At 42.4% G+C, this 121,896-nt stretch overlaps 5 protein-coding genes and 1 long non-coding RNA gene across 6 annotated transcripts in view; 2 read left to right on the forward strand and 4 right to left on the reverse strand.

Annotated features, from left to right (window-relative positions):
- lama4 (laminin, alpha 4) overlaps window positions 1-49,486 on the forward strand; it is a 60,764-nt gene extending 11,278 nt beyond the window's left edge. Inside the window, exons 7-40 of the mRNA XM_052052124.1 lie at window positions 5,241-5,421; window positions 5,675-5,758; window positions 5,842-5,993; window positions 6,112-6,222; window positions 6,421-6,532; window positions 7,266-7,430; window positions 9,035-9,228; window positions 10,859-10,975; window positions 14,943-15,091; window positions 15,760-15,901; window positions 15,981-16,074; window positions 16,155-16,271; window positions 16,592-16,777; window positions 17,797-17,936; window positions 22,616-22,780; window positions 25,120-25,265; window positions 25,358-25,520; window positions 25,618-25,751; window positions 28,704-28,875; window positions 29,127-29,258; window positions 29,370-29,512; window positions 31,457-31,586; window positions 31,660-31,797; window positions 31,978-32,111; window positions 32,232-32,396; window positions 37,211-37,364; window positions 37,520-37,689; window positions 37,785-37,974; window positions 40,106-40,261; window positions 41,015-41,174; window positions 46,363-46,487; window positions 46,592-46,685; window positions 48,991-49,107; window positions 49,184-49,486. Of these exons, the coding sequence (XP_051908084.1) occupies window positions 5,241-5,421; window positions 5,675-5,758; window positions 5,842-5,993; window positions 6,112-6,222; window positions 6,421-6,532; window positions 7,266-7,430; window positions 9,035-9,228; window positions 10,859-10,975; window positions 14,943-15,091; window positions 15,760-15,901; window positions 15,981-16,074; window positions 16,155-16,271; window positions 16,592-16,777; window positions 17,797-17,936; window positions 22,616-22,780; window positions 25,120-25,265; window positions 25,358-25,520; window positions 25,618-25,751; window positions 28,704-28,875; window positions 29,127-29,258; window positions 29,370-29,512; window positions 31,457-31,586; window positions 31,660-31,797; window positions 31,978-32,111; window positions 32,232-32,396; window positions 37,211-37,364; window positions 37,520-37,689; window positions 37,785-37,974; window positions 40,106-40,261; window positions 41,015-41,174; window positions 46,363-46,487; window positions 46,592-46,685; window positions 48,991-49,107; window positions 49,184-49,332 (4,881 nt within the window). The 3' untranslated portion in view covers window positions 49,333-49,486. The remainder of the gene's footprint in view (window positions 1-5,240; window positions 5,422-5,674; window positions 5,759-5,841; window positions 5,994-6,111; window positions 6,223-6,420; window positions 6,533-7,265; window positions 7,431-9,034; window positions 9,229-10,858; window positions 10,976-14,942; window positions 15,092-15,759; window positions 15,902-15,980; window positions 16,075-16,154; window positions 16,272-16,591; window positions 16,778-17,796; window positions 17,937-22,615; window positions 22,781-25,119; window positions 25,266-25,357; window positions 25,521-25,617; window positions 25,752-28,703; window positions 28,876-29,126; window positions 29,259-29,369; window positions 29,513-31,456; window positions 31,587-31,659; window positions 31,798-31,977; window positions 32,112-32,231; window positions 32,397-37,210; window positions 37,365-37,519; window positions 37,690-37,784; window positions 37,975-40,105; window positions 40,262-41,014; window positions 41,175-46,362; window positions 46,488-46,591; window positions 46,686-48,990; window positions 49,108-49,183) is intronic.
- Window positions 49,487-61,234: 11,748 nt separating this feature from the next.
- si:dkey-63b1.1 (B2 bradykinin receptor) lies at window positions 61,235-65,948 on the forward strand. The gene is made up of 2 exons (XM_052052192.1): window positions 61,235-61,468; window positions 63,203-65,948. The coding sequence occupies exon 2, from the start codon at window positions 63,203-63,205 to the stop codon at window positions 64,301-64,303; it is 1,101 nt and encodes a 366-aa protein (XP_051908152.1). The 5' UTR covers window positions 61,235-61,468; the 3' UTR covers window positions 64,304-65,948.
- On the reverse strand, window positions 62,007-62,961 carry LOC127591934 (uncharacterized). The gene is made up of 3 exons (XR_007960028.1): window positions 62,856-62,961; window positions 62,675-62,775; window positions 62,007-62,563 (listed from the first exon to the last, which is right to left on the reverse strand). It is a non-coding gene; the product is annotated as an uncharacterized LOC127591934 (long non-coding RNA).
- Window positions 65,949-71,741: 5,793 nt separating the features above from the next.
- On the reverse strand, window positions 71,742-90,831 carry kcnk10a (potassium channel, subfamily K, member 10a). Its single transcript, XM_052052159.1, has 7 exons — window positions 90,333-90,831; window positions 88,224-88,606; window positions 78,010-78,127; window positions 76,861-77,021; window positions 75,080-75,272; window positions 73,283-73,425; window positions 71,742-72,873 (listed from the first exon to the last, which is right to left on the reverse strand). The coding sequence occupies exons 1-7, from the start codon at window positions 90,382-90,384 to the stop codon at window positions 72,199-72,201; spliced, it is 1,725 nt and encodes a 574-aa protein (XP_051908119.1). The 5' UTR covers window positions 90,385-90,831; the 3' UTR covers window positions 71,742-72,198.
- Window positions 90,832-107,653: 16,822 nt separating this feature from the next.
- Window positions 107,654-109,647, reverse strand: gja10b (gap junction protein alpha 10 b). The gene has a single exon (XM_052052169.1). It carries the CDS (start codon window positions 109,201-109,203, stop codon window positions 107,737-107,739), a length of 1,467 nt encoding a protein of 488 aa, XP_051908129.1. The 5' UTR covers window positions 109,204-109,647; the 3' UTR covers window positions 107,654-107,736.
- A 345-nt stretch (window positions 109,648-109,992) lies between these two features.
- casp8ap2 (caspase 8 associated protein 2) lies at window positions 109,993-121,182 on the reverse strand. The gene is made up of 4 exons (XM_052052136.1): window positions 121,158-121,182; window positions 117,611-120,254; window positions 116,809-116,908; window positions 109,993-111,283 (listed from the first exon to the last, which is right to left on the reverse strand). Exons 1-4 carry the CDS (start codon window positions 121,165-121,167, stop codon window positions 111,221-111,223), a joined length of 2,817 nt encoding a protein of 938 aa, XP_051908096.1. The 5' UTR covers window positions 121,168-121,182; the 3' UTR covers window positions 109,993-111,220.
- Window positions 121,183-121,896: the final 714 nt, after the last annotated feature.

Consider the following 121,896-nt stretch of genomic DNA (forward strand, 5'->3'; position numbering starts at 1 on the left):
TGCCAGTAATGTATTTTTCTAAACCTGCTTTGAAGAGTAAGGTTGGCGATGAGAACAACCAAATTCAAGAAGCAGAGAGGCATCCCGACATAACCTGAATGCACATAGAATGTTGCGTTGCTAAAGAAATTAGATGCTGAGAAGTATGCAAAGTACCAGAGAGATCAGAGAAAGGACCGGGTTACCAATTTTGTTCATGTTCTGAAGACCCGTCAATGTTCTGAGCTATTATTCTTCAAGATTGAGGAATTTGTATTAGTTGTACTTTTTTTTAATACCCGAATCCCTTTTTTTGTCAAATACTTGATGCCAGACTCAAACCCAGACACTATCACCACATAAGTTGATTTTGTTCTAAAAGTCCTCATACATTTTTTGTTGGAGAAGTCTCTCAGTGAGCATTGGTACCAAGGAAGGTTGACCTTGGTTAGTGAAGTAGTTATTCTTGCCACTCGTCGATAAGGGCTTGATTTGTGCAGCATGCGACAAATAGTTGTCCCGTGGACATATTGCTCCCAGCATTCTTCTAACAGACTTCTGAGACCATCCCAGTACATGTTCATTTATACTGAGACTCGATTACAGACATGTGGACTCCATTATCACCGCCAGTAACTTAGATCATTCCGAAATCATCACGGAACTTCTGGAGTGAGTGGGCCGCACTGACAGTTAAGTGTCTTAATAATATTGTGTGCCCCTCTTTTCTTTTTCTAAAAAAAGAAAAAAGTTAAAGTATCGTCTGAATTTCATTCCACTTCAATGATTGTGTCACAAAAAAAAAATCCAAAAAAAAAATCACCCTGAAATATGCCAAATGGTCAAAAAGTTCAATGGGCTGAAATACTTTCTCAAGCCACTGTACTTTGGCTCCGGATTGTTAATGTAAATCTTGTTTCACAGTTCAACAGCTGTCAACACATGCACCAGATACATCAACTTCCTATCTCCTTCCAAGCCAAGTTCCTTTTTGGCTCAGTCGCAGCCATTGGAAACTGGCTATGTTGTATACATCTCATTTCCTCAGAGCCCGATTACACTGTCCTATGTTTTTCTTTCTTTTTTAATTTCACCACGCTGTGTGTGCCTCTTTGCGCTTGTGCTTGTTCTGCTCCGTGAGACACAGTTAAGTCCATCCATGACGACACGACGCCTCTTTAATGAACATTTTCAAGCCCCGGCTAAATGGCCGAAAAAGCTAATTTCCGGGTGCTCGCCCACACTCGCGTCGCGTCAGATGCTTCATCTGCACACGCATGCATTCCCACATTTCTGCATTGACTATCTATGTGACCCGAAATGCTCAACTCACATTCAGTCTGACCGCAGCATGAGAGAGGGTGAAAAGCTGTGTCATCTCGGAGCCACTCAGAGGAGAACCGCTGCTCATCCATATTGGGAGGAGCCAGATAAGGTGACTTGGGCATCTATTTAGAATGCCTCTTGGATGTTTCCCTGTTGAGGTGCTCCAGGCACGTCCCACAGAGAAGAGACCATGGGGATGACACATGACATGCTGGAGAGACTATAGGCCCTATTTTGGTAGACTGTCATCTGTGCTTAGCATAAAAACGGGCACATCTTTATTTTGGTGTCACGGCAAGTCTAGTTTAGCATGTTTGAGATGGGTTACGGCTCACGGAGATGCCATGCCCCCGACGCATCTGACAAGTTGGTCACAGAAAGTAGACTGTGCTTGGTGTAAAAACAGGGGCAATTTCATTTTTGTGTTGAACGTGCTTGTGAATTTGATAGACGACACTGCGTGTGTCTTGACATTCCGGCAGACAACGGGCCTTTTCTTTTACATTCTCCTGGCCTGTCTACCAATTTGGTGAGAAAAAAGTAGACAAAATGTTAGATTACCTAAAACCAGTCCATGGCGCAGGTGGTGTAATGGTGTAATGTGATTTTAGTGTATTTAATCAAGGCGCAGGCAGACGGATTTGGCGCTCTGCGGACGCATGGTGGATTTCATCATAATTTTAATTCATAAATATGACAAGAACTGGGCGAAGCTCTCAATTTACCGGTCGATCTACATTCCAACCCTCATCTATGGTCACGAGCTATGGGTTGTGACGAAAATTTTCTCCGCAGGGTGTCCAGGCTATCCCTGAGAGATAAGGTGAGAAGCTCGGTCATCCGGCAGGGGCTCATAGTAGAGCCGCTTCTCCTCCACATCAAGAGGAGTCAGATGAGGTGGTTCGGGCATCTAATTAAGATGCCTCCTGGACGCCTCCCTGGTGAGGTGTTCCGGGCATGTCCCACTGGCAGGAGACCCCGGGGATGACCCAGGACACTCTGGAGAGACTATGTCACCCAGCTGGCCTGGGAATGCCTCGGGATCCTCGAAGAAGAGCTCGAAGAAGTGGCTGGGGAGAGGGAAGTCTGGGCTTCCCTCCTAAAACTGCTGCCCCCACGTCCCGACCCCGGATAAGTGGTGGAAAATGGATGGATAGATGGATGGATGGATGACAAGAACATAGGATAATCCCTGTTAATCATTGTAGAAAGCAATTCATTGAGGAAATTCTAATCGTTATCACCTTAAAAACATTTTAATAGAACAACTTGACCTTGTGGCACAGGGCAAGTATTTTTTTGGTTCACACACGGACACACGGTTGTAGGTGCAAGGCGGTCTTCAGTCCTCCATGTCACGTGTTGTCAAGTCAATGTGCTGTATGATGTAATTTTCTCCCTCTTAATGTGTGGCAGACTACATAATCCGCAAGGGGAGATCTTGCTCTCTTCTTTGTTTTTTTTTCATGAAAGCTGTGTGCTTGTTTTGAAAATGTCTTTCAAAAATGAAATTGTTGTTGTTCAATAATTTGTCCCGATAAATCAAGCAGACCAGTAATCCAGCTTCATTGGCAGTGAAGGCAAATTCTGTCCACGCAGAGTAAACAGTCTTTTTTTTTTTTTTTTGTCAGAGATGTTTTGCTTTTTTTACTCATGGTTACTGAATGGGTCACACACTCGTTACTGAATGGATTACACACATTAGAGCCCGGCGGCAGGCAAAGGCGAGGGCTACAAACGTAATTGTCAATAAAATGTCAAAATAATCATGTGTAAATAGAAATTAAAAAGGAATAATAGTTATTCATTTTAATTTTTTTAACACTAGAGCAGTGGTTCTTAACCTTGTTAGAGGTACATAACCCAACCAGTTCATTTGCACACTCACTAAACCCTTCATTAGTGAAAAACAAAAATATGACTCTTTACAAATTCAAGACATAAAAAACACATTTATTTAAAACAAAAAAAAAATACAATTTCAAGACATACCTGTAAGTTTTTTAAATTTTAAGACATACTATCCCGACACTCACAAGTTGACTGAGCGAACTAAATTTCCCGCAGCGCTGATTGGACAAGCAATGTAATGTGATCATCTGCAGCCAGTGATGGCCAAGCGGGCATGTCATAACTAATTGTACATGTTGAGTCGGTTGTGTCTTAACCTCGATGGCAGAGGCTCCGTCGAACCTCTGAGACCAATTCACCGAACCCCTAGGGTTCGATCGAAGGGTCAGATCCAGGTTAAGAACCACTGCACTAGAGGGAGGCGCAACAAAGAGGTTAAAGAGCCGTGGGTTGCTGACATCTGGTCTCGGAAATAAGAATAAGAAAACCTTTATTCGTTCCCAAACAAAGAAAATTCCATAGATGCATACATACAGTTAAGACTGCGCTTTCCGCTAGAAATTACGGTAGGTTAAATGTGTTAAACTAAAATATACCATTTGCATATTTTTTTTAATGTGTGATGTTCGAGTATCAAAAATGAGAACTTCCTAAAATACATTGACCATCGAAGTTTCCTTTTGAGTCAGTCTTTTAGCTTCTCGACAATGTTAGTGAATATAAAATGGTTGTGTTGCAGCTGGATCCACAAGAGAGCACGATCCTGGAAAGGTTGGACCTCTGTGTCCCCAAAATCATTCACTGGGTCTGAACTCTTTCATGCACAAATAATTATAACCTGTAACCTGATAAGCTGTCCACTGTAGTTGTACTCTTATGAATACGTGTTGGATACATTGGGTATGTTAATGCAGGTTAAAAGCAAGCCAAACTCAAATCTTTATGAGCCATGAAACTTTATTACGCTCGTCTTGACAGCATACAGTGAACAACATGAGCTCGTTGAAATGTTGAGTCAAACAAATTTAAAACAGGCATTAGCTTCTTGTAATCAAATAAATACAACACTTGTCCAGTACCAAACAACAGACATAAATGCAGCTGTGACAAAAAAAAAAGCATTTTTGCGATCATTTTGCATGCTGATTAGACCATTAGGACCAATTTAGCGGCATTGCTACGTTCGTACACAGTGATCCGAGCTAGCAAGTTTCAGGGACTACACTTGACGAACACGATCTCCAAAACTGATTTCTAAATAGCGCTAAAAAACAATCAAAAGTACAGCCATTGCTGTCGAAGGTGTACAGAAAAGGAATGTAACACAGGAGTAGCAGTTAGAACAGAGGTGAGCAAACTACGGCCCGCGGGCCAAATCCGGCCCGTTTGTCTTTTTAATCTGGCCCGGTTGGAACATAATTAAGGTTCGATGTCAACGACTGCATTCATTTCATTTGGACTTGTAATGACGGGCATTTCAACGCCAGGTGGCACAGTTACTTGAAGTTGCAGAGCATAGGGAGGAAGGGGAGACGATACGGAAGCCCGCAGTAGCGCCAAGTCAAGCAAATCCCGTTCGATACGACGGAATAATGTACTCTTAAAGTCTGAAAAACGTGCCAAAAATGCAAAATACTGCTTTTTAAATAAAGAAATCAAATAAATGTTATGTTGAATTTTGTTCACCCTTTTGATCCGGCCCTCCATAATATTTTCTGGTTCTCATGTGGCCCATGCAAAAAATAATTGCCCACCCCTGAGTTAGAACGACCACAGTCAGGCTTTCTGCAGCGACTCGTCCGACATCTGCTACCCACAATGCATTGCGACTACTAACAACGCTCTGAGAATAAAATATGGGTAAACAAACACTGACTAGAATGATATTATTTTAAACACAATTACCTTTTGCGTGGAATAACATGAACTATGACGTTTCACATAATGAAATGTTATCAACCCCACCCCCTTTTTTTTATAAAACTTTTATGAAACAATTTAGACTTTGGGCAGAACAGTGGTCACGGTAACGGGCAAAGGGTTAACATTGTTGGGTTTTTTTTCTTTTGGTACTTGTAATTCAGGAGGGTTACTCGGGTTTCTCCAGCTGCCAAGGATGTCACAGATGTGAATGCAGGCCAGCTTCTCTTCGTCCCACCTGCCATTCTCTCACTCACAGCTGTTTGTGCCGCCCGGGCGCCGGAGGTCGTTATTGTGAAAGGTGCCTCCCAGGCTTTTGGGACTACAGTGCCTCTGGCTGCAAGAGTAAGTTGTCTAAAGATGATAGATCATGCGAATATTCTCAATTGCTCTTGCCGAAAGAGTCTTTTCACATCTGCAGCCAGTACTGCTAACATATAGTAACAATGTACCTCTCAACCAGCCAGAAGCAAATTTTATAGAACCCTCACCCCGCTGCTCCGATCTCTAACAGCTGCAGAAATTGTCATCGTCTTTCAGCCAAAATCTATAAAGCTGTACAGTATAATATGGAATGCGTGTTTATGTTGTTCTACAGAGTGTGACTGTGAGAGCGGTCATTGTGATATGCAAACAGGAGAGTGCCTTCCAGAGCCTGCAACGGTTAACCTGTGCAATATCAGTAAGATGAATTAACTCCAGAAGCAAATCAACAACACCATAACCATTTTTGATCCTGATCAAACACTTCTTAATTCTTTGCAGGTTGTGATGAATGTATTTGGCATGTTATCGGAGACCTGCGACTGTCCAACAAAACGCTGGACCATTTGAGGGTTGGAGTGTTGAACATTTCGACTGGGGCTGCTGTTAATGACAGAGTGAAATACTATAATTACACCGCTCAACACCTGCAGGTACATTAAAAAGATATGTCACCCAAAAATGTTTTTAAAGCCAAAGTAAGAAATAGTACCCATAGTTGACATTTGGAATAGCTAATGATATTGAACTGTATTTCTTTGTGTTTTTCAGAATCAGTTTCATGCCTGGAGAAACAAACTGTCTGAAATAAAAACAGAGACCGGGGGAGTGGAAGATTCCACACAAGATATCGTATCATACATAAAAAAGCTCAGTGAATCGGTCAGTTAAGTTGTATTTCGATATAATCAGAAATGATAAAATGAAAACGTTAGCTTAGCACGGAATACATATTTTGATTATTATTTATTTATTTATTTATTTATTTTACTTGTGCTTTCAAGGTTGCAGGATTGCGTGGACTGTTCGGTGTCGAACACAGAATTGATTGCATGTTCAACATTGTGTTTAAATTGATAGGAAAAGACTGTGAAGAGTCTGGGGAACCAGCTTGATGAGGATACGCTGCAAAATGTAATGCATGCGGAACATTTTAGCAAAAACCTCACGGACCTCAACATGCGCATTGAAGGTACCATGTCTCTTGACTGAAATACCACAAATACATCTGGAGTTGTTGCACCAGACCTTGATCCACCTAATAACAACCTCATTTTAAGACTTAAGTTTAGCTTTGTAGTGTTTTAGCCCCAATGCGTCTCAGTGCATTGCTGACAACAGTTACCGAATGATTGTGCCTATAATAATCTTTCGGCAGACCAGAAGCAAGACATCTGTAGCTGTTTAACTCTTACTAGATGTGCATCGCAAAAAGGCAGATGTTGTTGCTTGGCCCAACTCTGATGCCATTCGATGGCAGTGTCCAGCTTTACCGACACTGTTCGCAATCACATAACAAGTCCAAAAATTCTTAAGCCAAACACAAGACAACATTCTTAATGTTCGGAGAAAATTATTGATAATTATATATAGACCCAAACAAAAACAATCATGTGATAAGAAACTAGTGTGTGAGTTACCACAAGACGCTGACAAAACACAGCAGGGTAAAAGATTGTGTGTTTTTATTATATTTTATGTATGTTTATGAGTGTACATATGTGTAAATGTAATGTATTTTAACTTAAGAGAACACTTATTTATTCATGATTAGTTATTTCATTGACTCTTGAAATATTTGGTCATCTGTATGCAAAACCCCATGATTCCTAAACATATTCCTTTTTTTGTTCTTTTTTTTGCCATGGCTTACGTTTCCTCTCTCTGACCCTGCACATAATTGATACTTTTATTATTGTCTGCAGAAATGATCCATGAATGGGAGCTGTATAGTGTTTACCGGGAAGCGGACCCCGAATTGGTCAGGAGGAACACAGACGAAGCGATAAGTACTCTGAGCAACATGAGGAATCTTGATTTGTCCACACAAGGGCCTATAACTATTGAAGAGTCAACAGAAGCCCATGACTGTAAGTATCATTTGTTAAGAAGCTAAATGCTCATAATCATTACACAGTGAAACTCCTCAACAACGAAACCTACATGCAACCTACTCGCGACGAGATTCACTACAACAAGTCTAATCCAACAGTGACCTTTACTGCAAAACAGCTACCACCACACTGGCTTACACATGCACAGTAGTCCAGGAATTGCTAAAATGGCTACAAAACGGACCTTTGGATGTCAAACAGCTAAAAAAAGAAGAGCTCCTACGTTGGAAGAGAGGGTAAAAGTGATCAAAATGAAAGGCGGAGGAAGCAAAATAAAAGACATTATCCAAGAAATTGATGTAAGTGAAAGTCAAGTCAAGTCAACAGTATTTATAGAGCACTTTCAAACAGCCATCGCTGCATACAAAGTGCTGTACATGGAGGAAAGTGAATGCTGATCGTAAATTTCACAATTTCTTTTCCTTTTTTTCTTTCTACACTGACTATATGAAGTGTCAAATAAGTGTATGCTCATACTTCTGCACTATTTGAATAAAAATAAAGAGTACCGGTACACATACAGTACGTGTGTGTGTGTGTGTGTGTGTGTGTGTTTGCATCTGAGATCAAATTTGCTACAGTGAAAACCCCCCTGTTGTGAAAAAATTCTTGCTGCAAACATGATTTCGTTGTAGAGGAGTTTCACAGTATATGTGTTCTCGTCCAAACATGTTTTAAAATCGACATTTGTTTTATTGGACACCGGTGAACTATCGATATACTCATCGACTCATGTTGGGTAAATCAAATAAATGTAATTTAAATAGAAAACAGGGATTAGACACCTTGAAAAATAAAGTTGGACATGTTAAAGTGGCAGATTTTCGAAACATTGGTCTAAAAAGTTTGCATACCGTATTTCTTCTAGTGTGGTACTTTATGGTTGTGCGTAGTTTGTATATTCTTTATAACAAATCCGTAGATTCATATACGATATTGTAATTGAACAATTATAAAGCAATTACCACAATAAATGACATTTTCAGCATACTCTATTTTGTAAATGAATATACAGTGACATATCCCAACAAAATGTAAAATCTTGAGTGTAATCAGAATCAGAATCAGAATCAGAATCATCTTTATTGGCCAAGTATGTAGAACACACAAGGAATTTGTCTCCGGTATAACACGCTGCACTAGTATCATCGTAAACAACAAAATCATTGAACCATTTTAGAGTATACCAGTAGTTTTGTTGTAGTACCATTTTGTGGTGCAAGAAGAGTGACTATGTCAGTGACTGTTTAAGGAGTTAATGGCTAGAGGGAAGAAGCTGTTTAAGTGTCTACTGGATTTGGTGCGCATGGATCTGTAGCGTCTGCCTGAGGGGAGTGGCTGAAAAAGGTGGTGGGCAGGGTGCGGGGGATCCAGGAGGATTTTCCGTGCCCTTGTCTTGATTCTTGCAGTGTGCAAGTCCTCAAGAGCGGGTAGGGGGGTGCCAACGATTTTTTCCGCCGTCCTAACTGTCCGTTGAAGTCGGATTTTGTCCTTTTTTGTGGCGGCCCCAAACCAAACCGTGATGGAAGAACACAGGATTGATTCGATTCGATGACGAATACATTCCTCATCCCTGACAGTGTTAAGGCGTATTCGTCAGCTGGAAAAGAAGTCATTGATTACACATGGACATCTCAACCCACTCAAGTTAGCTCTGTCTCGCGTCACTGCCAAGTTGTCTGATGCTCAGTCCTTCCTCCGGAATGCAACCAGTACAATTGAGGAGATGCGGGACAGGAACAGCGGCAATGTCCTCAAATTCCAGAGGATTGAGGTAATTTCCCATGACCTCCAGGGTTAAGTGAATGTTTCTTTTCTTCTATGTCTTCCAGCTTTTTCTGCTCACTGTTTACATATGCGTAGCAAAGAAGTTATACACTTTCTACATCCTTTCTATTTGTCACATACTCCTCTTTACCAGCATAGCTACCCAAGCTCACGCAAATATGTACAATTTTGATGTATTTTAGAGGTTATGATTATCGATGAATTGGTTTTAATGTTCAATGAAAGATGCCTCCTTTGATTTTTCTATAAGTGGTCCTTCAAAGTTTGGACAACGCTGGTTTAGATGGAGATGCTTTTTTTTTAAAATTAACTCATGTGAATTAGTCTTGCAAGTTTATTTCTATTCCCTTTTCATTTTTATATTAACTTTATTGTGAATTCTCAAAGGGTTTGTTTTACCGAGTATCATAATCAAATTTATGAACTCAAATTTATAAGGTACAGTGGTATCTAACGTACAAATGTCTCTTCATATGAAATGCCTAAACAGGAAAATATTGCCTCTTGATGCAAAAGATACAAATACAGTATGGGCTGCTCCTCGCAGCTCCGACTTTCTTGAACGCAACATACTTACAGCTGTTCTGCCATCGGCTATTACCTCGTATCTTCATGGCATCCCATTGGCTAAGAGGGACTTCTACCAAACTGTCTACGTGTTTAACATAGATAGATCTGTGTCTATGCGGCGTCCTCGTCATTCACCCCTCGGCCGGTGAACTGTTCCGATTTTACCTACATTTGAATCTCCCAGAAAAAGTGTTCACCAGTCAGGCGATCCGCTCACTATGCTGATGTTTGCCAAAGCAAAAGCAAATGTCCTTGGATCAATTCTTTCCAAAACGCCAGGCAAAAACCACTTCTTAGGGAGAGCATGAACTAAAGGGGGCAAAAACCAATAAGGACGCAGTTAATAGTTAATTGACATAATTTTATTCTTCACTCTATTCTTTGTTTTTTTTACATAATGCACAACTCTCATTTATTGCGCAATAAGTGTAACATGTATATGTTACATATTTTGATGAATTTTTATGCTCTAGAATCATCAGAATACTTTTTTTTGGGGTGGGGGCCTTTGAACAGATTAGGGCATTTACCTGGAAAACGCGTCTCTACTTAGAACATTTTCTAGTTAAGAAATTTCTTCCAGAACCAATTAATTTAATCAGTAGAGGTACCACTGTATTAATTTTTTTACAATACTAGAGCTTTATTTTCAGCCACAGGCAAAATCAGAGCAATTTCATAACCCAGTTTAGATTAGCAGCAGCGACAGTGTGGGATTACAATGTGCCTGTTGTGCACACACACGCTTGCTTGGTATAGAAAATAGACATGGACCTGTCTGAGGTGAATGGGAGTTCACTGTAGTTTAAACTGCCTAGCCTCCTTTACCACCACAAGCAATTCATGACAGAATTATCTGTTGACTGATCATATGATAAATGTTTACTTTCGAAAACAGACAGGACAGGAAGCAGGGGGAGGCCTTGAGGTCTTTATTTGTCAGAACAAGCAATCTGTTCGTCAGATCACATCAAAGAAAACATTTTTGATTTTGTTTTCTTGATGTTTAATAAATCCCAAGATTGTTGTTTCTGTTTTTCTTTCAGGCAACGCAGCAGAAGATGGCAGCAGAGTTTACTGCTATTCAAAACAGTACAGAAACAGCCAAAGACATAATTTCTCAATCACAAGTGAACATGGCTGAGGTGGATACGTTGGTCAAGGTATGATCATATTTTTATACACAGAACTAGCTCAGGTCTTATCAAGTATTTTATTGACATGCGAATGGTAAAATCTTGTTTCGCAACTTGGTCAACTGCTTAGGTTGGCCAAATGCCACCTGCAAAGAATGGACCACAATGCAGATAAACAAATATAGAACAATCAAGTAGGATTTACTCTTACAAATACAACACAAAAATGTGAAGTACACACACACAAATAGAAATGAATAGAAAAAAACACTCCCAACAGCTCATCACAAAAAAACGGGTGAGGGTCAAGAATTAAAAAAAAAGTGGGTGGAGCTGCAGTGGAATGAAGACACAAATCCTAATACAATATCCGAATCAACCTACTCAAGGACAAGCATTGAAAATGATAAATTGCAGCAATAAATACTTACAAATAGACACAAAAAACAGTTTTTTCTTGAACAGGACAGAGATTATAATCTCTGTGGACTGCTCCGATCATCTCAACACAGAGGACCGCACACATTTTGTTCACTAATCACAAAACAAAGTCTTCTGAGGTCAAATTCTTGCGTGATGACACATGATCTCACCAAAAAAAAATGAAGAACAGGTACTTTGGAAAATGTGACAATGCTACATTATAATCCATGTCAAAGTTCATGGAACATTGGGGAGATGTCAGCTTCTCCACACACATGAAGATTTTTATGCCACAAATATTAAATGTTACTGGTCAGCAAGGTGTACCACAGTATCAAAAATGTATACCTGTATGAGAAGGGAGAAAGCACTTCCCTCTCCCCAGATTACGTCTTCAGTTGTTTTATTAATGACACCAACAATAAAGATATATTTTTGTACATTTCTGTTTCCTTTAGTTTAGACAGCTTTCTTGGTGCCTTCTCAAAGTCAACCTAGAAACCGACAGTCACATTTCCAGCATCTCAAAATACCAGATTTATTTTTCAATTTAATAAAAAAGCTTTCCAACTGTTTACTTCTCAATCAAGTAAACATGCTTTGAAATGAAATAACATCAACTCCATTATCAAGAGCACTCTGTCTTGTGGTATAGTTCCGCAACAGTTTCAACATGCTCTGGTGTAACCTTTGCTCAAGAAACCTGGCCTTGATCAAGATAAACTGTCAAATTTTAGGCCCATTTTCAAGCCCCCTTTCATATCAAAAAATCTGGAAAAAAGTGGTGCACATGCAGTTAAAATCATTCTTGAATGAGCATGGTGTCTTGGAGGTCTTCAAGTCAGGTTTCAAGATGATGCATAGCACAGAGATCGCCTTGTTATACCTTTTTAAATCAAATCCTCCCGGCAAATGACACTGGAGACTATGTGTCTGTTTTTTATTGGATTTGACTGCAGCATATGATACAATGGATCACCATATTCTGTTGGCTCGTTTGCAGCACCTGGTGGGCATTGGCGGTAGCACCCTTGAGTGGTTTTGGTCCTATTTCGATGACAGAACTCTTTGTGTTAGCCTTTGTTGCTCTGAGTCACAAACTGCCCCACTGTTGTGGTGTTCCTTAGGGTTCAATTCTGGGGCCTCTGCTGTTGATGGCTGTGAAATCTATAACCTACTGAGCAAAAAGACACTTCCTCATTGAGGCCGTTTTTATCCTGTCGAGGGAAAATCAAGTCCTTGATAGCAAGGAATATCTAGAATTTCAATGAAAAGAAGACACAAGTGATAGAGTTTGGCCACAGCGGCCCTTGTACACCCCATCATGCAGACTTGGGGCCCCTGCCTGCTTATCATAAGACGATAGTCTCAAACTTGGGTCTTAAATTGGACCGGAAAATTGGTGCTGCTGTTAAATCTAGCTTTTTTCATCTTAGTCAGCTCGCTAAAGTCAAGCCTCTCTTTTCTCAAGGGCACTTTGAGACAGTAATTCATTCATACATTCGTCACATCTCGGCTGGATGACTGAAATGCACTTTACTTTGGAGTCATCCAATCCTCCAGATTAATTTTGGCTACATTCACAGAAATAGTGTTGGCTCCACACCATTCAGTTGCAGCTCCTAACTGAATGATCAAAGTTGCTGATGAAGTCCAATGATGTTTCATCATTGACTTTTGATAAAATTGTTCGGGATTAGGCAATGTTTGATATGCACTCATGAGTCAGTCGTGGAAACAGTTTGGACTGATTACACATCCCTCGGGAGCCTCTGTTGAGTGTGATGATCCTGTGTATGTTGTGCCTGCTCCATGTCAAAAAGTCCAGAATTGAGTGCAGATAGATTGTGTTCAGTTTGCTGATCAGTTGTTAATAGATGATTGTGTTGACCACTGATCTCGAGTCTACAAATGTATATTTTTATTTTTTTTATTTTGCAGATGTATCTTGTTTAGCAATTTAGTTGGCAAACAATTTTTAAGGGGTCTTCGTAACGGGCCTTCAGAGTTTTGATGTGGCATGTATATGACCAAGAGAAGGATCCTCCACTGAACATGATGATCTTGCCTCCCATTAGGCAAAATGTGTCAGTGTGTTGGATTCCATCAAAAAGAAATTCTGGGTCTTTTTGTGCTAAATAGAGAGTTAAATGCCAGTTTCTGTGACATGTCAAGAAACTTAAAGAAAAACAACACACGTTTTAGTTGGCAATGACAATGACCACAGGTATTTAAAAAGGAAAAGAAACTCAGGAATGAAAGAATACTCAGCATTGATACAAAATCCATGCAGTGCAAGAAAAAAATGGAACATTGGAAAATCCCAACAACTCATTGGACAATCTAGAAGCACAAGTCAAAATGTTTGTGGGGACAATGATTAAAATCTCCAAGGAAATAAAGCACAATACTTTTACGGCAAATACCAACTGGCCCTTCGCACTGTATCCCATGTTCGTCATTGTTTTTCTTGTGCAGAGCGTGCCTGTTAAGTCCAAATTACCCCATGGGGATAAATAAAGATTTCTGAATCTGAATCTTAATCCACCAGCTGAGTTGACCCCGAGCAGGAAAACAACCTCGTCCGATCATTGTCAAATTTAACAATTTTCACATATGGTTGTTTTTCCTTTGAAATCAATGACAAATGCAATCCTCGATCCGATAATAAAGGACAACAGAAATAAAGGATTATGCGCCTCGCTTGAGGTGAATAAACTATTAAGAACCTCATTGATGATTTTATGACACCAAAGTTTCTCCATTGTGCTTGACTGCTGTTGAACAAAATTATCAGTATGAAGTTCATGGGAAGAATATAATTAATGAACCTGAATTTTACATCAAAATGCATCTTCCAGCCACAGGTTTGTGTTTTCCTCTTCATTTTCTTTCTGTCCATCTTCCTTTTTTGTAGGTTGTATGGATCTCACACATGTACTCTCACATATTTGTGTTAGAGAGATCACCAATTAGTCTGATACTAAAGGATGTTAAGGACTGAGTTATCAAATTCATATGCGTGGAAAGTCTTAACTCGGCAAGATTTGGGGTAAATCAATGTAGATGGTTGGCATACCTGTTAGGCTTAGCTTGAGATGAACACAGGACTCACAGGCAGACACAATGAACTCAGAACTGGTTTATGGTCAAGAAGAGGGACAGGTTGAGGATGCAGGAACCAAATGCAGTCAAAGAAACCAAATTGAGGTGTTCAGGAAGGCTTGAACGTAACAGCTAAGCAGCAGCGAGTACGGCAGGCAAGCTGGCTGACGAACTGGCAACAGGTGGCTCGTCAGACTGGCCTTAAGGCTGCAAGGGATGAGTGTGGCTGACGGGGTGAAGACTGGCAGGTGTGTAGGTGAGACAAGTGCAATGATTGGGGAGATGCCCAACCCACACTGAATTAAGGGGAAAGTAACAAAACACAACAGAGGGAGGGGCCACACAGTGGACCACTGAAGACAGACATTGTATTCTCACAATATGCAGTTATATGCCTGCATAGTAATGAGATCAGCGCCTGTGTCTGTGTAAATAAGGGTCGATTTCTTTTTGCTTTTGTGTCCAGAATATAACACAGTACCATGCTGCAATTGATGGTGCCAGCGAAAAGCTAACAGAGAAGATGGAACAGCTCTCATCCGTTGATACGGAGTTGATTAGAAGGGCAGATGAGCATGCTGAAGAGCTTGAACAACGGGCCACCAAACTGGAGGAGTAAGAAAAGTGTCTTAATGGAGCCTCTTGTAACACACACATTCACGAACACACACAGTAAATGTTCCTAACAAGGCACTTTTGGGTCACAACGGCATGTCCTGGGATATGAATTGTGGGTTAGATTGTATTGTTTCTGGTCCTGATGCTCCATTCCACTGCCCTGCCTTTTCTCTAATTTTAAGCATTGTAAACACTCCTTTTATGGGGTTAGGTGGGAGTGGGCATCATATCAGGTCAGTTGAGCTTTGATACAGTGCTGTACCCTCTTGCGCCAAATGCATCTATATATTCTTTGGGAGCAGACCGGTCTGAGGAGTCTCGGAGTGGGCAGAACTGCAGGTCAGTATCATCATTAGATTATAAAATATGCCTTTCATTGAAGGGGCGCCTTATAATCCGAAGCGCCTTATAGTGCAGAAAATACGGCAAATATTTTCAGCAGTACATATTTGTGTGTTGGGGGGGCAAAGGATCATTCAAGCCAGGACTGCCACTTCTTATCTTGCATGACTCCTGGGGTTTGGCCTGTTCTGGTCATTCCTCCTTTCCTCCTGCTTGGGTTATGTCTGTGTGCTTGGGTGTGGATATTAGAACACCCTGGATCCCTGGGCATGAGGGTGGCCTCTTGACGGTAATAACATGAAAACATATATCATTTGTTCCAGGGACCTGCGAGAGAGTGATACCAATGGTTTTGTGCAGAAGGCTATAAGTGCTGCCAATGTCTACACAAATATAGTGAAATACATCAACAATGCCAATATCACATCACTTACAACCTTGAACTTATCCCACAAAGCAAATGAAGTAAGTTACCCAAAACACATGGCAAATATGTTCAATATTCTCACAATGTTGCTTTGTACTTTTTTATTTCATGCTTCAGTCTGTCACTGGGATCAACGTGCAGCTGAATGATCTCGTGGTAAAATGTGACAATGTTTTCAAGGAGTCTGTTTCGCTGCATTCTGAACAAATAGGTAAGCAACACTCAAACGCTGGTTATCCCAACATTGTCATGTAAGAACATTATCTCACCTTTGTATCATTCTGATTCCAGAAGTAGAAGCTGAGGTGGTTGACAAGTTGAAATACATTGAAGAGACCAAAGTGACCTTGGATAAAAACACCAAAAAACTTGAAGAAATTATGCAGGATATTTCTGAAATTGAGACAGGTAGAAGAGAGTCCAGTATTTGCCTAGCTATGTTGAAATGGGCTTGATTTGAGATAAGCTTTGAAAGTATACAGTACATCTTGGTTGCTCCGCCTTGTTTGTCTTTAGTGTATGGACAGAAAAGTTTGCTAGAAAGATTGAATAAAACTGTTACCTGTGTCTATTTTCTTACGCAGTGCTCTTAAATTAAACAATAAATAAATACAGAAGCTGACACACGATTTCAGCAGCTTTTCATTGAATTTTGATTCATATCCGGACTCCTCATTTTAATTGTTCTAATTCTTCAAACTGAACACATCCTTTCTAACCCTTTCTAGCCCGAACCAACAAGCGACTGGAGTATACACTCAACGTGACTGAAGGAACTCTTAACCGCTCAGCCGCAGTGCTTGAAACAATTACGCCCATAAGTAACAAAGTAGAGGAATGGGCCAACAATCTGAGCGAAAATAAATACTCTACAGCTGCCTATGAGCAAGCCATTGACTCTGCAAAGGAATCAGGTATGTGATCTTCTACATCAGGGGTGCCCAAACTTTTTGGACCGAAGATTTACTTTTCGATCAACTAACCTACCGGGATCGACCCTTACCGCCGTGCGCACACACACACACACGCCATGATGAGAAACAGCCTGAAACGGAGGCATGCAATGCACTTTTGCAGCCTGTTAACTATCATTGCTCACACGTACCGTTTTAAAGCGCTTCCCTCAGCCCTCTAGATTCCTATTCTTTGCCTGTGCCCTCTGTGAATTGTACACGAAGCAAACTCTGAATGAGAATAATGCCGACAAAAGATAGCGCGCAACAGCTCTGATCACAAGCTGCAATTGCAGATTGCTGAGCGCGAACAACTTCAGGTGACGCAATCACGTGCCACCGTAAATTCAAGATTTACCTCCTTTATTTTATTTTTTATTTTGTGAAAATAAGACCGATCGGATGATTAGGGTGCAGCGTACATTAACACAAAAAAATATTACTAACATGTACAAATACACACAAATGGTTGTTTGTTTTATTTTCTCCTCAACACTCCTCGGATCTACTTGGGACCTGTCTTAGATCTACCGGTAGATCAGGATCGACGTAATGGGTACCCCTATTCTACACCGTTAAGGCAAACAAACATTTTCCAAAACGTTAACGTATTGAGACATTGCATTATTGTCTCAATAGACATTGGTGAGTCTTCCTTCAAAAACTGAAGGAAATACACTCTAGCTTTACAAAATACAGTACATATACAGTACTGTTTTCTGGTTGAGATATTGTTACTGATGTTGTCCATTCAATTTGTCCTTCAAGAAATTATTGGGTTACTGCTGGAGATTTTTGGTGCAAGTTATTCATCTCAACCCAATCATAAAATGGTCTAAACATCTTTTCGTCTCTGATAATTTATATTATTGCTAAAACTACCGGCAATGACAATACGCAAATGTGGATTCTTTTGTAAAACGTCATTATGTTAAATGTTGGTTATTATTCTGACATGATCAACGTTTTGTACTTCACAGTGGATCACCTCCAATTTCTTGTTCCCGAGCTTCTGGATAAGCTTAAGGTGGTGGAGCAGAAGAAGCCTGTCAATAACATAACCGCCAATGTCATGAGAATCAGAGAACTCATAGCCCAGGCCAGAAGTGTGGCAAAGAAGGTTGGTTCTCACACAACATATTCACATCTCGGTTCAGCTCAGAATCAGAATCAGAATCAGAATCATCTTTATTGGCCAAGTATGTAGAACACACAAGGAATTTGTCTCCGGTATAACACGCTGCACTAGTATCATCGTAAACAACAAAATCATTGAACCATTTTAGAGTATACCAGTAGTTTTGTAGTACCATTTTGTGGTGCAAGAAGAGTGACTATGTCAGTGACTGTTTAAGGAGTTAATGGCTAGAGGGAAGAAGCTGTTTAAGTGTCTACTGGATTTGGTGCGCATGGATCTGTAGCGTCTGCCTGAGGGGAGTGGCTGAAAAAGGTGGTGGGCAGGGTGCGGGGGATCCAGGAGGATTTTCCGTGCCCTTGTCTTGATTCTTGCAGTGTGCAAGTCCTCAAGAGTGGGTAGGGCGGTGCCAACGATTTTTTCTGCCGTCCTAACTGTCCGTTGAAGTCGGATTTTGTCCTTTTTTGTGGCGGCCCCAAACCAAACCGTGATGGAAGAACACCGGATTGATTCGATGACTGCCGTGTAGCACTGTCGTAGCACCTCCTGTGGCAGGCCATGCTTCCTCAGCAGCCTCAGGAAGTACATCCGCTGCCGGGCCCTTTTCAGGATGGAGATGGTGTTGACTTCCCCCACTTCATGTCCTGGGAGACTGTGATTACCAGGAACTTGAAGGTCTCGACGGTTGACACAGGGCAGTTGGATAGTGTGAGGGGCAACTGAGGAGAAGAATGTTTCCTGAAGTCCACGATCATCTCTACAGTCTTGAGCGTGTTCAGCCCGAGGTTGTGTCGGCCGCACCAGAGCTCCAGCTGCTCCACTTGTTGGCGGTACGCAGACTCGTCGCCGTCTTTGATGAGACCGATGACCGTGGTGTCGTCTGCGAACTTTATGAGTTTGACAGCTGGATCTGTTGAGGTGCAATCGTTTGTGTAGAGAGAGAAGAGCAGTGGCGAGAGGACACATCCCTGTGGGGCTCCAGTGCTGGTGGTGCGTATTGATGATGTTGCTCCCAGTCTCACCTGTTGTGTCCGTCCCGTCAGGAAGCTGAGGATCCACTGGCAGATCGCAGGGGACACACCGAGGTGGAGTAGTTTGGGGGTGAGGAGTTCCGGGATGATGGTGTTGAACGCAGAGCTGAAATCCACAAACAGAATCCTTGCGTAGGTCCCTGTGCTGTCGAGGTGCTTGAGGATGTAGTGCAGACCTATGTTGACTGCGTCTTCCACAGACCTGTTTGCCCGGTAGGCAAACTGGAGAGGGTCCAGCAGGGGTCCAGTGACGTTCTTTAGGTGGTTCAGCACAAGGCGTTCAAAGGACTTCATGACCTTCGTCAGGGCGACAGGCCTATAGTCGTTCAGTTCCGATGTTGCCGATTTCTTGGGAACTGGGATGATGGTAGACTGTTTGAAGCAGGATGGGACCTCACACAGCTCCAGGGATCTGTTGAAGATCTGTGTGAAGACCGGAGCCAGCTGGTCAGCGCAGACTTTCAGGCAGGAGGGGGACACTTTGTCGGGCCCCGGAGCTTTCTTGATCTTTTGCTGCTTGAAGAGCCGTCTCATGTCCTGTTCGTGGATCTGTAGTGGAGAAAAAGAGGGTGGGGGGGTAGGTAGAGTGGTTTCTGGTAGAGGTGGGTGTGAGTGGGAAATGGGGGTGTCCTTTTCAAATCTGCAGAAAAACATGTTTAGTTCATTAGCAAGACCCTTATTGTTCACTGTTTGGGGGGATGGCATTCTATAGTTAGTGATTGCTTTCAGGCCATTCCATACAGATGCAGAGTCGTTAGCAGAGAACTGGTTTTTCAGCCTCTCTGCATAGCTTCTCTTTGCGATGTTAATTTCCTTTGTCAATTGGTTTCGGGCATGTTTGTACAGTGCCCGATCTCCACTTCTAAATGCGGCCTCTTTCTCTTTCCTGAGTTGCCTGAGTTTGGGAGTAAACCATGGCTTGTTATTGTTGAAGGAACGGAAGGACTTCGTTGGTACACACATGTCCTCACAGAAACTGATGTATGATGTTACAGTGTCGGTGTATTCATCCAGTGTGCCCGTTGAAGTTTCAAAGGCGCCCCAATCAGTGCAGTCTAAGCATTCTTGTAGAGCTAGCTTTGCTACATCTGTCCATTTTTTCACAGTCTTAACAACCGGTTTAACACATTTGAGTTTCTGTCTGTATGTAGGTATTAAGTGGATTAAATTGTGGTCAGAAAGACCCAATGCTGCACGGGCGACCGATTGGTATGCCTTTTTGATTGTTGTATAGCAGTGATCTAGAATTTTGCCTTCTCTGGTGAAACAGTCGATGTGCTGCTTTTATCTGTGTAGTTCACGGTTAAGATGTGCTCTATTAAAATCGCCCAAAATGATCAGGGGTGACTCTGGGTGTTTTAGTTCGAGTTTGTTTACTTGTTCGGCTAGCGTTTGTATCGCCGTGTTAGCGTTAGCTTGTGGCGCAATGTAAACGCCGACTAGTAAAAAGGAGGTGAACTCACGTGGCGAGTAGAATGGCTTGCAGTTTAAAGACAGCGACTCCAGGTCCGGGCTGCAGTGTGCGTCGAGCTTCGTGACATCAGTGCACCATTCTTCGTTGATATAGAAGCAAATCTCACCACCTTTCGATTTCCCTGATAGCTCCGTGTCGCGGTCGGCTCGGAGAAGGCGGAAGCCGGGTAGATGTAGCGCGGGATCTGGATGGCGGTCACTGAGCCAGGTTTCATTGAAGCAGAGCGCAGCATAACGTGCAAATGTTTTGTTGGTCTTTGTGAGGAGAAGAAGTTCATCCATCTTGTTTGGCAGAGATCGTAGATTAGCAAGATGGATCGATGGGAGCGGGGTTTGAAATCCACGCTGCCGGAGCTTGACGAGCACGCCGGCTCGCTTCCCCCTCCTCCGGCGGCGTTTCCATGCTCCGTACAGCGCAGCCGCTCCGCTCGCGATTAGCTCCGAAAAACCTTGTGGATTTTCGTGTGCTGGTGAAAAAAGACCGAGCGTAGACTCCCCAATGCGCAGCAACTTTTCCCTCGTGTAAGTAATCCGCTCAGGGTCGCCAAAAACAAACGAAAATGACAAAAACAGGGATAATACTAGGGAGCGTGTGACCGAGGCTGCCATAGCTGTCGGCGCCTGAGTCCGTCCCAAATTTCACAAACTATAGTCCATGTGCTTCCCCAAAAAAGTAACCTATGATATATTTTCAAAGTGTTCCAAATAAATTGAATTGTGGGGTTGAATTTAGTCACACCAATAAAATTCTGAACAGAATTTTACTTGCTTGCATGCATTGTGTTAACACTAGAAATGATGAATAATAATAATTTAAGATTATCGCTGATGGCATTGTGGTACACTCGCCTGACTTGTGTGCGGGCAGCATGTGATCGGTTCCCACTCACTGACGGTGTAAACGTGGGTGTGTACGGTTGTGTCCTATGTGCCCTGCGACTGAATGGTGACCAGTTCAGGGGTTATTCCGCCTTTCGCCCAAAGTCAGCTGGCATAGGCTCCAGAAATACCCGCGACCCTCTTCAAGACAAGCAGTGTTGAAAATGGGTGGATTGGTGGATTATTTTCAAGTCACTGACGGTGTAGTGGTACACTCGCCGGACTTGTGTGCGGGAAGAATGGGATTGGTTCCCACTCAGTGATGGTGTGATTGAGGGTGTGTAAGGTTGTCTGTCTTTGTATGTGCCCTGCGACTGACTGGCGACCAGTTCAGGGGGTAGCGCACCTTTTGCCCGAGATTTGCTGGGATAGACTCCACCACCCTCCCGCGATCCTCCACAGGATAAGTGGTGTTGAAAATGGATGGCGGAACGGTGGTCGACTGGTTAGTACGTCGGTCTCACAGTGCCGAGATGCAGGGTTCGATTTCTGGCTCCGGCCTTCTTGGGTGGAGTTTGCATGTTCTTGGTTGGTTGGTTTTATCCGGGTACAGCGGTTTCCTCCCACAGTCCAAAAACATGCATGTCAGGTTAATGCAACACTCTAGATGAGGGGTCACCAATCTTTTTGAGAGTGAGAGCTACTTCATGTGTCATGATTGTGTGAAGGGTACCAAATTGATACACGTCTGAAATAACATTTGTACAAATAATAGATAGATAGATAGATAGATAGATAGATAGCTATTGAATCTATAATACTCCCCGTGTTAGCATTTTAAAATCATAATTCCTTTTATTGCTAGTATAATTTTTAAATCATACTAGCAAATTACAGTCCCAGCACTGGCGGGCTACTGGTGTGGTCCTCACGGACTACCTGGTGCCTGCGGGCACCACGTTGGAGACCCCTGCTCTAGATTGTCTCTCGGTGAGAATGTGAGCGCGGATGGTTGTTAGTCTCTGTGTGCCCTGCGATTGGCTGGCAACCGGTTCAGGGTGTATCTTGCCTACTGTCCGGAGACAGCCTGAGATAGGCTCCAGCAGGCCCACGACCCTTGTGAGGACAAGTGGATTAGAAAATGGATGGATGGATGGCTTCAAATTCTAAAAGACTACATGAATGTATAAGTATGCCGATTTAGTTGATTTTGGAACTTACACAGTATATTCTACATTTCTACAAAAGTTAATCAATTTCCCCCAAATTACCTTAATGCAAAACAGCATTAACGAGGCACTCTTAAACAGAATGTTTGCAATGAAATATTTTCCGCTCTAGGTTCAAGTGTCCATGAAGTTCAATGGTCAGTCTTCAGTGGAGATTCATGCTGATACCAACATGGAAGATCTGAAGGCAGTGACGTCCATCAGCTTATTTATGAGAGTTGACCCAGATCAGGACCCAATAGAGGACCGTTTCATTTTCTATCTGGGTGACAAAAATGTAAGTACTGTACTATTGTGATTTGATGATAGTGGATACACAAAGGAAAGAGCTTCAAGAAAAGATAGTTACGAAAATTATGTTATGGTGTCTGAGATTGTGTTGTATTGTCATTTGCAGCATGTACAGCAGGTGTCACCAACATTTTTGAGGGTGAGAGCAACTTCATGTGTACCGATTGTGTGAAGGGCTACCAAATTGATACACGTCTGAAATAACATATTTGTCCAAAATACCTTCAATAATATGAGGATGGGTTATTTTTAATACTTGATGATTTAAATTGTCAGACTTTGATCGTGTTTCGAAATGTCTCACAGTACTGCCAATGTTTGCATTTTTAAATCATAATTTCTACTAGCAAATCACAATGTCCAGGCACTGGCGGGCTACTCAAGTGGTCTTCACGGGCTACCTGGTGCCCGCGGGCACCATGTTGGTGACCACTGATGTACAGTATGCGTGTAATACCTACAAAAGTTTGGAAACACCTTCCAATTTAATAGCATGATATCGTGTTATGGTAAGGACCACAGTTTCGGTCAGCCACCTCAACAGTGAAGACACAGAACGTGGCCTATTTGCTTTCATTGTCCCTCACCTCTTCAGTTTTTCTGTAAAGATGAAGACTAGAGGGCGGCCCGGTAGTCCGGTGGTTAGCATGTCGGCTTCACAGTGCAGAGGTACCGGGTTCAATTCCAGCTCCGGCCTCCCTGTGTGGAGTTTGCAAATTCTCCCCGGGCCTGTGTGGGTTTTCTCCGGGTGCTCCGGTTTCCTCCCACATTCCAAAGACATTCGTGGCAGGCTGATTGAACACTCTAAATCAGGGGTGCCCATTAGGCAGATCCTGATCTACCGGTAGATCTAAGACAGGTCCCAAGTAGATCCGAGGAGTGTCGAGAAGAAAAATAAACAAACAACCATTTGTGTGTCTTTGTAAATGTTAGTAATACTCTAATATATTTTTGTGTTAATATACACTGCACACTAATCATCTTATCAGTCTCAATTTCACAAAAAAAAAATTAAAAAATAAAATAAAGCAGGTAAATCTTAAATTTGTGTGTGTGTGTGTGTGTGTGTGTGTGTGTGTGCGCGCCGGTAAGGGTAGATCCCGTGAGGTTAGTTGATCGAAAAGTAGATCTTCGATCCAAAAAGTTTGGGCACCCCTGCTCTAAATTGTCCCTATTGTGAGTGTGAGCGTGCATGGTTGTTTGTCTCTGTGTGTCCTGCGATTGGCTGCCAACCAATTCTAGGTGTCCCCCGCCTACTGCCCAGAGACAGCTGGGATAGGCTCCAGCACACCCGCGACCCTAGTGAGGATCAAGCGGTTCGGAAGATGAATGAATGAATGAATGAAGACTAGATACGTTGTAGCTACCTGGCTAACTGTTATGCCTATGCGGTGGCCATGGTGGTAGGGGCAACAAAGACAATGTATGGAATTTGAAATTAAGTCATACTCACTCATTTCCCGACTCCTTACTTTTTTCCACTGCCAAAGCCTTTGCTATCAGTACAGAACATTGGGGGTAAAAAAAAACACTCGTAAGAGGTTTATCTTCGTTCACTTTTTTGTAAATGTATGGTGTGATGCATAACTGTATACAGCACAATGTGCCGACATCCTTCTTATTTCAATTTTCCTGCTGTCCACAAACAGAATGCACTAATGCCTTTACCCGTACTATCTTAGCAATGCCATGAGCACACACCTCAAGAAGGGTGTGTCATACCAACCTATGTTCATTTGTTCATATCTGTGGTTGAAGTGTGCCAGCGGAACAAGGGTCCCCAGTATTCAGGAATGCTCTCCTGCACCCCCTCCATGGACTGCAAAAAGGGTGGATACTCTGAGCTGCTGTTTGGTGCTGAGGCATAAACAACAGTCAGAACCCATCGCACACTATACAGGCACCGAGCTGTGAGAAATACTATGCCCATACCTGCTTGGCGCCTCTAATCGAGGGCAACTCCAGAGTGGCAGATGTTCCGGTCCCTCTTAAAAAGACGGGTACTGGAGCCCGAGCCGTTTATGAGGCGAGCCTGACGATATCTCATCCGAATATCTTGACTTTGTGCACCAAGTCAGGGTCTTTCCCAGTTAAAGAATCAACATTCCACATACCTAAAACTACCATCGTCCACAGCCCAACTCACACTGCACCCGACACCCACCCTCTAGCAGGGAGAGAAAGGTCCACATCGTCTCTTTGGGCTGGGCTACCTGGGGGTGGATCCTACTCAATGAGATACAGCTATTTCTTTCATCGACTACAACATCAATAATTTTTCGTAATAATCTAAAACATTTTTCTTGCCCTCTATTGTGCTGTTAGGGTAGGAAAGACTACATGGGACTTGCCATCAAGAATGACAACCTCGTGTACATGTATAATCTTGGTGATGAATACGTGGAAATCCCACTGAGTTCAAAACCTGTGAGCCAATGGCCTGCTGTCTTCAACTACATCAAAGTCGAGAGGTACCACCATGAGGGGTTTACGACTGCCAAGCAAATTAAATTTCAAAGAACTCAGTCATAAAATAATCATGTTTCCTTTTCTTTCTTGGCAGGTTGGGTAGACATGGGAAGATCTACTTAGTCATCCCCAGCCAGAGATTCACAGATGAACAAAAGTTCATTCAGAAAGGCGAAGCCCCAGGAACTGACTCACTTTTTGACATTGACCCGAAAGACATGGTGTTCTTTGTTGGGGGTGTCCCACCAGATGCAAAGGTACCGGTATTTTATTTGCAACGACAAAGAAGGCAACATCGATTGAATATTTTCCATATTTATCTGACTATGACTATATTTAATTGTTTCACTTCAGGTCCCACCACCTCTGACTCTTGCTCCCTTTGTGGGCTGCATCGAGTTGGCCTCGCTGAACAATGATGTGATCAGTCTATATAATTTCAAAAACACTCACAAAATGGATGTGGCTAAATCAACACCATGTTCCAGGTATTTTTCAATGATGTATACCTGTATATATTCTTCGTGATTGTCCCTCTTATTGTGAAAACAGCAACGCGTGCTTTTTGAAGAGTTAATCTAGTATTTAGTAAATCAGTCAATCAACCTTTATGACACTCTGCTTGTGATGGTCAGAATACAAGACAATACATCGTTATTTATTTCGCGCTTCCACAACAGCTGCAGTTGTAACAGTGCTTTACAGGACAGTTAACATAAAATACACAAAATAATATGACACAACACATATGACATGGACAGCCGTGCAGTCGTTAACCTCCATTCCTGCGTACGCCTTGTTGTTTGAAGCAGTTATAGATGAAAGAGGAGAGAGTCAAAGTGTCCTCGCACTAGTGTGTCAGAGACGTCATGTTCAGTTTGCATGAAGTCTCACACGTCTGCTCCAAGCTTAGTTTGAAAGTAAACATGAAGCTGTAGCTTCCATTGACCAAATGTACTATTTTTCATCGTCAATACTGACGTAAGATCTGCCAAACCATCACTGACAATGTCCATTTTGCTTGCTCTGTGTCAGACGAGGCCTGTGCTGAAGCGCAAACCGTAATTTACGCACTAAAGAGCACACCTGATTATAAGTCGCATCCACTACATTTTTAAAGGAAAACCATTTTGTACACACATAAGCCGCACCTGTCTACAAGCTGCAGGTCCCCACATTGTAACATGAGATATTTACTAAGAAAGACGGTGGTACACAGGAAGAGTTTTCAAAGTTTTAATAACGTACCTTAACTTTTCTTTCAAAATTGTGCCTGTTACGGCATTAAAACAGCACTAGCAGGGCTGGTAAAAAAATAAAATATACAGTATATATACCATAAAAGTAACTGTTCGCCGTCGAGTAACGCTTTTTTTTTCTCTGAAAAAATCCTCCCTTGCCATAAAACTCGGTGAAACATTCCTTCATTAGGCTTTCTACCATCCACGATTTCGTGTCAACTTTCACGATAATTTCTTTTGGGAGGTATTTATTTATTAATTTTTTTGCAATAGTAATCCTTGGTGGATGCAGTGCGGTCCAAAAACACCGGTGAAAACAAGTGAAATGTGCCCTCTCATGACATTGCTTACAATGTGACAGATGATCGTGTCTTCCTCGACACATATATATTAATGTCTCACTCTTACCTTTTATGCTCGAAGGCTCCCTGGCGGGTCTTAGAAAAATCTTTATATAGGCCGCTTCATTAAATAAGCTGCAGAGTTGAAAGTGTATGACAAAAACTCATTGTCCGGAAATTACGGTAATAAATAATTAACTACCGCATGCGAAGGCAGGAGCTTGTCGGTGATGTGGGTTAGATTATATCCTTTCCATTGAAATAAATAAATAAATAAATAAATAAATAAATAAATAAATAAATAAATAGATAAATAAATAAATAAGGGCTGAAATTAGTCTTTGAGTAATTTGGATACCTTGATTAAAAAAAACAACAAGAACAAAAAACAAAGGTGAAGTCATTATTTTCCTTCCTTGAGCTTTTTGATGTGGACACTGCCAAAAAGGGGTCATGCTAACACAGAACAATTGACAGTCACATGCCGCAGTGCAGTAAGAAGGCCATCTTCAACATAAAACCTATCGTACCAAATCATATTGGGAAATTAAGGCCTAGGCACGCTTTTATTTTGGAGTTGTTCCCAGCAGGGTGTCGTGGCATAATGACTAACTTGACTCTGTTTGGGGCTGTTTAATGCCACAAGCTCTAGCTGTTACCAAGCGAGTTATTTTAGCTGGCAAAATTAGTTCTGCACGTCTGATGTTCAAATGTTGGCTCTGTCTCATAGACCAAAATTTATAACCGTGGGGAGAAATTTGTCGGAAAAAAATCACAAATGTTTTTAGGAAGGAAGATAGAGTGCTGCTATGCAGTTTAAATTTATGGAAATCTTGAATATCTAAAATAAAAACCAGGTGATCATTTATTATTAGGTGGAAGTGTATTTTTTTTTTGTCTGCAGTACTTTCTACCACTCCGAATACCCGATTATAGGATAGAATTTCCAGTAGGACAACCGTACACTAAAATATTCAATAGCTGCAACCCTAAGATGAATGAAAAAAAAAATCCTAGTCTGGATTCCATGTTCAAGGCCAACAAACCGGCCAGGACATCTTGCTATTGGATGAGGAAGAGGGCGGCACTGACCAGCTCATTTGTTATTGTTTTGTTTTTTATTTTTTCATACAACGGCTTATTAGTGTCACCTCGCGAGGAAAAAAAACAAACTGATTTACATCCATCCGATGTATCACTCAACAACAACTGGTAGGTGTAAGGGACGTCCCAGTCAACGAATTGACATCACACTTGTTCCTAAAATGGCACGGTGCATTAAAATTAACCAGGGCGATTATTTTGCTTCCCGGGTGCTGCGGTTTCCTCCCACATTCCAAAAATATGCATGGCAGGCTGATTGAACACTCTAAATTGTCCCTAGGAGTGAGTGTGAGCGTGGATGGTTGTTCGTCTATGTGTGCCCTGCGATTGGCTGGCAACCGATTCAGGGTGTCCCCCGCCTACTGCCCGGAGACGGCTGGGATGGGCTCCAGCAACCCCCCGCGACCCTAGTGAGGATCAAGCGGTACGGAAGATGAATGAATGAATGAATGAATGAAAAAAAATAGACATAAAATTAGTAACACCAGATATTTTTCACACTTTTCACACTTCAGTAACAATACTGAACAATTTGATGAAACTATCTAATGTGGATGTACATTATTGACAATAATTGACAATTAAAAATGGGTTCAGGAGCGGGTGGCCTGCCAATATTAAATGTTCTAAAAAATTGGGGGTCAACCTTCGGGTTTTTGAGTTGATGATTACTCAGTTTTATGTCAGTTCTGTACATTGCGAAATTTGAACGCACGTGACACTTAACTAATGCAGTCTCTCCTTATAATTACAGGTACAAACTGGCTTTTTCACAGAGTCGCATTGCAAGCTATTTATTTGATGGAAAAGGCTACGCACTGATCAATAACATCGAGCGGAGGGGGAAATTTGGTTATGTCACAAGATTTGATGTTTCAGTGCGAACGGTGGCAAACAATGGAGGGCTTTTCATCATGGTCAATGCTGTAAGTTCAAAGTAACTAATACTCTGGAGCCATTCTTCCGCTGATGTCAAAGAGTTAAAAGTGGGGAAAGATACGGTAGTTTACTGTATTATGTTGATTTTTGCTATTATTTAAGTTCTAGAATGTATGTCTGTCTTAGCCTTTGACTCTTTGTGCATGCATTCAATAACTGTACGAGAAGAAGTAAACTCAGACAAACAGAAATGTTTTTTTACAGTGGGGGTTTTTTGTCCATGTTCTCATTTCCCCAGGATAAATTCTTTCTTTTAGAAATCAAAAATGGATTTTTGCGCCTAATGTATGACTTTGGCTTCGATGATGGGCCAAAACATTTGGACGATCACATACCAAAGCTAAAAATAAACGATGCAAGATATCACGAGGTATGTTTTTCTTTTTCTTTTTTTTTATTGATCTAATAACATATAACCCACAGAAAATAGGCTACTTTTTATTTCAAATAATATGGTGCCTGTGTTTGACTCATGGAACAGATATCAGTGATCTATCATCAGTCAAAGAAGGTGATCCTTCTGGTGGACAAGAGCCACATTAAATCTATGGAGAATCCGAAAACCACTCTGCCATTCTCAGATATCTACATAGGTGGGGCACCCTCACACATTCTCCTATCGAGGTGAGTAAAAAAATCCTGCAGCCACAAACATGTTTGCTGCAGTTTGCAGTCTAATATTAGACTTTGAGAACTGTGAACTTCAGTGTTGTGAAAGTTCATTTTCTACACAGACGAGTTAGCCAGCTGCAGCTTGCAATGCTCCAGCCTCAAAAACATGAAAAATGTGATGCTTGAAGGGTGTTTTTTTTTTAATGAAAAGAGGACTGTAGTCCTGAATGTGCAAGCATGAACACAATCTAAACCATCCTCAGGTATAATTGGACGTTACTGCAGCTAACTATCAAATGCACTTGAACTACAAGATAAACTAGTCTTTAGGTGAGCACTCATGAGGGGTTAGTCTCCAGCCAACTGCTTCATCCGCTTTCTTCACCACAGTATCAACCCCACTCGCCTCCAGCGAAATTCAAAGGAAAAAAGTTTTTACTCCTACTTAGGACTAGCAAACAGAAACGTTCCCTTATTATTTTTGGCCAACCTATACAAATTTACCAAATAAGGTAGGATGTGGCTGTGAGACACTTGGTGGCTGGGGTTCCCAAATTAGGTGTGTATCCCCTTCATATGAAGGCTTGTTTCCAGTGACTATGTTGACATGCACTCAATAACCATTTCAAAACCCATCCATCCATCCATTTTCTACCGCTTATCCGGGGTCGGGTCGGGAGGGTAACGGCTTTAGCAGGAAAGCCCAAACTTCCTTCTCCCCAGCCACTTGTTCCAGCTCTTCCCAGGGATTCCAAAGCGTTCCCAGGCCAGCCAGGAGACATGGTTTATCCAGCATGTCCTGGGTTCCCTGAGGCCTCCTGCCGGTGGGATATGCCCGGTACACCTCACCAGGGAGATGTCCAGGAGGCATCCTAATCAGATGCCCGAGTCACCTCATCTGGCTCCTCTCGATGTGGAGCCCCTCCCGGATGACAGAGCTTTTCACCTTATTATAAGCGAGAGCCCAGACACCCTGCGGAGGAAACTAATTTCAGCCCCTTGAATCCGGGATCTCATTCTGATCCATAGCTCGTTGACCATAGGAGAGGGTAGAAACAGAGATCGACCTGAAAATGGAGAGCTTCGCCTTTTGGCTTTGCTCCTTCTTTATCATGACTGATTGATCCAAAGTCCGATTCACGGCAGATGCTGCATTGATCCGCCTGTCGATCTCCCGCTCCATCCTACCCTCTCTTGTGAGCAAGTCAGATACTTAAAATCCTCCACTTGGGGTAAGATCCCATCTGCGACCCGAAGAGGGCACTCCACCCTTTTCCGACTAAGGACCATTGTTTCAGATTTGGAGGTGCTGATCTTCATCCCAACCGCTTCACACTCGGCTGCGTAACACTCCAGTGAGAGTTGGAGAGCCCTGTTTGAAGGAGCCAACAGTACCACATCATCTGCAAAAAACAGAGATGCAATACTGAGCCCACCAAACTGTAAAGATTATGAACAGAACCGGTGACAAAGGGCAGCCTTGACGGAATCCAAACTTTATTGGAAATGACTTAGTGCAGGCAATGTGAGCAAAACTCTGACATCGGTGGTATAGGGACTGAACAGCCTGTATCAGGAGTTTCGAAAACCCATACTCTCAAAGCACACCCAACAGAACGTCCGGAGGGACACGGTCGAACACCTTCTCAAAGTCAAAAGCTTTGTCGGAGGTGGGAATTGAAACTTCTTCTGAGATCACTCCCAATCTCACCAATCGCAGGTTATTTTTGGAACACAACCTCTCGCAATAAACGAGGGGCCATTGTACTTCAAAAATTGACAAAGCAATTTCAATTTTGGCATGCTGAGAACCCCTCGTTTTGAAAAAAACTATTATTTAAAAAAACGTACACATGCTCGAGGTATGTTTGTTCAATTGTAGATTTGACAAAGACACTTGACAAGATTGAGTTTGATTGTCACAAAAATGCAGTGATATTGTGTCTTTCATGACAGGCCCGAGCTGTCCGCTGTGGTTGGCCTCAAAGGTTGTGTCAAAGGCTTCCTGTTCCAAAAAAAAGACTTCAACCTCTTAGAGGAGCCTGGCACCATTGGCATCAGTAGTGGGTGCCCTGAGGAGTCTTTTGTAAGTGCCACGTTTCATCTTTTTTGAGAGATACACTGTGTGGCATCTAACATTGTTAGAATTTGTTTTACAGGCATCACATAAAGCCTATTTCATGGGTGAGAGCTACTTGAAATCCTCAGCAAAGATTTCACCGTTTGACAATTTTGAAGGAGGCCTCAACTTCAGAACCGTTCAAGCCAGTGGAGTTCTGTTCTATCACAATGAAGGGGTATGAACACACTTATTATTAAATGTTATATATATATATATATATATATATATTTTTTTTGAATGCAATTTATCAGCATGTCTCTAGTTTTCGGTACTATTCAACATTAAACAGTAAATTGTTCATGTTTATGGGTCACCAATACGCGCTTGCATATTTGCTTCATTTTTACCGCTTTAGCCTGACGAATTCAGCATCTCCCTTGAGAACGGAGCAGTGGTGATGAACTCACATGGAACAAGAGTTAAAACTCATAAGAAACACTATAATGATGGAAGGGCACACTTCTTATTGGCTTCGGTGAATAATCAGAAGTAAGCATTTGATTTTACTTTGACGGAACCATTTGTTTTTGATGCTATTACGATGCTAGCACTATTTTGCTGTATTATTTATCTCGTTTCACACAACCTGTGTTTCTCTTTTCACCCAAGGTATTTATTATTGGTGGACGACAAAGACAAGCAGGAGAAGATACGCCCACAATCGGTCACAAGACCCTCTTCCGTTTTGACAGAAAAGGACTTCTACTTTGGGGGCTCACCAAAGAGCAGTTTAAAGAACTTTACAGGCTGCATTAGTTATGCCTACATAAACAGGCATGATAAACATAAGTATATGGTCCCTACAAAGTATTGTACATATAAACACATGACACATGTTATGTCAATGGTAAATAGTTTATGTTTTTTGTTACTAGCTAAAAAAGCTAAAAACATTTACGATCACTTTGGATGCTTGTTATCAGGGACACTGGTCGAAGGAATGCCCATCATGTGGCTTGCTCTTCTTCAGCCATTAGGCAGGAGTGTCCAGACTTCTTCATTTGAGGGCCGCATACAGAAAAATGGAAGGACGAAAGGGCAACTTTAAATTTCTTCAACTTTTTGAAACACGCTAAAGTCAGTCAAGAAAGCAGTTGTATATTGTTTGTATAGTCGAGTTAATTTCATCGGCCCTGGGCCGTAGTTTAGACACCACTGTTGTAAGGCCTATTTTATTCTGCAACTTAGAACATAGTTCATTATTGGCTGATCTGCCGGAAAACTGTCTCGCTTCTAAATGTCAGCAGTACAGTACTTAATAAGACAAAGGCATCCATGAATGCAAAGACGTCACTATAATACAGTTCTCGCACTCTCAGTGAGACTTAAACACTTGTCCAACAATTGACACCCAAATTTTCTGCACTATATCTCTAAGGCGCGTTGGAGTTTAAGGTGCACCTATTTTATAACTGTTTTCATGTATAGGGCGCGCCAAATAGTGGCTGCAGTTGCGTCATGCGTCCACTAGATGAAACTACTCTGAAGGGAATATATATATATATATATATATATATATATATATATATATATATATATATATATATATATATATATATATATATATATATTAAAAAAAAAAATCCTCATCTCACCCTTCGGGTGGTGTCCGTCCCTCATTCAGCTCGGGTCCTCGACCAGAGGCCAGGAAGCTTGAGGGTTCTGCGCAGTATCCTTGCTGTTCCCAGCACTGCACATTTCTGGACTGAGATGTCCGATGTTGTTCCCGGGATCTGTTGCAACCACTCATCTAGTTTGGGGGTCACTGCCCCGAGTGCTCCGACCACCACAGGCACGACTGTCACCTTTACCTTCCAGGCTCTCTCCAGCTCCTCTCTGAGCCCTTGGTATTTCTCGAGTTTCTCATGTTCCTTCTTCCTGATGTTTCCATCACTTGGGACCGCTACATCCACTACAACGGCTTTCCTCTGCCCTTTATCTATGATCACGATATCTGGTTGGTTCGCCATTACCATCTTGTCAGTCTGGATCTGGAAGTCCCACAGGATCTTCGCTCTGTCATTCTCCACCACCTTCGGAGGTGTTTCCCATTTTGACCTTGGGGTTTCCAGTCCATACTCCGCACAGATGTTTCGGTAGACTATGCCAGCTACCTGGTTATGGCGTTCCATGTAGGCTTTCCCTGCCAGCATCTTACACCCTGCAGTTATGTGTTGGATCGTCTCAGGTGCCTCTTTGCACAACCTACACCTTGGGTCTTGTCTGGTGTGGTATATCTGGGCCTCGATGGCTCTGGTGCTCAAGGCCTGCTCCTGAGCAGCCAGGATGAGTGCCTCTGTGCTGTCCTTCAGGCCAGCCCTCTCTAGCCACTGATAGGACTTCTTGAGATCAGCCACTTCAGTTATGGTCCGGTGGTACATCGCGTGTAGGGGCTTGTCCTCCCATGATGGTCCCTCTTCCAGCGCCTCATCTTCTGTTCCCCATTGTCTGAGACATTCTCTGAGTACGTCATCCGTTGGAGCCTTCTCGTTGATGTATTCATGGAGCTTGGATGTTTCATCCTGGACAGTGGCTCTCACACTCACTAGTCCCCGGCCTCCATCCTTTCGGCTTGCGTACAGTCTCAGGGTGCTGGATTTGGGATGGAACCCTCCATGCATGGTTAGGAGCTTTCGGGTCTTAACATCCGTGGTCTGAATCTCTTCCTTTGGCCACCTTATTATTCCTGCAGGGTATCTGATCACTGGCAGGGCATAGCTGTTTATTGCCCGGGTCTTATTCTTGCCATTGAGCTGGCTTCTTAGGACTTGCCTCACTCGCTGGAGGTATTTGGCCGTAGCCGCTTTCCTTGTTGCCAGTTCGAGGTTGCCATTGGCTTGTGGTATACCAAGGTACTTGTAGCTGTCCTCAATGTCTGCTATTGTTCCTTCAGGGAGTGAGACCCCTTCAGTGCGGACTACCTTTCCTCTCTTAGTCACCATCCGACTACATTTCTCAAGCCCGAATGACATCCCGATGTCGCTGCTGTAGATCCTGGTTGTGTGGATCAGGGAATCTATGTCCCTTTCGCTCTTAGCATACAGCTTTATGTCATCCATGTAGAGGAGGTGACTGATTGTAGCTCCATTTCTGAGGCGGTATCCATAGCCTGTCTTGGTGATTACTTGGCTTAGGGGGTTCAGTCCTATGCAGAACAGCAGTGGGGAGAGTGCATCACCTTGATATATGCCACATTTGATGGACACTTGGGTAAGTGGCTTGCCATTGGCTTCAAGTGTGGTTTTCCACATCCTCATCGAGTTCGCAACGAAGGCTCTGAGGGCCCTGTTCACCTTATACAACTCCAAGCATTCAGTGATCCATGTATGTGGCATCGAGTCATAGGCTTTCTTGTAATCAATCCAGGCTGTGCACAGGTTGGTACGTCGGGACCTGCAGTCTTGTGTGACTGTTCTGTCAACCAGGAGCTGATGTTTGGCTCCTCTGGTATCTCTACCAATGCCCTTCTGTGCTTCGCTCATGTATTGATCCATGTGTCCACTTATCTTAGCCGCAATGATGCCTGACATGAGCTTCCATGTTGTGGAGAGACAGGTTATTGGCCGATAGTTGGATGGGGCTGCACCCTTTGAGGGATCCTTCATGATCAGGATGGTTCGCCCTTCGGTTAGCCATTCTGGGTGAGTCCCATCCCTCAGCAGCTGGTTCATTTGTACTGCTAGGCGCTCATGGAGTGCTGTGAGTTTCTTTAGCCAGTAGGTGTGGACCATGTCCGGGCCTGGTGCTGTCCAGTTCTTCATATCTGAGACTCTTTCCTGTATGTCTGCCACTGTTATGGTAACCGGGTTCTGTTCAGGGAGGTTGCTGTGCTCCTCTCTCAGGGTCACCAGCCATTGTGCACTGCTGTTATGTGCAACCTCCTTCTCCCATATGCCTTTCCAGTACCTTTCAGTTTCCAGTCTTGGTGGGTCAGCTCTGTTGTTAGGACCCTGCCACTGAGCGTACACTTTCGCAGGTTGTGTTGCGAACAGCCTGTTTATTCGTCTGGCCTCATTCTCTTTCGTGTACCGCTTTAGGCGACTGGACAAGGCTTGGAGCCTTTGTTTGGCAGTTTGGATCACTGATGCTGAAGCGTATATCAGCTCATTGGTTTCTGTGATCGTTACGGTAGGGATCGCCCTCAGTGCTGCATTGACACTTTCTATGAGACTTTCAGATGGTACTTCACATAGCCGTTGTAATCGGTTTCTAGGTTGCCCAGCTTTCATTCTCGCCATGATCTTAGCTTTCAGGTCAGGTGCTGCCTCGCTCAGCATTTCATTCATTGGGGCTGGCCACCCAATCTCATCATCTGCATTCATTGGGGCTTGCCTCCCAATCTCTTGTAAGACCTCCTCCTCTGATCTGGCAGCCTGGGGCCCTTCACCATGGAACCTGCGTTGTACCTCATCAATCTCAAGTTGTGACAGCAGTTGCCGTTTGTGGATGTTGGAACACTGAGCTACTAGTTGTTTCGCGGTCAACCGTGACTGTGGGTTTCGAAGTAACCATTTAGCCCACATTCTCTGCATGTAACCCCTCTGACTAGGGTTGCTTGAGTAGTAGCATTCCAACAGAGCCATGTTATCGCATCTCGCCCATCTCCGCTTTGTTCCAGTAGCCCATTTTTCATCAAGGTGCTCTGGTTCCCCAGCACCTGACGCAGACCTTGTTTGGCCGGGCGACGTCTGAGCCGGCATGTCATTCATTTTATTGTCTCTCATCATTGTATGAGGTAGGCATTAGCGTGAAGGACCTTGCCCAAGGACCCACACTGGATGGTGTTATGTGCTCATTATTGCCCCAAGCGGGATTCAAACCAGCGTCTCCCGCATGCCAAACCGGTGCCTTACCAACTGAGCTATACAGCCGCTATATATATATATATATATATATATATATATATATATATATATATATATCTTTCACAACCGCTGCAGCTGTAACAAAGCAATTTACAGAATATTTAAAATAATACATCTGAGAATTTTGAGTATTGATCCATATACAAGGCGCACTGTCGGCTTTTTAAAAAATGTACCGGTAATGCTTTTAGGTGTGTCTTATACAGTGGAGAATACGGTACATCCAGTAGTTTGGCTCAACTTCTATTTTATACTGTCCGGTTAAGTTGCGTGCACTTTTTTTTTTAATTGTTTATTTTTTGAGGTTTCTCATCCATACATCGAAATAGCTTTCAGGCATTCATTATCTGTCATTTTTGCCCATTGCATTTTGACCACGATGGCCTGAAACAAAAGCTGCTGGGAACAAAAGATGTAAATAGAGTCTAAGGAAGTGTGGCATGTTTGTCTATTCAAAACCTGGTAGGTTTGATACCTTGATCATTCCAAGTGGGCTGTGGAACATAGTGTCAAGCTAATTTGTGGCCAATTGAATGCCATGGGAATAATATTTCATTTGGAGAGTACCTGGGTGGCATGCAGATGGCAACCATTTGAAAATATATACAGGGAGCTGCTGGAATATGAATTGCCTGCTGTATTGAAATTGCTGCTTTAACTTGGTACCAAAAAAAGGCATTTAATCATAGTTAATTTCCCTTCTTTCTCCCCCGATTTCTATAGACAAGACCGAGATATTGAGCCTGAAGATTTTCAGCGCTACACCGAGAATGTCCAGGCTCTCCTGCAGGACTGTCCATTGCAAAAGCCTCCTGCTGTTCTTTCAACAAGGCACAAGGATGACAAATCTATCGCAAAACGGAGGGTATCACGTAAGGTAAGGTGGGGGAAAAAAACCCAAAACACTAAACTGAATTAAAAAGACATAATTCATTTGAGGTTTTCAGTAAACCTCATTTGATTGTGGCTCTCTGGGGTCTCTGGATTGTTAATTTCTAATTTTGCCAAAATATTTCTTGTATGCCGCCACAGGTCAGCAGGGATGAATCTGTACTTTTAATGGAGTTAAGAACTGACAGTAAAATGAAACTTGCTCCCTGCCATCTCCCAAATCACCAAGCAACACAACATGCCTACCAATATGGCAGCTTTGCAAACAGTAGGCAGCACTACAGAAAGCTCCCAGAATCCATTTCTCATAAGTAAGTCTTAAATTCTTCAAAATTCTCCAAGTATTGTGAAAGCCTTCTCTTTAAAAATAAAAACAACACCTGTCTATCAATGTGTTTCCGCCTAGGTCCAACTTTTCCTTATCCCTCAAGACCAACGCATCCTTTGGCCTCGTTTTTTATGTGTCTGACATCCATGAGAGGAACTTTATGACTCTCTTTCTGGCCAGTGGTAGACTTGTATACACGTTCAATGTAGGTGATCACCGTGTGGAAATCTGGAGCGAGGGAAATTATAATAATGGAACATGGCATAATGTAAGTTCATCTTGTTGTTCCACCTGTCAATATTAAGGCTGAATTTTAGATACATATACAGGTAACTCTTTTTCAAGTGCAAGCATGTGACCCTGAGTAATGAATGGCATAACACAGAGCTGCTGAGTGATGTGTTGTGTCTCTCTCAAGAGAATGAACTTGCTCACATTACTCCAGTGATATATATAATGTTCTGTGAGATGCAGATACACGGTCCTGCCATTTTTCAAATTCTCAACCCAAATGAAGATTTTCAGGCTCTATGTAAAAACTGATTGTTGTGATAATGCTAAAAATCATCCGTCTTCAAAAACGCAATACTTAATTGACCATTTGTGATTAGATTGACAGTTTTCATGAGCACGTCTTTGTGCAGATATTATCGGCCAACAGAAAGTTTCTCATCCTCCACCGAAGGATATTGTTTGTACTTTCAGTATATCACAGGTCACAGACTTATGCTGATTGTAAAAAAAAAATAGTTCCACTGGATTATGATATGAAATACCGTATTTTCCCCACTAAAAGGCGCTTTGGCGTATAAGGCGGACCTTAGAAGCTGCAATAGTGGCTGCGGTTGCATATATATATATATATATATATGTCATAATTAACTCAAATCAACAAAAAAATTAATCGTGATTACTCACACATTTTTTATTGTTTCTGAATTTCCTTTTACATTTTTGTCCTATTTTTCCCCATTTTAATGCTCTAATCAACATGGAATCATGAATCAGTTTTCTATGTGCCAAATGCAAATATTTACTGAAATAACAATTTCGATTTTCAATTTTACATAAACATTTTTCACTTGGTGCATTTATTCACACATAATCTCTCACACAATATTACTGTCCATCAATAACGATGAAAAAAATATTTTGTCACACAACAGCTGCTTTAACAGCTTTTTTAATGAAATCAAAACAGAGCAATATAAAATTGTAAAGTGCACATCTAAGGCACACTAGTACTCAGCCTATAGTGGATTTAAACACAGCTTTGCTTTGAACACAGCAGTCTGTTTCTGTATTTTTGTTGAAGAATAACGAGACACCGGACACCAGTGCTCATTATGTGCCGCTGTATTGGAAACTGCCGGCCGTACAAACAAGCACACGCACTTCCCCCGTGCTGCATGGGCAAACCTTTCTGAAAGGGGGGGGGGAGGTTCACTCCCCCTAACACAGTCAGTCTACGTTGATTGTATTGGTCCTTCTTGCGCGGAAGTCTCTCTACGGTTTTGTGTAGACCTCATTTCGAATGACTACACTTGGTTCAATGACAACACTGGAGACATTTTACTTTCGCTAGGTCGTTACCACTGTAGCGCACTGTCACTGTCAGACGAACACAGAGAAGCTCCACCCGCTCTATTTACATGAGAACACTGTAACCTTCCACACAAAATAGTTCCAAACAAGTAACAATTGCGTCAGTGGCATACATCGTATACCTGTATGATACAAAGAGAGAGAGAAGAACAGATAACTTTGGTCTTGTCAGTGGAGCAATATGGCAACTTTTTAAAAGTAAACTTTCCATTCATAAACTCTTTAAGTATCCGTTTTCGGTGCCTCGCGCTGCCGTGGCTGGCAAAACAGACATGGGCGTGGACTTCTGCAGCGCGCTTGTTGTTTTGTTTCTGGTGTATTTATAGAGCAACGTAACATCCGCTTGTGACGTGTGCCACATTAATCTCGCGAGAAATATTTTAATCCCGTTAAAATTCATTTAAATTAATGCCAATAAAAACGCACTAAACTGACAGCTCTAATATATATATACATATATATATATATATATATATATATATATATATATATATACAGTATATATATATAGAGAGAGAGAGAGAGAGAGAGAGAGAGAGAGAGAGAGAGAGAGAGATTTCACAACCGCTGCCGCTGTAACAAAGCGCTTTGCAGAATATTTCAAATACTACGTCCAAGAAATCAGAATATTGATCTATATATAAGGCGCATTAGATTCTAAGGTGCACTGTCGGCTTTTGAGAAAACCATATGCTTTTAGGTGCGCCTTATAATGCGGAAAATACAGTACTTGCAAGAGTAAATTTTAGTCAATAAAATGTACAATGACAAGAAATTGTGCTTCCTTTCTGAAGGTTATTTTTATCCGTGATGGAAGTATGGGAAAATTGATCGTCGATGGACTCACAGTGATGGAGGACAGAGTTAAAGGCAAAGCTGTGCCCTGGCATGTCAGCAGCCCTCTCTATTTTGGAGGTGTACCTCCAAAGCGAGCACAAAAAAATATTCTGGTATGGATTAGATTTTTAACTGCAGATCCATCACTCTAATATATCATTGCTAGAAATATGATGATTTATTTATTGAAAGTGCACTCCATAAATAATAGTCATGTACTAACATCATTTTCAGGGTTCAAAACGCGGATGGGCATCTTGAATGATTTTTTCCCCCCTCCAAATTTTCTGTATTTCGTTATTACATATCTGCTGATAGTTTAGAAAACTGCTGATAAGTATTCAATATTCTTTTTACATGGTGGAAAAATGGGGAAAAAAAACCTTAAAAATATTGGGGGGGAAAAAAGAAAAAAATCAAAAATGTAATTTGCGAGTTTGTGTGTGGCAAACTGCAAATACGCAGTGGTCGACTGTAGTTTTAGATTGTAGAATCAGTAATCACCAGTAGATGGCAGACTTGTCTTCTGCTTATATCTGGTCTTGTACTGCTTAAGAGCACATATGTTTCACATATGGACATCTTTTGTGTGTGTGTGTGTGTGTGTGTGTGTGTGTGTGTGTGTGTGTGTGTGTGTGTGTGTACTGTATATGATACGTATATCCATTATCTGAAGCGCTTTATCCTCGCAAGGGTCGTGGGGGTGCTGGTGCCAATCCCAGCTCTCTTCGGGCAGTAGGCGGGGTACACCCCGAACTGGTTGCCACCCAAGCCAATCCCAAGGCACACATAGACAAACAACCATTCGTGCTCACAATCAGACTTTATATGTACTGTATTTATCTTTTTGTGTTTGTTCCCTTTAGGGTGACTCGGTAAACAGCTTTTCTGGCTGTTTGAGGAATATCCAACTCAATGGGCATTGGTTGTCATCTGCTGATAAAACATTTGGAGTGACACCGTGTTTTGAGGGACTCACCGAGGCAGGAACATTCTTTGCAGAGGAAGGAGGCTACGTACTTTTGGGTAACTTAACGTTCATTTTGCACTCCAGTTTTTAAGCCCCTGACATGTTTTCCTTGACTGGATACATCCAGTAAGTATAATTTTTTTGGGGCCAATTTCATTAATTGTAAAAAAAAAACAATTCTGTGGGATTTTAATTTGTTAATTTCCTGTGAATTCCTATTCATCATTACTTTTGTCAAATTTTAATTTATTGGAGGACCACAGAGCAGGGGTCACCAACACGGTGCCTGCAGACAACCAGTCGCCCGCAGCACCATCTGAGTTGTCCGTGGGCATGTTCTAAATATAGATCACCAGTGAGAGGCTTCTTTGTGTGTGTTTGGGTGTGTTGCTTTTCATTGCTACGTCTACAAACAATATCACAGTAAAATTTTATTTCACATAGTTCATGCACAAACTGCACAAACTGAATGGTGATTGGAATTCCATAAACATAGACACAAATGAAAATCCGTAACAAAAATACTTATTTATTTAAAAGAGCACCGACAAAGTATAAACAGAAATCCCTGGTCACAAGGAGCCAGGACAAACAAGGCATAAACAAGAAGCGCTCGCGAAAGGCAAGGTAATAGTAAAGCCCTGAATATGAACGAAATGACAAAAAACAAAGCAAGAGTAAGCTTAAAGACAAAACAATATCAATACTAACAAATGAGGGAATAGAGAGCAAAAACGACAATGACGAGTTCGAGAGGTCTAGAAAACAACAATTGAGCATGAGCAGTAAAACAGGACAATAATCCAACAGGGACTTTGCAATTAGGCAGTCCTGAAACCGAACCAATGAACACTGGCAGCAGGTGTGCACAGTGGAGGGAAAGCCCTCCTTTACCAGCTTCAGGAGACGCACACAAGAACAGAATCATGACGGAATTCAAATATTGAAAAATTGTGTTGCGAAATGTTAGTTTATTAAAAATGCTGTAAATTTGGTTTTAAGTTCAACGTGTGAGAGGATGTATTTAAACATCTGCAAGTTGATTTGTACATTATGTAACTTGCACAAACATTTTAAAAAGTGTTGCATATTGATATTTATCTGTGTCCTGCTTTTTTTAAATCGTTGCTCATTATTGGGAGAAATCATTTCCAGGATTAGTGTCCAAACATGGATAATTTTCAATAATTACGATAATTAACCATATTTTGGGCAAATTTGTGAAGTGTGTCACAAAATGGTCGCCCTTTGCATTCAACAATAACAAAAAGTAACTACTCCTTTCTATTATTTTCTGTCATGCCCCCCCCAAGGAAGAGGAAAACATCTCGCCGCCCCCCCCCCCCTCAGCACGGCTATAAATATCAAAATATCATTTGTCTCTAAAATTGTTATAAATGCACCTTTGCATAACACTGTATCCTTATTAACGTATAAGAGAATAAAAAAAGAAAGAGATATGGACCAACTTTATGGACCGACTTACAACAAAGAATAGCTTTAGTAACTGGAACAGAAAAGATTTTGTGCATCTGAAATTCAAAAATAATCCTTAATTTAACAATAAATATTTTTTGACTGACCATGTCAAACCATACAACACTGAAAAATAAAATGACATACACTCAATGTCTAATAATGCATTCAAACTAATCACCAACATTATCTCAGAGCACAATATTTTAAAAAAACGTTAACCAGCAAAACAAAAATATATAAAAGAATTTTTGCTTCTTTTTTTTAAATCAAAGATTATGTCTGGATTAATGGCTACAATGAGCACATTTTGCAGTGCACAGCTTTTCAAAGCGAGGTTTGAAGCAGGACACAGCAACTCTCGGCTCCTTCCACAATGATGTAGCCGGGACCTGTACTAGTGATGGGAATTCCGGCTCCTTTTGGAGAGCCTTTTCGGCTCCCAAATGGCTCCTCAGTTTTTTTGTTGCTTAAATTAATTTACCGGTACCAAAAATAACGTAATATTATGTGTAAAATGAATTACTAATGCAAAAAATAGAGAGTATATCAAATATTTATTTACATTCTTCTAAACATACTCAACATTGAGCACAACATGGAGATCTACAAAAATAAAAACAAAGTACAAAGACCCATCTCAAAACAAGGTCAACAAAAAGTTCCAATCTCTGAATATTTATATTTATAAGCTTTTAACTGTTTACAGTAAAACAACAAGTAAGCTTTGAATACAACACAAAAAATTATAACTTAAAATTTGTAAAACAAAAAGAAAAAAAGCAGAATCCAGGTAAAAGTTTTAACTTGTCTTTAGTGAAGATTGGCATTAAGAAAAACCAAGTGCCTCAGCTTTGAGGGGTTGATCCTGTTTCTCCTCTATGTTAACATTTGCCCTGTTTTGGAAAAGATTCTCTCTGAGGGGACAGATGTTGCGACAACACACAGCCTCCGTGTCATCACATGTGTAAGACGTGGGTACACTGAATCCTTGGCCTCCCACCAGCTCAAAGGGTCTGCACTTCTCTGGAAAAGGGGCTCCTCAAGCTAGGATCTCACTTCCAGAATTGCATCTGAAGAAGGATTCCGTCTTGTAGTGCTTCCAGTTACTCGTTCTTCAAAGAACCTCCAAACAGCAGATGCTTGTGGCTCTTGTTGTTGTTGCTCTGCTCCCTCTTCTCCCTCTTAGCCCCCTGGCAGTGGAGTTGTCTGGCTGGCTCTTACTGCTGCTGCAGTTATTCTTTGAAGAGCTTCATCAACCGCCCTATTGTCAGTGAAGGCCCGCTTCTTGAATCTTGGGTCAAGAATGGTGGTTTCTGACAGAACAGTGTTCCATTCCATTTTGTGGAATTTTCTGTCCATGGATGCACAGAGAGCATCCACTAACTCTTTCACTTTTCCCTGTGGTTATGCTGGTCTGATGCTCAGCTGTCACTTTCTGAAGACCCTTGCACAGGATCAACACTTTAGAGGCTGTAACATAGCTGAAAAAGAGTACCGGTAAACAATAAGTGTTAAAATTATGCTTTTTCTTTTTATAGCAGTATATATTATTATTTCATATTAATAATGCAAAAATGGCAACTAATAAAAATGATAACTGAATAATAATAACATAGAATAATGTGATAACACTTGTACACTGTACCTGTCTGCACTGATCTCCACAGTGACCTGCTCAAATGGCTGCAGAACAGTGCAGGCCTCCGGCAGTATCTCCCATTCCTCTTGGATCAGAGGATCAATGGGTGCATTTATCACAGCCAGGGTAGAGATGACTGCATCCTCGGACTCCAGGATCCGTTTTAGCATGTGAAAGGTGGAGTTCCACCTTGCTTGAGCTTCAGCTCAGGCATGCCCATCTGTTGTTGGGTAGATTTGAGCTTTTGTGTGGCTGTTGTGCTTCTGTGGAAGAATTCCACTATCCCCTTCACTTTGTCCACAGTGGGCTTCATCACCTTCAGAGCATCTCTTACAACCAGGTTAAGGGTGTGTGCAAGACATGGGTGATGGGTCCATTTCAGGGTTTTAATTGCTTTGGTGATGTTAGCTGCATTGTCGCTTACACAGCAAACCACTTTGTTTTCCACATTCCACTCTTTGGCCACTTTGAGCAGCTCCTCTGCTAAGTTCTCAGAAGTGTGTCTTTCACTGAACTCAAAACAATCCAGCAGACAGGTCATTTTGAAATTTTCAACAAAGTGGCATGTAACTGACTGGATGTACTGGTTCGGGATGTCCAGCAGTCGGTTATTAGACAAACAGCCATGGCTTTTTGGACCCGTTCTTGGAGTGCAGCACGTTCTCTGTCATATAGGCCTGGGATGATTCTTTGAGAAAGCGTTTTCCTGCTTGGAATTGCATCCATTGGATTGAGAGCATGAGTATATCTTCTGAATCCTTTGTCATCCACGATTGAAAATGGCTGAAAATCACTTGCAATCATTTTACCCAGTTCCTCGTCAATTGTGGTCTGTTTTGCTGGTTTTATAGGTGTTTGGATAAAGTGGCTCATAGAGCTCTGGGTTGTACTTCTAGGCAGTTGTTGTGACATTGCAGCAGCAGCAACAGTTGCAGACACACTAGCACCTTCATTAACATCTGGTTCCCTTGCTTGTCTTTTCTCTTGACATTGTACTGAAGGGTTGACTTTTCTTATGTGCCTGTGCAGGTTATTTGTGGAGCCTGATCTATGGGATATTTTAACTTTGCACAGTCTACACGCTGTCTTTGAACTATAAATTAAATTGAAATGAGTCCAAATTTCACTGCGTTTTCTATCCATTTCTCACCTTTTCGCTTTCCACCGTGTTTTTTTTTTTTTTTTTTTTTGCTAACTAGCTCAGTCGTCTCCTCGTCTGTCTCGTTCGCGTGCTGCTCAGCGTGCTGCTGTGTGAGTGTCTCTTCTCTAACCCCTCCCCCCTCTCTAAACTGTAGCGTATGTGTGTGCGTGTGTGTGCGTGTGTGCGTGTGTGTGTGTGTGTGTGTGTGTGTGTGTGCGTGTGTGCGTGTGCGCGTGCGAAACCCTCCCCTTCCTCTTCTACCACAGATCTTGACCAATCACGTGCGGCTTTAACCGAAGGGGGGGAAAAAACAACAGGAGAAAAAAAAAGTCGGCTCTGGGGACCGGCTCGTTCGCGAACGACACATCACTAACTTGTACAGTATTATTAGTTTACTGAGGTAGCAGTCACAAAGCGGCATGATTGTTGGCAATATTCGTCACGTTTTCGCTGAAAATAAACTCAAGCATCTTATCAGCGTGATTCTTTCCGTGACACCTTAATTTATTTGGCTTCATGCTGTCTCATCCAAAACGTTTAGAGTTTAGACAAAGTAAGCACATCACTCTTCCCTCGTCTGCCACCGCAGGCACATTGAAGCCAAGCTCTACATACGCCTAGTCATATTTCCTCCCTGAGAATGCTCCCTGCGCAAACTCTGCCAATGAGAGCGCCACTGTCCCCTAACGTATTGGAAGTGCAACTGCAAGTTATTTTAGGACAGTAAAAAATTAAAAAAGCATGTTCCCCCAGGTTAAACGCCCCCCGCCCCGCCCGGCGAAGCCTCGCCCCCCCCCCCCCCCCCCCCAGGGGGGCGCGCACAACTATTTGAAAAACACTACTTTAACCCAACCAGTTTCCTCACCTTTGCCCCAATGCTCACTGTATTTGAGCGGGAAAATAAAGCTCGAAATCATGCAGATATATTTTCATGTCAACCTGACCTCAGAGAACGTCCTTTACTTTGCCTCCTTCCCTCTTTTAGACACGCTTGACTTGGGACCGAGATTTCAACTCGAAATGGAGGTCCGGCCCCAGGTGACATCGGGTGTACTTCTGCATGTGCCCGGAGCAGAGGGTTATTTTTCACTGTTCATTTATCAAGGAGCAGTAAGTCAAAGTCACAGATGAGACAATTATAATACAATACATAAATCATTTTTAAATGTTTCTTTTAATGGTTAGAATGTTGAAATGAAAACAATGTTTTCCAGGTGATGGCCGTTTTGAGTGATGGGACACACGAATTATTGGCAACAGTTTCTCCAAGGCGGGCTCTATGTGCTGGTCACTGGCATAGAATTGCAGGTGAGTGTTAATTAATTTTTTTAGGGCGGTCAAAATGTTTTAAGAACAATAAAGAATTCCCAAAGAGTGCCACATAGATCATGGACAAATAATGTGATGAACTTATTTTATAAGGGAATGCATCAAAGAATTGTGCAAGTAAGCGCCTCATTTCCAACATTGAAAAAAAATTAACGGATTAGTCAAATCAAGTGGCGTTTATTTTAATTTCCTTTATCCTTTATTTGTCCCACATTGGGGAAATTTACAGTCTACAGCAGCAAGATTGGGTAGAGAAGAAAGAAGAAAAACAAAGTATTCACATTCACACAATGAATGTTACTGTTTCGATGTACACCGTTCATAAGTGCAATATAAATATAGATATAGATATGGTGGCTGTGCTAATTACAAATGTTTTCCAAATCATTTTATTTTTTATTCAGCAGCCTGACAGCAGTGGATAGGAACAAGCGGCTGTATTTTAATGAAGAGTCTCAGTGTTTCATTCATCGTATAGTTGACAAATATCAATGACATCCCCTGATCTTAACCCAGGGGTGCCCAAACTTTTTGGATCAAAGATCTACTTTTCGATCAACTAACCTCCCAGGATCTACCCTTACCGGCGCGCGCATGCGCACGCGCACAAACACACACACACACACACACACACACACACACACACACATACACACACACACGCACACGCACACACACACACGCCATGATGAGAAACAGCCTGAAACAGAGGCATGCCACGCACTTTTGCAGGCTGTTAACTATTGTAGCTAACATGTACCGTTTTAAAGTGCTTCCCTGGGCCCTCCTAGATTCCTATTCTTGGCTCGTGCCCTCGGTGAAATGTACAGGAAGCAAACTCTGACTGAGAATCATGACGATAAAAGATAGAGCGCAACAGCTCTGATCACAAGCTGCAATTGCAAACTGCTGAGCGCAAACAACTTCCGGTGACTTACTCACGCGCCACCGTAAATTTAAGATTTACCTGCTTTATTTTATTAAAAAAAATAGTGAAAATGAGACTGATAAGATGATTAGGGTGCAGTGTATATTAACACAAAAAATATATTACTAACATGTACAAAGACACACAAATGGTTGTTTGTTTTTTTTTCTTCTTGACACTCCTCGGATCTACTTGGGACCTGTCTTAGATCTACCGGTAGATCAGGATCTACCTAATCGGCACCCCTGTCTTAACCCAACTTGGCATGGAAAACCTAAAATCCCAAAAAGAAGAAATTGTCATGTGACAAACAACAACAGAAACCTTGAGAAGGGATCCCAGATGGACGATAACACAATGCCACGCATTTGCCCTCTTCTCAAATTACGTCTTTTTTCGCATAGGTTCCCGGGTTCATCGTTTAACCCTTTCATGCACCCCATTACCTGATAAACTGTCCACTGTAGTAACCGCTGCACCTGAAAGGGTTAAGACAGAGGTGGGCAATTATTTTTTGCGTAGGGCCACATGAGAACCAGAAAATATTATGGAGGGCCGGATCAAAAGGGTGAACTAAATTCGAAATAATATTAATTGGATTTATTTATTTAAAAAGCAGTATTTTGCATTTTTTTGGCACGTTTTTCAGACTTTAAGAGTACATTATTCCGTCGTATCGAACGGGATTTGCTTGACTTGGCGCTACTGCGGGCTTCCGTATTGTCTCCCCCTTCCTCCCTATGTTCTGCAACTTCAAGTACCGTAACTGTGCCACCTGGCCATAGTTTGCCCACCTCTGGGTTAAGATCATCAAACAAGTGTAACACCCAGTTAACCCAATAAACACAAAATGCTGTTTTTAAATTATTTGATTTATTAAAGGTGTGGGGGGGGCAATTCAAAAGCACCTGGCCCTATGTGAAAACGTACTTGAGTACAAGAAGAGAGCATCACTGCAGGGCATGAACAGAGGCCACAAATCACTATGAAAATACTTGTCTTGTGTCTCCACAAAAATGCAAGATCGTCTTTAATCCTCATTTTCATCATCTGATTGGCATTTGGTCAGAATTCACAAATAATTAATCCGACACATTGTCCTTTGCCAGGTGGTGCTTTTTTTTCATTCTCAATGGCATTCAAATGTTCTTTTTCTTTATGTTCTTTTGTTTCGAGTTTGCAACACACCTGCCAATTCTTTGATGCAATATTTAAAAACACTATTTGTAGAAATTCTGCGTTGCCAAGCAAAGTCAGAACCTCAGCGAGTCAGACATATTAAAAGTACGTTATAAGCTCGTTGTAATATAACATAATGAGTATATTATTAAACTGCTCTGTCTTGCCTGATCACAGTGATGAAAGATATTGGCATCCTCAAGTTGCAAGTAGACCAACAGGTCCATAATGTGAATGGGTTTCTGAATCTTCACTCTACAGTCATTACAAAGATTTTTATTGGTGGAGTTCCAGGTTAGTTATCGCCCAGTGTGAGTCTTTTTATTTTCTGCTTGAGTCATACATTTCTAAACATTTGTCTACCTCGCAGATCTCTCCCTTCCAGGCAGCCATGTAACCAAGGAGCCTTATGTGGGTTGTATGAGGAACCTGAAGATCAACAACAGCGGAGTGAGCTTCCCTGACGCAGCTCTGGTCAGCGGAGCGGTCAGCGTAGGATCCTGTCCGGCTGTGAAATAAAGTAAAATTGCTAACTGTTCCCAATGCCTTATTAATAACAAGAAAATATAACAATTGTAGGAAACCACTCCCTTTAATTTACCGCATTTTCTGTATTATAACACGCTTCGGATTATATGGCACACCTTCAATAAATGGCCTTTTTTAAAACTGTTTTTGTTTGTTTGTTTGTTTATTGAAGATAAAACATATACAGTAATAATTTGACAGGAAATAAGGTAGATAAAAAAGTAAAAAGAAAGAAATCAGTCTTCATTCAACACAGTTATTATGTTCAAGGGAGTAGGATGAAGTAAAAAAACTTATCTAGTCCTACCCCGTTATGTGTTTATATCTACTAAATCATTTTTATATCAATCAGAAAAGAAAAAGTAAGAAGAAGTCTCCATTAAGGCTCATACTTTACCCTTAACCGTGATATTTTCTCAACTTTTGGTTTGTATCGGGATTATATACATCCTCACCCTGGCACTCTTGTGTCAATTTTCTCTTGTATTCATAATGGATATTTAAATACCTTTCTCTATTTATCAACTTAGCTCTGATTTATCATTATATTTAATGTTTAGAATTTATCATTTTAACTCTGATTGATGTAGGTCAGGGGTGTCCAAACTTTTTGCCAAGGGGGCCAGATTTTATGTGGTAAAATGTCGGGGGGCCGACCTTGGCTGACATTCTTTACATTGAACAACAATATTGTTCAACAAATTTTAGTAAGCCAGTCTGTTTCACATTTCCATTTTTATTTTAATTTCAACAATCTTAAGAATTACTTTTGGTTCATTTGAAACAGGTATATCACATGCAACTGCTTATTCACTTGACTTTTTCTTAAACAGAAGTCTCCTGAGTGCAAATTGATTGATTTGAAACATAAAATGTATCACCATGACTTTTCAATAGTCACAAAACCTTTGACTCGAACAACAGGGAAATGAACAAGCAATACACATATCCACAACTGCAAGGATCATTTGAAATATGACATATCAGTCAATATAAACACGGAGTGATGTCTTGTTAACTCGTGAGTGATGCCCTCTAGTGTCTAAATGCTATTACTCATTTAGTGAATGCTATTACTCATTTAGCCACTAGAGGGAAGCAGTACTCTATGAAACATCACTCACCAGTCTACGAGACCTCAGTCAATGCAACACGTGTTCCATTGCGCCCAACCTGCAGGCCAGACGGCACTGATTTTATGACAGGGGCCGAGGGCCGGATGAAATTCGACCGCGGGCCGGATTTGGCCCGCGGGCCGGAATTTGGACATGCCTGATGTAGGTTGTTTGTACTATTTTTTTGAATTTGTTTTTGAAATCAGCAAGCGATTTACTCATTTTTAGGTCCGTTTCGAGATTATTCCACATATTAACACCTTTGCTAGATACACTTCTTTGCTTGATGTTTGTTCTTATTTTGAGTTTTTTGAATAAGTTGGTACCTCTTAATTCATAGTTGCTTTCTCGAATTTCAAAAAACTTCTGAATGTTTTGGCAGAGCAGGTTATTGTGTGCTTTGTACATTAATTGGGCGATTTTAAAGTCAACCAGGTCATAAAATTTCATCGTATTTAATTTGATAAATAGTGGATTTGTGGGTTCCGTATATTTTGATCTATTAATAATTCGAATTTCTTTTTTTTGTAGTTTGAGAATAGGGAGTGTGTTTGTTTTGCAGGCATTTCCCCATATTTCCACACAGTAGGTCATGTATGGTAATAATAATGAAGTGTATAATGTGTACAAAGATCTCTTATTTAGCACTTCCTTGGTTTTGTAGAGGATTCCTACGGTCTTGGCTATTTTTCTTTTTATGTTATCGATATGTGGTTTCCAACATAGTTTTGAGTCTATTACTAATCCGAGAAACTTGGTTTAATACGCTCTTTTCTATTTCAATTGAGTTTACCATAATTTTATCTTGGTGTTTGATTGGTCTTGTGCCAAAAACAATTGACTTCGATTTTTTCAGGTTAAGTGACAATTTATTTCTGTCGAACCAGTTTTTTAATTTGTTTAATTCGTTTTCTACGGTTGTCAGGAGCTGTTTCAGATTTATTCCAGAACAGTAGAAAGTTGTATCATCAGCAAATAGGACACATTTAAATAGTTTTGAGACCTTGCAGATATCATTTATATATAAGATGAATAGTTTTGGACCAAGCACTGACCCCTGAGGAACTCCGTGAGTGATTTTCAGTTGATTCGTTTTTTTATTGTTGAGTTGCACGTACTGATATCTGTTTTCTAAATAACTTTTTATCCATTTATAAGCTACACCTCTAATGCCATATCTTTCTAGTTTTTTAATAATATACTGTGATCTATTGTGTCAAAAGCTTTTTTTAGATCTAGGAAAACCCCAACAGTAAATTCTTTGTTGTCTATATTAGTGGCTATTGCTTCCACAAACTCCATAACTGCCATTGAGGTGGTCCGTTTTTCCCTGAAGCCATATTGATTCTCACTTAACAGCGCATGCTTTTGTATAAAACTATCAAGTCTGCGAGAAAATAGTTTTTCTAATATTTTTGAAAATGGTGGTAGTAGTGATATTGGTCTATAATTTGTAAACAGATGTTTTTCTCCACTTTTATAGATTGGAATAACTTTAGCAATTTTCATTTTTGATGGAAAGATACCAGCTTTGAATGACAGGTTGCATATGTGCGTGAAAGGTCGCACTACATACTCTATAATCTGCTTGATTATTGTCATATCAATATTAACGCAATCAGTTGGCTTTTTATTTTTAAAAGTTTTTATAATATTTGATGCTTCTTCTTGTTTTACTGCAGTAAGGAACATCATGGAGGAGTTTTTTTCTACGTATCTATCTATTTCAAACAGGTTTGTTGGATCAGGAATTTGTTTTGCTAGGTTACTGCCGATGTTGACAAAATACTCAGTAAATTCAGTTGCTATTTCTGCAGTTTTTTCCAAAATAGTATTTTTGCCTTTGATAAAATACTCTGGATAATCCATTTTTTAGGACTATTTCTGATTACTTGGTTAAGTATTTTCCATATTTCTTGTGTGTTACCTTTATTCTGCTCTAATAGTGCATGATAATGATCTCTTTTACTGGTTCTTATAATATTTACTAGTTTATTTTGATAGGTCTTATATTTTTTTCTGCTTCTTCAGTTCTGAATTTTAAAAATTTATATAAATTGTTTTTCTTTTTAGATGCGTTTTCTATGCCTTTCGTTATCCATGGCTTACTTGGGTCTTTATACTTTTTGGAGACTTTCGTTAATGGAAAATGTTTATCATATAAGGAGATTATGGTAGACTGAAATACTTCAAACGCTGTATTTGGGTCTTCTTTTGAGTAGACCTCGGTCCAGTTTTGTTTTTCTAGGTCTTGCTTAAAGGCATCGATGGAACGTTGGGTTCTTAGTCTTATTTCTGTTATACGAGTTGTTGATTTAGCTTTTCTATCGAAATAATTATGAAAAACTGCAAAAACAGGCAGGTGGTCAATTATGTCATTAATGAGAAGTCCACTTTCCATTTTATGATCAATCTTATTTATAAATATGTTATCTATTAATGTGGCCGTGTCAACTGTTATTCTGCTAGGTTTCAGGATTACTGGGAAAAAGCTGTTGCTGTACATAGTATTTATGAAGTCAGTTGTTTTTTTGTGTCTATTTGGGTTTAGTAAGTCAATGTTAAAGTCACCACATATTAATCGTGTTTTCTTATCGTTGTAGTAACTGAGCATATCTGTTTGTTTTTTATTGAATGTGTCAATACATGTTCCTGGTGTCCTACAGATGCAACTTATGATGATATTTGATGCCTTTTTATTGTGTATTTCAATGGTTAGAAATTCCATTAGGCTTTCCATTGTGTTTGTCAATCTCTCGATTTTACTGCATTTAAGTGCTTTGTCTACATATATTGCAACCCCCCCCCTCCTTTTTTGTTTTCTCTATTAGTTGCAAACATTTCATAACCTCCTATTTCCATTTCAGTTGTTTTATCTTCATCAAGCCAAGTTTCTGATATGGCAATTATTTTAAATTTATTGAATTTAGTCAGGTATTCTTTAATTTTTGTGAAGTTTTTATAGAGACTTCTACTGTTTAAGTGTATTACCGAAAGTGCATTTTCCAATTTTATATTAGTGTTGAATTGTTCATCCAGGTAATAGTCAGAGTTTGTTACCCTTTGTTGGTTGTTGAAGAAGTTATTGTCTGGGTCCAAATTGTTCTCGGGATCGAATGGCTTATAGTCAATATCTTCAAATGGTTGGAAGTTCATGTTTTTGGGATGTGAATTTCCCGCTCCCACACGGCCGTCGATGGCTCCCTCACGGCCGTCGTTGGTTCCCTTCACTGTCGTCGCTCGCTCTCTCGCCGTCATCACTGGGTCCCTCGTGGTCGCCAACTCCCTCACACTCGCCGGCTGGCTGCCTCCCGGCTCTCTCACGCGCGCTGGCTGGTTGTCTCCCGGCTGCCTCAGGCTCGCCGTCTCCCAGCTCCCTCGCGGTCGTCGTTGGCTCCCTCACGGTGGTCGCAGGCTGGTTGTCTCCAGGCTTCCTCACGGTCGCTGGCTTCCCTGCAGTCGTCGCTGGCTTCCTCGCGGTCATCACTGGCTCCCTCACGGTCGGTCGTCGCTGGCTGCCTCGCGGTCGGTCGGTCTTGAAAAAGTTATTGTCCGGGTCCAAGTTGTTCTCAGGGTCAAGCGTCTTGTGGTCAGTCGGGTTGGAAGTCATCAAAGGGTTGGAAGGGTCATCAAAGGATTCAAAGTCCATGTTTTTTGGTATGTGAATTTCCTGCTTCAGTAGGGTCAGAGTTTTTATTGTCGGGTGGTGAAAAATTCTCAGTATGCTGCTTGATGGTGTTGAACTCAAGCCTGTTGTGTTGGAGTACTGGTGCGGGGGTGGACAATAAGTTTGTTATGTCTTAAGTAGGCAGTTTCCCCTCTGTCACGTGCAGCTTTTAATTTTGGGAGGAGCTCTTTTCTTTTTTGTCGTACGGTATCTGTAAAGTCTTCGTTAATGTAGATGTTGGAGCCTTTTAAGTATTTTGCTTTTTGTAGGATCCTTGATCTGTCCTTGTATCTTAGAAATTTCACCACAACTGGCCTTGGTTGAGGTCTTCCAGGGTCTTGTCTTCCTGTGCGGTGAGCTCTCTCCACCTCAATTTGCCCCTGTATAAGCAGTTTCTCCTTAAGGATTTTTTGAACTTTTTCCTCTGTTTCAGTCCACGTTTCTCCCGGTTTTTCCTCAATTCCATCAATTACTAAGTTGTTTCTTCTTGACTGTCCTTACAAGTAGTCCACCTTGTCCGTTAATACAAGGATGCCGTCACATACTTTGTAGAATTCTGTTTGCATGTCTTTGGAATGGCAAGTTTGACAGATTAGATTTTTTTTAATGTCGTCTACCTCTTTTTGGGTAAAGTTGATGCTGGTTTTTATTTCTTGGACTTCCCTGGTAAAAGTGTCAAGTCGTGAGTTTGTTGAGTCTATTATCATCTTGACAAATCCTTTGAAATTTTCCTGTTGATGTTGCAAGAGCGCCGTAAAAAGTTCTTTTTGTTGCTGGAGTAATTAATTTACTTGAGTGAGGGTCAGGGAATCCTCTTCCTGCTTTGTGTCTTGCTTCTGTTTGGGTGGCATTTTGTCGGGTCTCGTTGCTAGCCGGTTGTATGCTAGTTTGTGACGTGTCCAGTAGGCTTGCTGCTGGGTGTTTCTAACGTGGCAAGTGGGTTTACCGGCTCCCTCACGCTCGCTGGCGTTTGGTTGGTTGGTCTCTGGTCGTGGGTTCCAGCTGCGTAGCGACTTTTCGCAGTTAGCTTCCGTGCTAAGGTCCGCGGTTAGCTTCCGTGCTAACGAGCTAGCATTTCGTATTTAAAATAAAACAACAGATTTTTTTTATGACTCTCTGGTTACTGTCAAACAAATCCTGCAAGTGACTTGCTGTTGTGACACCGAAATGGACAAACCCAAGAGCATCAACTTGACCTCTCTTTCTCCCCCCTCTGTTTTCATATATAAGGTGCACTGTATTATAAGGCGCATGGAATAGAGGCTACAATCGTGGCTGGAGTTGCACTATGCATCCACTAGATGGTGCTACGCTAAAGGAATACAATACAATACAGCTTTATTTATATGAAGCCTTCACAACCGCTGCGGCCGTAACAAAGCTATGAGAACTAGTCACAAACAAGGAACTACAGATACAAATGGCATTAGAAAACAATATATGATAGACAAAAGTTATAAAGACAACTGATTCAACAAAAAGGCACATAAACCTCGTGGGCTCACATCCACAAGGGGCTAAATATCTTTAGAAGTCTTGCTTGTCTCCTTCTTCCTTCGTTTAGTCAGCAGTTAAGAATCCATCCATCCATCATCTACCGCTTATCCGGGGCTGGGTCGCGGGGGCAATAGCTTTAGCAGGGAAGCCCAGACTTCCCTCTCCCTAGCTACTTCTTCCAACTCTCCCCGGGGGATCCCGAGACGTTCCCAGGCCAACTGGGTGACATAGTCTCTCCAGCGTGTCCTGGGTCTTCCTCGGGCAATGATGTAATACTGAGGCCCCCAAAACGGACCCGCTCAACGCTTCGGCTACGCCTAGAAATTCTGTCCATATAAGTTATGAACAGAATCTGCGACAAAGGGCAGCCTTGGCGGAGTCCTACCCCCACTGGAAACGATTCCGACTTACTGTCGGCAATGCGAACCAAACTCTGACATCAGTGGTATAGTGACAGAACAGCCCATATCAGGGGGTTCGGTACCCCATACCCACGAAGCACCCCCCACAGAACTCCCCGAGGGACACGGTCAAACGCCTTCTCCAAGTCCACAAAACACATGTAGACTGGTTGGGCGAATTCCCACATACCCTCAAGGACCCTGCTAAGGGTGTAGAGCTGGTCCACTGTTCCACGGCCGGGACGAAAACCACACTGCTCCTCCTCAATCTGAGGCTCGACTTCCCGACGGACCCTCCTCTCCAGCACCCCTGAATAGACCTTACCAGGGAGGCTGAGGAGTGTGATCCCTCTGTAGTTAGAACACATCCTGCGGTCCCCCTTTTTAAAAAGAGGGACTACCACCCCGGTCTGCCAATCCAGAGGCACTCTCCCTGTTGACCACGCGATGTTGCAGAGGCGTGTCAACCAGGACAGCCCCACAACATCCAGAGCCTTGAGGAACTCCGGGCGGATCTCATCCACCCCTGGGGCCTTGCCACCGAGGAGCTTGTTAACCACATCGGTGACTTCAACCACAGAGATAGGAGAGCCCACCTCAGAGTCCCCAGGCTCTGCTTCCTCTAAGGAAGGCGTGTTGGTGGAGTTGAGGAGGTCTTCGAAGTACTCTGCCCACCGGTTCACAACGTCCCGAGTCGAAGTTAGCAGCGCCCTATCCCCACTGTACACAGTGTTAGTGGTGCACTGATTCCCCCTCCTGAGACGTCGGATGGTGGACCAGAATTTCCTCGAAGCCTTCCGGAAGTCGGCTTCCATGGCCTCACCGAACTCTTCCCACGCTCGGGTTTTTACCTCGGCGACCACCGAAGCTGCGTTCCGCTTGGCCAGTCGATACCCGTCAGCTGCCTCTGGGGTCCCACAGGCCATAAAGGCTCGATAGGACTCCTTCTTCAGCTTGACGGCATCCCTTACTGCTGGTGTCCACCAGCGAGTACGGGGGTTGCCGCCACGACAGGCACCAACCACCTTACGGCCACAACTCAGATTGGCCACCTCAACAATAGAGGCACGGAACATGGTCCACTCGGGCTCAATGTCCCCCGCCACCCCCGGAACACGGGAAAAGCTCTGTCGGAGGTGGGAGTTGAAACTCCTTCTGACAGGGGATTCCGCCAGACGCTCCCAACAAACCCTCACAATACGTTTGGGTCTGCCAGGACGGACCGGCATCTTCCCCCACCATCGGAGCCTACTCACCACCAGGTGGTGATCAGTTGACAGCTCCGCCCCTCTCTTCACCCGAGTGTCCAGAACATGCGGCCGCAAATCCGATGATACAACTACAAAGTCGATCATCGAACTGCGGCCTAGGGTGTCCTGGTGCCAAGTGCACATATGGACACCATTATGTTTTAACAAGGTGTTCGTTATGGACAATCCGTGACGAACACAGAAGTCCAATAACAAAACACCACTCGGGTTCTGATCGGGGGGGGCCGTTCCTCCCAATCACGCCCCTCCAGGTCTCACTGTCATTGCCCACGTGAGCATTGAAGTCCCCCAGCAGAACAAGGGAGTCCCCAGCAGGAGTACTCTCCAGCACACCCTCCAAGGACTCCAAAAAGGGTAGGTATGCTGAGCTGCTGTTTGGTGCATATGCACAAACAACAGTCAGGAGCCGTCCACCCACCTGAAGGCGGAGGGAGGCAACCCTCTCGTCTACCGGTGTGAATCCCAATGTACAGGCACGTACATTGCCGTGGGGCAATGAGTATGCCCACACCTGCTCTGCGCCTTTCACCGTGAGCAACTCCAGAGTGGAAGAGAGTCCAACCCCTCTCGAAAGAACTGGTACCAGAACCCAGGCTGTGTGTGGAGGCAAGTCCGACTATATCCAGTCGGAAATTCTCTGCCTCACACACCAGCTCGGGCTCCTTCCCTGCCAGAGAGGTTACATTCCATGTCCCAAGAGCTAGCTTCTGCAGCCGAGGATCGGACCGCCAGGGTCCCCGCCTTTGGCTGCCGCCCAGCTCACATTGCACCGACCCCCTTTGGCCCCTCTCATGGGTGGTTAGCCCATGGGAAGGGGGACCCATGTTGCCTCTTCGGGCTGTGCCCGGCCGGGCCCCATGGGTGTAGGCCCGGCCACCAGGCGCTTGCCAACGAGCCCCACCTCCAGGCCTGGCTCCAGAGGGGGGCCCCGGTGACCCGCGTCCGGGCAAGGGAAACTTAGATCCATTAATTTTAATCTTCATCAGGGGTCTTTGAGCCGTGCTTTGTCTGGCCCCTCACCTAGAACCTGTTTGCCATGGGTGACCCTGCCAGGGGCATAAAGCCCCAGACAACTTAGCTCCTAGGATCATTGGGACACACAAACCCCTCCACCACGGTAAGGTGACGACTCACGGAGGAGGCAGTTAAGAATGCTTTTGGTATTGTCTTAGTTTCATCATGGCTGCTCAGAGCTCACAAAGTAGCTGTCTGTTTGAGTGCGTGTTGGCAAATGTGCATGTCAATTAGTGTTGGACAGAACCCTTTTACGTTACAATTGGTTCCTGCTAATAAGAAAGTTACAGTCTCTATATATTATGTTACTGTATGTCGGATTATAGGGCGGTTTTTGAGAAAATTGAATCGTTTTAGGTGTGCCTTACAGTGCAGAAAATACTGTATTTTTCTGATTAAGTAATGGTCCATCGAATTGGATTAGAAAATAATCAAACCCAACAAAGTGGTCACTGGAATTGGTTTGTAAAATGTTTTTCTCTGTATGTCAGGTAACATGACATTTCACCAAGAAAAAGAAAACAAAATCCCAACTCTTAGGAATCCAGACGTGGAAACTGTCATGCTTGCATTCCAGTGGCATTTTTAGTTTGTGCGGCCCGGTTGTCCAGCGCATCGACCTCACAGTGCAGAGGTTGTGGGTTCGATCCCAGCTCCGGGCTCTTCATGTGGAGTTTTCATGTTTTCCACGGGTCTGTGTGGGTTTTCTCCGGGTACTTCGGTTTCCTTCCACATTCTAAAAACATCCATGGCAGATTGATGGAACACTTCAAATTGTTAGCGCGGATGGTTGTTCGTCTCTGTGTGCCCTGCGATTGGCTGGCAACCGGTTCAGGGTGTCGCCCCGCCTACTGACCCAAGACAACTGGGATAGGCTCCAGCATGCCCCTTGTTTGGATAAAGCAATTCAGAAAATGGATGGATGGATTAAATAAGTGAAATCTGTCAAAGCAGGAGGTGACAAAAGGAAAGCTGAGCATGCTACAGTCTACCAAAATAAGAACCAAGGCATAGTAAATGGATAGCAGCGGCTAAAAAAAAGGCCTAAGAACATGACGGAGATATGGGATCCTTCTCATAGTGGCAGTTATTCATAGGGATCTACAATATCCAACCTTTCCAACTTGCACATGGATCTTGTGTCCTTTTCATCATTATGAGATGCAAATTAACTTGGATGGAATACTGGAAGTCAAGATGGCGCCCGAGTAGGCAGCCGTCGGCAAGTGCTCTCATGAGCCTTGCTTTTGTTGTTGTTTTTGTGTTTGTTCTGTCACTTTGTGTTTGTTGTTACGTCGTGTGGACCTGATATGGACTTTTTTCAGCATTTTTTTGGCCACGACATTCATCAAGGAGGGGACTCTGTGCTTGGTGGTTGTGCCTTCTCGGCAGCATGGGTATACCTGCACTGTTTTTGACTGGGAGGAATGTCGGCGCCATTTGACTCATTGCTGGACAGTCCCGGGGCGCTTGTGTCTTGCGCTTGTAATGGGCAGCATTTTTAAAAGCCCCGCTTTGTTCAGCGGAGAGATCGGTGCTGTTGAACGGTCTGCGGCTGGATGGATGTAAGGCTTGAGGAGCCGACGATGAGAAGAAAGGAGTGTTAGCGCGGAGCACCGATGCGGATTTGGAACTGGGAGTCGCGGCTTGTAGTTTGAAGCGGATTACGTGGGACAGGAGAAGTGAACAAATCTCTTTTCGTCAATGGACGCTACAGCTTTGTGTTTGCTTTAAAAACGTAGCTTGTAGCAGACGTGTGCACATTTTCAGCATGACCTCTCTGATCCACTGGTGAAAGGACACTTTGATCCTCTCCTCTTTCATCTATAACTGCTTCAGACAACAACGTGTATGCAGAAAATTGGTGAAGATTGCACGACTGTCTGTGTCCTATGTGTTGTGTGTTGTGTTATTTTTGACTTCAAAATGGCGCCGCGAGAGTGGCTGCCTTTCCAGCAGCTCCTATATTTTTTTGTTCTACTTCTTCCTTTCATAGCTTTGCTGCTGTTAATTGGGAATCTCTCCATTGCGAGACTAATAAAGGTTTTCTTAACTTAACTTACTGACTGAATATTGCAAACTCTATCACTGCTCTCCATCGTAAAATCCTTCCCCTGCCTCTGCTACTATCCTGTCGTCATCAAATCTTTCTTGTCTGGACATAATCTAAACCCCCGATTTCCTGTCAGTTCAGTCAGTAATTCCATTCCTATACTACGACTATTAAGAGCGTTCAGATACATTATTCACCGGTGATTATCTGAGGAACATTACCCAGAGACATGATGCACGGTGTCTGCATCATAACTGCTTGTGTTTCTCGATTGAGAGAAAAGTCCTTGAGTGATGATGTTTCGAATTGGTCTTGATACTGTAAGCAGTGGGATGATTTTTTTTTTTTTTATGACTATAGTGAAACATCTACAGTAAAGTATAAGTGATGTGACACTGCTGCACTGTTGGGGATGGACCTTCTTTTTTTTTTTGTTTTATTGACAGCAATACCCTCTTGGTGAATCTGGTTATGTCTTGGAACAATTGTGTTTGTTACCAGACATCTGCCTGCAGGTTTGAGTAAAATTAAATTTATCCTTTTTTATCTTCCTGTGTGTTCTGTTTAACTCACCAGGGAATAGTTGTGTAACAGCGTTTGCTGACGGGAAACAACGATGGAAAGTGATCATTAGATGCGTAGATGTGCGTGTGCGTGTGTGTGTGTGTGTGCGTGTGTGTGCATGCGTGTATCTATCTATCTATCAAGGTTTGCTAGATAGATAGAATAACTTGTCTGGCAGGTTTTACTCAAATCCAGACAGATTTTGTGAAAGGTAACACAGGCAGCAAATGAAGAGAATGAGAGAAAATCTTAACTCATCATGTGGCGTCAAAAAAATTATTTATATATATAGATAGATAGATATAATCTATAAACAGTATACTGTCATTAGAGAACTATAACAAAACTAAGCACAAGGCTGAGTCAGACATAAAAAATGAATTTGTGAAAATAATTTGTAAGAAACAGATGTGGGCTGTGAATGACGTCATGGTGATGAGTTCTGGATCTGCTCCGATAAAAGTGGCCGCAACTCACCACTTTCCCATCAAGCATCAGGGAGGAAGACATGCGGTACATCTGGAGCGTTAAATTCATGAGACGAGGTGAGCGGCTAAAAATGTTTCACGTTTTGATACAGATTAAGAACAGCGTAGCAGTTAAGATGTTGTACTTACAGTATCTTGTATTATACACAGTTATTTCTTGTATTATAATTATAATGTCGATGATGTTCATATACAAACATTCATACACACAATATGTGTTTGTCTGTGTGTATTTGTATGTTTTTGAATCACAACGGACCCTACACATATGTATTCAAATTGTCTTATCTTGAAAAGAGGCAGGCCCCTGATACATTTGTCATACATGACAAAGATTTTGTTGAATTCTACTCCAGTGAGTATACTTTTTTTTAAATTTGCTCTGCGATGCACTTAACCAAGTTACTTCCACGCACCAGTGTTTTCATTGGGGTTTTTTTTTTTTTTTTTATCCTGTCCTCATCCTCTTTTCAAATTGTGTAAATTCCCAATGTCACCTTTTTGACTTTCATTTGTTTAGTACGGTAATATGTTATGTGTAACAAGGGCTATGTTTGTTTTATAATTGCTGGAGATGATAAAACACTAAGGGTAGACAACGGGTTTCTACTTGGACCAGTAAGGGGACACAAGTTCGATTCACTGGAGCCAATGATGTCACTATTGAGGGGGTGGCATGGGCAAAGAAACAAGACAACAGTTGTAAAAACAATTAACTTTTATATCAAACAGACACAGGACAACAAAATTATTATCACAACAACCACAGTGGAAAAAAGAAAGTAAATAAATACAATTTAGTCTCAACCTCTTAGTTGACCTTTCCCTCAAACAAAATAATTGGTGATCACCTTTCTCAACACCGGTGTGAGTTTTTTTTTTCTTTCAATCTGAATGAAATAACTAAACACAAAATGTTCTTGTCAGCTCCTATCGTACAAAATAAATTCTTCTAAACATCACCAACACAAATAAAATAAATTAAAATTTATCAAATGTAATATATTGTGTGTTCTTTGGTTGGCTCGCCACCACCACTGGACCCCCTTTTCCAGCACTTTTGGACGTCAGGGCACCGTAATGGAATCCACTCCACTGAAGGCACGCTAATCCCAGCGCTGTCCTCAATTGAAACTCCACAAAAGACCCGGCCTAATAGGGCCGAGAGCACACGAGCGCCGACAATAAAGTAACTACAGTAATTAATATTAACTACTTAATTCCAAGTACTGTGAGACGTTATTAACATTTATGTACACTCACCAGAAGAACGTTGAACGATACTCCGACGATGTTATACGGGCGGCGAAATCCCGGCGGTACGTAATGCTAACAGCTACGTTAGCCCAGTCAGTACTCGAGGTCTGAGGAAAGTGACTGTTTTAGCAACAAGTGATTTTAACCGAAATGCGCATAACACGTTCAAGCCTCTGAGCACACTCACTGCGTAGAACGACTCCCTTTCTCCCGAAACACTTCCTCACAACGGCGAAGAATACGTCCGCTCGCGTTCAGGTCCCGCCAGAAAAAGAGACCGAGATAGGTTGCGCCGCACGCTCGTGACGTCACGAAGGTGAAAAACTGCACCTCATTCGCTGACACCCCACTAGTATTTTGTACCCTGATTCGCTCGGGCCACGGCAATATTCAATTCTGTTTAATTAAATCATTTTTTAACGACGCTACTCTATTAAGTCAATATAGATTTTGGTTATGTCCGCTCCCCATTGCCTCATGCCATAATACGGGTTACATATGCATAGTGACACTGCTCTTATTCTCGGTTTTCAGATGGCTATGAATGCATCGATCTCAGAAAGCGATTCCTGCAACTACACTGCCACCTTACTACTGCTGATGTCCACCCTACAGCCGCCATACCTTGGTGTGATCAGCTTCGTCGGCTTCCTGGGAAACAGTTTTGTGATGGCTGTCTTCTGCCTTCAAAGAAAGAACTGCACTGCAGCAGATGTTTATTTAGGTAACATGGCAGCTGCCGATCTGGTCATGATGACCTGCCTCCCTTTCTGGGCTTTCACTATCGCTCGTGGACACCAGTGGGTTTTTGGAGAAGTTCTCTGCAAGCTTGTCAATGTTGCCATATACATGAATTACATCTGCAGTATATTGTTCCTGACACTGGTTAGCTTGGACCGCTACCTTGCTCTGGTGAAGCCAATGAGCCCCAGTCGTCTGAGGAGACCTTTGTGGGCCAAGCGCATCTGCCTGGGGACCTGGATGCTGGGATTCCTTTTTTCAATGCCCGTGTTACTATTTCGCACAGTGAGATATGTACAAAATGCCGAAGTAGATGCATGTATCCTGGTTTACCCTCACCTGTCCTGGAGGGTGCAACACAACATTTTCATTAATGTATTTGGATTTCTAATACCTGTTATGGTGCTAAGTTACTGCACCTGTCATATTGTGGCTGTTTTGAGTAAAAATCAAGTCAGAGTTCTCCCTGGAATGAGGACAGAGAGAAGAGCCACCCACTTGGTTCTAGCCGTGATGGCTGTCTTTCTCTTCTGTTGGACACCACATCAGGCGATGCGCTTTCTGGACACTCTAGAATACTTCCAAATAACTTCTGGATGCATTTGGGGCTATGTTCTTGACCTCGGCATTCAGCTGTCTACTTATTTGGCGTACAGTAATAGTGCTGTTAACCCCTTCCTTTTTACCGTTGTGGGAAAGCATTTCAGGAGAAGGGCAAAAGAGGTATTTGTGAAAACTCTGAGCCATTGGTCAAACGATGTGACAACCAGCTTTACCTCAGTAAAAGTCAACGGAACACACATGAATAAAACTGTTGAGACCTTGACTGAAACAAAACAAACAGCACTCTTTGTGAGCGACAAGGATAAGCCAGAAGGACTCGATGGTTATTAGACAAAGTTCAGCCCTTTTCACACCACTTTGTGTTTGTAGTGAGGGGCCCTGACCACGGAGTGGAGCATTGCTGGCCGATACGGCGTGGCAGAAGACTTCTACTTTGACGGTAGGGCGCCTTGAATTGGAAAACCTTCTATTCACGAGAGGTTGTGGCATGACGTCAAACAAGCACATCCAAGAAGAGATGGGGCTGGCATTGTGATTTCGTGTTACTTTGAAGGGGCAGTGGGGAGGCCCCTCCTGAAGACAAGCAATTTAGACCTTAATGTTGACAACAAATTTAGATTGGTATCTAATTTACTTACTTTAGAAAAGCTAACTGGTTGTATTAATGCCAAGAATGTCATTGACAAATTTTACTCTGGTTTTAGAGTGAACCACATCACCAAGATGGTACTTTTATTGACCTTAGACTAAATTATGATGCAAAATAGTTGAGTGTTGGTTCTACTGGATTTTATACAGTAGACCACAATATTCTTTTAAGATGCCTCAAACACAAATGATTCACATCCTCATAGACAGGACTTTTATGTTACATTTGGATACCTGCCTCTCTAAGGCCCATAAAAGTCACATATGGTATGCCTCAGGGTTTGATTTTAGACACAGTGCTTTTTAACCTATGTTCCATCTTGGTGATGTCATCAGGAAACATAGAGTCAACTTTCACAGTTGTCTCCAATGTCTCCGCATAACACAAAGTCAACGGATGCACTTTTTAACCATATTGTAGATGTCAAATCCTGAATGAAAGGAAACTTTCTCAAGTTTAACTAAGATAAAACTGAAGTCTGAGTCATTGGTCTCAAGGCAGAAATACTTTTACTTAAATCACAATTACCATCTTTTAATCCATCCACACAAGTGGAATCCCTGGGGATGATTTTAGATTCTGGGCTGACTTTTTTCCACACATCAAACAAAATCGGTGCTGACCTCTTTCAGGACATTACCAAAATACCGTCCCATTCTCTCTCATGCCAACACAGAAATGTTCATGGAAGCTTTTATGACTAGACCAGTTGAATAGACAACTGTAATGTCCTGTCTCTGTTCTTCTCCAAAAGAGTATTTCAGTTTTATAACTTTCACAAAAGTCTGCAGCATGTATCTTGGCGAAGATCAAAATTACACCACCCACGTTACATTGGTTTTAAAATCACTGCATTGGTTCCCCATGTGTTTTAGGCTCTAGGTTAAAGTGGGGGTTCAACCAAAAATATTATTTACGATAATACGCAGCCCCACTATTCTAAAAACGATATTCTGATTAATATTATGTTTGTGGAATATGAGTACAGCAATACAATCTACCCGATTTTTTTCCACGTAATGGGGCGGACATTTTTGCCACTTGCTGGCGACTGAAAATGACATCACAGTTGCTCAAGGCTAAAGTAACAAGCAATATTGGCTCAGCTTCAGCAAACGGGTGGCATGTGTGATGGTAGGGATTGGGGTTGGGTAAGTAAACCCGTAATTTTATGTTTGACTTTGTGGGGTGACGGCTGAGGCGCAATCATTTTAAGCACTTTGAGCTGCAATTTCTGTATGAAAGGTGCTCCATTAATAAAGTTTTGATTGACTGATTTTGGCTGACTTATTTACAGGGAACATCATAATAAAATTTCAGATGAGCCTTTACTGTTTCTCGGCTGCTCATCTTCTCATCTTTCTTAAAATGACTAAATTCAGGTCTTCCTTTTGCAACCGTGAAAGATAAACCTTGTCGAGGTGCTGTCGAAGAAATCTGTTCTTACTTCCTGTGAGGCTACTATACCAGCACTTCCAAATATGGGCACGCTGGCTGTCATTATTTCATGTTGCGATACGACTCTTTCACATTGAGCCAGTGCAGTGTGAAAAGGGCTTTGAAACGCCAGAATGAGATGGTCTGTTCATGTGAAGGTAGAGTGACAGTGGACGTATCGGAAGAATTATGCTGAGAATGAAGCTACTATTTAGAAGGTACAGGTATTTGAACAATTCTCCGAACGATCTAACAGACCACAGATGTGGGATCATATGCGGTAATGGGCCCCTTTCCTACACTTCTTAACAGTACCTGTTCAGGGTTGCGTGGCACTGGAGCCTATCCCGTCAGACCTTTGGCATGAATTGTAGACAAATCGAGAGTTTTCTCCCACATTTGTGAACCGCGTATGATCAGGCATGTTTATTCTCCCCCACCCCCAACACACAAATACACACACACATACACGCACACACACAAAACATTGCATGACACATAGCCCACGCCAATCATATAGAATGACATATAATACCAGACAGTTTTATAAATTTCATATTCAGTGATATTTATTTCCAAAAGGAAACATAATGTTTGCACCTTGGGAGACTGTGAGCAACATTGAAGTACAAGGCAGATTGGAAAATCACAGGCAGTTAGAAAAATAAAAAAACACACAAAAGCCTGATCATCTGAACAATGCGGGGCGATACAATCAACAGCATACTGTGCGTAGTTATGTGTCTGGCAATATAGCATGCGGGTGCGTCTTTTTGTATTTGACTTATCTCTTTTTCATGTTGAAGATTTGAAATGTATGTATTTTTTTAACCTGTCTTTTGCCTGCATTCATACTAGCTTTTACTTTTTTGTCCTTTTTCACGTGTAATGTATAGAGTAGCATAAAAAGAAATAATGCTGCTGTGTCACTGACAACACAATTTGAGTCAGGAGCAAGTGGCACAGTCTACATGTTCTACTTAAGCACTGTATTAGCTGTCAGGTAAATGATGAATATGAACTCCACATACAAATTTCAAATGCTAAGAGGTCACCAGGCTACCTACCAAAGCAGTCGTATTATTCTTTTCACCTGATGCAATATGAAGAACTCATGCCTCCACGTGGGTCATATTTGTTGATATTTCCATTTTTTTCCTTTAAATCCAGATCCAAGCTAAAAGACTATAGAAGTCACGTTCAACAAAAATTGCACAATCACACTCATAGTAACAGCTGCTACTTGATCATCGCAAATTGATTGATCAAGGAATCTCAATCTTATTGTTTGTTTTTGTATTTGAGTTTTTTTGTTTTTTTTTGCATTATGGTTTTATGCTGTGGTCTGTTGTCATTCACTACTAAATACCATACCATATGTATGTTTTCCAATGATCCATCCTTTTTTATAATGAGCTTCCAGATTAGGGTCATGGGTGAGCATGAGCCTATCCCAGTTGACTTTTGGCGAGACGAAAGATTGGTTACCATTCGACTGCGGAAGTAAAATTACTACCCCTAATCTTTTTTAAATCTCAAAGTAGGAGTGATCCTGACAATACAATCCAAAACAAAAAGGGCCCTGAGATACGCAAAGAGGTCAGGGGATATACGTTAAAAGATCTGGATGTCATATTCAGGAACAAATTCAACTTCTCCTTTTTATTTACAGATGGAAATGTTTGGATTCGAGGCAACACCAATCACAGGATGCGTTACATTCAGTTTCAATGACAGATTCATACATTTATGTACCACGGTTTTCTTTATCTTATGTATGCTCTGACATGACCTTTGAATAGATTCATGCCTGTGACCCTCGTGAGGATAAGCAGATTAGATAATGGATGGATGGAGAGATTCACAATACATACCAGATACTTCGAATGACCTCACAAGGGACTTTTTTAAATTGGGGAACATATTTCTACACTTCCAACCACAGACTAAATACAGTGGAAAGTGAACTTGCACACGATTTTATATGGATGAATTGTTTAATTTCAAATCCCATATTTTCTGCACATTCAATTTTCTCAAAAGCTGACGTGTGCGCCTTATAATCCGATGCGCCTTATATATGGATCACTATTCTGATTTCTTGGAGGTAGTATTTTAAATCTTCCATAAAGTGCCTTTTTACAGCTGCAGCGGTTGTGAAAGCTCTACATAAATAAAGCTGTATTATATTGTATTGCGTTTTGCGTAGCACCATCTAGTGGATGCATAATGAAACCGCAGCCACTATTGTCGCTTCTATTCTATGCACCTTATAATGCGGTGCGCCTTATATATGAAAACAGTTTTAAAATTGGCCATTCATTGAAGGTGCACCTTATACTCTGAAGCGTGTTATACTGTTGAAAATACGGTCATTTAACCACTTTATTTTAACCTGCTACACTTTAATTTGGCCACTGTGCACACCTTGTTTCTCCAAGAAATTACAGTGGGTTTGTGTGCATGTAGAAGGTGCACATGCTGCAAACAGCATATTAATTTAAAACACACCAAATATTTAGTTTTCACACAAGGTTAAAGCCGTAAAAATGTCAAGGGAAATGTTGATGAAACTCTAAAGCTGTTGTTGTAATGTGAAATGTATTTTGATTCGAACCTCTAACAGAGTACGTCTGAATTCTGATTTGTCCTAAATATTTTCATTTTCTTTCTCCTTCCTATTTTTCTGCTTTTACTGCACAGCACCGTAGCTCAACTAATTCAAACTCAATCAGAGAACAAAATATGTAGTGTTGAGCTCGTAATAGCCATGTGACATGAATGCTATGGCTCACAGTCCACCGCTGCGATGCTCTTTTTCTACTCTTTAATCGCTAGTTTATACGATTGGTTCTGGGAACACCCATTACGCCGATTTGGAACTTCGAGATTGGCGACCAAGCACGCAACGAGTCCGTATCTGTCCAATGCTGGTGCGTCGATGGAGCTTCCAGCTATATAGTTTGTACAGTACAAAGACCTAAGTCTATGCGCACTATAGCATATTCATTTAGTTGGGCTTTAAAATTACATAAGGATTGATTACATCCGTTGGAAAACAGCCATTTGTTGAGTCAATGTTTTTCATTACAAATATCCCACTGGTCAGCAGAAAGAAAAAAAAAATTCAAAGAGTAAGAATACTGCCTCGCTTACGCTCAATTCACAACAATACTTAAATGTACTGTACTTCAGAAGGACACAATGAAATTATTTTGTTCTGACATCATATATCAGTGCAATTTAAAAAAAAAAGATGACGATAGTATCGTTTATCGCGATAGTTTCTGGGAAAATACAGTACATTGTCTCGAAAAATGAATTGTGACAGGCCTACTTCCATTACATGTGGTGATTTTTGGCTTTGCTGTAATCTATCGTCCAAGTTTCTAAGGCATTTCATTTCGCAACAGCATCATTCATTCTTCAATCACAATTTCTGGGTAATTGTAATTCTTTGTTAAACAAGGCTTGTCTCCTTTTACGTGATTACTTAACATTATATAAAACAACAGAATTGTTTATATTTGAGGACCTTCAAGCGCAATCTTTGCAGATACTTAAATGGTGTGAGGTAGGGAAATGTCATTCACCATTCATTGGTAAATGTACATTATGTGAAAATATATTGAACCTCTGTAGACATTATCATAACATGTACCGTAAATTCCGGGCTACAGACCGCACCTGATTAAGAGCCGCATGCTCAGATTTATGAAGAAAAATGAATTTTGTAATTATATGCGCCGCACCGTACTATAAACCGCTGGCCAATGAGTAGGCGGGGTTTTGCTTGTGCTTTCCTGCCACCTTGGAGCGCCTCCGTGTGAGGCAGCTGACGCGGTCCCCCGCTGAACCCCCGCAGAAAAAAACCGCAAAATTTCTTAAGGTTAAAATAATCTCCATGCATTTGCACAACGAAATCCCACTGAAACACAATAAGAGGCCAGACAAAGAGAGATCTTGATGTGCATTTGCGTAATTACGAAGAGAAATACTGCAGCCCACTAGGCTTTAAATAGAATAATGCAAATCATATAAATGGGAAAAGATATATGAAATTATTTCTGTAGTCAGCCGCTTAAAAATGATCATCGTTGGCAGCTTTAGGCCCGATGCTGCGCGGCTCAAAACACAGGTTAAATGTGTCCTCTCGTTTTCAGTATGACGGAGTAGTCACCTTTTTTAATTACAGTCCGAGTGAGAGGCAAATCAAATGTCAGAGGGTCTTCTTCCATATTTATTAATTCATCTGGGCTGATGGAATTCTCCGCTATCTTTGTTTGTGTAAATGTGCGTAACGAAGCAAGTTTGTCCTCGTAATTGGGAGCGAGCTGCTGACACAACGTCGTGCGTGCCCTCCTAGACAGGCTTTTCCATTTCATGAATCTATAACACCACGACGGCCCACCTTTAAAACCTTTAAAAGCTTTGGTTGTCTTTTTACACTGGCTCAGTTCTTCTTGCCGGAGCCTCCACCTTCGCACCATCGACTCGTCTATGCTAAGATTACGGGTAGTAGCTCGATTTCCTTCTTTAACTGCCAGAGTGATCACTTTTAGTTTAAAAGCTGCGTCATATGCTTTACGTCTGGTATTCTCTATGTTGATCAGGGTTAGAAGAAAGACTGAAATAAGGAAGTTGTGATTACCGGTAATTATACAATTTCATTGGACCCCTGTGTACTACTCATTCATTGTATTGGACGACTGTTGCCGGGTAACACATTTTTCCCTCCGCTTCCGCAAAAAGTGCAGAAGTTGTGATTAGTCATACAATCTCATTGGACCTCAGTGAAAGACTCATTCATTTTATTGGTCCATGTTTTTACCGCGTTGGGAAAAAAATTTAAAAAGCCGCTTCATATTACACGTCACAGTGTTGAAAGTGTGGGAAAAAAGTAGCGGCTTGTAATCCGCTAAATTTACGGTATTTGTAAACCTGGTTGAAGATACAAACATAAAACCCAAATTATTTTCCTTTAACACAGTGGGCCACAAACATTTTTACGGCATGGACCCATTCATATAAGTACATGCTTTTCACTGACAAGGGTTGGGAGATGGGAGGGAGTGTGGGGGGTGTTCAGATGCATATTACACTTCGGAATGTTATCCCTGACATGGGGGTTGAATGTGGACGAATTTTCCTATTTTTAAATTAATAGTTGACGGAGGTAGGATCTTGTGTTATGCTGATGTATTCCCCTAATTGCCGAGGGTGTGGGTGGCGAACGCACAGTCCATCCATCTTCATTAGGTGATGGCAGACGCGGGGGTGGAGTGCTGACTTATATGCTCAGTCAAAATGAAAAAGTTCTATCTATCTGTATCAATAGATAGATAGATGGGTGGGTGGGTGTGTGGGTGGATGAATGGATGGATGGATAGATGGATAGATGGATAGATGGATAGATGGATAGATGGATAGATGGATAGATGGATAGATAGATAGATATACACATCCATTTTAAACACCGCTTATCCTGAACAGGGTCACGGGGAGTTGCTGGAGCCGATCCCTGCTAACTTCGTGCAGAAAGCAGACTATACCCTCAACTGGTCGTCAGTCAGTCGAAGGGCACATATAGTGACAAACGATCATGCGCACACCCAAATTGACACTGTCACTGAGTGGGGAATGATCTCATGATATCGTCAGCGATTGATACACATTATATGTATATATATATATATATATATATACACACACACACACACACACACACACACAGACACACACACACACACACACACACACACACACACACACACACGCACGTATTAATTTAATGGGTGACACTGAACTAAATGGTCAACAAACTGGTACTGGGCCAGGGACCAATGGTTGGAGCCTCTGCTTTAGCACTTGCTGGAGGAACACTTTACCCAGTGACCGTTCATTAATGGAAGTGCACAACCTCTGAGGGTATTTTGCATTCTTACACTGGATCATGGTGAAGCCAATATAAATAATGTATAGCTCATATTCTTAGGGCACTGTGAATACTGCATGTCAACAGAACAGCATACGTGTACAGTAGCACAAAGAAGCAGGCATTGGTCCTGCTTAAGCACATACTGGTGAAAGAGAAAACCTAAGGCACAAATGGTGGCATTTGAAAACAATTTACAGACTGTTAAGGGCTCATCTCAATATGCGCTTTCATTTCAAGTGCTTCATCATTCTTGTTCTCTTTGGTTTGTTCCAGAATAAGCCCATTATGTGACGTGTAAGCCTCTACAAACAATGGAAATTCAGACAAGCTTGTATTGCATTCTTTGTCTTCGGCCTCTTCGTTTTCCTCATCCTTGATCTTCCCTTCATCCATGACAGGTGTGCTACAATCAAAGGTGGGTGTAATCCAACCGTAAGCTTCACTATGCGGACGGCGAGCTTCTTCTGTGATGTTTGTCTTCAGTTCTCGATTCCTGTTGCGTTTGGCCAGCTTAGTGACAGAACTCAGGCGGTTAAAAATGTTGTCTTCAGATGTTGTTTGGTGGTTGGACTGACGGTCGCATTGCTCAGCGCCCCTTAGTCGAAGATTGTTCAACTTGGTGTCGATACTCTCCTGGGAGGAGGTTTTGTAGCTGTTGGTGTCGAGACTGTTGAAAATGGCTCGGCGTTCAGGAGAAAGTATATCCATGGACACCGCCCGTTGGTCCAGGCCGAGTTGTCGTCTTTCCATACTGCGAATAGTGGCAGCTCGCTGAAGTTTGTCGCTGACCTCGACGCTCATTCGCCGCCTTGTTTCTCTCAGCTCTGCTCGCACGTTTGCTTTCCATTCTGCTGCATGAGCCTTGATTTCCACAACCTTGGTAAATATATAAAATACTTTAGTGTGTTTGATGTCATGTATATATAAAAACAACCTTGAGAAACCAGAAAACTAAAAACTGTGATAGTCAAATGTGAATGAGCGTTGGGTTTTAACTCAAACCACCATCAGGATGTTTTTTAGGTCAGTACAGATTTAAGCAAGGGTCATGGAAGTTGACACGAATGATTTGCTTTCGCGGGCCACATAAAATGATGTGGCGGGCCGGATCTGGCCACCGGGCCTTGACTTTGACACCAGTGGCGTAACAACTCTCCTTCTGTTGCAGAGGACATTAAACCCGTCAAATTCAAGTGAAGGTCATCCCTTTACATTGGTGGGGTGCAAAATCATTCTAAACCCATTCAAAACAGCACTGAATGATGTAAAACGTGTGTTTGAATACCTCTTCTTTGGTCTTTTTTGATAGCACCCTCAACCAGTCGCCAATCATGTTTAGCACTGCAGCAAAATAGGCCAGACCACCCAGGATCCAGAACCACACCAGCGGTCTATACCACTTGCGGTACTCAATCCTCCGATTTCCGCCTGAAAGATAAAAAAAAATGCCACAAATAAATAAGTGTCTCTCCCATTCATCCATTTCCAATACCACTTGTCCATATTATATGTGTGTCTAACTGGAGCCCATCCCAAAATCACTTTGCATAGGGGGCGGGCTATAACCTGAATGATAAATGTCTCATTCTGGAATGTAATGTAATCTCGTATCCGGGTAACGTTGTTCATTAAAGTCAACATTTTTCTGCGAAATGACAGCTCACAAGCTCTTTCATTGAAGAGTACCGGTCGTTTCAATCATATAAATGTATGCATTGTTATGGTCTGTTATGGTTGAAATAGTTTGAGGTTCGTGTCCAAGGCTTGTCTCCTTTTATGTGTGATAATGAACTGGTTAAAACATGGGTTTAACGATATTGTCGCATATATTTTTGAAGAGAATTTGTTATAACATGCCCGATTTGAAAAAAAAAAAATGTTTATGAAAGACACCAAAACTGACCGTCGATCCATTCTCTGTAGCTTGTCAATCTCAGGGCACATTTCTCTCCCATTAACAATTTAGAATCTTCAAGTAACATGAACAACAGGAATGTTTATGGAATGTAGGAGGAGCTGGAGTACCCAGATATAAGCTAAACAGTTTTATAATAATCCAAATCCATAATCTAAGATGGTGCCGTAGTTGGCAGCCATCAGCAAGAGCTTTTTAAGAGCTTTGCCTTTTGTTGTTTCTGTCTTTTGTTTTGTCAGATGGTGTATGTTGTCCTTCGTGAGGACCCTATGTAGATTGTTTTCAGAGTTTTGCCCATGACATTCGCCGAAGGAGAAGAATCTTGATGGGTGCGCCTTCTAAGGAGCACCTATCAAGGATTGTGATTTCAGCGGGGGAATGTCGGTGCTATTTGACTGCCGCCGCTAGACAGCGCTTGTGTTTTTTGCGCCTGGAATGGGCAGCATTTTTCACAGCCCCGATTTGTTCAGCGGAGATGCCGTCGCTGTTGGATAGTCTGCGTTGGTGCGGCTGGATGGATAGCTGGTGAAGCCGCAATGAGGATAGAGGCGCATGGGCGCGGAGCATGGGTGCGTATTTGCAACTGAGACTCGCCGCTTGAAATTGAAGCCGATTTACGTTGGACAAGAGAAGTGAACCGAACCAATCTCTTTTTTCGTCAATGGATGCTACAGGTTTGTGTTTACTTTCAAAATTAGCTTGTTGCAGACGTGTGCACATTTTGAGCATGACGTCTCTGATCCACTGGTGAAAGGGCACTTTGATTCTCTCCTCTTTCATCTGGAACTGATTCAAACAACAAAGCATGTGCAGGACAGTGGTTAAGATTGTAAGACTGTCCGTCTTATGTGTTGTGTTGTGTAATTTTATTTTATGTTCACTGTTCTGTAAAGTGCATTGTTACAGCTGCAGCTGTTGGGAAAGCGCAATATAAATAACAATGTATTTTATTGTATTGTAACTTGGGGCGTACCTAGAACTCTGAATACAGTATGAAGGCCAGAGCAAATGTTTCAACCGAGAACCTCTGAATTTTCAGGCAAATGTTGTAACCACCAGCTCACTGTGCTGCCCACACCATATCGACTTTATCAAAAATATTTACGCCACATAAGCATTGCCACTAATTTAGGTTTCTTTTTGTTATAGCAGAAACAAATGTTTCACCTGCCACATAGTCTCCTATCCCAACAGTTGTCAAAGTGATGACGACAAAATACGTCGACTCCAGAGCTGTCCAACCTTCGATGTGTTTGAAGATCACAGCTGGGATGGTCACAAACAAGATGCAGCCGGCCAGAATGAAGAGGAGGGTGGATGCCAATCTGATTTTAGTTTGACTGATTTGGTTGTGTTTATTCTATGGAGAAACACACACACACACACACACACACACACACACGCACACACACACACACACGCACACACGCACACACAAACTAATTGATTTATACCCAAAAATATAGATTTTATCAGCAAACTAACCATTTTAAGTTAAGCCTCAAAAAATAAATGGAGTCAGATGTTAACAGACTGTAAAGCTAACCTGCTTGTTGGCCCGTGTTTTCTACTAAGCCCTGACGGTCATCAATCTTTCACCAAAGCAAACCGCAATGCCATCGAAATTGAGGCTAGCTCAATCTAAAATCAGATGCTATAGTAAGATTCCCGGATTAATTCCTGACCGACAGGTACGTACTGATTTGCATGAAACTCAGTCACGTACCAGAATAACATCTTCCCATCCTTGTATCTTTAATATCTGATAGCACTGATGTGTGCTGACTCAAATGCAAATTTTGAGCATCGCACATACTTAGTACAATGGTTTTCAAAATCTGTTGGTTCCATAATTGGTTATTTATTATTATATTTATTATTGGTTTTGTGGCGCAAACTACAACAGACAGAGGCCAGACATGGTTTGAACAGCTGTTGCCACAGGTATCCAGGCAGGGGTGATGTTCATGTCAAAGGCAATGCATAGGCATATATGGCGGCCATGTTGGCAGAGGCAATGTTCCTATCAATTTGATTGGGAGGAATGTCGGCGCCATTGACTGTCGGTGCTGGACAGACCTGGGGCGCTTGTGTTTTTTGCGCCAGTAATGGGCAGCATTTTTCACAACCCCGATTTGTTCAGTGGCTACGTCAGCGCTGTTGGACAGTTGGCGTTGGTGCGGCTGGATGGATGGCCGCTGAAGTTGAGGATGAGGAGAGAGGAGCGTTGGCGAAGAGCGCCGATGCGTATTTGGAACCGTGAGTCGCCGCTTGGAATTGAAGTGGATTTCAATGGGACAGGAGAAGTGAACCAATCTCTTTTTTCGTCAATGGATGCTACAGCTTCTTGTTGACTTTGAAACTTAGCTTGTAGCCGACGTGTGCACATTTTGAGCATGACGTCTCTGATCCACTGGTTAAAGGACACTTTGATTCTCTCCTCTTTCATCTCAAACTGCTTCAAACAACAAAGCGTGTGACGGCAAAGTGGTTAGGACTGCACGACTGCCCGTGTTTTATGTTATGTGTTGTGTTTATTATTTTACTTTATGTTAACTGTTTTGTAAAGCGCTTTGTTACAGCTGCCGCTGTTGTGAAAGCGCTATATAAATCAGCATGTATTGTATTGTATTGTATTGTATTGTATTGTATCAATAGATAGACTGTATATATTATATTATATTATATTATATTATATTATATTATATTATATTATATTATATTATATTATATTATATTATATTATATTATATTATATTATATTATCTCAGTTGTTTTTTTACTTATGCTGTGTAAAGTATATAGTTTTTGGATGGATTTTTGGTCACGTTAATGGTGGAGAACATTTTGAAATTATTTGTCTTGGTCTCATTTTTTATTTCAGTAAAACTTGATGTTGTAACATGGGTGTGTAGGCTTTTTATATACCATATATACATGTAACTCACCCGGAACATGATCTCCACTTTGGCAATACTTTTGACAAATATGGTCCCTAGCTGGTCACCAACCCCTGCCAAAAGGAATCCAAACAATGGGATGCCAAATATTGCATATAGAATGCAAAAAATCTTTCCTCCCTCAGTGCTCGGAGCGATGTTACCATACCCTATGAAAATAGAAAAGATAAGGTCAAGATGCATTTTTTTTTCAGGCTAGATCTAAATCAGGGCCGGCTCACCCATTAGGCCACATAGGCAGGTGCTAAGGGCGCCAAGAACACCAGAGAGCGCCAAAATCGGCATAAGGGGAACAAAAATCACCTTTCACATTAGAAATATTAGTTTCTAATAACTCTTGAATTGAACAAATAGTCGGCTTATGGATTTGAATGCAAAACAATGCCCAATTACTGTTATATGAAAAATATAATTTCTACGAAAGCAATAATGCCTACTTCCCTTGCCCGCCCTCTTTTGGCTGATGGGTGTCTCTGACGGACCCGATGGTGAAATCGTCAATTATCGTTTTTATTTTTATGTAACGGGGCCACAAAGGGGGGTGGCGTCTTGAAATATATTTTTCTAAGTAACTGTACTCAGTATGGTGCGTACTTAATATTGGCCCGATGTATGATTTTATTATTTGATGATAACACTTACACCTGCTTTGCCTATATGCCTGATTTTTTCCCCTACTGTTAATCGTCAAATGTATTTTCCCTTTTCACTTTATACATCAGGTTTTTGATCCTAGTTGTGTCAGTTGAAATCGTCTAACGCACGTTAATTGCTTTAACCGTTGCATTAAACATTGTTAGGAATCAGAATGATCATTCTTATTGTCGCTATTAGCAGTAGTACAGTAGTACAGTAAACTTTACTGTTATTAACACATGCCATTTTAAATTGCAGTAAATTGCCAATCTACATTGCGACTGAATATTGCACATGCATTACAGAGAATATTTTTCAATTTTGTTTTTCGTAAACCTTTTTTGGGGGGGAGGGGGGATATTTATAATAAGCGACAGAGGGGGGCGCCAGAGAAGTATCTTGCCTAGGGCACTACATTGGCTCCGCCAGCCCTGATCTAAATGCACAGTTTTCTTGAGTTAAGCACATAACAAAAATACACTTAAGAACATTTCATTGTACCTATGGTTGTGATAACTGTTCCAGCAAAGAAGAAGGCACTACCCAGATCCCAGTGGCTAGAGTTATAGGAGGTATCACCAACAGGATTCACACCGGCGTTTACAGCAACAACAGAGTGCTGTGAAGAGAATCCAAGAGAGAGGCGCGTCATATTCAATATTTTATTCATTTTGAAGATGTATAGTATTTTGCTCTTGTTATTGTGTGGGACTCACAGCTGTACCTTTTTGTGAGGGTGTGTATGAAATCTCTCATTACCTCAAGATTTGATTCACAGGGCTAAAATTTGATTCACTGGGTTATTAGATTATCGATGTCTCAAACGAATGCATAACTTTTACATTTTGTCCTAATGTGAGACGACTAAACCACGCTTGTAGTAGCCCACATTTCCATGCTAAAAAAATAATAATAATAATAATAAAACGTTTGCTTCAGTGATCCTTTATTCAAATAAATTCGGGAGGATTTATGTATTAAAATGTAACCAATAAAGCATTATAATTTTTTTTTTTTACCAAAACAGTGGTGTTTCGATTTTTTGCCTTCAAATGATTGTAACAAACAAACAAAAAAAACATACCAACAAAGTCTCTAATTTAGATTATAGTGAGGAACATTTATTTACTTACGCTCTAAATCCCTGCAACTCGAAACAAGATATGTGGAACAGAAAACGAATGGATAATCAATAACAGCATCATGATGTTACAATACATCACCATCTCATAAAAATTGCGATAAAAGGCTTGTCTTTGAGCAAGTCTCCGGACAATAATAAAATTAATTAATTATCGTGGCCTTCAATAATTGGTCTTGAGGGAAATGGTGTAATATGGTATCACATTATTTAATGCAGTGACAGAGCCCTGGTTTCAAAGATATTCTAATTTTTAACAACAACAAAAAAGCCTGTACATGGGAATTACGGGACATACAAACTCAGAACATGAATTTTCAAAAACACTTCAAACTGAGGGACTATGGTCTTATGTTTTTGCACAACGAATGCACTGTTGCACGTTAGCAATGTCATATCCACCTCGCTATATGGACACGAGCATTGGAACATCCATCCATCCATTTTGCGATCCAGTTTATCCTCACAAGGGTCGCGGGGGTGCTGGAGCCCATCCCAGCTGTAATCGGGTGGGCGGGGGACACCCTGAACTGGTTGCCAGCCAATCACAGGGGCGCGCAGAAACGAACAACCATGTCCGTGCTCATGCTCACACAAGGGACAATAGGGGGGAGGGAAATATATATTTTGTTCTAATATGGTTTCTGTAGGAGGACAAACATTCTTAACGTTTTCCAATGCTGTAAAAATGTGTAAAATAAATAACTAATTTCAACATTTCTGTCAACAAAGATTTGTGTCACATGTTTCTCTTTGCAGGTAGCTGTTGTAAAAAAAAAGCAGAGCTTGCTGACCAATTCACCTAGGGTACTGGCAAAGAATGGGAATCTGGAAGGCTGAGACAAGCATTTGTAAATGGTACATGTGAGTGAGCTATGATAGTTAACCCGCTGCAAAAGTTGCCTCGTTCATCTTAGGGGCCGTTATGGCTTTTGCTTATTATGGCATGCCCGTGTAAGTCCGTGTTATGCGTGCGTGCGGTAACAGGTCGATTTCGGCAGGCTGGTTGATCGAAAAGTAGATTTTCGGTCAAAAGAGGTTGGCCACCCCTGCTTGACAGGATGCATTACAGGGAAAAAAAAACATTTCATCATGAAGGCTCATGGTGTATTTGGAGCCAATTTAGTCATTTTGATATTAGGCTAATATAGCTTATGTCGATACATACAGCATATGTTGCCTTCATTATAAGGCTTTTATTTTTTTGCGGGTCCAGACTTGCTTTTTATTTGTTTGGTCCAATATGGCTCTTTCAACGTTTTGGGTTGCCGACCCCTGCACTAGATTGAACACAGTATTCTGATTAATTTTGAATTAACATTCATCAGAATCCGAATTAAAGAGCAAAATCTACCCCATTTTTGTCCATCTGAGAGGGAGGCTATTTTGCCACTTTCTGACTGAAAATGACATCATGGTTGCTCAATTTCTATACCAAGAATGCAATATTAATCTGAATACTGTGTTTAGATTACTTGGCAGGATTGTACATTTTATTATAAAGAACATTTTTCACTTCAACTTCCCCTTTAATTTCATTGAAAAATATGTCTTACATAGGCAGAGAAGTTTTCCCGTCACATCATTTAGTGTTTTTTTAATGCGGTATTTAAAGTTGTTAAAGAGGCAAAATCATGAAGGGAATTCAGATCATCTTTTCATTCAAGATTCATCCATCCATCTATTTTCCAATCTGCTTGGCCTCACAAGGGTCGCCGGGGCGTGCTGGAGCCTATCACAGCTGTCTTCGGGCAGTGGGGGGCGCGACACCCTAAACTGGTTGCCAGCCAATCGCAGGGCACACACAGATGCCATCCTCACTCACATTCATACCTAGGGACAATTTGGAGTGTTCATTCAGCCTGCCATGCTGGGTTTTGGAATGTGGGAGGAAAACGGAGATACCTGGGAAAAAAACCACTCAGACCCGGGGAGAACAAGCAAACTCCACACAGGGAGGTCGGAGCTGGAATTGAACCAGATACCTGTGCACTGTGAGGTCGATGTGCTAACCACTGGACCACAGGGCCGTCCTTCACTCTTCAGTAATGGAAAAACATCCCAATTGGTTGCGAGGAATACACTCCCAGGTAGAGTGTAATAAATGTGTCATACATATTTAACGTGTGTATTATGTGTACAGTCGAACCTCGTTGTAATGTACCTCGAGGGACATAACAAATCTGTACGTTATAACGGTAGTTCATTGGAACCATTTCCGATAAAATGTCCGCCAACTATGATGTATAATACTGTAATATCTGTTTCTTGTATTTGTGTGTTCGAGGGCTGGCTTGGTTGAGTCGTGGGTGACGTCATGGATAGGGGACGAGCCAGGTTGGGGGAATATTGGCTCCGGCAGTTGGTCTGAGTGTGGAGTGCTCAGTGCATGGGCGTGAGTTGTGGCTATCAGCAACTCCTGTGAATGTGTGTTAACTGCCCCTTTGTTTATTAAAAACGATCAGATTGCATTAGCGACTGCGTGCATCCTGTCCACATTGAAGGGGATTACAATACATTATGAACATTTATAGATGTAAAAACATGAACATGTAATACACTTTAAACATCTCAATCACAAATGTGTGGATGAAAAAATATTATTTTATAAGACGTGAAATAAAACTATTGTAGCGTTCCTGCGTCAGTTCTGAAAAAATAAAAATAAATAAATCCGTCTGCGAATGTTGCCCGCCATCGGCAACTGCCAGTACAGCCAAAGAAGCCAACTGTCGTCAATTCACGTCGTCTTGGCTGAGCTTCCTTTCGAACGTGAGAGACAATCTCAGCCTTTACAGACAGCGAGATTTGCTTCCGTTTACCAGACATGTTTTCAGACCTTGTCCGAGGACCGCGACGAGCCTCCGTGAGTTACGGCAGAAAGTACAGTACAATAATGTGCCGAATCGATCAGGGGCGTTGCTAAACTAAGCAACATAGGCTAATCACGCACTGTACATTTTGTTCGTAAACTAGGTCGCGGCGTAAATTAGCTTCCCACGGTTCATTTTAACCAAGGCGTTTTGACCATTTTGTGGGGAAAATCTGGTCGTTATAATGAAGTTTACGTTATAAAGTTAGTTGTAAGCAAAAATCGGCAAATGGAAAATGACTCATGGGAAATACAGACAGAGGATGTGAACGTTCTAGGGTTGAAAACGTTATTGGGGTACGTTTGTTGAAACGAGGTTCGACTGTTTTGACATGCACGCTATAAACTGTTGACAGCATTTTTATTTATAGCTCTTTAACCAGTTCTGTCCTCAGCTGCTCCCTAGACACTCTAGAGCAGTCTTTTTCAAACTTTTTTGAGCCAAGGCACACTTCTTTCATTGAAAAAATCTCGCGGCACACCACTAGCTGAAAATGTGAACCCTCCCCCAGCTTATTTTAACAATGAGCGTGTTATATTGTTACACTAACCGTTTTTAACATTGAAGAATGACGTTATAACAGCTTGAATTGGAATCAAATGAACACAAAGAAAACAGTATGTTATCATCTTTCATATTTAGGCCAAACAAAAAAGATGCATGAAATTTCAGCATTGGGTCGGTAGGTCAGAAAATGTTTTTTTTTTCCCCCTCATCAACAATTTAAATAAAATAACCATAAAACATAAAACAAGGAGATATTGAACCCCCCGCTGGCGGCGAGAGAGTTGGGTGTCCTACGGCTGGGTGTTAGGTTCCGAGGTCGCGATGGCACCGGCGGGGAGAGGTCCCCGACGCCGGCCGTGGCACATCCTGGACCAGAGTTGCGCAGACTAGGCGGATGGTGCGTCAACGAGCGCGCAAGCGCGCAGGTCGCCGGGGTGGGCGGTCGGGGAACGTCGACGGGCGCCTGACCGCGGGACGGGGAGCGGCCGGCCGCGCGACGCGCACCAACCGACACCATCCCCTACCCCCGCGACGCCAGCATCGCCCCCGCCGCCGCTCCGCTGCCAGCGACGCCGCCACCTATTTAGTTTTCTCCAAGCCCCGGACTCGGGGGGCCGGGGTGCGCCGCCGCCTCCACCCTCGATTTTTACTCGGCCCATGGTGTTCAAATAGTTCGCTGAATTTGTTCGATGCATCAATGGATGCTATTTTCTTAACATTACGGTGCGAGCATGTGACTGTAACACAGAAGGTTTAAACTGTCGCCGGAGATCGCGGTCGCCGCCATTATTCAATGTTGTTGACAGACGACAGGGTAAACGACGCACGCATGCAACGTTAATATCGCGAGAGTTTGCACCAATGTAAACACAAAAATGTAGAGGGTTGTTTGAAAAAAAAAATGCAGACCGTAAAGGTTTTTTTTCGACATAGAAATTCTCGGTCGGTCGGGTTACCGGAAACACACTACTTTTTTTTCTCCGCCTTATTGTTACACCGTCGTCCTCCATTCATGCGTCACAAATTCGCCTGTCTCTAGTCGAAACACAAGACAATTGGCTAGCTGTTGCTGTTCCCTGGCGGTATGGGAGGGTACTACCTGATTACTTTCTGGACGAAAGACCGCACAGGCATACAAATTGGATATTTTCCCGCGGCACACACACGGGTTGAAAAACACTGCTCCAGAGGAGGTGGGCAACAGGAGGATGCTAGCTAAACTAAAAGCTATGATGGTGTCACACAGCGAGGTGGTGGTGGACCCCAAAAAGCATACAGGAGGGAGGAGCAGGGTGTATTTTAAAAATTGTATTTAAAATAGAGCTGTCAGTTTAGCGCGTTTTTATTGGCATTAATTTAAATGAATTTTAACAGGATACATTTTTTTCTCGCGAGATTAACGTGGCACACGTCACAAGCAGATGTTACGTTGCTCTATAAATACATCAGAAACAAAACAACAAGCGAGCTGCAGAGGTCCACGCCCATGTCTGTTTTGCCAGCCAAGGCAGCGCGAGACACCGAAAACGGATACTTAAAGACTTTATGAATGGAAAGTTTACTTTTAAAAAGTTGCCAGATTGTTCCACTGACAAGACCAGAGTCACCTGTTCTTCTCTCTCTGCGTATTATACAGGTATATGATGTATGCCACTGACGCGATTGTTACTTGTTTGGAACTATTTTGTGTGGAAGGTTACAGCGTTTCGTGTCCATATAAATAGAGCGGGTGGAGCTTCTCTGTGTTCGTCTGCGCTGCTGTGGTACCGACCTAGCTAAAATAAAACGTCTCCAGTGTTGTCATCGAACCAAGTGTAGTCATCTGAAATGAGGTAGACACAAAAACCGTAGAGAGACTTCCGCGCAAGAAGGACCAACATAATCAACATAGCCTGACTGTGTTAGGGGGAGTGAAACCCTCCTCTTTCAGAATGGTTTGCCCCAGCAGCATGGGGGAAGTGCTTGCGCTTGTTTGTACGGCCGGCAGTTTTGAATGCAGCGGCACATAACGAACACTGGCGTCCGGGGTCTCGTTATTCTCCAGCAAACATACAGAAACAGACTCATTCATTCATTCATCTTCCGAGCCGCATGATCCTCACTAGGGTCGCGGGGGGTGCTGGAGCCTATCCCAGCTGTCTTCGGGCAGTAGGCGGGGGACACCCTGAATCAGTTGCCAGCCAATCGCAGGGCCAGACTACTGTGTTCAAAGCAAACTTGAGAAAAACGAAGTATGCAACCATGGTTTAAATCCACTATAGGCTGAGTCCTAGTATACGTTAGATGTGCACTTTATAATGTTATATTGCTCTGTTTTGATTTCATAAAAAAAGCTGTTAAAGCAGCCGTTGTGTGACAAAATATTTTTTTCACTGTTGTTGATGGACAGTAATATTTTGTGAGAGATTAAGTGTGAACAACTGCTCCAAGTGAAAAATGTTCATGTAAAATTGAAAATCGAAATTGTTATTTCAGTAAATATTTGCATTTGGCACATAGAAAACTGATTCATGATTCCAAGTTGATGAGAGCATTAAAATGGGGAAAAATAGGACAAAAAATGTAAAAGGAAATTCAGAAACGATAAAAAATGTGTGAGTAATCACGATTAATTTTTTTGTTCATTTGAGTTAATTATGACAGTTGCATTTTTAATTAGATTAAATATTTTAATCGTTTGACAGCTCTAATTTAAAACAAAGAAAACTAAATCCAAAACACACAAAGTCCAAAGTATCAAACAAAAACCCTGGCTAAAGCCAAAACATAACAATGAACTAAACATTAGTGATAGGTCCAGCGACACCGATGCGTTGATGCATGCGCCGGGCTCACAGAGCAAACCACGTGTCGGTGCATGTGCCGCTTCATTACGTCACGTGATTGACACATGAACTGCACCAGCGCAGTTTAGACTGCATCGGCTGCGTTGACACAGTCCAGGCTGCTAATTGACACGTGAACTGCACCGGTGCAGTTTAGACTGCATCGGCTGCTTGGCACAGTCCAAGCTGCGGCACTTAGTCCAGGGGGCGTCGACTCAGTGCAGGGGGCGTTGACGCAGCAAAAGCCCACACAGTGTATCCTAAGGAAGTGCGTCTGGCGACACGATGCCGATTGCCGAAACCAGCTAGACCCCACCCTCGCTCGAATAAAAATATATGTTTGGGCAATACGGAAAACACACTGATTATCAGAAAATAATGTGTCCGTCTGACTTCTAGCGTCATGTCGGTTGTCATATAATAGGCTATTATTATATGAGAAGTGTTATATGAACGTTTGTACTGTACGTCATACTCCAGTTGATTGAGAGGTCCCGCCTCTAAGGGGGAGTTCCAGAAAGTGACTGCGAGTGAGCACACCGCATGTTTGATGACTCTGCCACGTTGCTATTAAAAGTCACATAAAACGTAAACCTTGTCTGCTGACCATCATTACATCGGCTAGGCTAGTTTAGCTGTTGTTGTAGTTCAAAGCTATGTGGCGTGGGTTGGGTCGACGCCGCAAGTACGTGCTCGCGCGCACAGCTGAGAGCAGCAGACTATCGACTGCTGAGACGCGCTTCACTCGAGTGACGTTGCTACAGTACGTGCATATTATGTAGCAGCTTCCGGACAAATACAAATTGTCCGCTGCGTAGAGCCATTTTGATCTCCTTTTGGAGAATAAGGTATTCATTAAAATCTCCTTGTCTCACCAAGTGTCTCTCGGATTTTTGACATGTCTTATTCCATTGTGTGTGTGTCTTCTCCACAACAGGGGAAATAGCATGCATTAAACGCAACAGACTGAAATTTAAAACACTGGAGCATCTTATTTTTCTAAATCAAAAATTGTGAAGACAAAGCCCACAAGCATCCTCATTCACAAGAATTTCACATTATTGAAACACATTGAATGATACAATATGAATGCATGGATGTGAATGATATTGTCAAGAGTCAATGTCATCTTTATTGTCTAATATGCTTTATGTATGACATGCAGCATAAATGAAATTTCTTCCTTTCAATCCTCAGTGCATACACGCATGTAAACATGCTGTGCATTAAACACACACAGCTAAGAAAGGATAGCAGCTACACTGTATAAAAAAAGACATGTAATCTGAACAGTATAGACAATACAAACAGCATAAACAACAACATAAACAATGGCGCTTGTGGCTACACTGAGCTTTTAACTCATTCAGTACCAGTCATTGGGTAGAGTGAGGTAGTGCATTGTATGCACGTCATCATCAAATCAGTTTATTCAGTCTGTCAAGTGGGTTGGCTGCAGGGATTTTGAACGTCCAGCAGGTGGCAGTGGTCAGCGACACAGTATCAGTACAGTATCAACACAGTGTGTCATTGTGTCAACACGCCTCATGAGGCCTCATGGATGTTTAGCAAACATGACAGAAACCAAGAGCAAACAGCAACACACATGACAGTAGCAAGAAGCAACAATGACCCAACACCGAGTGTTTGGCGAGGAGTACTTTTATACAACTAATTACCAAATGACCAACAGGTGTGCAGCTGCCGGGGGAGCCCTACAGTGCCACCTGTTGGTCCCTAAACCGAATCATGACAGATGGACAGTCCCTCTCACCCCCTTCAGCCTGCCCTGACAGCACTAGGTAGCTCTTTCAACCAGAGACTGTTACACCCGCGCTGCAAAAAGGAGAGATACCGCCGCTGGTTCCTACCGACTGCTGTCAGGCTGCTGAATAAAAAATAAAATGTGTTCCTATATTTTGTTGTTCTACTTTTTCCTTTCATAACTTTGCTGCTGTGAATTGGGAATTTCTCCATTGTGAGACTAATGTAGGTTTTCTTATCTTAACTGTTCAAACTGACTTCATTGTACAATATCATGCATGTTCACAATACATTTGGGTTTTTTTTTTTAGATGCAAAATACATCGTGGGTGAATTCTAATTCATCATCATCAGTTTATTATTCGTCACTGTCACTATGATATTTTCTCTTTGCGCTTGTTATTGCATAAGTGGACTATATATATATATATATATATATATATATATATAATTTATTTATTTATATATATCCCTCCTAAAGTGAACTGTGCGTCAGTTTTGTACATTTGAGAGAAACAACTGTGGTTGTGTCAAGTTAGCGAGCTTCCAGTCCGATTTTTCTAAGCAATCAATGTGTGCCTGCTTTTGCATGTGCTAACCTTCATTAAATCAAACTCCAGATTTCCAAACAGACAACAAACAAGACAGACAGACACTCATAGAAAGGCTGATTTATGTAACAAACAAGTTTGAATTCTAAGCCATGTCTGTAACTAACCAAAGGAGACAGCAAATGGTACACATCCAAAGTCTGAAAAGGAGTTTATAAATACATGAAAAGACGATATGAAGCAAATATGCTTGGGGCTGTCGCAGCAACAGGAAGTTACACAGCTATTTTGTACTGTTTATTGTGAAACTATGACTCACAGAAAACAAAGCACCAGATTTGAATTTCTTTCTTCCAGTCCTATACCGGGACTAAGAAATGAGTGGATTATAAAATGACAGGCCTTCAATTCATGACACATTTTCACAGACACGGAGTGAAACAGTATGTGATGTAAAAAGTACCACAGGGTTGCCTGGAGACATCTGTCACCATATCACATCCTGGCATATCTTAAAAAGGAAAGAGCCGTGTCACAAGCGCCCAGGTGGAATCAACGAATCAGGGAGCATCGCCTTCTCAGCTGCTATGACTGACAGAGTGAAAACTCTTGATTTTGACAGTAACACCACTTTTGAAATCTCCACCCACTTAACAACACCAATCCCTGTTTGCTGTACATTGGAAGGGCACCAGTAAGTCTTGCAGTTTCCAGACAATATTTTCGTTTTAATGTTTTTAAAAAATGGCCTATTGCACATTATTTTAATTTTCAAATTGACTGAGTAATTTTAACTAAAACTAAAGTATTCCCGATTTTGACTCAACGGTGTAAATGTGGCCTTCATGTAATTTCATCCCTAAAAAAACAACTTTTTTTTGTTACACTTAACAGAAGGTGAAGTGTGGTTTTATCGAATTACAGAATGACGGTACGATGTGTTGAATGGGGTCAGATCAATAGGGGAGCTCGGCTTCCAGTTGCTTTAATTCCCTCTCGGGACCCCATTCAATGCTGAGGTAAATCTGGAGTATCGATTTGTGTCTGGTCTTACTTTGATGAGAGCCTCCAGCTCATCTGGGGACACGCAGGGATGCTTTTGCAGGAACGCCGCCTTTTCTGCCGTGATGGTGATCTTCTGGTTGTTTTCAAATGGCTGCTCGAGTGCTTGGAACACCAGTCCTCCTGCCACCAAGTAAGCCACCACCACCACGAAAACCGCCAGCACCGTCTTAAGTTTCATCATGGTAAAAGGAGCCACGCCGTCACCTACTGCCTCCATGCTGGCTACCATGCTCGTGGGCCGGGAAATGGAGAGTCGGGGCAAAGAGCATCCCATTGGGTTCTGCATAGTTGCCACACTGGCGTGCACCAGACTGGATTGTAGCATACCCGGTTGCATCTTTTTGGGTGGGACCAAATTAGTCTGAACTGCCACTGGAAGAACAAAAAAAGGAGTCAAAATTTTTTTTTAAATGGTTGAACAATGTGATACGTCACGGATAAGCGTCACATTGGCATAGTTTTACATCTCAAGTGTATGAATGGATGGATAGATGGTGTGGCAAACAACATTAACCTTTTCAGGCACAGCATTTACTACAGTGGACATCCTGTTATCATGCTTGCAGCAGTCCAAAAAACCCCCTGACTACTATAACAAATCTTCCCTGTATTTATTTTCTCCCGAGAGGTCCCACAAAGCAATAAAATGCACACAAAATAATTCAGTTAACTGCTTTAAGATCAACGCATTTGTCTTCTGTAAGTTCTCACCTGAAGAAAATTGTGTGAGGATAAAATTACGCAATTAAGTGCAAGTACTCCAACTCAGTATGGGGAAGCATTTCATCTAAAAACAGTTTGAAAAACACACACACAAGTTGTTTCGCTGTCCGAGCGCTTACCTGTGGTCGCTTTGAATGTTGACCGAAAAAATAGGATCACTGACAAAAGAGGCTGAAATGACTGTCCTTTCTATCAGTGCACATGTCCTGCCTTGTGTCTGTAAGTGCATTACACACACCAAGTGTCGTACTCAAGAAAAATTGGTGACCACATGGATAGGTGCAGACTTCTTCATCTTATTTATTTATGTATTTATTTATTTTACCTACAATGACTCGCTACCGACTCTTGAGGATTAAATCTGAATCAAGAGACAATCTAAAGATGATAACTAGCCATCCCTAAAAAAAAAAAAAATCAAAGAAATGTTCATTTCGGTGCATGAAAAGCGTTCAAATGCAGTAGTATGGGCGGCACGTTGCTGAATATCACACCTATCAAGACCACGTCTGCCTGGTAGACCGTGTCATAAATGCAGTGGAGGTGTTGATTGTCTCTGCGCATCACCAAAACGACAGCAGTGCAACGGAATATTTCAATCAACTGTTTGCATTTCCTGTTGTTATATGGTGAATATTTTTGGCCAACGATATGATAAACCACTTTCCCACATATCAGTGACATCGACCATAACTGTTCGATTGTTTCAAGTTATGTAACCATTCAATTGCAATGTGCAGAGAACGTTGGCCAAGCTCCAAATGTCACCTTTTAAAACAGACAGTTCAAAAAGAGACCAAACAGTTTCAACTCATCAAAGATTAAGAGAGTATGTTGACAATATCACAGTCTGCCACAACTGGATGAACACGTAGATGCTGTGATGGGACGTGACAGACATGCAAGATTTGAGGAGGATCTGCCTATAGTGGGTGAGGTAATGCAAAATCCACAACAACAGTGGAAATCCCTCCACTGCGCCATACCGAAGGAATAGATTTTTCCAAGAACAATTGTCTTCTCACAAATGGAAAATGCTTCCCTGTATGAACATATTTATCGCCTATATATATTTATTTGTTTTAATACAACTGATTTGCAACAGCTATTGACCATAAACTTCACCATGCAGGCTAAATCTTCACTGCTGTATTTCTCTATTATTTTTTCATGAGCAAACCTGCCGGAGCCACGGTACAAAAATACTCAAGGCTGCACATGAGGGATGTTAACAACATTGCATAAAGGCAGAGCTTCACACTGCAGCACTTTGAAAATAGGGATACGGTGGAAGGAAGTTCAGATAAAAGAATCACTTTTGAGGGACTTTCTATTTGCATACGGGTAAACAAAAACGATTAAATGACAGTCCAACCTGGTGACGGGCTGTTCCCTGGTTTTCTTGGATATTCACTGGGAAATTTCATCTTGGTGATCCAGGCTCCAGACGTTTCTACGGGGAAAATATCTATTTCTTTAATCTCTCGGCGCCCTTGCAGTCTTTAACCGAGAGAGAATCGAGAACGGCAGCGAATAAAAACACATCCTCCACGGTGAGAGCGTCTGATGTGGTGACTTGGGGGAGGCTTGTGAAATGCCGCTCCTATTTCTTCTCCTTCACCTATGGCGCACACCCACTGCATCAAGCATCGGGGGACTCAGGAGTAGATAAACAACGTTGCATGGACTCGAGGAGGAGACGGCGCTCCGACGAGGGTGGGTGGGGGCGGGACGTACGCTTAAATTTTTTCGGAATTTTTACGTATACGTCGTGGTGTACTGCTGCACCGCATCCTGAGGTAGCCGCAAACAGTTTGGAACGAGCAACACTGGCTGGCGTCGCAGCGGCGGTGCCGAGAGCATGCGTAATACCATCTGATGTCAAATAATGAAAACATTCGTTCCTTGAAGCGGAGGAGAGGGTGGGTGAGACAAAGGGCACAGGGAGGAAAAGGATGGATGTGAAGTGAGGAAGAAAAAAAGATTTCTAATAACAGACATTCATTCACACTGAATGCGTCTGAAAAATGTGTGTGTGTGTGTGTGTGTGTGTGTGAAGGCGGACACAAACTTTACTTTACTACAGTGGTCATTTTGGTCGCGGGCCACATTGTAGTTACGGTTTCCCTTGGAGGCCGTTATGAGTTTTGGGAAACCAGGAGTGGCCAAACTACGGCCCGCGGGCTGTTGGTCTTTTTAATCCGGCCCGCCGAAGATCGTGCACAATTAAGGTTCGATTGCTTTCATTTCGTTTGGACTTGTAATGACAGGTATTTCAACACCAGGTGGCGCAGTTACTTCAAGTTGCAGAGCACAGCGAGGGAGGGGAAGACGAAGAAAGAGGGAGAGAGTAATGACCATTGAAGGGAACGTGATATGTATCTGATTAAACGAAGCGGGTAACAAAGAACGAAACATTCAGGAGATGCCTGGAGTCGGAAAGACTAAAATCCACGAGACTTTGAAAAACAAGGAAGGGATTCTTACTCAGTCCAATCCTGGCAGAGCATGGGCTCTGTCACGACTCCGACAAGCCGAGTTAAGTCTGGATCCCAAAAACGTAGACGTAAACAAGGTCTCCGTAACAAAAATAGGTTTTAATGCTTATAATCGCACCGACAAAGAGGTAACATAAAGCGCTGGTCAAAACAAGGACCAAAGAGAACATAAACGAATAACAAAAAGCGCTTGCATAAAAGGCAAGGGAGAAAATTAAAGACCGCCAATACAAACTAAAACAATGTATCAAAATACACGCGAGCAAAAAGACAAATCACAAAACCAAAATCGTACTTACAAAAAGCAGGTGTACCGAGAGTGCAAAACGCGAAACACGACAAGGTCAATAGTCAAATAGTCCATGAGCAGCGAGAATAGCAATACCAGAAAAAAAACTCCGACACAGGTGCATAGCAGAAGAGACCTTAAATACAGAGTTCACAAATTATAGATTGGCAGCAGGTGCGTACCGAAGTCCGCTAATGCCACCTGCTGGCCAGACCAAAACAGTATCATGACAGTACCCCCCCTTCAACGGATGCCTCCCGGTGCGCAGAATGGAAAGCGCGGAGAAGGGACGGGTCCAAGATCCAGGAGTGGGGGACCCACTGCCGATCCTCCGGGCCGTAGCCCTCCCAGTCGACCAGGTACTGGAACCCCTTACCCCTGCGCCGAGAGTCCAAGATTTCCCGCACTGTGTGCACCAGATCGCCATCAATAATCTGCGGAGGAGGAGGTGATGTGATGTGGAGGGGCCAGGGGGCTTGCGGTCACAGGCTTAATCAGGGAAACGTGGAAGACGGGATGCACCTTCATGGAGGGTGGCAGCCGGAGCCTGACGGAGACGGGGCTGTTGATGGACTCCACCTCGAACGGTCCCAAGAAGCGAGGCCCCAACTTGCGCGACATCCCCGCCAGTCGTAGATCCTTCGCGGACAGCCATACCTTCTGCCCCACCTGATAGCTCGCCGCAGGGCGACAGCGGCGATCCGCAATCTGGCAGTTCCTCGCGGTCGTGCGCGACAGCGCAGCCCTGGGTTCTCTCCACACCCGATGAGCCCGTTTCAGGTGGAGCTGTATGGATGGGAGTTCCACCTGACCCTCCTGGGAAGGAAACCGAGGAGGCTGGTAACAATAGACCGACATAAACGGAGACCGACCGGTGGCAGACGAGACAAGGGTGTTGTGGGCGTATTCCACCCACGGCAGGTGAGTCGACCAAGATGAAGGGCGATGGAGACACACGCAGCGCAGCGCTGCTTCCAAGTCCTGATTGGCACGTTCAGTTTGTCCTTTGGTCTGCGGGTGGTAACCCGAAGACAAGCTCGCAGTGGCCCCCAAAGCCCGACAGAACCGCTTCCATACTCGGGAGACGAACTGAGGGGCCCGGTCGGACACAATGTCAACCGGAATCCCATGAACACGGAAAACATGCTTGATGAGGATGTCGGCGGTCTCCAGAGCAGACGGCAGCTTGGATAAGGCTACAAAATGGGTCAATTTAGAGAATCTATCCACAACGGTGAGTATGACGGAATTGCCTCGAGAAAGAGGCAGGCCCATGACAAAGTACATGGATATGTGGGACCACGGCCGAGGCGGGACGGGCAGAGGCTGTAGCATCCCGGCCGGTGGCTGATGGGATGATTTACTGCACGCGCAGTCGGGGCATGCCATGACGAAATCCCGTAACTGCGGCCACCAAAACCGCTGGGAGACGAGGTGGAAGGTCCGGTTCACCCCAGGATGGCACGCAACCTTAGACGAGTGCCCCCACTGCAAGACGTCCGAGCGTAAGGGTGGGGGCACAAAAAGTTGCCCGGCGGGACAACCAGCCAGGACTGGGGTTCCGCTCTGGGCTTCCCGGACCCTCCATTCGATCTCCCATTGTAGAGCCCCCAAAATACGATGGGCGGGAAGAATGTGCTGCGGCTCGTTGCTTCTTTCCGCAGGTTTATGAATCCGGGAGAGAGCATTAGGACGTATGTTTTTGGAACCAGGACGATAAGTGAGAGTAAAGTTGAACCGTTTTAGAAGAAGCGCCGACCGGGCTTGACGTGAGTTGAGTCTTTTGGCTGATCGAATGTATGCGAGATTCTTGTGGTCGGTGTACACAGTAAACGGCTCCTTAGTCCCCTCGAGCCAGTGTCGCCACTCCTGCAGAGCCATAACGACTGCTAGCAGTTCCCGGTTCCCCAGGTCATTGTTGGCTGCGGCTGGACTGAGACGGCGTGAGAAGAAGGCGCAAGGGTGGACTCTCTGCTCAACTGGGGATCTTTGCAACAGTACCGCCCCCACACCTGAATCGGAAGCGTCCACCTCTACAATAAAAGGAAAAGCTGGGTTAGGATGTTGCAAAACCGGGGGGTTAGTGAAAGCCTTCTTCAGTCCCAAAAATGCATTGTCGGCGTCTGTGTCCCATCTGAATGGAACCTTGATAGAGGTCAACCGGGTCAGAGGCAGGACTCTCTGGCTATAATTCCGGATAAACCAGCGGTAAAAATTGGCAAAACCCAAGAACCGTTGCAACCGTTTGTTCTTCGTCATGTCATCCATTTTCTTCGCTTTGAATGATGAATGAATGATTCAGGGTGTCCCCCGCCTACTGCCCGAAGACAGCTGGCATAGGCTGCAGCACCCCCCGCGACCCTAGTGAGGATCAAGCGGCTCGGAAGATGAATGAATGAATGAATGAATATATATATATCAATTTTCCGAACCGCTTGATCTTACTAGGGTCGCGGGGGGTGCTGGAGCCTATCCCAGCCGTCTGAAGCCATGGCTAAATGTATGGCTACTGCATGCAAACCTGTCAACATTGTGCATGGACGATTCCATCCCAAAACCAGCACCCTGAGAGTGTACGCAAGCCGAAAGGAAGGAGGCCGGGGACTAGTGAGTGTGAGAGCCACTGTCCAGGATGAAACATCCAAGCTCCATGAATACATAAAGAAGAAGGCTCCAACGGATGACGTACTCAGAGAATGTCTCAGACAATGGGGAACAGAGGATGACGTGCTGGAAGAGGGACCATCATGGGAGGACAAGCCCCTCCACGGGATGTACCACCGGACCATAACTGAAGTGGCTGATCTCAATGTAACCAGGTGAACCTTACTTAGATGCTTGTAGTGAAGGCTTCCTTGTTTAACAAATGTAGCACTGTCACTTTAAGAGCCACACTAGATCAAAACATGCGGGAACATATGCAGCGTGTGAGAATCAGACCAGAAAGGGTGACATGCACGTAAAGGAGGGTAGTCGCTGAACTGTGCCCACTGCTTGTCCCAACTTGATACACCCATGATCGTCCTCGTAACCCTGGCGATATTCAGGTAATTGGTAACTAGTTTACCATGACGCATGTTAGGTGTTCATTTTGGACAGATGATTAATTAGTTGAATGGTATTTGTAGAGCACAATATCTGGAGTGGTTTGGGTTGGAGTTTGAAATCTACCACTAGTGAGTCGTGTGAACAGCTGTACAGCGTAAGTGTTCGCAATGTTATAAGATGTAAATATGTTTTTTACTGTAAATTATATGAACTGTGTTATCTGTTCTTTAGAGGGGAGATCATTTGTGTTTGACCACGTGCTTTGTACACACCCAACACACCGGAACATATCGAGTAAGTGTGGCTGCATCTCAAAACATTGGGTTGTAATGATTATTTGTTCTGCACTAAGTAGTATTGTGGCTTGTAAATAATGTATTTTTATTTCTGTTTTCCTATTAAGCAAGCCACTGCTGTTGTCTATTGTGGCGTAATTGTCTGTAATTTGTTAAATGATTTTCTTTGATCTCTTAGATCCCTTTTCGACCTCTTTTAAAATTCTGTTAACATCTCAGTCTTTCATCTTAATGTCGGGAATAAAGCCCACCTAAAAATTATTTTGTGTCCAGTCCAGTCTTTCCAAAGACTCGGCTACACAATTCTGGTGTCAGAAGTGAGATTCCCTCTTAAATTCTGAGATTGTAGTGGATAGTGTGAGTTGAAGTATAATAGACAACAGTAGTGGTGAGAAGTGAAGCAGTCCTGACGCCATAGTGTGGAGTGTCGATGGAGTAAGGCCTTTGTGTACTGCCGGTGGTTCGTGTGGCTGAATGTGGAACAGCCTCGCATCGACACGCATCACTGGACGCGAGGGAGTCTTCAAAGCTGCCAGAAGAGAAACGAATTGACTTTTTGTGACTGTTGCGCTTTGCTGTGTTAAATACATTGCAACGGAGACTTGAAAATGTCAGAGGACGACGCGCAAGCAGCTGGCCTCCTGGCAGGAACCTACAGCGAGGATGACCCAAGTTCCTTACATTTGGGTGAGGAAGGTAACTGCGTGACCGCGTTACAGTCGCAAATTAGCGAACTCAGTCGAAAACACGACGCTATCATGTCAAGCATTGAAAATTTGGGTAATGTTCAGCCCAGATCAATTGTTTACATCCCAAGAGAAAAACATATTGTACCTTTTTCTGGTGAGATTGGGAAAGATGTTGACACTGTTGATGAGTTTATAGAGGAAGTAGAACGGGCAATAAGAACAAGAGGTCTACAGGAGGACGACCAAGTAGACTTCATTCTTTCACTGTTAAAAGGTTCAGCCCTAGAGGAGGTTAAACTGTGCATGCGAGGGCAACCTAAGGCGCCCAGTGATGTGTTTTCTTGTTTGCGTGAAGCCTTTCGAGAAAAACGTACGGTACCGCAACTTCTACACGCTTTTTATGCTCGCAGACAACTTGATGTAGAAGAATTGCGTGAATTTTCACATGCTCTCTCCCAACTGCTCAATTCAGCCCTCCAACAGTCGCCTAATGTGGTATCTGATGCTCAGATCGCTCTTAGAGACCAGTTCGTGGAGGGAGTGCGAGACTCCACCTTGAGGCGTGAACTGCGTAGGCTGCTCAGAGAGAGACTGGAAAGTAGTCTATTCGATGTGAGAAAGGAGGCAATGATGTGGGCCCTTGAAGACCAACCACCTCACACTAGTGTTGCAAAGAACAGAAACCTGGTTAGTGACCACCAGGATAGGACATTAGAGAAGAGAGACACGACCACTGAAGTCCAAACTGACTTATCCGTGACCTTGCAGGAAGTAGTTAAAATAATTGCCCAACAGGGAAAGGCTATTAGTGAATTGACAAATGCCGTACGTGGACTCACCATGACCAGTAGCAGACCTAATGTTCAACCCAAATATACGAGTGACGGCCAACCAATTCGTCTGCGATGTGAATGTGTTGGACATATTGCTAGGCAATGCCCGGTGGCACGCAAACCCTCATATCAACGTCCGACTATGCCCAGCCCGCCAGTCCAGGGAAGCGGGAATCCTCCACTGTTGTGAGCCGGGCTGTGAGGGGTCGGAGTGAAGGTTCAAGTAATTTGTTGACGAGAGAACATTTTATAGAGAGGGCTGTAGGCAAATGCCCTGAAGTAGACATACAGATTGGTGGAGTCCCCTTGCGATGCATACTTGACTCTGGAAGCAATGTAAGCACCCTCACCTCTGCTAAAACAGTGGCCCCGTCTCAGAGAGAGAGATGGACTCTTGTACCGAGTGATTAATGATGCTCACCTGGGAGAATGCTACCAGTTGTTACTACCTGCCTGTCTCAAAGATAGAGTTCTCAGAAGCGTCCATGACCAGATGGGACATCAGGGTATAGAGCGAACATTAGGTCTGCTGCGGCAAAGGTGTTTCTGGGGAGGCATGCATGAAGAAGTTGAGCAGTGGATAAAGAAGTGCCAGAGAAGTGTTTTGACCAAAATGCCACAACCAAAGATTCGGGCCCCCCAAACTCCATTTTTGGCGACTCGGCCACTTGAGGTCGTTGCTGTGGATTTCACGACACTGGAACGTGCAACAGATGGGCGTGAAAGTGTTCTCGTGATAACGGATGTATTCACGAAGTTCAGTCAGGCAATTGCTGTTCGAGATCAAAAGGCAGATACTACTGCAAAAGTCATCTTGAGAGAGTGGTTTCTCAAGTATGGTGTGCCAGAACGCCTGCACTCAGACCAAGGCCGGAATTTTGAAAGTGCTGTCGTGTTTGAGTTGTGCAAGCTCTATGGGGTTAAGAAGACCCGAACCACACCCTATCACCCCCAAGGCAACCCACAGAGTGAAAGGTTCAACCGGACCCTACATGATCTTCTGCGTACGCTTCCCCCTGAAAAGAAACGCCGTTGGCCGGAACACCTGTCCGAATTAGTCTATGCATACAATGTGACTCCACACTCAACAACGGGACATTCACCCCATTACTTGTTGTTTGGCGTCCATCCTCATCTTCCAGTGGATGCCTTACTGGGCCAAGAGCAACAAGTCAAAGATGATACAGTCGACTGGCTTGCCATACACCAGGAACGACTCAGAGATGCACATGCCCGGGCAAGAGAGATGGCTGAGAGCAAAGCGGCTGAGAGAATGGCCCAGCAACAGGAGAAAGTCTACTGTCCACCTGTTGATGTGGGCGAACTCGTGTACCTACGTTTCAGGCCTCTCGGAAGAAATAAGATACAGGATGCATGGGCCTCGACCATGTACAAGGTTGTGGATGTACAAGGAACCACCTACACAGTAGAGACCCTGGATGGAGGACTGACAAAGAGGGTGCATAGGTCCAACCTCCGTCCATGTGTGGGACCAGCGCCAGAACAGAGAAGTCTTTGCCAAGCGCCTGAAAAACAACCTATTCCAGCTCCACCATCAAGAGACGAGGCGGATGATATCGAGTTCGTATTGGTTGAAGAATTCAATGAACCACTTGCGAAAGAGGAAGTTTCCCAAGAGCCAGATGATAATGATAATGTTTGTGACACTGGTTCTGAGGAGGAGGAAAATTTGGAAACGGACTCGCGGCAAAACATTGAGGCCACGTCAGATGTTAGCATGGCCGAGGAGAGCCCAAGACCTGGGCCTGCACCGAGGGGAGAAAGAAAAGTGACTGTTAGTGTAGGTGTACCCAGTTCTGCCCTACGCAAGAGTCAGAGGAAAACTGCAGGGAAACACAATAATCCGTTCAATCTCCCCGTGTCAGCATGCAACGCCATTTCATTAAGTCCAGATGTATTCTCTCAGATTTTAGCAGGGGTGGTTCGCTACACTTCGACCCTCTCCAGAGAGGTAATAGAGTGATAAGTCACTGAGGACGTTGACTTGTAGCAGGGGAGAATGTAACCAGGTGAACCTTACTTAGATGCTTGTAGTGAAGGCTTCCTTGTTTAACAAATGTAGCACTGTCACTTTAAGAGCCACACTAGATCAAAACACGCGGGAACATATGCAGCGTGTGAGAATCAGACCAGAAAGGGTGACATGCACGTAAAGGAGGGTAGTCGCTGAACTGTGCCCACTGCTTGTCCCAACTTGATACACCCATGATCGTCCTCGTAACCCTGGCGATATTCAGGTAATTGGTAACTAGTTTACCATGACGCATGTTAGGTGTTCATTTTGGACAGATGATTAATTAGTTGAATGGTATTTGTAGAGCACAATATCTGGAGTGGTTTGGGTTGGAGTTTGAAATCTACCACTAGTGAGTCGTGTGAACAGCTGTACAGCGTAAGTGTTCGCAATGTTATAAGATGTAAATATGTTTTTTACTGTAAATTATATGAACTGTGTTATCTGTTCTTTAGAGGGGAGATCATTTGTGTTTGACCACATGCTTTGTACACACCCAACACACCGGAACATATCGAGTAAGTGTGGCTGCATCTCAAAACATTGGGTTGTAATGATTATTTGTTCTGCACTAAGAAGTATTGTGGCTTGTAAATAATGTATTTTTATTTCTGTTGTCCTATTAAGCAAGCCACTGCTGTTGTCTATTGTGGCGTAATTGTCTGTAATCTGTTAAATGATTTTCTTTGATCTCTTAGATCCCTTTTCGACCTCTTTTAAAATTCTGTTAACATCTCAGTCTTTCATCTTAATGCTGAACAATTTTTCATTGTTCGGGAATAAAGCCCACCTAAAAATTATTTTGTGTCCAGTCCAGTCTTTCCAAAGACCCGGCTACACAAGGACAAGCCCCTCCACGGGATGTACCACCGGACCATAACTGAAGTGGCTGATCTCAAGAAGTCCTATCAGTGGCTCGAGAGGGCTGGCCTGAAGGACAGCACAGAGGCACTCATGGTACACACTGAGGATACTGAACAGAACCCTCAAACTTCCTGGCCTCTGGAAGAGGACACGAACTGAATGTGTGTGTGTGTCTGGGTGACCCCTACTGGTCAGACTTTACTGGTGTCATTAAATGCACCTACAATTGAGGTTAATTTGTCATTTCTTTATTTAAAAGGGACAGTGCATATTAATTAACATTTATATTCATAAATATTTCTGAATTAGCCAACAGCTACGTTTCATCTGCAGTCCCTGGCAGGTCAGAAGTGACATTACAAAAATTAACACATAAAAGAACTTGACAACTGATATACCAACGACTAAAATAATGAGAGGACAAATAGATAAATTGGTTTCAAATTTGTGCTGACAGATCTGGGGGGGTTTTCAGATTGATTTTAAAAATGTTTTAAGTGGTACAGTCTCTTATTGGAGGTGGAATCTCAATTCATTTGCCGTTTAAAATAAAGCTAGTGATGAGTTGTTTTAACTTTTTTTTTAACTTTTGTATAAGTCTGCAATGTCCCAACAAACATTTTTTTCTTTTAAAAAATACATTCAAACTCACAGCTGAGAAATGTCTTTGAGGTAAGATGCAGAGTGCCAGTGTACTGGCTTCTGGAACTGATTGTGTTCCATGGAAAGGCATCAAATTCAGCCTGTTCAATTTGAATTTCCAGTCTTTGGACCCAAACCTACCATGTCAAACAAAATAGAATTGCATTAATTCAAATACTAATAAATAAATAATGTGTAAAAGTAAACTACCATAAATTTACCTGTGTGGTAGGTAGTTGTGTCCTGGACAAGATGATGATCTGGAAGGTCAAATCTTGTAACTGTTCCTTCTGAATAAAGTCAGAAAATGAATATCTCAATCAACACTGATGCTCATGACTTCCATTTATGTACCAGCGTCTCAGGTCTGAAAATCGCTCCATCGAGAATGGACACCTTGAGATTTTGGAAGAGCTGTAATTATCCGCACACACAATCAAAGGTTACTCATTAATTACTTTATGATGCCACTTACCTTCCCTTTCTAAAAGTGGACCACCAGGACTGAATCCGCTAGTTGGATGTTGATGATCCTTCCATGTAGTTGGATGCTCCAGAGTAGTAGATATTGACTAGGTTCCATTTCCCGTACCACAATCAGTTCTCATTCTCACATCACCCCTCCTCACTCGCAATTTGTATTTTTGTTTGAGTACTCGCCCTATTGTGCGCGAGCCAAAGAGCTGCACATGTCCTCCACGCTCCAATCAAATGTTCTAAATGATGGTCTGTGGGGGAATAATTCTTTCTGCAATGTAATGCAACTTCTTTCATTTTGTTTTTCAAAGCCTTCAAACTGATCTGAAGACCGTCAAAATGTGGCATCGTGTCCGCAATTGCAGATTGCCTTGCGGTAGCCGATCGGCTTCGGGAAAGCACTACATCGCAGGTAGTGTCAGGTATCGGTCTGTTTTGTGTTGCGATTCTTCAACAATGGAGGAAAAGAACATTGTAGTCACCCAGAGCTCAACAACATGGGACAGAGCCAGGAGAGAAGAGGCTTGAAGAACGGTGAGCAAGGACGTTGGCATGCCTGATCGGTGTATTGTATTGTTTTGTATTTATAGCAAGAGAAAAAAAGTAGCTTGGCCACAGTCACAGCAAAGAAATTGAAGTACTTTGCAGTGCTTTCTTTTCCGACCCACTGAAATGGTGCAGTTGTCTATCAAGGGAAACCTCTCCCCCTTCTTCGGTGTGGATAAAAACTGTAGTCAAAGTCCAGTGAGTAACGCGCTTGGGTCTGAACATTGCATGACAACTCAAAATGTTGCGCTCAGTTCTGTTATTACTTCTGCTATGTTCAGCCCGACCACGAGTAAGCAAATCATGCGGTGCAATTCCATATACAGTGGTACCTCAACTTACGAAATCAACTTACGAAAGAAATTTGTTAACTAGAAAATTTTTTAAGTAGAGATGTGTTTTCCATGTAAATGCCAGAATCCGTTCCAAGACCCCCAAAATTCAGACATAAATGCCTGCGATTGGCTGGCAAACGATTCAGGGTGTCCCCAGCCTACTGCCCGGAGACAGCTGGGATAGGCTCCAGCACCCCCCGCGACCCTAGTGAGGATCAAGCGGTTCGGAAGATGAATGAATGAATGTTTTCTCAGGCATATAAATGCATCAAAATATGTATCAAATATGTGTTATGAATCAGATTATTGCACAATAAATGAGCGTTGTGAATAATGTAAAAAAAACTAAGAATAAAGTAAAAAATAAAAATGATGGTCATTTAACACACTGGTGTGCTGCGGCACAGGGTTTGACACAAACACTGATCTACACACAGACACATACGGCAGAGGTCCCTCTTAGCCAATGGGATGCCAGGATGATACTCGGGAATAGCCAATGGCAGAGCAGCTCTAAGTATGTTGCGTTCAGGAAACTCGGAGCTGCGAGTAGCAGCCCATACTGTATTTTTACCGTTCGTATCTAGAAATTTCTTTCGTAACTCGAGGTAATACAGTATTTCCCGTTAAGGCGTTTCGTAACTTGAAAATTTCATATGAAGAGACGTTCCTAAGTAGAGGTACCACTGTATAGTCAATGCAGTTCACGCGGTTAGGCACGATGTGAGCGGATATTGCAGGTCATGCATTTGGATCAGTGGGAGGCAGCGTCACACATAGAAAATTTGGATATTTGCCTATTCGCCCAAGTTAGGAAAATCAAACTTTTGTCACACATTGCCTCACGGCTTTGGGAACATTACTAAGTTACATATAGCATCACGGAGAGGTAGTTTTAGAGACGAGATTCTAAAACAATGGAGGAGAACATCAATGCCGTCTGTAGTCACCTGGAGCTGTACAACATGGCCAGTTATCAGAACCGAGACGGAGCCAGAAGAGAGCAGGCTAGGAGAATGGCAAGAGAGGAAGTTGGCATACCTGGTAAGTGCATTTATACACTTGACAGCTCTTGAAACATCACAAGATCGCAACCTCAAGATTGCAATTGTGCGAAGCATAAGCCAAAGGCTTTAGCTCAACCACTGGCCACTTGATTGCGATGTACAAACAAATGGTACAAGGCCTGAAGACAGCGGTCGCCAAACTTTTTTGCCCCACGGACCGGGTTAATGTCAGACAATATTTTCAGGGACCATCCTTGAAGGCCGGATAAATTCATTCATTCATTCATTCATTCATTCATCTTCCATACCGCTTGATCCATACAACAAAATAATATGATATGCCCTGCATAAAAACGGTGGTATTTTCGTAACAGAAAGATAAACACAAATCACGACACAAGGAACGTCCGATCTGGCCGCAACACTCTCTGGTCGCTATGGTAACATTTAAATGTGCCTTCAAATTGAGATACACCGAAAAAGAAAAAAGTGCATGAAAAATACGACTCACCATCCCCGCATATTATGCAGAATGGGCTTGGTGCGAGGGAATCTCCCATTGAAATAAATCCATATCTTAAGTAGGACTCCTGAAACTGTCCTATAAACTGTAGCCTTTTTTTCCTTGCAAGTCGTAGGCTTCTCTTCTGTCTGCTGGCTGGGCCTTTTCCCCTTCCAAAAGGAACTTTCCAAAGACGTTTTTTTTTATCCATTTTGCTAGCTCTTGGGTTTCATTTTAGCGGTAACCTATCACGTGACCGAGAAGCGGCGCCTTCACTTGCGTCAAGAGTGACATACTGTAGACGAATACAGAGAATCAGAACAGAGAATCTGGTAGTTTTTCAAAATAAAACATCTTTTCTTATATTTTATTTATTTCAGAATGTAAATGTTATTTTGTCTTTCTGTGCGGCCCGGTAGCAAATGACCCGCGGACCGGTACCGGTCCGTGTCCCGGTGGTTTGGGACCCCGGCTCTACGGTGCTCTCTTTTCACAATCGCAGAAATGGTATGGTTGTCTACCAAGTTAAGCCCCTCCCCTTCTACAGTGTACGCGAATGAAGCAGCCACACAGCACTACGGTCAAACCCCAAGTGTGTAAAGCGAAGCGGAGAGCTTCCGTTTGCTCTGAAAATAGCTTGTTAAACCACGATATGGTTCATTCACTTTCAGGATTGTGCCAGTTGCCATTTGTTTCTGCTTTTGTTATTCTTCTGAAACGTTAATTTGCTTCAGCTTTTGTTCATTTGTTTTCTGAAATATAAATTTGTGGTTGCTTTTGTTTGTCTTGATTTTGCAAGGTACAGTTTTCAGGTTTTGTCAATGTGTTGTCTGACATGCAAATTTGTTTCATGTCTTGTAAAAGTTTTATGGAATGTTAACGTGTTTTGGCTTTTGTTAATTCGTTTTCTGAAAGTGACCCCCCCTCCTCTCCATGCAATATAAAAGTTTCTGGTTTTGCAGTTCTCAGCAACCCTAGGTTTATCAACTAAGATAAGATATCCTTTATTTGTCCCACATCGAATGGTCACTCACTGGCACCTTGTGTTTATTCTCGGGCGAGTTCTTTAAAATCTTATGAAATCTTTCTTTAAAGGGCCAATGCCGAGGTATTTAAGCTTTTCACAGTTAACTATAGGCATGAACATATATTACCTTTGACACAACAGTGCTCTAATATCTTATGAAATTTGAGTGATTTTGATGACTATTTTTCAAAAACCGGAAGTAAGATGCCTGGCTGACTAAAACCCCGCCTCTCACAGTCGTTGCCGTCCCCCTTTCATGACATAGTCCTAAATCTGGCTGCTGCGCGCACCACCCACAAAACAGTAAATAGTAATTAAGGCAGAAGAACATTTTGTGGAGCCGTGCGTCCTTGATCCACAGTCAAGTGGCAGTCTTTATACAGCAATGGTAATGTTTGTGGAATAATGCTAATATTATGTTATCTTTTAGCCAACAGTTTGATTTACTTACAGCTGTGGCTTCTCCATCAAGTCTGATTGTGGGAATTGCGCCAGTTTTGAGGTTTAATCTACCTGCCAATCCACTTTGGCACTTGCCAATGTTCATCAAGCAGTCCTCCGAAAAATGACAATCACAGACAAACAACTGCTGGATGGTCTGTCGTCTGAAAGGTCGGCGCCTTCATCTAACAACGCATGTGTGGAAGAACGCATAGAGGTGGACTTCATAATTTCAGAGCAATAGAACTCCAGCTAGGGAGGCCGGTGCTTCACCTAAGGTGGCCACTCATTGCACCTCTTTCCCGGATATGCATGTCAGACATCTCGTAGGCTGTTCGGAGAAAGTGGGCGTGTGTTTGGTCTGCAGGGGCGGGACCAGGGTGGCTAACTCAGTTTTACACATAAGACTGAGTGAGCCACAAGATTTCCTGGATTGGGAGCGGCTGTGGCAAAGATAGCAGGAAAGCTACAAGATGAGTGAACGGATGAAAGCACCACTTTAGTGGGTGTTTTGGTGAGGATTTGTCATTTTCACATGGCTAAAAGCTCAAAAAAGTAGATTTTGCATGATATAGGCCCTGTAAGAGTTCATATATGCGACAATTTTGCTATTGCCCATTACGTCCTCTCATCTGTTCTCAATCTGTTTTGAGTAAGGTGTTGATGTTGAATGTGTTGAAAACAGAGGAAAAGCCCATCAAAAATATATAGATCATCTCAGTCAGCTCCAAGTCCACTTCCAAAACCACGACATTGATTTCCAAATTTATTTTTTCATGATGGAAGATAGCTCCAGCAGCATGGTCTGAAATGAGGGGGAAACACGAAAACAACATCAGGTTATTACCAATCAAACAATCTTATTATATTTGTATTTTTAGAAATTGAGTTAAATCATAAGATGAAACAAATTAAAATGTGTTTGCTGCAATCAGTACCTTCAGAAATATGTAAAAAAATAAAATAAAAATACAGTGATGCCTTGAGATATGTATTTAATTTGTGCTTGATATGCAATTACTGAGGTTAGCAGGGCCTCCCCTCCCGAAACGCAGAACATGTAGTTTGTATAGGGCCCTATGTTTCGCATCCTTCTGGATCTTTCTTTTCTGTCGGGAAATTGTGAAATATGAACGCAGGTATACAACTGCATACTCTTTCAATGTTTGGGTGAACTTGTTGGAGCTTTCCAATGTTTTTTTACACCAGCGTTCAAGCCTATAAATTCCATTGGAGCAGTTAAACATGCAACAAAGTGCACCTGTCATTTTGTCACCTGCGATGAAAAAATAAAAATCTCTGCAAGACGGGCGCTACACCAGGGATGGGTGGGGGTGTTAACCTGGCAGAAATCTGTGGTGCCCTAGTTAAGACCCTCCAACATTTTATTTCATCCATCCAGCCATCCATTTTCCGATCTCCTTTATCCTTACAAGGGTGGAGCCTATTGTAGCCGTCTTCCGGCAGTAGGCGGGGGCTACCCTGAACCGGTTACCAGCCAATCGCAGGGCACACAGAGACGAACAACAATCCGCGCTCACGCTCACACCTAGGGACAATTTCGAGTGTTCAATCAGCCTGCCATGCATGTTTTTGGAATGTCGGAGGAAACCGGAGTACCCGGAGAAAGCCCACGCAGGCCCAGGGAGAAGATGCAAACTCCACACAGGGAGGCCGGAGCCGGGATCGAACCCACGACCTAGGCACTGTGAGGTTGACACGCATATTTATTTATTTATGCATTCATATATGTGTATTTGTGTGTATATACAAATTCATTTAGGAGAAATCTGTAAATAACTGTTCTTGTAACGCCCCTTTCTGCTCAACAAAATAGCCACACCCCCTTCTCCCCCCACCCTTCCCATGTCCTAGTGGGAAGTTTAGAGGAACGTTTCTAATATTGTCAAAAAACGTTGAACCATCGACACCAAAATGTATTGACTTTAACCCACTTCAACCACTGAAAATATCACTGTTAGCCTCTCTATAGCTCACTTATGAGAGAACGAGACATCGAGGTACTTTTATGTAGTTTTGCTCATGCTGGAACGGTGTTCTTTGATAAGTCTCCAATATACAGTACAAACACAATGCATTCGGAGAGGCTTATCATACACTGAATTGTTTGTAGGTCGTTATATATAAAATTTCAAATTTATAAGGTTTAGCTTTGCTTATTTTATTTCCCAAGTTCATCTCCAGGGGGTATGCCCGCCACTTTGTATTGTAAAGAGCTGCACCCTAAGCGGCCACACCTGGCTAGAGCTACGGTGCTATGAATTTTTCAGTCAATCCATCCATTTTCAGCACCACTTATCCTCACTACAGTTGCGGGTGTGTTGGGTTTTCAACAAAAAAAAAAAGCCAGGGCTGTCACACGCCTCTTTTCAGACATTGATGCACTTCAAGCAGCCACTTCTGCGAGTGCATGAGGCAGAGCGACATCTGTGGATGGACAGAAGCCAGCATTTGCCCCTCTAAATTTGTATGGATCAGTAGCGTTCAGAATACTTGCGAAGCTCCATGTTTAGTCAATGAGAAACGAATTTCATCTCGCTAATCTTGACAGCTGAACGCAAACTGCTGTAGTGGTGTTAGCCCGTAAACTAGCTGCCTGTCTGTGGAGTCCCACCCCAAAAACTCACTAAATGTCTGAAAAGGATGACTAATCGCCACCATAATTCATATGCAAATGCATTCTATTGTGGACTCCAACCTGTAAAAATATAAAATCAATCCTCCTTGCCTCATCGGAGCTCACAATTAAAGTCAATAAAATCCAAACTATTGTATCGCTCGTTTTTTATATTTTCACAGGTTGAAGTAGACAAGATTAGAGCTGTACATTGGACTTTTGGTGACAATCGGTAACCGTTTTCAGGCACTGACAAAAGCATGTGATAAAACAAGCCAGGAAACAATCCGGGCTCACACTCACACCTCGGGACAATTTCGAGTGTTCAATCAGCCTGCCATGCATGTTTTTGAAATCTGGGAGGAAACCGGAGGACCTGGAGAAAACCCACGCAGGCACGGGGAGATGATGCAAACTCCTCACAGGAAGCCCGGAGATGGATTCGAACCCACGACCTCTGCACTGTGAGGTCAAGGCGCTAACCACTGGCTCACCAGGCTGCCCCTCAATGGTCCCTTTAAGTTTAATTGGTGTGATGATCAGGAGCGGGTGTTTGGAAAAACCTGTAAGGGCTTCTAGAACTCAAAAAGTTTTGAGAACTCCTGGTTGTGATTATTTGCTGGTATAAATTGAACGATTCAATTGTGACTTTGAATGTAAACTTTTCTGATATAATCTCACCATAGACATTCTCCTCCCGCTCGATGGAGGCGGTGGAGTCACCACAGGACTCTCTTCCTTGCTGAAGTTTGGGGCCTCAGCACTTGTTCCACTCAAAGAGTATAGACTGGGTGATAGCCTTCCATCAGACATGACTCTGGACATGAAACTGCTTTTCCGGGCTGTTGAAAAATGCTCACTCTCAGGAGAATCCCCTGTGTCACTTAGTTCTTTATAAACACAGATTCCACTTTTCTCTCGTTGTTTATTGCTCTGGGCTGCAGGTGTCTCCATGTGGCTGGCCAATAATGTGGGTCGAGCGCTAGTATACTGCAGCATGCCAGAGGTAGGAGGTGCATCTGAATCATCACTACAAGATGACTGTATCCCAATGTCCAGAGTGAGTTGCCGCTCCGTAGCTCTCAGATGCCCCAGACGCTGGATGTGCACTTGGCTTGGCTGGTGGGTCTGTGCAGGAATCTGGTCGACAGTGTTAGACACCTGTACAAAAGGGGCTAAGGAGGTGAGATTCAACGGCTGAGTTTCTTCAAGGGAGCCGGACGAAACTGAGCAGACCATTTGTGGAAGGTGCACCAGTCTTTGTGGAGAGGAATTCGGGAGTATGCAAACCTGCTGGATGATGGAGTCCTTCTTTGACATGCACACACTCTCACCATCTCCATATTTAAAACCATACAAACTCTGTTTGATTTTCCTCACCCCCAGATGGAATATCTCGAGAAGGTTGAGGAACAAAGAAACTCCCGATATAACCAACATGAAAACCATGAAAATGTTCTTCTCAGTTGGCCGTGACACAAAACAATCCACGCTGTTGGGGCAAGGTAACCTCTCACATTTGTACAGAGAAAACATCCCAATCCCGTACAGAGCACACTGACCTACAATAAAACCCACTTCTAATACAGATCTGGTCAAGATATGGAAAACGTATGTTCGCAACAGTGAGCCTTGAAGGGGCGCTTTCCTCACTTTCTTCTGTTCGTCTAGTTTTCTGAGCTCCCGCTCTATTCGCTTATGGTCAAGAACGGGGTCCGTCGCCTCCAGTTCAGCTTTCAGACATGCTTTTTTTCGGTGCCTCTCCTTCTCAAGGGTCCTCAAATGGTACAACGCGTGGCCCATGTAAACCAAAGAGGGAGAGGACACAAATATGATCTGAAGGACCCAATAACGGATCAGAGAGATGGGGAAAGCCTGGTCGTAGCAAACATTCTTGCAGCCAGGTTGCTCCGTGTTGCAAACAAATTCACTTTGTTCATCATCCCAGACATCCTCTGCTGCGACACCAAGCACAAGCATCCGAAAAACAAACAGGATGGTCAGCCAAATCTTCCCCACAGTGGTGGAGTGCATATGGACCTCCTCTAAAATGCTGCCCAATAAATTCCAATCCCCCATCTTCTGTCACATTTTTTTCCTGCCAGAGAAAAAAAAACGAGAACCATGATTGTTTCACACCATAATGAAAATGAAAGACCAAAACAACGCAAAAATGAATTTGACTTACACTTATCTGTGGTCCTTGTCCTAGCAAATAGACGCTCATCATTGTTCTCTCCGAGAGAGATATGTCACTGTCCAGTACTGCTGACTTAATTGCATGGGCGTTGGGAACTGGGTCTCCAGTTTTCAAGTGATCGATGATGACGCCATAATGGCCTGAGGTTAGATCCACTCTGCTACTCTTAACAGGTCACTAGACTCGAAATAGTACCGACTGAACTGTCAATATTTAGGATGTTTACAGCCTCCAATCCCACGTTGTAGAATGGAAATTCAATGCATAGAACAGTTGTTTTGTTCTTTTTTTTTTTTTTTATACATTTCAGCTTTCACTTAAAATCTACCGAGGCAAAATATTGACAATGACAGAAAGCTGGGAAGCCATGAAATGATGACGCTCACCTGTTCATAAATCTATCAAGTGAAAAAGTTTTCATGTGTCCCGCCGTTTGGATTGAACAGAAGACATTTTTATTGACATTTGGGGAAACAACCGTGGCAACAGATGCGTATCGTAACACTAACGGTGCTCTTATACAACTAGAATTTGATTTGTACAGAGGCACAAAAATAAATACAATTATTCACAACATTGAATTCAACATTTTGATATGAAACAAGAGGAGGGCTTTTTTGTATGCGATACCCATCCATCCATTTTGAGCCAACAAAACACCATTGTGCTTATGTTGAAATAAAAAATGTATTGATGTATTGATTTTCTCCTGTACATAACAGCCTAAAAAACAGGCCTTTCTTACAAAAATTACAATATATTTTTTTCAGATTTACATTTTCTTCAGATATGGTTAAACGTATCCTAATAGTCAAAGGAAGGCGAGAAATCTTTATAAGCCGTCCTAAACAGGCTAGTACAAAACCACTACAATTCCCCCCCCCCCCCCCTCCCCTCCCCCCCAGCAATAGTTCCTGATGCATTGCAAAAAGATGACCAAAACACGTTATGAGGTGGATATTTCACATTTGATTGCAAGTGTTAATCATTTTGATCACTCCTGGAATTCAAAAACAGCTACATTCTATATAAGTGCCAATATACGCCTTTTAATTGAAAAACTGGCTGTTTACATACATTAAACAGAATATTGCTGGCATCGTACCAAAACCTCCTGTCACAATTTAGTAAATGTCATGAGGGGTTTTTAATTTTTTTTCCCCCACAAATCTCGACAGTCGGTCCACATGTGCGAGTTATTTTTGCAAATTGTTCACCTTAAGACGGCTGGCTCTCTTTGACGATGCCATGTTAACGCTTGAGCACATATGCCATGTTTTGGGTCTCCCTAAAAAGTGCAGAATTTTGAGGTACGGGGATTCAGTTCCAATGCCAGGAATATACTATAAACGCTGACAATAGTTGTCAGGATGGTCAGGCCTTTCAGGAGAACGACAGGAATTTAGTGACAATTCAACATGTTGGTGACCGATACATAACATCTACAACTTGTACTGTATATAAAGCCATGGAAAAATAATAGTGAGACTGCCATGTTTCCTTCAACTTCTTGTTCATTTTAACATCTGGCGCCACTTAAAAGTGTATCATGTAAGAAATGCCACAAAAAAAAAAAAAAAAAAAAAAAAACACGGATGACCAAATTATATAACAATATGGTAATTGTGGGGATTATCAAGTAAACCTTTGGAAAATATCTCTATCAGGTCTTAAATTCAGCTCTTACGGGTTGTTTTTGTACTCATGACCAGAATGGTCCAAAGAAATGTACTTTTAGTTATTACAAAGAACGGGAAACTGAAAAAATAAGGGTGGTCTCAAATTTTATTCCATAGCTGTATATCATTGGTATACTTCAGTGACTCTTGTGTATTAAAACCTTCTCAAAATGTAGTCACAGGAAAACAATTCAAATGCAAACGACTTTGGGTGTGATCAGGCATTCATATTCCCGTGCTTCTTGAAGAGCTTCATCAACTGGTAAAATCTCTGAGCAACCTGGGAGGGAGAAACACAGTAAACATTATAACATTTAATTTTTCAACATAAACACAATAAAAAAGTAATTGAACACCTGGTTATTTAGTTTCCAAATATACAATACGACTTTTATAAATGGTAATATGCCATACACGGTATCATACTGAAGTGGACACTTGCAGAGCTGGACAGGGAAGTAATAAAGACATATGCCTTACATTCCAAGAGATGAAGGCAAACAACTTGACCCAGTAAATTGGCACAGATGAACATATCTTGCCAAATTTCACACATCTCAAGGGGTGAAGACAGCTCAGAAGACAGGTAATTTTTCATCTGAGTTGTAGCACCACCGACTGGCTATAGAAAATACATGTCTGAATTTAGGCCCAAGCAGCGACCGCTGCAAGATCTCGATGATTTTGTCAAAATTCTTCTCGTTTTTCTTATCATTATTATACGGGCCTGAGCAGCGACTGCCTTGAGGTTCTTGGAGAAATTATTATAATAAACTATATTGTTGATATAAAAACAAATATTATGGCCTTTGCATCCTTTTATTATTTATTTTGGCCCTTAAAAAAGTTTCGACACCCCTTAAATCAGGGGTGTCAAACATACGACCCGCGGGCCGGAACCGGCCCCCAAGTAGGTTCAATCTGGCCCGCAGGATAATTTAAAAGTGAAAATGCATAAAAGACAAGGAATGAATATTTTTAATAAGGCGCAATCTATGGAGTAGCCGCGAGGGGACACATTGTTTTGATCAGAGAAGAAGACTAAAGCAGTCTCAATCTGTCACTGAGAAAGACCCAATACCACGGACGCTATCAAAGACATGTGAATACTTTATTCTTTACACATTTAATAGCACTCTCAGTTTGTAAGGTATAGGCAGGGATTAAATTTCGATTTTATATGCACATGTTTCTTTATCAATCTCGTTCATTCTTAAAGTGCATTACTATATTTTTCAAGACCAATACTTGTTGAAGTTTTGTGCCTTTGTACAATCAGTGGGATCAGTTGCAATGCATATATGTGAATAATAAAAGTAAATTGCACATTTGTCTAAGAAAATCTAAGGTGCTTCATGAAATGTTTTGTAAAAGATCTGTTCATTAAATTTCAACAGTTCCCTAATGTTCTTGTGCTTCTTTAGACCAAAACAAAGGAACAACCCCTGCCTTAAATGGATCAGCTATGAAGCTAACCAGTCATTTTTGGATAGAAATTGTTTGAGCTTCTCAACAAATTGTAATTCTATCAACTTTCTACATTTTTTAAAAAATGAACTTTACAATGAATTTCTCACATGATTATTTTTAACCAGTATTCATATCAAATGTGTACCGTATTTTCACGACTATAAGGCACCATTAAAAGTCTTAAATTTTCACCAAAATGGACTTATGGTGTGGAGCGTCTTTTGTATGCGCTGAGTTCCAAAATCTGACTGACATCCGACATGCTGTTTATATAGAGAAAAGGCGGAAGTGACTGTGGCCAGGCATGCGGGAAAGAAGTTGGCCAATCGGTGAAGGGTGGGCGTGTATATATACGGAGAGAGAGAGAGAGAGAGAGAGAGAGAGAGAGAGAGAGATAGAGAGAGAGAGAGATAGAGAGAGAGATAGAGAGAGAGATAGAGAGAGAGAGAGAGAGAGAGAGAGAGAGAGACAGAGAGAGAGAGGACAGGCATGCTGGGGAGTAGTCCGCCAATGGGTGAAGGGTGGGTGTGTAACTGGACGCTAAAGGGATGTCGCAAGCAGGTACCAACACCTGTATAGAGTGTGGCAATGTGCATTGTTGCAAAACAACTCCAGTTTTGGTTTCTAAGAAACCCCGAATAAATTCGACAAAGAGACACACCTACGAAGCTCAGTTCAAACTTCAAGCCATCGGTTATGCTTTTGGCATGCGTGCCCATCTCACAGCAGCGGTGAAAAAGTCAAGCAAATGAACTCTGAGCTTGCCGTTATTCCCGGAGGCTTGACTAAAGAACTCCAACCGCTGGACATTGGCATCAACCGGGCGTTCAAAGTAAAGTTGCGAACGGTATGGGAACAATGGATGATCGATGGCAAACACAACTTTACAAAGAGTGAGAGGCAGCGCTGGGCGAGTTACGCCACAATTTGCAAATGGATTGTGGCTGCTTGGACGAACGTGTCTGCTTGCACTGTTGTTCGAGTTTTTGGCAAAGCCGGCATCATTTCTGTGGAGCCGCATGGCAATGAGAGTGACTCTGACAACGAACGCTGCATTTTTGATGGATTACGGTACTTGCACAATTGTTCAATTCGTTCTACACACACACACGCTGCCACCATGTTTCGCTCTGTTCTTTACTTTCAAATGTGGGAAAGCTTCACACGAGAGAAATGTTGACTTTGCTGCTCCTTCTTTCTGCTCGGGAATGCGTAGCAATTCACACTTTAGCACATGATGCGTTCAATGACAACTAGGATGTGCAGTCCTCCGCTTCTGATACAGAGGATGAGGACTTTGATGGATTTCTGGGTGATGATTGATCGAAAAACGTTAGAACATTGTATGATGGCTAAATAAAATACACCCGAACTTAGTTCTGCTTTCGTTGCCTTTTTAAAAACGTGTTTTTAGCTTGTATCTGTATGTCTTGGCATGCTACTGTATGCTTCAAGCTAACGTGTTAGCGTGCCCGCATGCATGCCGTATGTTTAAGCTGGTGTATGTTTTACCACTGTAAAACTGCGCCCATTAATACAGTGCGGTTTGTCTATGTGTAAAATACAGAAATGTCACCCATTAATGAGACTGCGCCCAACCGTACGGTGCGTCGAATAGTCGTGAAAATACGGAAATATTAAAAAAAACATTTTCTTTTTAAGGTAGTTTAGGTTACAGACAAGAAGAGCTTTATTTTATAATGAAAAATATAATACATTTGCACCTGAGTGTAAATGAGTGTAAACGTGAAATGTTGCTTAAATTGATAGGCAAAGCTGCTGTGAAAATCGACAAAAGCAGAACAACTTGGGAACCAAGTTTTGATTGGCAGCAGGTACACAATGAACTCAAAAACAGTTATTTTCAGAAGCTTATCATTTCTAATTATGGCGGCAATATGCCTGAACATTGGTGGAAACAATAATGTCTATTGCTGTAGATGAGAACACATGCCCGCTTGGTATAGAAAACACATACAGTACACCAACATCAGCTCACCATTTGCGGTGACCCACCGTTTAGTTGTGAAAAGTGTCAATATTGGCAACCGGGAGCGTGTGAAAGTCATTTGATGCCCAGGGCCAAATGCTTGATTTGATGCCCTCGCCCCCAACCCTACCAACCCAACACATGACTGCCCCCCACTCCGTGCAACCTATTTCGTAATTTCCGGACTATAAGCCGTGACTTTTGTCACACGCTTTCAACTCTGCAGCTTATGTAACGATTTTTCTAATGACCGCCAGGGAGCGCTGGAGCATAAAAGGTGAGAGTGAGAGTTGATATATACGTGTCGAGGAAGATGCGATCAACTGTCACACAAGGATTACTATGCCCCCCCCACCAAAAAAACCTTGTCGTGAAAGTTGTCGTGAAAGTTGACACGAAATCGTGGATGTCAGAAAGCCTAATGAAGGAATGTTTGACCGAGTTTGATGGCAGGCGATTACCGTATTTTCACGACTATAAGGCGCCATTAAAAGTCTTAAATTTTCTCCAAAATGGACAGGACGCCTTATGGTGCGGAGCGTCCTTTATATGCGCCGAGTTCCAAAATCTGACTGACAGCCGACACGCTGTTTATATAGAGAAAAGGCGGAAGTGACTGTGGCCAGGCATGCAGGAAAGAAGTCGGCCAATCAGGGAAGGGTGGGCGTGTATATATACATATATGGAGAGGGAGAGAGAGGGAGAGAGAGGGAGAGAGAGGACAGGCAAGCTAGTCCGCCAATGGTGAAGGGTGGGCGTGTAAGTGGACGCCTCAAGCCAGTACCAACACTTGTATAGAGTGTGGCAATGTGCATTGTTGCAAAACAACTCCGGTTTTGGTTTCTAAGAACCCCTGAAAATAAATTCGACAAAAAGGCATGCCTACGAAGCTCATTTCAAACGTAAAGCCACCGGTTATGCTTTTGGCATGCATGCCCATCTCACAGAAGCGGTGAAAAAAACAAGTCAAGCAAATGAACTCTGAGCTTGCCGTTATTCCCGGAGGGTTGACTAAAGAACTCCAACCGCTGGACATTGGCATCAACCGGGCGTTCAAAGTAAAGTTGCAAACGGCATGGGAACAATGGATGATCGTGGCAAACAACTTTACAAAGAGTGAGAGGCAGCACTTGGCGAGTTACGCCACAATACGCAACAACGAGAGGGAACGCGGCGTTTTTGATGGACTACGGTACTTGCACAATTGTTCAATTCTTTCTACACGCACACGCGCTGCCACCATGTTTCGCTCTGTTCTTTACTTTCAAATGTGGGAAAGCTTCACACGAGAGAAATGTTGACTTTGCTGTTGCTACTCCTTCTTTACGCTCGGCAATGCGTAGCAACTCACACTAGCATGTGATGCATTCAATGACAACTGAGATGTGCAGTCCTCTTCTTCTGATACAGAGGATGAGGACTTTGATGGATTTCTGGGTGATGATTGATCGATAAACATGAGAACATTGTATGATGGCTAAATAAAATACACCCGAACTCAGTTCTGCTTTCGTTGCCTTTTTAAAAACGTGTTTTTATCTTATCTGTATGTCTTGGCATGCTACCGTATGCTTCAAGCTAACGTGTTAGAGTGCGCGCATGCATGCCGCATGTTTAAGCTGGCGTATGTTTTACCACTGTAAAACTGCGGCCATTAGTACGATGCGTCCTGTGTATGTGTAAAATACAGAAATGTCACCGATTAATGAGACTGCGGCCATTAGTACGATGCGTCGAATAGTCGTGAAAATATGGTACTCGACAGCTAACAGTGACTTATGTTGATTTTTTTTTTTAACTCGCCCTGTTAGTGCTGTTTTACTGCCGTGGTGCTGCCGCGTAACAGGCACTATTTGGAAAGAAAAATTAAGGTACGTTTTTAAAACTTTTTAAACTCTCTCTGTATACCGTCTTTCTTTGTAAACATCTCATGTTAGAACGTGGGCACCTGCGGCTTATGGACAAGTGCGGCTTATGTGTGTACAAACTGGTTTTCCTTCAAAAATGTCGTGGGGTGCGGCTTATAATCAGGTGCGCTCCATAGTCCGAAAATTACGGTATATAAAAATAAACTGTCAGTTGTTTGGAAGAAACCTTTTGTTTTTATTTAAATGGTTGGGCCTGAAAATAAGGTTTGATCTTTTGTTTCATTCAATACGGCATTGTATTGTGTATGTAATAATTGTAAAAACTACTTCACGGATTTCACTTAACACGGGTTCTTTTTGGAACGTAACCCCCGCGATGAACGAGGGATTATTGTATCACATAATTTGAGTATACAAAGCATATTTGTCTGCCAGTGACTGCAACTTTTTAGCACCGTCAGGACAAATTCAACATACCTGTTCTGATGGTTTCTTAAGTTTATCTGACAAGGCAGCAAACGTTTTGCGTGAAGCACCTTTTGTTTTCAGATCAACGAGTATGGCTCGATCTTCATCTCTGGAATGTCATACGGGAAAAAAAAATTAGCCATGGACAAACTTTTTCATTGGCATACTTACCTTTTTGCCTTTTATATTAGAAATGTTGCCCAATGTTCACCCCTCTCAAAAGTCCTTATCAGCATCGTAAATGCTTGTCGGTGTAATCACTGTGCATTTGTCAACATTTTGAAAACAAACAGTATATAAATGAATGCAGATTTATTCAATCAGATCAACAGAGCTGCCAACTGTTAGCGATTATGCATATTTTGTTATGAAATCACTGACCGCTATCTCGTAACGCCTGAAACATGGATTGTGCCGGATATCGGAAAACACGGATCTTAGAATCACTCACGTTAATAAAAGCTCAAATTATTAAATAGGTTTTACGTGATACACAGACGAAAATGTGTCACAATTAATATCTAATATGAATTGAGTAATCATTATGTGGATTATTCCGCTCTACCTCATGTATGAATGTTAACTTTGTCGTCTCCTCCTTCACAGGACATGAAAAAAATAAATTTCTGAAGAGATTCTAAACAAAAATACGCTGGCCTTCCAAGGAAACAAACTAGATGTTCTGCTCAATGGTTCTGGAAGTAAATTTCTTTCATTTGGCAGCTCTGGATTACTTTAAATCACACAACGGTAGCCTTACAATTCTCTGTGACCATTTCTACAATTTTGGCAGATTATATCAGGTACTGACCTGGTCCACGTCATCACCAAAGCTCCTCTTTTCTTGATGACATTCCTGGCAGACAAAGCATGTGGGGATGAAGGTAAGGATTTTGATTTAACATCAGTTTTGGAGCTGAAGGCATTGTCTTCCATCGTGTTCTCTTCATCCTTTCTTGGACGCTTTGCTTTTGACTGCTCTTGGTGCTTTTTCCGTTTTTTACTTTTCGGGCAATCCTTTTTGGCTTTTCCCGTGGCTGTACTTGTGTCATCTGCAATTCTGTCTGACTTTGATGTCTCAATTTCGCTCTGCATGTATGAACACTTTGACATTTCTTGGCTCGTCTGAATTATTTCTGAGCTTTCACTATTGCCTTGCTCAGTACGCGTGGAAGGACTGGTGCTGTTCTGTGATTTAGGAGGATTAGTTTCTGAAGGACAGAAGGGATCTGGACTGCGTTTCTCCATATCGAATGTTGGATTTGGGTTTTCATCCTTCATGAGTTTAACACCAAGAGTGTTCTCAAGAAAAGTTTCCTTGTACGTAGCGATTTTAAAAGTAGCTTTTGGAGACTCGCCATTGTTTAAATCCTGTTTTTTTAGCCTGAAATGATCTTCAGTAAAGCCAATTTCATTTGACACACCGCGGCATGTTACAGGGTCCTCAGAAAGGTCAGAGAGACTGCATGGATGAGCATATTTATGCATCTCGTTGAACAAATATTTGCCTCGTCTTTTCCGAGCGGCCATAGCTTCTCCTCGATGGGCTTCTTCTGTTCGTGTTTGTACTAAGGTCTCATCTGTGGGGACGTTCAGACCCGTCTGTATATTCCCTTGACGGATCTTTACAATGAAATGATCATTGGACTTCTCCATCACGAGCGCCTGCATGGGCAATTCAGGCTTCAACACAAAAGTATTGAGAGCTGCCTCTGAGGCCACACTGTTGCTTGATCCCAGGCTGGAGTTGTCTGTGTCAAGGGCGAGGTGAATGTTTTGTTCAGTAGCATCTTCACCATCGAGCAGAGCATCCTCACTAATGTGAGCACTTATGACGCTGTCCGGGGTGGATACAATATGTAACCCGGAGGGTTGGAGAAAGCTGAGGTGGCTGTCAGACTTGAGAGGTGATGGAATAGTAAGAGAAACTGCCAGATCTTCAGCTAGAATCGAATAATTTCTCTGCGACAAACAGCTGGAGTGCAGTGTTGCTTGATTCTCCGATGGAACCTCTAACAAGCAACTTTCATCAAATAAAGCCGGATTTGGTCTGTCCCGATTTCTGGACGGGGGTGACATGTCCCGAGGTAAAATGCTAGACCACGTCGCAATCAGTTTCGAGGGTGTATCAAATTTGGTTGGAGAAAGAAATTTCGATGGAGATTCAAATTTATTTGGAGTTGTAATGCTGATGAGTCTTTCTCCATTCTTCTTTGGCGTACAAAGAGCCCATGATGTGCCCTCTGCACTCATTGCATTGGTTTCAAGTAGGTCTGATCCTTGCAGGAGGCACTTAAATATTTCTCCCATTTGAGAATCTCTTACCAGGTTGAATGTTAAACTGGTAGCTTGCTGCTCTGTGAGAAGCTCAAAGTCACTTTTTTCAAGCACGGATGTGCTTTGTGAGGCTACCAAAGAGGCCATTTTATGTTTCTCTGAAACCGGAGATTTTTGAGGAGTACAGTCAACTCCTCGATCGATATTGCCATAATTAGGTTTATGACCATGCCTTTTTTCCTTCCCAGTGGGACTAATCCTTATATCTTTGCCTCTGCTACCAAGACCTGTTTGATGAGGAGCAGCATGTGGTTTGCTGTGTTTCACAGAGCTTAGAGCACCTTTTGTATCTTTGTGAGTCTGCGTTTTCTTACGAGGCAATCTCAAAAGTCTTTCAGTGTCACTTGACATATTTTCTTCAGGCAAGGTTTTTGCTGGTCTACACAGGCTCTTCAATGTCATGTAAACGTCCTTGAGTAAGAACTCAACTTGATCATCGACAAAGGCCCACAACTTTTGCTTCAGATCAACAGCTTGTTGGTCAAAGATGCGTTTTACAATACCGTTGTCTGCTACTTTGTTGAACACAGAGACAATTAATATTTTTAGCTTTGATTTCAGCTCGACTGCCTGACAGCATATTTGACCAAAATGGGCTCCATCCACAAATTGCATCAGTGACTCCCTTGAATGCTCCATCACACCGAAGAAAATCTTCTTTGGAAAGGTTTTGTGAAGCTTCATATATTTTTTCCGGATTTCCGACCGAAGTGATGTGAACATTTCCATGACTTCTTCTATTGTTGAAAAAGAAGCATTGGCTGATTTTGGGCAAGTTGTTTTATTCCCGGAACTTTGTGTTGACACACTCTCTATTGTAGTCTTTTCTTTTGAAGCCAGAGACGTTGCTTCAGATTTCCTTTTCCATAGATTTGCTTTATTTCTTAGCTTTTCTTCCACTTTCACTCTTTTGCCAGAATTGAGGGATGATTGTGCCTCTTCACTTCCACTTGAAATGCCAGCTTCCTCAAGTTCGGTGTCAGAAGGATTTGAAGGCATTTCTGATAATTTGTCATCCGTGTCCTGCTTGTCATGTTTTAAAGGACATCCTGGATATTTGTTTTCTTTGTTTAAATCCACTTTCTTTGCGTTGGCATCATCAGCTGTATTTGAGAACTCTGCACACACGAGAGAGAACACAATAACTGATTAGGAGGCGTTAATAGGTTACAGGATCATCAAAAATACAAGACAGCTCAAGACAAAAATGTCAAATAATTTTTAACATCACAATCCTCACTATACAGTGAAAAGAAAAGAGTGGCGATTAGCTATTTTTTAGGGGTGCACATTAGCGGTGTGAGGACCTTTGAGGTCTAATTGGGCATTTTAAAGGACTTTTTCTCCATTCAGCGGGGGATTCATGGTGGATTTAATGCCCGTTCAGAGATATGCGGGCTGAACAGAAAGTCACATATCACTGAGCTGGTGTTCAAATCATTGCCGCCAAAGCAAGAGCACATCTTTATTTTTAGGGGCAATCAGCTAAGCCTTTATTTGACATACTGTATGTCAATTTTTCATTTTCCTACCTGTAAACTTGAATTCAGTCTTAAAGTACACTAAGAAAAATTTTAATTTAGAAAATATTAAATTTCTAAGAATTTTATTGATTGTAAAAGCTTTCCCTGAAAATTAAGAACATAATTTGACAACTTCTTTTATGGATTTTTATGAACTTTAAGGACCCGTGGGAACCCTGTTGCACTCAGATCAAGGCTGTCATCGTGCTTTTGCGCGTCAAGAATATGTTGAACATGTAGTCCTATTTGACTGCCGCTTATTTTCTTTCTCCTGCGGTCTCGCTTTCGATACGGGCGAAAATTAAATTTCCGGGTTATAAATGACCAGGACATAGCCACTCACCTTGTGACACCAAACAAAAGAAATACATAAAATAAGTGATGCGTTTAACAACAATTCTTACCCAATATGTACTAAATAGCGACGTTTGTGGCGAAAATATGCACAAGCAGCGTACGCACTGGGCTGGTTACGTATAAATTGGGAGCGATGCCCACCTTTCAACATATCCCAATTTTTGTCCCAAAATGGCCTCTTTCTGTATCAAATCGTGTCTTCCTTGAATGATAGTCCATCTTTTTATGGATTAAAAAAAGTGGCACAGTATAAGATATTTTATAAGAAGAACCGTCAGAACACAATACAGTTCACATTGCGAGAAGCTAAATTGCCTAATAGAGTCATGTGTGGCCAACTGTCATTTTTTTTCTCGAATGTTCGGGTTCTACTCGTATTTGGAAGCATCACGTTGTGTGCGGTACCCCTGATACACATTTTGACTCGTTCCAAGATCTCCATTATCACATTTAGAGTGGGGAAAAGAAGACAAATGGCACAGATTCCGTGGAATGACCAAGATATTTTTGCTCATCCTTAACAATGTGAGCATATCACAGCAGGTCACCAAACCATCCATGCTTTGATTCTTGAGAACAACACAGAGAAAAATATATCATGAATACCTATGTTACCTTTTTGTAGGCTTTTGACATGCCCAGGCTTTCCAAGAACACGGTGGTGGCTTGTCTTCATTAGGTGGATTGGACTCCTCAAAGGGCTGATTGCATCTGGGATTCTCTTTAGATGGCAAAGCATACGCATCATGGAGTCCTCATCATGAAGCAATGGCATTGAACTGGAAGGCTCAATATTTTTTGCAGGCGTTTTTTCGGAAGACTTTTTCTTCGGTGAGACAGTGACCTCGCAAGAATTTTTTGGTGGAACAATTTCTTCTGT

This window comes from Hippocampus zosterae, chromosome 19, assembly GCF_025434085.1.
Source record: "Hippocampus zosterae strain Florida chromosome 19, ASM2543408v3, whole genome shotgun sequence".
NCBI classification, from domain to species: domain Eukaryota; kingdom Metazoa; phylum Chordata; class Actinopteri; order Syngnathiformes; family Syngnathidae; genus Hippocampus; species Hippocampus zosterae.

Coding starts and splice junctions, on each gene's coding strand:
- si:dkey-63b1.1 (XM_052052192.1), top strand. CDS start 63,203: ATGGCTATGAATGCATCGATCTCAGAAAGCGATTCCTGCAACTACACT.
- kcnk10a (XM_052052159.1), bottom strand. CDS start 90,384: ATGAAATTTCCCAGTGAATATCCAAGAAAACCAGGGAACAGCCCGTCA. Junction 88,607..90,332: donor AGGGAACAGCCCGTCACCAG/GTTGGACTGTCA, acceptor TTGTTCTTCCAG/TGGCAGTTCAGACTAATTTG. Junction 72,874..73,282: donor CAAAAAAGACCAAAGAAGAG/GTATTCAAACAC, acceptor ATATTTACCAAG/GTTGTGGAAATCAAGGCTCA.
- gja10b (XM_052052169.1), bottom strand. CDS start 109,203: ATGGGGGATTGGAATTTATTGGGCAGCATTTTAGAGGAGGTCCATATG.
- casp8ap2 (XM_052052136.1), bottom strand. Junction 116,909..117,610: donor TTGGTGATGACGTGGACCAG/GTCAGTACCTGA, acceptor ATGACATTCCAG/AGATGAAGATCGAGCCATAC. Junction 111,284..116,808: donor TTAAGAAACCATCAGAACAG/GTATGTTGAATT, acceptor TCTCCCTCCCAG/GTTGCTCAGAGATTTTACCA.